The 144,179-nt window shown below is 32.7% G+C and overlaps 11 protein-coding genes and 1 pseudogene across 14 annotated transcripts; 8 read left to right on the plus strand and 4 right to left on the minus strand.

The window, feature by feature from the left end:
• Window positions 1-6,343: 6,343 nt before the first annotated feature.
• LOC114717837 (uncharacterized) lies at window positions 6,344-6,907 on the minus strand. Its single transcript, XM_028903046.1, has one exon. It carries the CDS (start codon window positions 6,905-6,907, stop codon window positions 6,344-6,346), a length of 564 nt encoding a protein of 187 aa, XP_028758879.1.
• Window positions 6,908-19,208: 12,301 nt separating this feature from the next.
• On the plus strand, window positions 19,209-27,670 carry LOC114717833 (gamma aminobutyrate transaminase 1, mitochondrial-like). The gene is made up of 19 exons (XM_028903040.1): window positions 19,209-19,398; window positions 21,049-21,164; window positions 21,777-21,861; window positions 22,000-22,072; window positions 22,560-22,657; window positions 23,001-23,093; window positions 23,668-23,741; window positions 23,826-23,864; window positions 23,990-24,078; window positions 24,172-24,248; window positions 24,336-24,410; window positions 25,217-25,264; window positions 25,357-25,440; window positions 25,529-25,616; window positions 25,689-25,767; window positions 25,955-26,044; window positions 26,277-26,377; window positions 26,866-26,981; window positions 27,390-27,670. The coding sequence occupies exons 1-19, from the start codon at window positions 19,363-19,365 to the stop codon at window positions 27,462-27,464; spliced, it is 1,536 nt and encodes a 511-aa protein (XP_028758873.1). The 5' UTR covers window positions 19,209-19,362; the 3' UTR covers window positions 27,465-27,670.
• A 9,224-nt stretch (window positions 27,671-36,894) lies between these two features.
• On the plus strand, window positions 36,895-42,946 carry LOC114717838 (gamma aminobutyrate transaminase 1, mitochondrial-like; annotated as a pseudogene).
• A 7-nt stretch (window positions 42,947-42,953) lies between these two features.
• On the plus strand, window positions 42,954-46,302 carry LOC114717839 (gamma aminobutyrate transaminase 3, chloroplastic-like). Its single transcript, XM_028903048.1, has 9 exons — window positions 42,954-43,001; window positions 43,779-43,865; window positions 43,958-44,041; window positions 44,130-44,217; window positions 44,290-44,368; window positions 44,550-44,640; window positions 44,810-44,888; window positions 45,379-45,494; window positions 46,228-46,302. The coding sequence occupies exons 1-9, from the start codon at window positions 42,954-42,956 to the stop codon at window positions 46,300-46,302; spliced, it is 747 nt and encodes a 248-aa protein (XP_028758881.1).
• Window positions 46,303-48,796: 2,494 nt separating this feature from the next.
• LOC114717832 (uncharacterized) lies at window positions 48,797-49,315 on the minus strand. The gene is made up of 2 exons (XM_028903039.1): window positions 49,118-49,315; window positions 48,797-49,003 (listed from the first exon to the last, which is right to left on the minus strand). The coding sequence occupies exons 1-2, from the start codon at window positions 49,208-49,210 to the stop codon at window positions 48,887-48,889; spliced, it is 210 nt and encodes a 69-aa protein (XP_028758872.1). The 5' UTR covers window positions 49,211-49,315; the 3' UTR covers window positions 48,797-48,886.
• Window positions 49,316-58,896: 9,581 nt separating this feature from the next.
• LOC114717831 (myosin-7B) lies at window positions 58,897-68,919 on the plus strand. Of its 2 annotated transcripts, none has more exons than XM_028903038.1 (6): window positions 58,897-58,995; window positions 62,905-63,005; window positions 63,758-66,991; window positions 67,142-67,384; window positions 67,591-67,749; window positions 68,398-68,919. In XM_028903038.1, exons 2-6 carry the CDS (start codon window positions 62,925-62,927, stop codon window positions 68,629-68,631), a joined length of 3,951 nt encoding a protein of 1,316 aa, XP_028758871.1. In that variant the 5' UTR covers window positions 58,897-58,995; window positions 62,905-62,924; the 3' UTR covers window positions 68,632-68,919. The 2 variants fall into 2 exon arrangements, with proteins under 2 accessions (XP_028758871.1, XP_028758870.1); XM_028903037.1 differs by having other exon boundaries at window positions 58,905-58,995; window positions 62,897-63,005.
• A 12,261-nt stretch (window positions 68,920-81,180) lies between these two features.
• On the plus strand, window positions 81,181-83,013 carry LOC114717807 (scarecrow-like protein 23). The gene has a single exon (XM_028903003.1). The coding sequence runs from the start codon at window positions 81,389-81,391 to the stop codon at window positions 82,748-82,750; it is 1,362 nt and encodes a 453-aa protein (XP_028758836.1). The 5' UTR covers window positions 81,181-81,388; the 3' UTR covers window positions 82,751-83,013.
• A 14,059-nt stretch (window positions 83,014-97,072) lies between these two features.
• Window positions 97,073-101,158, plus strand: LOC114717804 (uncharacterized protein At4g37920). The gene is made up of 6 exons (XM_028902998.1): window positions 97,073-97,451; window positions 97,617-98,032; window positions 98,415-98,583; window positions 99,153-99,397; window positions 100,323-100,510; window positions 100,609-101,158. Exons 1-6 carry the CDS (start codon window positions 97,310-97,312, stop codon window positions 100,766-100,768), a joined length of 1,320 nt encoding a protein of 439 aa, XP_028758831.1. The 5' UTR covers window positions 97,073-97,309; the 3' UTR covers window positions 100,769-101,158.
• A 14,594-nt stretch (window positions 101,159-115,752) lies between these two features.
• Window positions 115,753-132,823, minus strand: LOC114717811 (pentatricopeptide repeat-containing protein At4g18520, chloroplastic). Of its 3 annotated transcripts, none has more exons than XM_028903010.1 (4): window positions 132,819-132,823; window positions 127,313-127,316; window positions 116,253-118,209; window positions 115,753-116,174 (listed from the first exon to the last, which is right to left on the minus strand). In XM_028903010.1, exon 3 carries the CDS (start codon window positions 118,166-118,168, stop codon window positions 116,543-116,545), a length of 1,626 nt encoding a protein of 541 aa, XP_028758843.1. In that variant the 5' UTR covers window positions 118,169-118,209; window positions 127,313-127,316; window positions 132,819-132,823; the 3' UTR covers window positions 115,753-116,174; window positions 116,253-116,542. The 3 variants fall into 3 exon arrangements, with proteins under 3 accessions (XP_028758843.1, XP_028758842.1, XP_028758841.1); XM_028903009.1 differs by lacking the exons at window positions 127,313-127,316; window positions 132,819-132,823 and adding an exon at window positions 118,871-119,216 and having other exon boundaries at window positions 116,253-117,998; window positions 118,128-118,311; XM_028903008.1 differs by lacking the exons at window positions 127,313-127,316; window positions 132,819-132,823 and adding an exon at window positions 118,871-119,216 and having other exon boundaries at window positions 116,253-118,311.
• On the plus strand, window positions 120,524-121,181 carry LOC114717812 (60S ribosomal protein L27-3). The gene has a single exon (XM_028903011.1). It carries the CDS (start codon window positions 120,595-120,597, stop codon window positions 121,000-121,002), a length of 408 nt encoding a protein of 135 aa, XP_028758844.1. The 5' UTR covers window positions 120,524-120,594; the 3' UTR covers window positions 121,003-121,181.
• On the plus strand, window positions 128,830-130,126 carry LOC114717840 (protein TIFY 5A-like). Its single transcript, XM_028903049.1, has 3 exons — window positions 128,830-128,894; window positions 129,021-129,111; window positions 129,902-130,126. Exons 1-3 carry the CDS (start codon window positions 128,830-128,832, stop codon window positions 130,124-130,126), a joined length of 381 nt encoding a protein of 126 aa, XP_028758882.1.
• LOC114717810 (heat shock 70 kDa protein 17-like) lies at window positions 131,343-139,871 on the minus strand. Its single transcript, XM_028903007.1, has 15 exons — window positions 139,742-139,871; window positions 138,808-139,609; window positions 137,583-137,815; window positions 136,246-136,405; window positions 135,275-135,520; window positions 135,022-135,158; window positions 134,565-134,904; window positions 134,290-134,451; window positions 133,750-133,824; window positions 133,568-133,668; window positions 133,398-133,467; window positions 132,947-133,003; window positions 132,789-132,850; window positions 132,179-132,251; window positions 131,343-132,067 (listed from the first exon to the last, which is right to left on the minus strand). The coding sequence occupies exons 2-15, from the start codon at window positions 139,567-139,569 to the stop codon at window positions 131,816-131,818; spliced, it is 2,730 nt and encodes a 909-aa protein (XP_028758840.1). The 5' UTR covers window positions 139,570-139,609; window positions 139,742-139,871; the 3' UTR covers window positions 131,343-131,815.
• Window positions 139,872-144,179: the final 4,308 nt, after the last annotated feature.

A 144,179-nucleotide genomic window follows, 5' to 3' on the forward strand; every position in this document is an offset into this window, starting at 1 on the left:
AATTTTCAAACTATATATAGGGGGAAAAAATTAAGGAAAAATCACATAAAAAAACCCTTAAAATAGTAAAATAGCGAAATGGACACCAAAATAAAGAAAATTGTTTGGAGAGATAGATCTTAAATTACAATTATCAAATCAAGCTTAAAAAGCCAAAAAAAAAAAAAAAAATCTTTTTTCCTTCTTCTCTTTTAAGGCTTTTTTATCTAGATACGACAAACAGTAAAAAAAAAATTACCCAGATGCTATAAAATCAAAAATATTTACTCAGATACTACACCTTAAATCGTTCAGATGGTGAATGAGTTTAAATTTGTACAAAAGCCATTCAGGTCAAGGAGTTTAATGGGACCCACATCACAAAACAATAAAAGTTGTTGTTGGTTTGAACAATTTCAGTGGGATTCACATCACAAAATGAAAGTTGTTCTTGGTTTGATCAACTTCAGTGGGACCCACATCACAAAATGAAAGTTGTTTTTGATCTGAACAATTTCACTGGAACCCACTATACACATTTGTCTTACACTCCATGCGGGTTCCATGCGTTTTTAGCTTTTTTATTTTTGACCAAACTATACTTCTACCTTTTTAAGCCACATGCAAAGTGCTCCTTCCTTCCCCAAATATTCCCATCAATATAGAGCAGGCATTCATTGTCTCTCATGTGCGAGTACTTTGTTTTGGCATGTGAGTGTATGGTATGAATTCTGTTTATATAAGGCATTCGACAATCCCACTCATCAGAAGCCTTCTTCTCACTTAACAGAGTGAAAGGGGCTTTTATTTTGCATGTTTTGGGCTTTACAATCGGATCCAGCTTTGTGTTACTTGGGGAATTTTTACCAAAACGTTGCAAACAAGAAAAAAAAATTCTTCAAATGCTACATAGTGGGAATTATTTCCCCAAATACAACATTTAAAGTTGTTCTTGGCTTGAACAACTTTAAAAGTTCATCTTAATAAGAACAGTTTCTTTAATGAACGTTGGTTCCCATGTAGCTGAACTTCATCTTGGCTTGAACAACTTTTAAAGTTTATCTTAGTAAGAACAATTTCTCTACTAAATCTTATTTTCCGTCCGGCTGAAATTCATCTTGGTGTGAACAACTTTTAAATTTCATCAGCATTTGAACAACTTCTTCACAATCTCTCACCATATAAATATTCCTACAAGGATGTTAATAATGATCATATCATTAGAATAATGAGTTAATAATTATATAATGATAATAGTAATAATTAATATTAAATTAATTAAAAAGTGATTAAAGAAAATAAGTAATGATTAGATGTTATAAAATTAATAACAAATAACAATTAAGTTGACATGAACAAAAATAAGAATTAATTTACCTCACAAATAATGACTCCCAATGCCATATCTTGGTCTCCTCTGCACACGCTATGGTCATTGTTGTATATTTACTTCTTGAATTTGATCTAATGTCTCATTTGTCTGCTTAGTTAGCGTATTTAAATCAAACCAACGTGATTCGATTAAAAAAATTGATTGTCGAGAGGTGATAAATGCCTCATTTGATGGGCCACCTTGCTTAAAAGAAGAAATGTTATATTGATCGATAAATAATGCAGGATCATCAAATAAGGACATAAATGACTGAAATTGAGGAGGATTGGTGAGTCGAAATGGGATAATGTCGATGATGATGGCATGTGATAAGGGTAAAATTGAGTTGGATTGGAAGAGGTGATAGGGCTTGATAAGACTGGTATGTTATTGGAATGACTAAAATTTTGAGGCTTTTGTTCACTTAAATTTTCATTTACAATTAGTGGTAGAGTAGACAAGTAACCACCTCGCTATTTGCTTGGTCTATCTCAAGGAATTTGTGGACGAGGCAGCTCAACTATTTGTGGAGCTGGTTGAGAATTTATATTAAATCGTTGTTCTCTAACTACGAGTAAGATGTTATGCTGGTCTCAAGCAACTCTTTCTCGATAATCAATGCAATCAGAGTATGTTGAATGACAATTAATTGTTAACCTATATAACTGTTCTGTTTTGTCAGCCTGAAATAAATAAAACATTAGGTTTGGAAAAATTTTCATATAAAAAAAATGATGATATTGATCTGAAAAAACTAAAAAAACCTTACCACATAGCCAGTGCCACCACTAACACGTTAGATCCATCGTCTTGTATGTCTCCAATACCATTGCATGTACTTAGATGTTCGATCAAGTTCACCAAGTGCCAGAGGAGCATCAACAACAGCATTTGGGCATCTATTCCATGCTTTAATGAAGTTTGAGTATTGTCCAGTCCAATTTGTGGTTATTCTACCACGTAGCTGTATTATATGGTAATTTCCTAAATGAACAGGCATGATAGGAATAGGTTGTTGACGACTAAATTGCCTTAGTACACGATCAGGGTGATGTCATTCTATAATATGAAAACATATTAGAGGAACTGGAACAAGCCAAATTTTAGGTGTTGCCAAGCAATATTCTAGAATCAATTGACGCACTTCAGAAGATTCATATGGCTGTCAAATGATGTCGTCATCGGTCATTCTATTAAGGAGACTCCTATATTGGCGTAAAGACGTGACACTTGGACGAGGATTTTGTCCTATATTTTTCCATCTAGCATTATCAACAACAAAAAAAGTAGTGTTAAAATTTGTAAAATTTTGATAATAAGTACATATGAAATGTTTGTTGTGTAATTTCGACATATCTGAAACCCAAAGGAGGTAAGAGAGGGTAGATATTAGAATGTGAATTTGGAGATACAGGTTGTTGTAGTGCTAGCATAGGAAAATGATCCCATGCCCATAAATGTAATAATGATAAGCACCCTCCAATCCTATCTTCAGTTAGATTAGTAGCATTATATAATTCTCTGTACAGGTGAGCTAAAACTGCTGAACCCCAACTAAAATTTCCAACTTCTTCTAGATTATAAAGTAGTGGAAGGTACATCAAATACACCCTAGTACATGATCTATCTGGCATGAGATATCTGCCAATCAACCTGAGAATATATGCACGAGTAAATTGTTGAACTTGTACATCGTTTGCATCATCGGGTAAGTGATTAAAGTGATCTTCCAACCAATTCATAAGTAGTCATTGTCCGAGTATTCTATCTACAGGTGGTCTAACCCCTAGAAGCCATTCACAAACATCTTGCCAATTAAAGTCAATTTTTCCAATGACAGGCATTCCTACACAAGGAAGACTTAACTGTATAGCAATATCCTCTAACGTTATCGTGCACTCTTCACATGTAGTATGAAATATGTGAGTCTCAGGACGCCACCTCTCAACAAGGGCTGAGACCAAACTCCAGTCGTAATCAAATTGCCACGCAACACCATAAAATCCAGGTAATCTAAGATATTCAATTATTTGATTGGGTGGCTTAATCATTCGATTAAAATGCATGACTCATCTAGTGTGTAGGATTCGAGAAACCTATAGAGAAAAAAAAAAGAGTTAGTATTAAAGCATAGAATTAAGAAGCATTAGTTAAGATAGATTACTTTCATTTTCATTCTAAACTTGTTGCGAAATATGTTGAGCTTCTAAGTACAAAAGTGAGTCATCCTCTAGACCAGGGTTAATGACTTCTTCTAGATATTGTGCCATTTTCAAATATTTAAACACAACATAACAAATAAATATTCGCATAATATAAAAAATTACAAAAACCATTTACATTTCATCTTTATACATATAATTTTCTTTTTACGTAAGCAAAATACACAATTTATTGTCTGGATGCCATACTTTGGGAACAAGTAGAGCGATTATGACCAATTTCTCTACATAATCCACATTTGTTGGGTGGGTTGGGTGTGGTCCAATTCATCTCATTACGTATGCAACTTGAACGAGGACGGCCTTTATCTCTAATCATTGATGGATCAGGTATTGGAGTAGGGCAATCAATTTACGGCCAGTAAGTCTCATCTCCTATTGGATGAAAGTTGTTACTGTAAGCCATTTGCATGGTTTCTAACCTAAAAACAGGATCAACATATTGCAAATGGTTAATGCCTACTTGTGAGCAAGCTGCAACAGCATGCAAACATAGAAACTTTTCTACTTGAAATTCTCCACAATTACATTTTCTATCAATCAAGTTAAACTTGCAACAACGATGAAATTGACGAAGTTGAATATTGTATGGTTCTATAACCTTAAATGATGTTGATATTCCATCAAACTCTCCAACAACACATGCAGATGCACCTTGTGTTATTATGTCTAACTTCTTTGTTAGTATCTCAGAAAACACTTGACTAGCTATAATTTGTGCATAAATTTGTTGGGCACGCTTTACAAAATAGTTATTAACTCTATACATGGTCGCCTTAACTAAACCAGTTATTGGTAGACTTTGAACATCTTTGAATACACCATTCATGTACTCTGCAAGGTTAGTTTGTTGGAAATTGTGCCCTAGGGGCCAATCATTTTGCTATGAACATTGTTGATTTATGAATTTATTAATTACGTTATCATATTGTTTGCATGTTTACTGTGATGACTATCCTTGGATAACTCATGGTTTATCCTAAATGTCCCTGGTCGGTCATCTATGTGGGAGCAGAGATGAAATAAGACCAGTATGACTTTAAAGATATATAGAGATATAAATTAAAGTCATAGGCACATGTAAGAGTACAAGGTGTTGGACCGACCCGCTATAAGAGAGCTGCATGGGTTAAATCATAAGCTTCTCTCATATACAAACCATGTCACTGTGCCCTTTGACCTGAGATCATCATGGATTCTTACATGAGAAAAGCTCAGCGTTGACCTAGTCAAAAGTCACTTTTGACCGAGTGATCATAAAGACTATGTTCAGGCTTAGTGGTTTTTCATGCGAAGGAATATGAATGGTCAAGATGGAATTTGTCCCTCACATTCGTAGAGAGATATTACTGGGCCCCTCAATGAGTGAGTCTGAGAAATGTATGGCCATACTATAATGGAAAGGTAGTTCCATTTCTATATTCAGACTACTCAGGGATCGAGAAAGTAACGGTCATGAATAGGAGGATGACGTTCTCCATGCCTCATCCATGACCAAAATGTCGTGTGACAAAAGGGATGTGATATGGTTGTATGAAAGGTTGCATCGTTCAATGATCCTCATATGTTTTGGGTAGTCGTGATGTCTTGCTAGAGACCGCTTACGACTTGTGAGTCATTATAGTTAATGGCCCACTGCCAACTTCATATGGGCCTACAGGGTCGCACACAAAATAGCCCAACACGAGTTATGATGTCCAGATTCATTGAATCTAAGATATGTCCAGATTCAATGAATAATATAGGGTGGGCGTGTATATATATATATAAATTCGTATATATATATATTATATAAATATAAGAGATATTAATTGTTAGATTTAATTTATAAGGATAAATTAGATCTATGTAAATTAATTCCGTCATATCTTTATTTTTGAATTAAATAAATAGGTGAATTAAATCTGTGAGACGGATTTAATATAAATCGTATTTATTTAATTGTTCTCTTATCTGATTATGCAATATTTGATATTGTATTAATTTCAGAATTAATTTAGAATTAATTTCGAAATTAAATATCATTCATAATACCTATAGCATCCTATATATTTCATATTAGGGAGCTATGGTTTGAGTGAGTGAGAGTGAAAGCACTTGCAGATAAGAGACGGCCAAAAGAGAGAAGGGAGGACGGATTTTTGAAAACCCTAGACGGACAAAGACGCTAGCACGTCGTTCGAGATTGAAGGCTATTCGTGTGGATACCGGTAGAGGAAGCCGACCGGAGTTGTCGACTTCGAACGACAAAGGAGGCGAGCAGAGGCATCCTGAATGGCGTAATCACCGAATCACCAAGAAATTGAATACCGAAGGTAATGCTTCTTACTACTTGACTTAAACACGATCGGTAGATCCGGGCAAGGGATTGAAAGTTTTAAAATTTAGTTTCCGCTGCGTGTCGTCTTTCAATCCCCTTCATAGTTGTCATGTGTCCATGATGTTGACCTTCAACAACATATGCACGTGACTATTTTTCTTTGGGGATAGCTCTAATCCATCTAGCAGCAAATGCATGTTGCAATACTATCTCTGCTAATTATTGGTCAACAACATGACGTTCATACGCATACTCTACAAGTAGTTACTAACTTGTTAAAAATAATTATAAAATTATAAAGTTACAATATTATTTTAAAAAAAACACAAGAAATCTCACCAATATTTATAAATTTCTCTTTTAGCCAATTTGTTCCATGTGCTTTGTGAAGATTAGAGGCCACATGATGTAGACAAAAAACATGACGTGCATGTGTGGCTGCTATCCATGTTAAGGATCAGAAACTACAGCCAAAATTGAACGATGTCTATCTGAAATTAAACAAATTTCTATTCTATCTTTTACAATGCAATGACGCATATGGTATGAGAACCATGTCCAAGCTGATCTTGTCTCTCCTTCAACTACTGCAAATGCAAGCGGCACAACATTTCTGTCACCATCTTGTGATATAGTCATCAGTAACGTGCCCTTATACTTTCCATATAAAAATGTTTCGTCAACTTGTATAATGGGCTTTAAGTGTGGAAAGGCATCAATGCACGGCTTAAATGCCCAAAAGACATGGCGAAACATTTCAACTGGTTCCCCATTCGCATTAACTTGAGAGCACTGTTTATTTGAAAATTGTACATTTGATCCGGGCATGAAGCATTGTACTGCAGCCAACCACCTTAGGTGTAAGGAATATGAGATCTCCCAATTCCCAAAAGCAACGGCAACGGCTAATTGTTTTGCATTCCAAGCCTTCTTATATGACACTATATAACCAAACATGGATTGCATCCTCTCTATAATTTGAGATACTTCCACATCTAACTTGTCAGTTACCATTGCTATGATACAAGATGATATAACATCAGCATCTAACTTTGGATGGTCTTGAGTTAGTGATGTGCTTAAGCATGTGCGGGGCCCCCCATGTTTTATAATATGCTAAAAGTTTCTATTTTCCTTCTTACAAGCTCTTACTCTCCAATTGCAACTTTTACAATAGTTAATGCATTGATATTCTTCATACTTTTTACATGAATAATAGACCTTGAATGTGTGATGAACTCGAACAGAGTGTAACTTGATCGCACGTCTCAAAACATGAACATTATTAAACATCTTTCTGATATGTAACTCTTTAGTATGATTGAAAGGTAGAATTTCTTCTAATTCATTGAACTCAGGAGCCATAGCTGACTAAACATTAATATGCGAGAAGCAAGTAGATGTTAGCTCATTATCCTAGTTGATCTCATCATGCTCATCATTGTCATTATGATCATTCCCATCACCAATATTTAAATAAGAATCATATTCATCTTCGTTCTCAAATTCATCCATAGTATCTTTCATTTGGGGAACAGAGCAAGATGGCCCATTGTTGATACCATCTTGGGGAAGTTCAAATGGGTAAAGATTTTCCATCTGATCACTAAACATGGATTCTTCTTCTATAATGTTCAGCTGATTGCTACTTGATGGAAGAGTATTTCCAGCATTGTTGTCCATTAGTTGTGATTCAATATGACCAACATCTTCCAAGTCACCTATATTAGCATACAACTCTGCACATGTTAACTAAGTTGATAATCGACAGCTCACTTGCCACATTTGTTGTACATCCAAATCATCTTCTAGATTGCATGCTTGGTATTATGGTGGCTTTTTGCACGTAGGATATATTTACACTAGATTTGTCACAATTTCAATGAGAGGAAGTTATAGCTTTCATCCAATAACTTCTTTCAATCTACCCAATGTAATATTTGGATCAACTTTCACTACTTTTTCTCTATCACACTCAAATGTTGCATCAACCGGGCCACTAAAAATTTGACCATTTGCAAATATACACACAAACTCTTTTCTATATTCCATTCTACTTCCTAAATAATACATTATAATTATTAATTGAACAAAAATGAATTGTAAAACTAAATTAACTCCATAATATCATTATTTTTTAATTCAATTATGTATATATTTTTTAAAAGAAAGTAGTAGAATAATCATTTACTTACATTTACAAAAACTAGGCTATTTATTAAGAAACTTATTTACATTTTTAAGTAAGATAGTAACCTGTAATATCTTTTAATGAACAACGACAGTGGAACATCTATCATTAAAAAAATTTAGAATAAACTAAAAAAATTAAGTTAAATTAAAAATAAATGTTATATATTAAAATCGTATTATAAATTCTAATATATAAATATAGAATTAATAATTTAAATTACATGTTTTAAATATATTAAATAAATAATTTTCTATTCATTCCATTTTATTCAAAAAAATATTATAATTAAATATTATAAAAAATGAGCTAAAATCATTGCTTCTACTTCATTATCAGAAAGGATCTTAAAAATTATAAGTATTTAAAAGGATTACATATATTTAAAAATATTAAATTCTCCCACAACTACATTTCCAAATTTTCTCTAACTTATGTTTCATTATTGGATATTTTTAATGACTAAATTAGATAAATATTTGATTAAATAAATTAATTTGAAAATATGAGTTGCTTATTCCAAAAAATTGCCTCTACTTCATTTTTCTCCTGGTCCCAACTTTATATTATAAATGTTCAATTTTAATTTATCTATATTAAAGAATAATTATATTCCTTTCAGCCTCTAATTTTTATATTGTGAATAAAGGCTTCTGATGAAATATATATTTTGGTTAACACATAAAGGTAAATTTACATTGGATAATAATGAGTTTATAATAAATGCACTTGTGTAATTTTATATTAGGTACCGTTTAAGTGACCCAAAAAAGCATCCACATGATTGAAAATAAAAATGAATGTTAATAACTATTTCACACTAGTTATTTAAAAATTATAATTACTTAATATGACAAAACAATTAGCTATTACTGTTGAGTAATTTTTTTTAATTTATATTTTATTATTTGGTCTGCCTAAATAATTATAATTTTTAAGATCCTCTTTAATAAATATTGCTTTCTCTAGGTCCTCCTCTCTAATTTTCCCAAAAAAAATCCTTTCTTTCATTATTATTAACCCCACTATCAGTACTCTTTTTATCAGGAAAATTTTGGCACCATTTAGTGTTAGTTTTCATTGGCTAGATACAAGACCAGACTAAGCTCACAATCAAGATTGTCAAACTCACGAGTTTAAGTAAACTCGTGACAGGTATGTAAACTCAAATTTATAAAATTCATACATAAAGTCACTATGCATAATCAAATAATAAAATAATTATAAATTTAATAAAAATTATAATTTAGACCACTGATTTGGATTTTCAATATTTTAAAGGTTTTTATAGTTAAATAATTTATTAATTTAACTGTCTTCTTCGCATGCTTTGATATAAATATTTCAATTTTTTATATAAATATTTTACGTAATTTCAACAAAAATAATTTTATCGTTGTATATTAAAATTTTATGAGTTGTGAATATTATTCCATCAATTTTTCTTTAAATATTCAAGTATTTTTCATGACATACTGACTGGTATAGGAGAAGTTTGATTACCATGCTCAACCAAATATTATCTAACTAAATACATATTTAATTTGACTACATATTTACTCAAACGCTATCTACTAAAAAAAAGATATATATTTAATCAGATTATAAAAAAGTAAACTGTAATTTATTTTATATGACAATTAATTATATGTCTACATATTTTAATTAAAACAAACTCAACATGTAAAAATGATTAAATATAAAATTCTTATCCATCATTTAGCAAAATACATATCCAAAATTTAAAAAAAAAATTAATCAAGAGAATGTACCTTAGTCAGAAGAAAAATTAAGCTTCAAGTTAAAATAAAATGTATACAATATTTGCAAGGCCGCACACCCTACCAACTTCACACGAAACTGTGGAAGGAGAAAGAAGAATTGAAGGAGCTACAGATAAAACGTATTCAATTCTTCACATGAATGCCTTATATATAGAGAAAGAAGAATTGAATTATACAAAGAATTAAAGTTGAGATAAAACGTATTCACCTACTTCACGCGAATGCCTTGTATATAGAGAAAGAAGAATTTGAGAAGTGAGGAGAAGGCTTTTGATGAGTGGGAATACCGAATGCCTTATATAAACAGAATTCATACTATACGCTCACATGCCAAAACAAAGTACTCACATGTGAGAGACAATGAATGACTACTCTATATTGATGCAAATATTTGGGGAAGGAAGGAGCACTTTGCATGTGGCTAGAAAAGGCAGAAGTATAGTCTGGTCAAAAATAAAAAAGTTGAAAACCCATGAAACCCTTTTGGAGTGTAAAACAAATGCATATAGTGGGTCCCAGTGAAGTTGTTCAGACCAAGAACAACTTTCATTTTATGATGTGGGTCCCACTAAAGTTGTTCAGACCAAGAACAACTTTTATTTTGTAATGTGTATCCCACTGAACTCGTTCTTGGCCTTAACGATTTTTGTGCAAATTTTAACCCGTTCACCGTTTGAATGATTTCAAGTGTAATATCTAAGTAAATATTTTTAATCTTATAGCATCTGAGTAATTTTTTTTACTGTTTGTCATATTGGATAAAAAAGCCTCTCTTTTAACTTCCTCTCCCTATCTTATTCTCTCTTTTTACTCCTCTTCCTCCTCTCCTTCCTCTTCCTTCTCCTTCTCCCCTCCCCCTTGTTCTTACGCCACCATACCAATTTTATCCCTCCTCCTCCACTTCTTCTATTTCACGGCAGCTATTACAACGAGGATTGAAGCATTCACAGTGGCAAACTCGGGATCTTCTCTCGTGGCCTGTTCAGTGAAGGTGAACTTCAAATCTCCACTGTCGGTGTGTTACACACCAGTTCGAGTGCTCAAGCTTCTATGGTTTGCAATTTATGTTCACCCATCAACAACAATTTTGATTCCGATTTCCATTGTCATTTACACGATCTCAAATGATTTTGATGTTGTGGTTGTGGTGCTGTGATTGATTCTAGGACCTAGGTTGGTGTTTGATTTTGGTGGTGGTATTGTTTTGTTTAATTTTGATTTGTTCAAATGGTGTGCCTGATGACATGCCAAGTATGAAGCAATTGGTGATGTATTTGGAAGGAGAAGCAGAATTGCCAGAGTTTGAAAAAAAACAGATGGAGCGAATGAAACTTGTGAAGGGTTTGATGAGTTCTTATTCAATTCGTTTGCATCTCTCTACTGGACAGAGAGAGATAGATGGTACTTATTTTGCTTCTTTTAATACTAATTCACCTCTTTCTCTTCTCCATGCTAGAGGAGAAACAAGGTGATGATCATCGATGATAGATTCTTGGTATTGTATTGAGATTTCTAGTCTTTTTTTTATTTGAATTCATTTGTTGTAGAGAGAACGCTTTGGTGATGGTGCTGATTTTAATCAAAGACTCAAAGTTGTAAACAACCTATGATAGATTTTTAGTTTGGGCTCTTGAGACTAAGAGATGATGTACTTACTGAGGGAAGAATTTTGATCATTTTTATGCTTTGTTCATAGAATGATACTAGACAGCTAGTTCATGATTAAGGAGTATTATTTTCATGATTTAGTTTTCAATAATAAGTTTAGTATGAGAAATAATAAGTGTTGAAAAATTATTCACAATAATTTAAGTTTTAACAGAAATTATCATTATTTTCATAATTTAGTTACCAATGACAAATTTAGTATGAAAATAGCAATTATTAAAAAACTATTCTCAATAACTTAAGTTTTCGTAGAAGTTGTTATTATTTCTACAATTTAGTTGGCAATGACAGGTTTTCCATGCCAAATTACAACAATATTATTTGCCAATGACAAAAAAATCAGTATGTGCTTAACAGTAATCATGTTTTGCAACATTTAGTGATAAGTACATATCAAGATGGTTTGTTCACTTGATGTTTCCTTATCACCAAATATATTACTCACAAAAATTGTGCAATTATGAGAACAAATTCAAATTTTGTTTGGGAGTATATAAAAAAATCTACACAATGATTGAGATTTTAGAGCAGATTAGTTATTTCGTTGGCAAAAAATAGGGTAGATTAGGGATTTGTACAATAAAAGTTTGGGGTTGAAAATTTTGCTTTCAAATTTGTATTTCTATGATGAATGCTAAACAAATCAAATACGAATGATTCAACGTGATAATTCCTCGCCTATTCAAAAGTCAATCTCATTGAAATCACATATATGCAGCAAGCATTTTTTTTTCCGTTGCTTTCATCCTACCCAGGTTTTTTCCTCAACAACCAAACACGACAATACAAAATTTGGGATGCAAAACTTGTCATTAGCAACTAAATTGTGAAAAGAATGTCAATTTTTGCTAAAACTTCAATTAATATGAATAGTTTTTCTACACTTGTTATTTCTCATACAAAACTTATTATTTTTCATACTAGACTTGTTATTCGTAATTAAATTGTAAAAATAATGTCAATTTTTATTAAAACTTAAGTTAATATGTATAGCCTTTCAATACTTGTTATTTTCTCTACTATACTTGTTATTTCTCATACTAGACTTGTCATTCACAATAAAATTGTGAAAATAATGTAAATTTCTGCTAAAACTTAAATTAATGTGAATAACTTTTCAATATTTATTAATTTGAATACTATATCATTTTGACACTTGTCAAATATCTACCCCTTTTGAGAACTGACTCAGCACAGCTGATGATGGTAGAGGAACACTCTGGCAGTGTTTGATTTCAAGTTCTAAACTTGCTTATGTATGGAAAAAAAAAATACTTGCTATTTTTCATACTAAACTTATCATTCATAACTAAACCGTGAAAATAATGTCAATTTTTGCTAAGATGTAACATGAAGAGCTTTTCAACACATATTATTTTCTATACTAAACTTGTTATTTCCCATAACAGACTTGTTATTTACAACTAAATTATGAAAATAATGCTAGTTTTTGCTAAAACTCAAGTTAATGTGAATAGCTTTTTAACATTTGTTACTAGATTTGTTATTTTTTATACTAGACTTCGTAATTAAATTGTGAAAATAATGCTAATTTCTGTTAAAACTTAAGTTAATGCGAATAGCTTTTCAACATTTATTATTTCTCATACTAAACTTATTATTTTTCATACTAGACTTGTCATAGACAGTTATTTGACATATGTAATTTTACTAGCTCATCTCTGTATCAGTAGTGACTCTAATTCTTATATATCTAATTGCTCTTCCACCACGCATGGTTACTCTATTTCAGCTATATAAAATAGTAGTTTTTGATTTGGGTTGTGATAAGCATGAAGTTGGTCTTTCAAGTCTGAATAGAGATTTTGTTCCATAAGTCATAGATTTATATTAGTATAAGATGAGATTGTGGATAAGGAGAGCCTTTACATGAAGAGTATTATATTAGCATTACATATTTTGCTAAAAATTAAATATGAAAGCTCCACAGTTAACATATTTTCATTTTTACTATTGCAAATTGGGACAAACATGGAAGAAAGTTATGATTCTGAAGCAAGTAGCCAAATAATCTTCTAGATTCCATTCATGGTTGCTTAATAAATTCCGAGGGAGAGAAGGTGAAGGAAGAGGAAGGAGAGTAGAAGGAGGAAAGAGAAGGAATGAGAGAGAGAGAGAGAAAGTCAAAAGATAAAAAAGAAAAAAGGGCTTTTTGGTCTCTTAGGCTTGATTTAATAATTATAATTTAATACCTAGTCTTTCCAAGTATTTCTTTAGTCAAGTGTTCATTTCACTAATTTGCTATTTCAAGAGTCTTTTAATATGATTTTCCCAAAAATTAATCGCATAAGGTTTGTTATAATTTATTAATATTTTTATAATTAAAAAAGGAAACGTACGCCATAGTATTGAAAACGAGATAGGAAACCAGCCAATCAATCACCTGGCTGGTTCGATTAGCAACAAAAACAAGTGGTAGGATTGACCTGAGGGTGACTTGGTGTAACCTGATCAACCCGACTAGTTTATTGGGTCAACCCAGTTAATTTTTTTTTTTAAAAAATTATTTTGATGCTAAAAAAATATTAGTCTAGTAACTAAAGGATTGTAAATAGAAATATTTTGCTATCATAAGCCTATTTTGATATTTTACTAGAATGAATATTTAGTGATTTTAATAGTAAGATACTATAATATCAATTTGTCGACAGAATTGCGAGGGAATTGAAAAGAAAATGTAATTATATAATTATTTTATTAGAAATTCAAATATTAAATTAATATTTAATCTTTCAAATGTGAATTTAAATTTATTTTTTATTTTTTATTTCTTACAAATTTGATCCTTAACTCGCTGCCACGATCTGGGTTTGGGTATCTTATGCTTTATAATTTACTAGTAGCCTCGTACCAGACGGAGCCCACTGTCACTCAGAAAGCCCACGCAGGTCACCATTGGGGGTGGGCCCCCGATTTCAAATAAATATCTATTTGACTGGTGGGACCCTTGAGTCCAAACAAATGGGAGTTTTTTGTCCTTTCACTTTACTAGCTCCAAAACATATCTACCCCACCCGCGCAGACATATACTGTTGATGTAAATATGACTTTTTTACCAATATACGATAAATAATAAAATTATATACCAAAATGCTGTACTTTTAAAATTATTTATTAATATACTGCACTTAAAATCATTTTTTACAAGAACGATTTTAAAATTACACACAAGTCGTTCTTGGTGTGAACGATTTTAGAAATCGTTCACGCCAAGAACGATTTATTTTTTCCTGTTCATTCTCTCATATACGAATCTCTGCCAATTTTACATGCAAAAATAAAAATCCTTGACAATACTCCCATGAGGCTACAACGTCATATTGGATTAAAATTTGAAAATCCCAATTTTTTTTAATTTTTTAAATAGAGCTTGATGAAATTTCCCATCATTTCCTCTTCTTTTTATTTTTCTTATGCCAAACAATACGTAATCAAAAAAAAATTATGCTTTGATTGTAAATTTTTAATTGTAGCAATTAAGTTGTAGGACTAAATTATTATTATTATTATTTTGGTCACAGGCATAAAAGGTCCATGTCCAATACTTGATTTCTCGTCAAACTGAACAAATGCCACATGACAGGCTTTTTTACCAAAATACTACAAAAAGTAAAATTATATACTAATATGCTACACCTAAAATCGTTCTTCAGGTGAATAATTTTTAAAGTCATTTATCTGTTGAACGATTTCTTCATAATTTATCCTTGATGTGCATAAAAGCTTATGTGGCATTTATCTGCACTTAAAATCGTTCTTGGTAAGAACGACTTTCAAATTACACACAAGTCGTTCTTGGCATGAACAATTTTAGAAATCGTTCTTGGCGTAAACATTTGTTAAATGAAGAAGTCGTTCAGCAGATAAATGACTTTAAAAATTATTCACCTGAAGAACGATTTTAAGTGTAACATATTAGTATATAATTTTACTCTTTGTAGTATTTTGGTAAAAAAGCCAGTTGTGTGGCATTTGTTTAGTTTGACAAGAAATCAAGTATTAGGCATGGATCTTTTATGCCTGTGACCAAAATAATAATAATAATCATTTAGTCCTACAACTTAATTGCTAAAATTAAAAATTTACAATCAAAGCATAATTTTTTTGTTACGTATTGTTTGGTATGAGAAAAATAAAAAGAAGAGGAAATGACAGACAATTTCATCAAGCTCTATTCAAAAAATTAAAAAAATTAGAATTTTCAAATTTTAATCCAATATAGACGTTGTAGCCTCATGGGAGCATTGTCCAGGATTCTTATTTTTGCATGTAAAATTGGCAAAGATTTGTATATGAGAGAGTGAACAGGAAAAAGTAAAATCGTTCTTGGCATGAACAATTTCAGAAATTGTTTATGCCAAGAACGACTTGTGTATAATTTTAAAAATCTTTCTTGCGAAGAACGATTTTAAGTATAGCATATTGGTAAATAGTTTTAAAAGTGTAGCATTTTGATATATAATTTTACTGTTTATTGTATATTGGTAAAAAAGCCATGTAAATATAGTACTACTTCCGGTTCTCAATATAATATCTCATTTAATTTTTATTTTGATTGTAAATATAAGATTCAAATTTATTTTTTTCTCATATTTATCTATTTTTTTCAAGATAGTTCTTTTAATAATGGTAGTTCTAACCAATAAATTAAATTAATAAGGATATTTTAGGAAAGACAATACATATTTATAACAAACAACTAACTTAACTTATTTCATTAATCTACTCAAATTAACTAGTTCTTATATTTAAAACCGGAGGTAGTAATATTAAATCCCCCCCCCCCCCAAAAGTAATGTTAAATGGAAATAAACTCATTGTGATAAAGAAAAGTCCACTCAATGAACGCAGTGGGCTACTCAGTTGGCGAAGAAATTAGCTTTTTCAAAAAATAAAACATATTAATATGTAATTGTTGGATCCAACCTCAAAATATTCCTTAGATTTTTCAAATATTATTCCTCAAAGTCTAAGTTCTCGGTACATTGAAATATCAGTGAGGAAGCAATGGAAAGTGGATAGTACAATCTTGTCAAAACTTGGATATACATGTGAGACTCCAAAATAGCGGCGGCTTTATATGAGGTGTGTCCTAATTGGATTATAGATGTGTTAGAAAAGTTGGATCCAAACAAGTCGTTGACCCTAACGATGCCAATTAGGAATTCCCTTCTTCAAGATATGCCACAATGGAAAGAAAATGACTAGATATGATGCAAATATTATCTGGCCTTAAGACTTGCTGTATGATTTTTTTTTTTTTTTAATTTGAAGGTCAAGTTATGAGTTTGAACCCTTAATAAAGTAAGTTGAGTTAGTTATTTGTCCTAAATAGGTATTATCTTTCTTAAAATATCCTTACTAATCAAGTGTATTGACTAGAATTATTATTGTTAGAAGGACTACTTTAGAAAAAAATGTATAAATATGAGAGACAAGTGCATTGGGGTTTTATATTTAGGACCAAAATAAAAGTCAAACAGGGTCATATATTAAGGACCGGAGGTAGTAAGTATGTAATGTGTGTACCAAAAATATCATTGTTACTTATGTGTGGATAAGTTGCACCCAATGAAATATTTTTTCAAGTATATTCAATATCATGACTTATTTTTTATTCATTCAACATCCTAAAATATTTTTCATGTACGCATGACACCCTAAAATATTATTTAGTATTTAAAGTATTAATTTTTTTAGGAGCAATCGCACCCTTAAGGTGTTTTTTTAGAAGCAATTTTAACATCACTATTAATTCTTCAGAAAAAAATGTTAAATAAATATGCATCAAACAATCTAAAATATTTCTTAATATTTTTTGGAGATGATAGATGCGTATAATTGTAAAGTGCGTTTGGTTTTGTGGGGATGACAATAAAAAATTTGACAGAAAAGTTCCACTTTGGGCGTAAGATTTTCAGTTCGTATGGCTCTTTGTTCAATTCTTTCAAAGCCACTGAATCTTTTTCCTAGTTCAAGAGCCTTCCACTCGGTGTAAAGAATACTGTTCCGTCACTTATTATAAGATTTTTTTTAATTAAATTGTATGATTTAAAAAAACAGTTAAAATTAATTAAAAGTATTTAATATATAAAAAATGTAACTTTTTTTCCAAATATATCCGTATATATAAATGGATAAATATAAAAGAGTAATAGTGAGATAAATGAAGAAAGAAAATATATTAAGGGCCTGTTTGCCAAACAGGAGGAGAAATTAACAAATCGCGGTTTTGGGCTCCAAACTATAGTTTCAGAAGAAGTAAATCCATTCTGCTTTTGGCTCAAATTGGAAAATATGATTGTGCCTGTCAGAGTAGATCTCAACGATAATATGACTTTAACACCCCTCAATTATTTTTTATAAACATATTTAATCTTATATTTTATAAATATATATACACATATTAATTATTTATTAATTACATTATCTTATATGTTATTAATGATGTTGGTAAAAAATATATTGTTAACAATTTTATTCTTTCAAATTAAAATATCTTATAAAATCTTTTTTTATATAATTATCATATTAACCTATGGCTTTTTTGGTAATTCGTCTATATAACAAGTATTTCTGATAACAACTTTTTTGGTAATTCGTCTATATAACAAGTATTTCTGATAACAACTATCCAAATACTCTTATTTTATCAGAATCGCTTTTTTATAAAATCTATTTTTTGTAAAATCTATTCACTCAAGAATCTATTCTCCAAAAACTATTCTTTAAATCATAGTTTGGTTTCACCGAAACACCCCCTAAATATATTAAATTAGAGATAAAATAAGTAATACTATATTAAATGTTTAGATAAACTTAAAAGAGAATATTAACCGTCTATGTATCTATACGTATGTCCGTTTTTGCTGACGATTTCATTTGGTTTTGTGGGACCATGGTGATGAAACCGCTGGAACAACTAGAGATCCGGAGATGGAAATCGAATCGAATCATTCAAACTTGGAAGTTCAAACCTTTCTATATTTTATCATTACCTATGAATCGCGTGATTTTCGTCTCCTCATTTTGGTGCCGGCAATCCTAAAAGATACTTTTTGTAAAACGACATAAATTTTTGGTTTAAGTGTATCCAGCATCTTGAAATATTTTTTTAAATACAACCAGAACTCTAAAATATTTTGTGTCGTATCCAATACCTTGAAATATTTTTTAGGGACCCTAGCATCTTGAAGTATTTTTTTTTTAGGCTTAGGTGCTGGATGCATCCAAAAATATTTTTGGATGCTGGATGCACTTAAAAAAAATCCCTTAAGCTGTTAGATGTTCAAGAAAAATACTTTACAGTGCTAAATGCATATAAAAAATATTTTAAAGTACTAAATGCATTTTAAAATATTTTAAAGTGTTAAATGTATCTGAAAAAATATTTCAGGATTGTGGGTGTACTTTAATCTTCAATTTTTTCATGTTACTTTGTAAACCGTGAAAATATTTTTAAAATCTTCATTTGGTTTCCAAACATCCTTTTGTCTCTTTGGCCGGAAGTCGTGTCCCCATTTACCTTATGACGTCAAGCCACATAATATCTCCATCAATTTATTGTCCATCGCGGTAATGTTATCGCAATTTGGAAAATTGAACGTAATTTATTTCGCGATGATGATTAAAGATTAGTATGCAATCGTGCTGAACCGGGACAGGTTGATTTGTCGGACCCGCTCCTGGCTTGTCGTTTTCAGTACTAAAGGCCGATGCTTTCTCATTTCTGAGTCACTCTTCCAGTTTCAGTTCCTGATTATCTCCGCATCGTCGCAAGCTCTTGAGTCTCGAGATAAACCATCATGAATCGGCTCTTTCGATCCTCTCTGAGAAGCCAGGTAACTTGCTCCTGGATTCTCATTTTGATTTACAGGGCTACTTCCGGGTTCTTTGTGGATTTTCGTACGAATGCATTCGGTCTTTTCCCCTCTTTTTGTGGTACTTTCTGGATGAGCAATGACTGAAGGGAAAATATGGAAGCATGTTTCATGTTCTTGTCGTTGATTCTGCTCCTGTTTGGTGGCTTCCTATTCTTCGATCGGCTTTTCTTTTCCTAATAACTGGGATTTCCATCTGTGTTTCTGTTTCTCTTATATGTTTCGTGATATTACAATTACATTTTTCAAATTAACGTGCACTTATAGCCTGAGTTTCTGTTTTTCTAAGAAATGGTGGATTAAAAAATAGGGACCTAAAAGTGAGATACTTTGTGCGGCTTGAGGGCTTTTTATTGACTGACTTATACGCTAGAGCAACTTTTGACGTTGAATCTTAAAATTACCACGTGCAAGTTATTTAAAGCAATTAGCTGAGGCTGATTACTTTTGTCGCCTTTTTGTATCATGGGCAGCCGAAGGTTGAAAGTTGTTGAACAGAATTAAATTTCTGAGAATTCATGAATTCCGTAAAGTAGCCAGCCTTTTTATAGCTATACTTATAGTTTGGATATTAATATCATTTAGAACTGATAGGATATTATTTTACTGTTTCATGGATTGTTTTAAACATTCTTTTTTACCTGCGCGAAAGATTTTTAAAAATATAAACTTGTCTGGTTGTATGACAAAATTAGGCTTAATTTTACCTTCAGTATATAATTTCTTTGGCAAAAGGGGAAAGGGAAAAATGAGTCAGGCTCATGTTTTTCCAGATTTCTGATAATTTTTTATAACCATGTCCATTTATTCCTTGTGAAGCAATACTATCTTGGTGTTTCTGGCTTCTGCTATGGATACAAGTTTGGACTATTTTTTTCATTTGTGAATTAATTATATGTGTGAAATATTAACTTCATCCAGACTTTGCTGTTAAATCGTTGTTCTGCTGATGCTTGGGTGCAATTTCATAGGGTACAGGCCATTTATTTTAAGATTCAGTGCATTCTTCGTTTGAAGCATTGGAATTTTATTAAAAAATTCCATACATAGCAGCCTTTTCTATTGCTATGTTTGTATTTCTTGTGAATTATCCATTTACCGTATTCATCATTCATAACCAACACCATACCCGTGTACAAGAGAATTGACATATATCAGAAATGATAGAGCAACTGGCAAGCCAATAATTAATTTCCCCATTTTAAGGGTTCAAGTTCTAGATAGCAGGTGGCCATATATTAATAGAGACTTGGTTTGCCCTACACAAATAATTATGTGGAAAATATACGGAGAAACTATTTCCTACTTCTTTGCCGACTGAAATCATCAAATTATAATTACTTTGTTCGAAATTGTCTGCGTGCTGAATGCTTGAAATTATGATGATAAGAGTATATATGAATTTAATTACTGATGCAGAACATCCTATCCTGGGTTTAGAGCATCAAATGTATGGTTTTGTTTTGTTTTCCAAAATATAGTTATCTTAAATACTAATTGTCTTGTCTGAGTTATTTATCTAACTTGGTGTGTCACACATGGTCCCAGTGATACTGTATTTGCTGTTCAATTACTTGTCCATTGATGCTTATTTTCATATTTGATTTACAGATTGCTTCAAGATATGCTGCTGTTTCCAAAAGTTTTCAGGAAAATTGCCAGGTTTCCTCATGGTCTAGATCCTATAGTACTGAAGCATCTTTGCCAAAGGATGAAAACCGTGAAGGGTATGCAGTTAGCTCTCTCTCGTGTGTGCTTTTCTCTATTGGTCATTGCTTTCTTTTGCATGTTTATAAGTTGGCATAATGGCGTTGAACTAAGGGCATGTTTGTTGCACTTGCCCTTGCAATAAACCAATTTGGTTCTGAATATTGTTACTCTTCCATTTTCTCTTTACCAGTGAAGTTCAAAATCTCGGAAAGGATCATTTGAGCAGAGTTGTTTGGTTTCTATTGTTTTCTAAAGAAAGATGTCAAGGATTATTGCTTCTATTAAACTCTGATGAGACGAAAGAATTGTCCATGTATGGCCGAACTTTGATGCTGGCTCATGGGTTTTTGAAAAGAAGTTTTATTTTTCATATGCTAAGAGATTGGGCAGCTGTTCTGTGTATTTGGTTTGTGATTTGTTGCTTGATTATCCTCAACTATTACTCTTTATTTTCTCCTCTTTCTAATACAACTTTTTTCCCCCCTATTCAAAAGGTAACAGTTCCTTGGTCAGGGACAAATTTTTTAGCTTCTCTAATTCTTAAATATCTTGAAAATTTTTATCAGATATTGCTCTTGTGGACATGACTGCCATGCATGCTTCTGCTAAAATTACTTTGGTTGTCTTAGGTTCAAGGGTCATGATATGCTTGCTCCTTTCACTGCTGGATGGCAGACTACTGATTTGAATCCTCTGGTTATAGAAAGATCAGAGGTGAACTTCCTCTGTTCCTGCCTAAAAATTTATTACATAACAGGCTTAGTTTATGGTTACAATGTATATATGCTTCATTTAAATTTCAAACAATGACTTGTTTCTCAATTTTGGAATTTACCCAATTAATGGAATCAGGGGAGCTATGTATATGACATGAATGGGAGAAAATATCTTGACTCACTCGCTGGTTTATGGTGCACTGCTTTAGGTATTTATGAGTTCTTTTCTATCTATTTTCTTCTTTGCTTAATCATTGATATCTCGTTGTTCCCTTTTACCTTTTAGATGACACAAACATGTATTTGTTATATGCTTTTGATATATATTGTTTCTGGAAACTTATCATCTCCTGTCCTCTACCCACCAAATATAAATGTGTTGTACATATCTTCGCCTTTTTTCTTAATCCAGTATCTGGCAACTAAGGTTGAAAAAAGCAGTTAAATTTGAAATTATTATTTCCAAGCATAATAACATCAAACGAGCATGACCTACAAGCCATGATAAGGAAAAAAAACATTCTGGTGAAGTCACCTAGAATTTAAAAACAGGCTGCCTTTTGAGTTAATGTTGAAGTGAAAAAACTACTTTTACAATAGTCAATTGATTGTTGATCTACTTACACGACAACATACAAATGTGTATCTTTTTTATATATAAGAACGGTTCACTATGATATCAATCTTATATTGCAGGAGGGAATGAACCACGCCTTGTTGACGCGGCAACTACACAATTGAAAAAGTTGCCTTTTTACCACTCATTTTGGAATCGAACTACAAAACCATCATTGGTAGTCTTACACTCGGCCTTAGTTGACCCAGACATAATTTTGCACTTGTTAATTGCACCTGAACTTTTACATTATTTCTTTCTTTCATTTGTTCTTTCCTCTTCTTGCAAAAGAAAATATATATGTATTAATACTTTGAAACTTCTAGTTCTAGCTCCTTAATTCATATGATGTGGCGTCATGCAAAGGTTGTTATGTTATTTTAAGCTTATCCTTATCCAGTTGATACGTCTGTTAACTTTAGGTTTCATTTATTTATTAATTACCCATCTCTAAAATTCTCTCTTGATATTGAATGATTCATTTTCTATTTTCTTATGTAAACATAAATTTAACCTTACAGGATCTAGCCAGGGACCTTCTAGAACTTTTCACAGCCAGAAAAATGGCAAAAGCTTTTTTTGTTAACAGCGGATCAGAAGCCAATGATACTCAGGTTCGTTAGGTTTGTGTAGAAAGCCGTTTTAATGTGTAACATAACATTTTCTTCATGTAATTTTATGGCGGACAGCTTGAATTATGCTATAGTTTTTCCTATGTACTAGAAGTTAATATCTGGACAGTTTGTGATTTCAACAATAGGAAAATTCTCAGCTTGGCAGATTAGCATTTTCAGAAATTAAAACTGATCATGAAGCATGGACAAAACATATGACCTCATGACAAACTCGTCACTCACCATATTGTGCATGAAAATATTCTCACCTTACTTCTTTTATTTTGTTCATTAACTAAGTTTTACTTTAATAATCATATATGCCATATTATATCTGAAGCCCAATATCATAAAACTTTGCAGACCCAAAACCTATGAGTAATTAGATAACTGGATATCAGAAGCCAAAGCTAAATATGTTCTCTCAGTGCAAATTTAGTCATCTAAGTTCTGAATGAAGTCAAATTAACTGTGCAGAAAATTATAATCAGATATTTTAAGTGGAATCAACATAGTTAAGATGGGCAGTAATTGCGGTAACATTTGCTCAGGTTTACATCACTTTTCCTTGCAGGTGAAATTGGTATGGTATTATAACAATGCGCTTGGAAGACCAAATAAGAAGAAATTTATAGCTCGGGCAAAATCGTATGTTTGATATTTCAACTAATGATGCTTTTGTGTATCTTGATAGTATGCATAATAGCTTATATTTCTTGACGTTTCTGATAGGTATCATGGTTCAACGCTGATATCAGCCAGTCTCTCCGGGTAGAATGAACTCAGGATATTTGCCCCCCTGATTGCATCAGTGCTTTTGTTCTGAATATTTTATTTATTTATGAAAATGAGATAAGAACAGAATTTTAATCAGTTAACTGAAAATCATACTTCAGTCTTCCAGCTCTGCATCAAAAGTTTGACTTGCCTGCTCCGTTTGTGCTGCACACTGACTGCCCGCATTACTGGCGGTATCACCTTCCAGGTAGTCTCTTTTAGTAGGTCATGTTCTTAAACCTGTTTTATTCACATGGATAATGTGGCTAAATGTTATCATGCATGCTGATGCCTATCCCAGGTGAGACAGAGGAAGAGTTCTCAACCAGATTAGCTAAAAATTTGGAGGAACTAATTTTGAAAGAGGGACCAGAGACAGTAATGCTTTAAAATATCTATAAATTTTTTTTTTATATTTTAATATTGATTGTACCACAGCAACTTTATATGGCTTTTCTTATACAGATTGCTGCATTTATTGCTGAACCTGTTATGGGTGCAGGAGGTGTAATACCTCCGCCTGCAACTTACTTTGACAAGGTGTGTCATCAGCATCATCATGCTTTAAAGAATTATAATTTCCTTATTTTCAAGATAAGTGACAAATAATCTACATGTTTTCTATCTATAGTGCTATTATGGCTTGTGGCATTTCCGTATGATGTTCCATGGGATATCACAATAGATGAATTATGCATAAGGACTTTTTTATACCTGCTGCTGGAAGCAGACCACTACAGAAAATGTTCATGAAAATTTGGTTAGACCTTCATTTTCACAACCTTGTGAGCATAAACTTTGTTGCCTGTAATAGTTCATCTACTTGAACAGCGTGCTTGACCTTTGATATGGGTTCAAGGGTTAAAATAGAATATCAAGCTCACATCTTTTTTAGCTCTGTGTCATATATATTTAAGTCAATAGATACGATTAATGTAGGTCTCATAATCTCAAACGGGCAGTGACTGTAGAAAACTGTACATGATTTTTCTGTTTAGACTATTTCATCACTTGACAACATCTTGAATATGGCTATTAGTTTTTATTCAGTTGCTTGAATAGTTTGTTCAACTTTTATACTTGGTCAAGGGTTAAAATAGGATACCTATTTGCAATTCACAGCTTTGTTAGCTCTGTAGAAGTTATATATCAAAGTCAATAGATCCAATTGCTGTATAGTCTTGCACTTCCCAAAATTCTGGCTTGCATAACAATTATTCATGCATCGGATTAATATAATTATAATTGTTTTCACACTCTCCCTTGAGAACTCCTTCCTTTAAATGCCACAAAATCATATTATAGGCAAGAAACATCTCTCTCAAAGCCTTTCATTACTTGTGCAGATTCAAGCTGTCGTAAAGAAGTATGACATTCTTTTCATAGCGGATGAGGTACTATACTATATTTATCCATACTTCTTAAACTGGATTTAATGAGGAAATTTGACTGCTGAACTTGCTTCTTTCATATTTCTCTTTTGAAGGTCATCTGTGCCTTTGGAAGGCTTGGGACAATGTTTGGATCTGATAAGTACAACATTAAACCAGACCTGGTGTCATTAGCTAAGGTAAACTTGAAATAGCATCCAGACACATATTTATCTTTCTCATGATCTAGGAAGCTTAATGTTTTTCATTTTTGTATTTGACTTCCAGGCACTTTCTTCTGCATACATGCCAATTGGTGCAGTTCTTGTGAGCCCAGACGTGTCAGATGTCATACACTCGCAAAGCAGTAAACTTGGTACGGTGATACATTTATGACCGCATCTTCATGTGAAGATAATTGTTGCTGACCTGATTTCTCTTATTTTAGGTTCTTTTTCTCACGGCTTTACTTACTCTGGACACCCGGTATCGTGTGCTGTTGCAATTGAAGCACTAAAGATCTACAAGTGTGTTCCTATGTAGCTTGGGTCATTACCATATTCACAGTCAACTTCAAACACATGCAGTGAAATTAGTGATTTGCAGTATTATATTTGAATAAATGACTACAACTTTAAGCATATTATATCATGTTAATTACTGTTCAGGCTGCTGATTGTTATTATTATTTTCTTGATTCTTGATGTTTTGCAGGGAAAGAAATATTGTTGAGAATGTGAAGAGCATTGCACCGAGGTTCCAAGATGGTGTAAAAGCCTTCTCTGATAGTCCAATCATTGGGAGGTACCTCTTGTTTGCTAAGCAGCTTTTGGTCTATTCTCTAATATAAAGGGCAAAATTTACTTACTGAAAGTACTTTAAGTTGGTGCTATCAAAATTTCGGATAAAAACATCATATGTAGTTCTGGTGGCTGTATAAGAAAACATGTCATGATTTTAATGGAGAACTTGATAGTAAACGCTAAAGCTCTACTCAAGTTTTGTCCCTGTACAAAACGCATGACTGAGGTGTGAGAATAACTTCTTTGGCTCTGCAGATTCGTGGAACTGGTTTGATCCTGGGGACCGAGTTCACTGACAACAAGTCGCCCAATGATCCTTTCCCTCCAGAATGGGGTAAGTTCAATTTTCCCTTTTGTTCCCATATTTTCCCTTAACATACCAAGAGGAATTACCCTTTAGGAATTCATTGGCAAAAAATTTCAACTGTTTAGGGATGTTAACCGGTCGGGCAATTATGCCAGGCCAGTGGTTAACCATATATAATAATGTACTTAACCATTATTTAGTTTAATTCCTGAAGCAAGAGCCTTGTTACTTGGAATTCCTGAAACATGGTTCTCATTATATGAACAGATGACTTTGTTATGTTTGGATAGACTATAAAATCAATTAAAATTTAAAAGTAGCAAAAATATCTTCTAAGGTCATTTAAAACCAAACCTTTGTGACAGTGACGCATAACAAGAATAATGCAGCTTCCTATTAGTTGAGGTGACAGAAAATTATTATCCTAATATGTGAAATAGGTTAGGTACTATCATTTTGTGGACTTCGGTTTATTTTCTATTGCTGTGACAGTTTTGATTAAATAATTATCACAGGGATAGGTGCCTATTTTGGAGCACAGTGTGAGAAGAATGGGATGTTAGTGCGTGTGGCTGGGGATAACATAATGATGTCTCCGCCATTTATTATCAGCCCAGGAGAAGTTGATGAGGTAACCTAACCTCTGAGTCATTTATATATAAATTTCAGTTGTCTTCATTTGGCTTGTCTGTAAATTGCTAAATCATTGGGAAAGCAAATAAATTTATTGTAACTAGCCAAGTTACCTCATTTAACTCATGTATATGCTCTTCTAGACAGTAAAGACTTTTGAGTGTACCATTGAATCTCACCGTCTTGAATGTACAATTTTGGCGAGTTCTTGCTAATGGCCATATACAGTCAAGCTAGTACAACTTGCTTTAATGATTTTCTCCTCATGATGATTCACTATTATGTGCTGTCCTCTTCTATTGTGCTTTTTTTGTTCCTCGATTGCTATCCACCACCTACTCTTGTCCAATTATTCTTTAGAACAAGATCTTATTTGAGTTCTGATATTGTCCATTTCTTCCCCCAGTTAATCAGAATCTATGGGATAGCTCTGAAAAAGACTGAGGAGAGGGTTCAGGAACTCAAGGCTCAGAGTAAGTAATGGATTTTTACTGATGCTGATGATGATGAAAATAAGGGCAAGGGCTTTAATGGCTTAATGTATAGAGGTATGTTTATTATTTGTTGCATTGGAGACATCAATGATTTCCCGTCATCTCTGTTCTGTTCCTGCTATTTGTCGCTAAATGCAATCAAATTGTTTGCCTAATTCTTTCCATATCTTTATGAACATATGCTTTGATTCTTTAAGCGTGCCTAAGTTACTGAGGAAGGGTGCTAATTCTGTTCAAGGAAACAAATCGAATCCGTGGCCTCTTAGCTGCAAAAAAAATTTCATACTACTAGATTACAAGACTACTGAATATGTAAGTTGTCTTAAGTATAGCATAATACAAACGATAGGGCGGGTTGGGTTAAAAATGGTACAGATACTTGCATGCTAACAAAGGAAGAAACTGTATCAAAGTTTTTGGATTTTTGGAAGTAACTGGACTGTCAACTATTTAACGGCTGTTATGTAGTATGATTTTTTTTCAGTCAATTTTATATTTTTTATATATATGTAAAGATGTGTGTTTCATGGGATTACACAGAATGAATAATAATTTTAATTTTAAATTTTTTGGAAGATTGTATTTAGCATATTTTTAGGTAGACAAGAATGATTCATTATTATAGTGAAAATTTGTGGTTAAATTAAATAGCAACTTACTTTGTTTCTTAATTGGCATGGTCTGGAATCTAATTTAGTCCTCATTGCGTTCAGAAATAACTACAAAAATCTCGCGACTTAAAATGTTAATTTAGTTAAAAATAATAAATATGTACGATATATATATATATATATATTTTACAATCATACTCGTTTGTAAATAGAGTACATGAAACACAATTAGTAACAATTTATTGTAAAGAAATGATCAGTGGTAAATGGGGATAAAAATGAAAAGATTGATTTAAAATTTTGAACAAGACAAATTTGTTTATTATATTTAAGGATACTATTATGAGAGAAATTGTAGCATATTAGGCTATGCAAATCTAAAATTTAGAATTTTTTTTTGGCAACGAAAATTTAGAGAATTTGAACGTTATGGCATAAATTTACAATTGAATATCTGATTGGCATGTATAAAACCACAACGGCATTAATTGTCAACACTTTCGTTTAAATTATTAGTCAAAGATCTCCCAAATTTGAGCTGTCTACCTTTCTCGGCCTTTTGGCTAAGGTCAAGTTTGTGTAATTTGAGCTGTCTGATCCCCTTAAAATGTTTTGAATGAAAAATCACTCCATATTCATTATTGCGAATGTGCTTCCATGATAAATACTAGTGAACAACCAAAATCCTGCTCAACTTTTTTTTTTTTTTTGTAAAGAAAACTTGAGTAACTGTCACAAAGTGAATTTCACAAAAGAAATAATCAAGTAATTATATGAAATTACCGGCAATTTATATTTTTATTTTTAGAATCAAGTAGCGAAAGTTGACCCTAAAAAAACTTAATAGAATGACAAATTTTTTGTAAATCAAATATATACTATTAATTTAACATTAAAATATTAAATTGTTGGATCCTACCTCAAAATGTTTCTTAAACAAAACCTTGGTGATTTTTCAAATATTTTTTTCTCGAAGTTTAAGTTCTCAGTACATTTAAATGTTTGGATGGCTATGGGGTTATCAAGTGAGGAAGCAATGGAAAGTGGATAGTATAATTTTGGCAAGACTTGGCTATGTGTGTGAGGCTACAAAATGATGGCGGGTTTATGAGGTGTGCCCTAATTGGATTATGGGTATATTAGAAAAATTGGTTCCAAACAAGTTGTTGACCCTAAAGATGCCAATTAGGAATTCCCTTCTTCAAGAGATACCACAATGAAAAGAAAAAGGGGGAAATGACATGAAAAAAAGGGTTAAAAATTATAATATTATAAGTCAGGAACCTAAGAATTCAAAATCTTAGAAAAGGAAGTGATGTCTAATCAGATATTTTGCAAATATAGTTATATGACAAAAATACTTTCGTAACAAAAAGTTTATTAGCAAGTTGTACTGACAATAACAAGTGTTGAACAGCAAATGATAAAAAATATACCAGTAATGACAAATTATTTATTAATAGGTTGTGAACTGGCAATGATAAGTTTTGAACAACTGATGAGAAGAAATTTACTGACAATAACAAATTTGATATCTTTTTTTTTCAATTTAATATAAGGGCATTTTAGTTATTTGACTACAGTTGCAAAATATCATATCAGGCATCACTTTCTTTTTTGAGATTTTGAACTCTTAGATGTCTAAATTAAAATATTGCAATTTACAACTTCTTTTTATGTCAATTTTTTCCAAGAAAATGACTAGATATAATGTAAATATTATCTAGACAGGTTTGTAGGCCAAGTGAGAACTTAACACTTTCTTTAAGATTTTTTTTTTATTTGAAGACGAAGTTATGGGTTTGAACCCTTAATAAAGAATACAATAAATATGTAATGTGTATACCAAAAATAAATATCATTGCTATTTATGTATAAGTTAAGGTGCGTCTAATATCCTGAAATATTTTTTTTTAAGTATATTCAACACCATGAGTTATTTTTTACTCATTTAGCATCCAGAAATATTCTTTATGTGCACATAGCATCCTAAAATATTATTTAGTACTTAAAGTATTAATTCTTTTTAAGAGCAATTACACCCTCAAAGTATTTTTTAGAAGCAATTTTAACATCACCATTAACTCATCAACAAAATATATTAAATGAATGTGCATAAAACAGTTTAAAGTATTTTTCAGTATTTTTTGAGATAATAGACGCACCTGAAAAAAATATTTTAAGGTGTAGTTTGGTTTTGTGGGGGTGACAATGAAAAAGTTGATAGAAAAATCATGCTTACTACCACTTTACAGAACTGTATATGAGATTTTTATCTCATATGGTTCCTCAGCTCGATTCTTTTAAAGTCATTCGATCCTTTTCCTATTTCGAGAATTTCTCCCCTTCTTCCACTCCATCTTGGAAGTAACTAGGACCAATTCTGTCATGTTTTTATGTTCTAATTCAACGCTTTTCTTTTTTCCTTCTTATTATTCTGAATACTTAATAAAAATAGTTTAAGATGCTCAATTAACCACAAACTACGGAGTCAGATGAGAAAATAATTCAGTGCTGGACCTTAACCCTCTATATTTATATGTATTATTGTTTTTGCCTGACGATTTCATTTGGTTTCGTGGGACAATGGTGACGGATCCGCTGAACAACTAAAGATTCGGAATCGAATCGAATCATTCAAACTTGGAAGTTCAAGCCTTTATACTCCTCCGATCATTAATATAAGACCCAATTATTGAGTTAGTTTTGGTCCTAAATATAAGGCTCATTTTTCATATTTATCAATTTTTTCTAAATTACCCTTATAGATATTCTCTTAATTATAATCAAGTAGAAGAGGGAGAGAGGGTATTAAGAAAGATGATTATGGTATTTTGGAAAAAACGTGTCATATTTCTTACAATTAACTAACTTACATAACTTTCTTAATCTAATCAAATTAGTTAAATGAGTCTTATATTAAAGACCGGAGGAGTATATTTTAGGATTAATATAATTTTTAATTCTTAAGATTTGAGTTTATTTTGATTTTGGCCCTTCAAATTTTAAATTGATGGTTCTTAAAACATTGATATCTAGAGATATAAAGAGTATTAAAATCTACTAAAGTATTATAATCAGCTTTAAAGTGGTGATGTGGATTTATTAAATTGTATGTAATCAGCTTTAAAGTGGTGATGTGGATTCATTAAATTGTATGTAACTAGATCTTGTATGAATAACAGAAAGAAAAAGGTAAAAGAAGTGCTTAAAAGATGGTAATTTGGTCTAATGTTTTTTCTTCATCACTGTTCATTTCAATAGCTGCATTCTGTGATTCATACAAGATCCAATTAGGTGTCATATAACAAATCCAACTCACCATTTGTGGTGCCATTAATGCACTGTTATACTTTTAGAGACTAATGTTTTAAGATGAGCTAAATTTCAGAGACTAAAATTGTAAGGGAGAATGACAGAAAAAGAAGTTGGAAATTACAAATCTCAGATCAAGTTTGGTAACACAACTTTATTTGGTATTGACAATTCTAAATTTGTAAATAATAACAAATTTTTATTGACATTCCTTATTTGACATTTACAAATCTCCAAAAAATTTTTGGTCATTGTCCCAAACCGTAAATTTAAAATTTGAACGACTAAAATTAAAATAAACCAAAATTTGAGGGGACAAAAATTAAATTAATCCTATATTTTATAATTATTTATTAACTGTGTGAGAAATTCTTGTATGAACCAGGTGTGCCACGTAATATATGATTCAACCAATATAAAAAAGACAAGTCACACCGTGGGGCCTGCTACTGTTTCAGTTTCAAATTCATTAATGAGAAATTCTTGCATGTGCCCCCTCATTTGTGATCTAACCAACCACATGCCAACAATTCAGAACTATTAATCCTAGCTGGTTGATGGGTCATCTGCTTTAAACAATTCAAATTTTATTTATAAAAAAAAAACCTTCTTATTTGAGTTGAAAAAAATAGTTATCGGACGGAGAAATTGAAGGCTCACAAGGTGCCCTAGCCCAACCTCGCAGCACCTTCGCCAGCAGGCAATCCGTGACGTCGCCAGCAGAGAGTCCATAGCTTTGCAGTATCTTCGATTTTAGTTTTAGGTCCAATTCCAATTTCACTCGCAGCGCACGTTTTTCCTACAACATTGCTTGCGGCATGCATTCTTTCTCATCGATCATGCCTTCTGTTGCGTCTCCTTTGGAGTTGGTCTAGGATGAAAAAGGTTAGCAGCTGTCGACAGCATTTTCAAACTCTTGGTCTCCGTTGATGCCTGGACAGGACAAATATTCTAGGTTTTGATATCTTGAAGGGTCTTCATATAGGTATCGACACTGATTCGTTTATGAAGGGAAAAATGTGATCATATTGTTGCTCTGGGTTGTCCTACATAGGATTTTGTTTTACTTGGTTTATTTTTTATTCAAAAAACTAAAGGTCATAAATTATACATGGGAAAGAGTGACAATTAAAATTTGTTAAAGCACTTCAAACAAAAGATTATTGTAGCAGCAAGCAATGTTTTTATCTATTCCTTGCTTATTATTGCATTTGACAACAAATTTACATATGACTATTCGCATAATTTAGAAGCAAACTTGTCCTTAAATTGCACCAATTTTTTGTTGAAGAAAAAAAAAGAATGGCATTGGTTTACTCTTCTTTTTTTTTATAAAAAAAATACTGTATATGTTGAATCATCTTTTCAACTGTTTTGAATTATATGTGATGCTCTTGTGACCATATTATTATAACTTGGGAGTTTTCCCTTTATACGAGTAGCAGAAAGAGGAAACTTTCTTCTTCTTCTTCTTTTTTCGACTCAATGGCAATATTGTGTCAATTAAATAAAATTCAATTAAATCGATGCAGGTTTGCCTTCCAAACTTGGTTTCATGTCGAAGTTTCAAGGAGAGGCAAGGGAGGATGGGTCCTGCAGCGGCAGCAGCCAATGAAAGAGAGATTAATCATGTTATTGTTCTGCTGCAGTTTGAAGGCAAGAGATGGGGTTGCCTCATCCATGTTGACCCAATATGATATCAAGTAAGCCCAAGAATACTGCAATAATTGATGTAGCCTTCTTGCCTGCATTTAGTAGCAAAGCAAGTGCACAGCGGAAAATAAAACATATGTGTATCAGTTGTATGGCAGTTTCAAAAACAAAGCAAGACAAGCAGTTTTGTTTTTTTAAACTTTGTTTTTGTTTACCTTGTAAGTTGGATTTTTTAATTCCCAAATCTTTTAATGTACAGTCAAGTTGTGCAAGTATTTGTTGCTTCAAATACACCGTGGTAAATACTTCCTTTGTCCCTTTTTACAAGTAATAATTATCATCTCTTTCTTATTCCTAAATATAATAATTTGCAACGTCTTAAATTTTTGTAACAAATTCTCTATTTTATCTTCATTAACTACTTATTTTAATACTGTACATTTATTAGGGAAAATTACACACAGGTCTCACAGAAGACAATGAATTGAAAAAATGTCTCAAAATCTCCAAATGCTTCCTAAGTCCCCAGGGACTTCAGAGCAAAAAATTGAAATTGTAAAATTATCCACTTGCTCTCACTGATAGAAAAGGTTGTGATTGGCTGCTGTGTAGGTTGTGACTGTATGCTGTGCATGTTGTCACTCGATTAAGTGTGGGTTGTAATTGGCTTTTATGCATGTTGTGAATGGCTCAAATGTAGGTTGTGATTGGCTGCTGTGTAGGTTGTAACTATAACTGTGTATGTTGTCATTTGGTGAGGGCAAGTAGATAATTTCATAATTTTAATTTTTTACTCTGAGGTCCCTGGGGACTTAGGAAGCATCTCAGGGACTTTTTCAAAATTTATTGTCTTCTATGAGATCTGCATGTAATTTTTCCTATTTATTATCTCATTTTCCAAACTATCATCTCTCCATCACACATTCTTTTTCCTCAATAATTTTCTTTATTATAATAATTTTCTTATTCTTTTTCTTATACTCTCTTCCCCCATAAATAAGAGTATTTTAGAGAAAAAACTTCTAATTTTTACATATTATTGTCTTTAACCAATTTTAACTAACATTTTAATCTATGTGATGAGTTCTAATGTTGTTTATAAAAAGGCATGGAGGAAGTAATGTGCTTTGATATACCCAACTTCAATTTGGCTCACAATGTATGAATTATGAACACTTGAAAATGACCTGTATCTATCTTCTTTCATTTCAAAGTTGTCCATACATCACAAACTTCAAATACAATTTTTTTACAAGTAACTTCAAACGCATATAGTAAATAGTGTGCTTCAATATGCCTAACTTCAATTTGGTACAATGTGTTGCAATCCGGTAACTTTTACAAAGTCCTAACACGTTCCTAATAACAAGTTTTGAACCATTCTCTTCAACTGAGTAGTCTTCTCAAGATTAGGTTTGTAATTGAACATGTTTTTCTTCCACAACCAAGACTCCTGTAATACACAGACAAGAAAACAAGATTCAATCCAAAGTAAGTGGAGTTGAGCAATCTTTGTTACTAGAGCCAAAGATCATAGCTTGAAACGTCAGACAGAAATATTCAAGTAGCAAAAATTGATTTACAAGAAATGTTTAAAAACAGAACCTTAAAGAGAAGTATATAGAGTTAGTCAGATTTCTCATGAATCACCAATGCAACAAAAGCCTGCCTAAAAAGCCTGCCTAAGTAAGAGTTATTCCCTACAACCTTACAAACTTCCTACAGCACCTAAAACAAAGGAGCTTAGTAAATTGTTTACAATAGTATTTACAAAACGAAAAAGCAAAATAAATATAGCACCATTGCATGCATAGGATGCACAGGAGAAAATTCAACATAACCACGGGTTCAGTTTTGCATTGTACTTTTTTTTCCCTGCATGGGAACAAAGCTTCTTCAAATAGAAAAGCTAGCATATGCAAATTTATCACTTAAATAAGCCCTCCTTCAGAATGAACCAAGACAGAGTGACTAAAGCAGGGGATGTTAACAGAAATTTTTTCAACGAGACATTTGTTGTGTCACAAAGGCACCCGAGTGAGGTAGGGAAAATTTTGGACAGAGAAATAACCCCAAGCAATATGCATACTTTGTATTCGATCTTCCAAATGGTCATTCTTTTTCCTTCTCTCCATGTGACGCTGCTGTGATACAGATTTGATATGTCTTACCTAACCATGTACCCCCTTCTTCACAGCTTCCCGTAAATTGCTCCAGAAAGAGGAAGTGGCCTCGAAAAATCAAACTCCTGCACCATTGCTGATGCTAGGAAGCTTCTAGAACCATATTTGTTTTGAAAACACATGAATCTTTGGAATATGAAGGCCATAGCACAATAAAGCGGCGAGGCAGTCGAAGTGGAGGCGTTGGCTGAGGACGACGATGAGCTTCTTTCGGCAGTGATTGCTGAAAGAAGTCCAGATGAAAAGCCTATCATAAATACTGTTACAAGCTCGATGATGGGGGGTGTTTGAAATAAGTCACTTTTCGCGACTGAAAAATTCCCATCCCAGAGTGTAACTGATAAGGTTCTAGCAATGCTCAGAGCTTAGAAATATAATTAGGCAAAAAGAAAAAGTTCATGAATACAAAGAATAGATCTGGTTTCTACTTCTTCGATGCCTTTTACTTTGTGAAGCTGATTTGCAGCTTGGGAGTACTTTGTCAAGCCAAAGACGTATGGTGGAGCAAGAAGAGTCTTGAGTGTAAAAAAATGGCAAAAGGCAAATAAGGCGCCTAATACGTGAAATTGCGATTCGGGACTCTTAATTTAAAAAATAGCAAATACAGATCCAATCTCATGTTGTAAATATAAAATCTTGGTAAAATGTCTAAAATATCCTTCAGCCAAATGACAAGTTGATTACGGAAAATGACAAGTTCACTTTAGCGAATGACAATATCAGTAGATCAAATCATAACTTAGCTTAGGGTATACCTAATAACAAGTTAATTATGGGAAATGACAAGTTCGCTTTAGCGAATGACAATTCCAATAGATCAAATCACAATTTGGCTGAGAGGTATTTCAGACATTTCACTAAAATTTCATATTTCCAATATGAGATAGGGTCTTTATTTGTTATTTTTCAAATTGAGGGTCCCCAATTATAATTTCACATATTAGAAGGTCTTTATTTACAATTTTTTCTAAAAAATTTGGATTAAAAAATAAAATAATTATGAGAGAGGAAAATAATACATGGAGAGAAAGAGGGGGAAGGGAGAGGGGTAATTAATGAGTTTGGAACTAAAAACGGGAAAATTACAAAAAAAAATCATAGAATTAGAAAAATTATAAATTGAGACCCATGATAATATTAGTATAACAACTTTTATGAAACGGTCCCTGTGTATAATTTTTCTAATTTCACATTTTTTTTGCGATTTTCCCCTTAAAAAAACTGAAATTGCAGCAGGCTCCACGATGTGATTTGTTCTTTTTATATTGGTGAGATCATACTTACGCGTCACACCTGATTCGTACAAGAATTTCTTGTGATTGTCGTCTTTGGTTTACCTCATGACTCAAGCCGCATAATATCTCCATCAATTCATTATCCATTGCGTTAACGTTGTTAGAAAGCATCGGCCTTTAGTACTGAAAACGACAAGCAAGGAGAACCAACCTGTCCCAGTTCAGCACGATTGCATACAATCTTTAAATCATCATTCGCGAAATAAATAACATTGAATTTTCTAAATTGCGATCTGAGTCACTCTTCCTGTTTCAGTTCCTGATTTAAAAGATTAGTATGCAATCGTGCTGAACCGGGACAGGTTGATTGGTTGGACCCGCTCCTTGCTTGTCGTTTGCAGTGCTAAAAGCCGATGCTTTCTCATTTCTGAGTCACTCTTCCAGTCTCAGTTCCTGATGATCGCCGCATCGTCGCAAGCTCTCGAGATAAACCATTATGAATCGGCTCTTTCGATGCTGGCTGAGAAGCCAGGTAACATGATCCTCATTTTGATTTACAGAGCTATTTCCAGGTTCTTTGTGGATCTTCGTACGAATGTATGGTGCTTTCTGGATCAGCAATGACTGAAGTGAAAATATGGAAGCATGTTTCATGTTCTTGTCGTTGATTCTGCTCCTGTTTTGTGGGCTTCCTATTCTTCGCTCAGCTCTTCTTTTCCTAATGACTGGGATTTCCATGTGTGTTTCTGTTTCTTTTATATGTTTCGTGTGATAGTCCAATTACATTTTTCAAATTAACGTGCATTTATAGCCGGAGTTTCTTTCTAAGAAATGGTGGATTAAAAAATAGGGACCTAAAAGTGAGATACTCTGTGTTATTAACTGACCTATACGCTAAAGCAACTTCTGACGTTTAAAATTTCTACGTTCAAGTGGATTAAGAGGTGCTTGGGTAAGAACAAAAACTATGGTTTTAGAAATATTTTTACAGTATACGAAGTAAATATATGAAAGAATTTGTCTCGATATGTAAAAAAGTGTTTTTGAAAAACACTTATAAGGTTAGCCAAACACCCTTAAGCAATCAACTGAGGCTGATTACTTTGTTGCCTTTTTGTATTATGGGCAGCCGTAGGTTGAAACTTGTTGAACGGAATTAAATTTCTGAGAATTCATGAATTCCGTAAAGTAGCCAGCCTTTTTTTTTTTTTAATGAAAGTAGCCAGCCTTTTCATAGCTATACTTATAGTTTGGATATTAGTATCATTTAGAACTGATAGGATATAATATCATCTAGAACTGATAGGATAGTATTTTAGTGTTTCATGGATTTTTTAAACATTCTTTTTTCCCTGCCGGAAAGATTTTGAAAAAATATAAACTTAGCTGGATGTATGACAAAATTAGGCCTAATTTTACCCTCAGTACATACTCCTCCAGTCTTTAATATATGACCTAATTGTTAAGTTAATTTTAGTCTTAAATATAAGACATATTTCTCATATTTATTAATTTTTCCTATATTACCCATATAGATACTCTTTCAACTATAATTAAGTAGAAGAAGGAGAAAAGATATTAAGAAAAATGATTATGGTGTTTTAGGATCTTATAATTAACTAACTTACCTAACTCCCTTAATCTAATCAAATTAGTTAAATAAGTCTTATATTAAGGACTGAGGAGTAATTTCTTTGGCAAAATGGGAAACGGAAAAAATGAGTCAGGCTCATGTTTTTCAAGATTTCTGATATTTTGTTATAACATGTCAATTTATTCCTTATGAAGCAATACTATGTTGGTGGTGTTGGCTTCTTCTACGGATACAAGTTTGGATTTTTTTTTTTTAACTTGTGAATTAATTATATACGTGAAATTCTAACTTCATCCAGGCTTTGCTATTAAATCATTATTACTTGGGTGCAATTTCATAGGGGGCATGTCATTTATTTTAAGATTCAGAACATTCTTCGTTTGAAGCATTGGAATATTGTTAAAAAAATTCCATAAATAGCAGCCTTCTCCATTGCTATGTTTGTATTTCTTGTGAACTATCCATATACAGTATTCATCATTCATAACCAACATCATACCCGCGTACAAGAGAATTGACCTATATCAGAGATAATAGAGCAACTAGCAAGCCAATAATTATTTCCCCTTTTTGAGTGTTCTAGTTTTAGATGGCAGGTCGTCATAACTTAATAGAGGCTTGGTTTCCTCTGCACAAGAAAGTATGCATCTGCCACTTTCTGCGGAAAATATACGGAGAAACTATTTCCTACTTTCTTTGTGCTGCCTGAAATCATCAAATTATAATTACATTGTTCCAAATTATCTGTGTGCTTGAAGCTTGAAATTACGATGATAAGAGTATATATGAATTTAATTGCTGATGCAGAACATCCTGTCCTGAGGTTAGAGCATCAAATGTATGGTTTTGTTTTATTCTCTAAAATATAGTTATCTTAAACACTAGTAGTCTTGTCTGAGTTATTTATCTAACTTGGTGTGTTACACATGTCCCCAGCGATACTGTATTTGCTGTTCAATTACTTGTCCATTGATGCATATTTTCATATTTGATTTACAGATTGCTTCAAGATATGCTGCTGTTTCCAAAAGCTTTCAGGAAAATTGTCAGGTTTCCTCATGGTCTAGATCCTATAGTACTGAAGCATCTTTGCCAAAGGATGAAAACCGTGAAGGGTATGCAGTTAGCTCTCTCTCGTGTGTGCTTTTGTCCATTGGTCATTGCTTTATTTTGCATGTTTGTAAGTTGGCATAACGGCTTTGAACTTAGGGCATGTTGCACTTGCCCTTGCAATAAACCAGATTGGTTCTGAATGTTGTCACTCTTCCATTTTCTCTTTCCCAATGAAGTTCAAAATCTCGGAAAGGATCATTTGAGCAGAGTTGTTTAGTTTCTATTGTTTTCAAAAGAAAGATGTCAAGGATTATTGCTCCTATTAAAATCTGATGAGACGAAAGAATTGTCCACATATGGCCGAACTTTGGTGCTGGGCTCAAGGTTTTTTGAAAAGAAGTTTTATTTTTCATATGCTAAGAGATTGGGCAGCTGTTTTGTGTATTTTGTTTGCGATTTGTTGCTTGATTATCCTCAACTATTACTCTTTTTACTTTCTCCTCTTTCTAATACAACTTTTTCCCCCCTATTCAAAAGGTAACAGTTCCTTGGTCAGGGACAAATTTTTTAGCTTCTCTAATTCTTAAATATCTTGAAAATTTTTATCAGATATTGCTCTTGTGGACATGACTGCCATGCATGCTTCTGCTAAAATTACTTTGGTTGTCTTAGGTTCAAGGGTCACCATATGCTTGCTCCTTTCACAGCTGGATGGCAGACTACTGATTTGAATCCTCTGGTTATAGAAAGATCAGAGGTGGACTTCCTCTCCTCCTGCCTAAAAGTTTATTACATAACAGCCTTAATTTATGGTTACAATGTATATATGCTTCATTTCCATTTCAAAGAATGACTTGTTTCTCAATTTTGGAATTTACCCAACCAATGGAATCAGGGGAGCTATGTATATGACATGAATGGGAGAAAATATCTTGACTCACTCGCTGGTTAATGGTGCACTGCTTTAGGTATTTATGAGTTCTTTTCTATCCGTTTTCTTCTTTGCTTAATCATTGATATCTCATTGTTCCCCTTTACCTTTTAGATGACACAAACATATATCTTTTTTTATATGCTTTAGATATATATTGTTTCTGGAAACTTTTGAATATCTCCTGTCCTCTACCCATCAAATATAAATGTGTTGTGTATATCTGCTTCTTTTTTCTTAATCCAGTATCTGGCAACTAAGGTTGAAAAACGCAATTAGATTTGAAATTATTATTTCCAAGTGTAATAACATCAAACAAGCATGACCTACAAACCATGATAAAAAAACATTATGGTGAAGTCGCCTAGAATTTAAAATGCGCGGGTTGCCTTTTGAGTGCCTGTTTGGATTAGCGGCAGAAAAGGTAGTTTATTTTCAATTTGATTTTTGGAAAAGTCATATTAGTTAATTTGATTTATGTTTGGATTGGCTTTTGAAAAAGTTAAATTGGGTAAAATTAAAAATTGTTTGGGTTATAATTGAATAGGTAAGTTAGTTTGTAAACTTACTAAAATGGGTATAATTAATAAGTCACTTGTAGAGAAAAAAAAATTTCAATTTTACCCCTTAATAAATGTATAGAGAAATATAAAATAAATCGATGAGATAAAATATAAAACATATTTTTAATATTCTTTCTTTAATAAGAGCAAATGCGAAAAAATCATCAATTTAATGTATTTTTTTATTTGTAGATTTGGAGTACATGTGGTTTATAAATAGAAACAAGTATTTGACAGGGTGATTTTATCATTTTTTATTGAAATCAGTGGGACCCATAAACTTCTCTCTCTTCTTTTTTCATTGTCCTTTTCTCTTCTCTCCACAGTTAATAAGTAGCTTTGCCTCAAGTAACTCAAAATGGCTTATGGCTTTTGCACGCTGAGATTAGCTTTTGACTTAAAAACTATTGCTCATCCAAACAAAAGCTGAACCATTAATATGCTTTTGGACTTTGAATCGGGACTTTTGACTCTCCTGATGCTCTGCTAAACAGACCCTGAGTTAATGTTGATCTAATAACACGCCAACATACAAATGTGTATCAATCTTATTTTGCAGGAGGGAATGAACCACGTCTTGTTGACGCAGCAACTGCACAATTGAAAAAGTTGCCTTTTTACCACTCATTTTGGAATCGAACCACAAAACCATCACTGGTAGTCATATACTCGGCCTTAGTTGACCCAGACATAATTTTGCACTTATTAATTGCACCTGAACTGTTACATTATTTCTTTCTTTCATTTGTTCTTTCCTCTTCTTGCAAAAGAAAATATGTGTATTAATCCTTTGAAACTTCTAGTTCTAGCTCCTTAATTCATAATATTTTAAGCTTATCCTTATCCAGTTGATACGCCTGTTAACTTTAGGTTTCATTCATTGAAGAATGATTATTAATTACCCCTCCCTAAAGTTCTCTCTTGATATTGAATTATTCATTTTTTATTTTCGTACGTAAACATAAATTTAGTCTTACAGGATCTAGCCAGTGACCTTCTAGAAATTTTCACAGCCAGAAAAATGGCGAAAGCTTTTTTTGTTAACAGTGGATCAGAAGCCAATGATTCTCAGGTTCGTTAGGTTCAAAGCCGTTTTAATGTATAACACATCATTTTCTTCATGTAATTTTGAGGTGGACAGCTTGAATCATGCCTATAGTTTTTCCTATGTACTATAAGGTAATATCTGGACAGTTTGTGATATCAACAACGGGAAGATTCTCAACTTGGCAGATTAGCATTTTCAGAAATTAAAACAGATCATGAAGCATGGCCAAAACATATGACCTCTTGACAAACTCGTCACTCACCATATTGTGCATGAAAATATTCTCACCTTACTTCTTTTATTTTGTTCATTAACTAAGTTTTACTTTAATAATCATATATGCCATATAATATCTGAAGCCCAATATCATAAAACTTTGCAGACCCAAAACCTATGAGTAATTAGATAACTGGATATCAGAAGCCAAAGCTAAATATGTTCTCTCAGTGCAAATTTAGTCATCTAAGTTCTGAATGAAGTCAAATTAACTGTGCAGAAAATTATAATTAGATATTTTAAGTGGAATCAACATAGTTAAGATGGGCAGTAATTGCGGTAACATTTGCTCAGGTTTAATTTACATCACTTTTCCTTGCAGGTGAAATTGGTATGGTATTATAACAATGCACTTGGAAGACCAAATAAGAAGAAATTTATAGCTCGGGCAAAATCGTATGTTTGATATTTCAACTAATGACGCTTTTGTGTATCTTGCTAGTATGCATAACAGCTTATATCTTGACGTTTCTGATAGATATCATGGTACAACGCTGATGTCAGCCAGTCTCTCCGGGTACGATGAACTCAGGATTTTTTCCCCCCGATTATTGCATCAGTGCTTTTGTACCGAATATTTTATTTATTTATGAAAATGAGATAAGAACAGAATTCTTATCAGTTAACTGAAAATCACATTTCAGCCTTCCAGCTTTGCATCAAAAGTTTGATTTGCCTGCTCCATTCGTGCTGCACATTGACTGCCCACATTACTGGCGGTATCACCTTCCAGGTAGCTTCTTCAGTAGGTCATGTTCTTAAACCTGTTTTATTCACATGTATAATGTGGCTACATATTATCATGCATGCTGATGCCTATCCCAGGTGAGACAGAGGAAGAGTTCTCAACCAGATTAGCTAAAAATTTGGAGGAACTAATTTTGAAAGAGGGACCGAGACAGTATTGCTTTAAAATATCTAGAAACTTTTTTTTGTATTTTGATATTGATTGTACCACAGCAACTTTATATGGCTTTTCGTATACAGATTGCTGCATTTATTGCTGAACCTGTTATGGGTGGAGGAGGTGTAATACCTCCTCCTGCAACTTACTTTGACAAGGTGTGTCGTCAGCATCTTCATGCTTTAGAGAATTATAATTTCCTTATTTTCAAGATAAGTGACAAATAAACTGCTTCTACATGTTTTCTATATATAGTGGTGCTACTATGGCTTGTGGCATTTCCTTATGATGTTTCATGGGATATCACAATAGATTAAATTATGCATGAGGACTTTTTTATACCTCCTGTAGGAAGCAGACCACTACAGAAAATGTTCATGAAAATTTGGTTAGACCTTCGTTTTCACAACCTTGTGAGCATAAACTTTGTTGCCTGCAATAGTTCATCTGTTTTAATAGCTTGTTTGACCTTTGATGTGAGTTCAAGGGTTAAACTAGAATATCAAGCTCACATCTTTGTTAGCTCTGTATAAGATATATATTTAAGTCAATAGATACGATTAATTTGGGTCTTATAATCTCAAATGGGCAGTGACCGTAGAAAAATGTACATGATTTTTCTGTTTAGACTATTTCATCACTTGACAACATCTTGAATATGGCTATTAGATTTTTTTCAATTGCTTGAATAGATTGTTCATCTTTTATACTTGTTCAAGGGTTAAAATAGAATACCTATTTGCAATCCACATTTTGGCTAGCTACGTACAAGTTATATCTCAAAGTCAATAGACACGATTGCTGTATAGTCTTGCACTTCCCAGAATTCTGGCTTAGATAACAATTATTCATGCATCGGATTAATATAATTATAATTGTTTTCACACTCTCCCTTGAGAACTCCTTCCTTTAAATACCACAAAATTATATTACAGGCAAGAAACATCTCTCTCAGCCTGTTATTACTTGTGCAGATTCAAGCCGTCCTAAAGAAGTATGACATTCTTTTCGTTGCGGATGAGGTACTATGCTGTATTTGTCCATACTTCTTAAACTGGAGTTAATGAGGAAATTTGACTGCTGAACTTGCTTCTTTCATATTTCTCTTTTGCAGGTCATCTGTGGTTTTGGAAGGCTTGGGACAATGTTTGGATCTGATAAGTACAACATTAAACCAGACCTGGTGTCATTAGCTAAGGTAAACTTGAAATAGTATCCAAACACATATTTATCTCTCTCATAATTTAGGAAGCTTAATGTTTTTCATTTTTGTATTTGACTTCCAGGCACTTTCTTCTGCATACATGCCAATTGGTGCAGTTCTTGTGAGCCCAGAAGTGTCAGATGTCATACACTCGCAAAGCAACAAACTTGGTATGGTGGTAAATTTATGACCACATCTTCATGTGGAGATAATTGTTGCTAACCTGATTTTTCTTATTTTAGGTTCTTTTTCTCACGGCTTTACTTACTCTGGACACCCAGTATCGTGTGCTGTTGCAATTGAAGCACTAAAGATCTACAAGTGTGTTCCTATGTAGCTTGGGTCATTACCATAGTCATAGTAAATTTCAAATATATGCAGCGAAATTTGTGATTTACAGTATTATGTTCGAATAAATGACTACAACTTTAAGCATATCATATCATGTTAATTACTGTTCAGGCTGCTGGTTGTTGTTATTATTCTTCTTGATGTTTTGCAGGGAGAGAAATATTGTTGAGAATGTGAGGACCATTGCCCCCAGCTTCCAAGATGGTGTAAAAGCCTTCTCTGATAGTCCAATCATTGGGGAGGTACCTCTTGTTTGCTAAGCAGCTTGTGGTCTATACTGAAAGTACTTTAAGTTGGTGCTATCAAATTCTCGGATAAAAACATCATATGTAGTTCTTGTGGTTGTATAAGAAAACATGTCATGATTTTATTGGAGAACTTGATAGTAAACGCTAAAGCTCTACTCTGCAGATTCGTGGAACTGGTTTGGTCCTGGGGACCGAGTTCACTGACAACAAGTCGCCCAATGATCCTTTCCCTCCAGAATGGGGTAAGTTCAATTTTCCCTTTGGTTCCCATACTTTCCCTTAACATACCAGGGGGAATTACCCTTTAGGAATTCATTAGCAAAAAATTTCAACAGTTTAGGGATGTTAACTGGACAAGCAATGATGCCAAGCCAGTGGTTAACCATACAATAATGTACTTAACCATTATTTAGTTTAATTCCTGAAGCAAAAGCATGTTTACTTGGAATTCCTGAAACGTGGTTCTTATCATATGAACAGATGACTTTGTTATGCACGGATAGACTATAAAATCAATTAAAATTTAAAAGTAGCAAAAATGTCTTCTCTAAGGTCATTTAAAACCAAACCTTTTGTGACAGTGACGCATAACAAGAATAATTCACCTTCCTATTAGTTGAGGTGACAGAAAATTATTATCCTAATATGTGAAATAGGTTAGGTTACCATCATTTTGTGGACTTGGGTTTATTTTCCATTGTTGTGACAGTTTTGATTAAATAATTATCACAGGGGTAGGTGCCTATTTTGGAGCACAGTGTGAGAAGAATGGGATGTTAGTACGTGCAGCTGGGGATAACATAATGATGTGTCCACCGTTTACTCTCAGCCTAGAAGAAGTTGACGAGGTAACCTTACCTTGAGTCATTTAAATATTCAGTTGTCTTCATTTGGCCTGTCTGTAAATTTCTAAATCACTGGGAAACTAAATAAATTTACTGTAACTAGCTAATTTACACAATTTAACTAATGTATATGCTCTTCTAGACCGTAAAGACATTAAAATGAGTGTACCATTGAATCTCACCATCTTGAATGTACAATTTTGATGAGTTCTTGCTGACTAATGGCCATATTCAGTCAAGCTCGTACAAGTTGCTTTAATAATTTTCTCCCCATGATGATTCACTGTTATGTACTTTTCTCTTCTATTATGCTCTTTTTTTCTTCTTTTTTTTTTTTTACTTCCTCAAGTGCCATCCACCACCTGCTCTTGTCCAATTATTCTTTAGGACTAAGGTTATGCTTGGTAAGAAATATTAAAAATAAAAGATTGGGATTGGGATTATAATTAAGAAAATCTATTAAAAGAATATTTAGTATAAGAAATTGTTTGTTATATGGGATTAGCCAAACCCATATATATGGGATTGGAGAATAACATGGGGGGAAGTGATATTCTCCAATCTTACCTCTAAGAGTTTGCCTAATCTCATATAATAAGCAATTACTCATGCTAAATATTATTTTAATGATTTTTTTTAATTATAATCTCAATCCCATCCCTCATTTTCAATGCTTCGTACCAAACGAGACCTAAGATCTTATTTGAATACTGATATTGGCCATTTCTTCCCCCAGTTAATCAGAATCTATGGGATAGCTCTGAAAAAGACTGAGGAGAGGGTGCGGGAACTCAAGGCTCAGAGTAAGTAATGGATTTTTACTGATGCTGATGATGATGAAAATAGTGGCAAGGGCTTTAACGGCTTAATGTATAGAGATATGTTTATTATTGAGTATAGCACAATACAAAGGATAGGGTGGGTTGGGTTAAAAATGGTACAGATGCTTGTATGCTGACAAAGGAAGAAACTGTATCAAAGTTTTTGGATTTTTAGAAGTACTAGATTGTGAACTATTTAACGGCTTTTACGTAGTATGATTTTTTTGTCAATTTTGTGTGTTTTATCTGTGTAAAGATATGTTTGTCATGGGATTACACAGAATAAATAGCAATTTTAATTTTAAATCTTTTGGAAGATTGTATTTAGCATATTTTTAGGTAGACAAGAATGATTTATTATTATAGTGGAAAATTTGTGGTTAAATTAAATAGCAACTTACTTTGTTTATTAATTAACATGGTCTGGAATTTAATTTAGTCCTTGCGTTCAGAAATAACTACTAAAATCACATGATTTAAAATGTTAATTTAGTTAAAAATAATAAATATGTAATATATATTTTTTTACAATCATACTCTTGTTTGTGAATAGAGTACATGAAACATAATAAGTAAAAATTTATTGCAAAGAAATGATAAGTAGTAAATGGAGATAAAAATGAAAAGCTTAGTTTAAAATTTTGAACCAAAAAAAATTGTTTATTACTTTTCCGGTCTTTAATATAAGACCAATTTAACTAATTTGATTAGATTAAGAAAGTTAGGTAAATTAGTTAATTATAAGAAATGTAACACGTTTTTCCTAAAATACCATAATCATCTTTCTTAATACCCCATCTTCCTTTTCTACTTGATTATGGTTGAAAGAGTATCCATAGAGATAATTTAGATAAAATTGATAAATATCATAAACAGTCTTATATTTAGAACCAAAACTAACTCAACAATTGGGTCTTATATTAAGGACCGAAAAAGTATATTTAAAGACACCATTACGAGAGAAATTGCAGCACATTAGGCTTTGCAAATCTAAAATTTAGATTTTTTTTAGCAACGAAAATTTAGATTAATTTGAACGTTATGGCATAAATTTACAATTGAATATCTGATTGGCATGTATAAAACCGTAACAGCATTAATCATCAATGCTTTCATTTAGATTATTAGTCAAAGATCTCCCAAATTTGAGCTGTCTCATCTCATCCCCTTAAAATGTTTTGGATGAAAAATCACCCTACACTGATTATTGCGATGCGATGAGCACGAAATGTGCTCCCAAAATAAATACTAGTGAACAACCAAAAATCCTCCTCAACTGTTCTATAACTACTTTTCTTCAGAAAACTGGAGTAACTGTCTCAAAGTGAATTTCACAAAAGAAATAATCAAGTAATAGAAGTTGACCCTAAAAAAACTTAGGGAGTGTTTGGATAAAAACCAAACCATGGTTTCAGAAGTGTTTTTACAGATTACGAAGTAAATATGTGGAGGAGGTTACCTCGTTTTGCGGAAAAGTGCTTCTGAAACTATGGTTTAGGAGCACCCAAACAGAGCCTTAGTATAATGACATAAATTTTTTGTAAATCAATACTACCTCCGGTCCTAATTATAAGATTTAGTTGACTAATTTGAGAAGATTAAAGAACTTAGTTAAGTTAGTTATTTGTAATAAATAAGTATTGTCTTTTCTAAAATATCCTTACTAATCAAGTGTATTGGCTAGAACTACCATTGTTAGAAGGACTATCTTGGAAAAAATGCATAAATATGAGAGACAAAGTGGATTGCAGTCTTATATTTAGGACCAAAATAAAAATCAAATAGAGTCTTATATTAAGGATCAAAGGTAATATATACTTTTAATTTAACTTTAAAATATTAAATTAAAATATTTTCTATAAAAATATGAGATAACTATATGTTACATCCAATCATTAACATAAAAGCTAGTTTGACATTCTTTTTTATCTTAAATGTAAGGAACTAATCTAGTTTGTCTAACTTAATTTATCTTATATTTACTCAATTTTTTCAAAGTAATCCTTGTAGTGATTACACGGGTTAAAGATTCCATTAAATGATAGTTCTAACTAATACATATGATTAGTAATGGTATTTTAGAGAAAATAATACCTATTTATTATAAATAACTAATTTAACAAACTTTTTTAATTAGTCAAATTAATCAATTAGCTCTTATATTAAGGAGCAGAAATGGTATGTATATAATCAAAATCAAACAAGACTATACTTTATACCAAAAATCAAAGAGCCTCATAGAATCATCTTATATACTATCTTCGTTTTTAATATAAGACTCAATTAACTAATCTGAGAAAATTAAAAAAAGTTACTAAATTACTTTAAACTAGTTATATTTATTATTTTTCTCCCAACTAATTTACCTTATTTATAAATTAATATATGATGTAATAATCTACATAAATATTTTAAAGACATCATATAATATATATTATAATTAAAAAATCAAATTAGTCAACTAGTTGGTGGATATTATTTCTGGTTCTCATATTAACAAGCAGGTATTATGGAAATAATAATAAAAGAGTTAATTACAAAATAGGGAGAGGAGATTCGAACTCGAAGTTGTAACTAAGAGTCATTGCCTTTGGAAGCTTTTCTTCTGGCACGCCTCTCTCTGGAACTAGGAGAAGGCCTGAAGCCACCATTTCCTTCATATTCTGAGTCGTCCAGCTCTCCGAACGATTTCTGATTCCATCGAACAAGAATTAGATATAAATTAAATTCATGAATAATCGAATCAGCACAAAGATAGAGACAGAGAGACAGAGGGAGGGAGAATTATAGGTTAAATCAGGTTACCTCTCGGAGCTCCGCAAAACTTACAGCGTAAAAGGTTACAGCTGCGGCTGCTACAATTCCAACAATAGGTAAAGCTAATTGCATTCCATCCATTTCTCCGATCTCTTATATCATCAACTCTCTCTCTCTAATCTCTTCTGGTTTTTGATTTCCCTTCTTGACCCAATCTCTCTCTCTCTCTCTCTCTCTCTCTCTACAGGGTCTCTCGCTTCGTGATAAACCGATAAGCTTGTTTTATTGGCACGTTGCTGTGTTTCGTAGCCTTAACCGGCAACTTGCAGTTTACCTGTTTACTAGCCAGCAGCTCAGCTCTTTTTCTTCCCCGAGCTCAGCTGTGGGGCCATGCATGTTTTTTTTTTTTTAATAAAAGGAAAAATGATATCACCTCATATAAGGTAGTTTGACTTTTATTTTAATCATAAATATAAGATCCCAATTTATTTTATTTTTTTTAAATGTTTTCTAATAATGATAGTTCTAGTCACACTTAATTAACAAAGATATTTTAAGAAATATAACACCTATTTATGACAAATAACTAACTTAATTTATTTCCTTAATCTATTTAAATTAGTCATCTAATTCTTATAGTTAGAACCGGAGGTAATATTAAAAAGGAATGACAACATCTACAAGGTCCCAATAAACTGAGGAAAAATAAAAACATCTCTAAACCTCTTAAACTAACTAACATATGCTATCCTACATGAGAAAGAAGCAAAAGAACCTAGAAAGAAACTAACATCTTCAAGGATAACATGGGGAACAACCGTAAAGTAGCCATTGGATCAAATGATAAAGGTTGGATGCCAACAATTTGCGGTGTTTGCTAAGTTACATATTCAATTTAATAATGCTCACAGTTGGGAATGAAATTTGCATTGGATAATACTATCTCATCCTAATTATAAAACCTGGTTTGTAGTCTACAAACGAGATCTTATAATTAGAACAGTGAGGTAGTAATTATGACAAGTAAGGGCATGACAAAGGACACTTCCAGCCTGACGTTTCTTGTATATCACTATTAACCACTCATGTCCATTGCCAGAGGATTTGAGTCTTGAAGAGGAGGGTTGCAAGGACGAAGACAGATGTGAGTTAGCAAAAGCCATATAGGAGAATGAAAGTGCTCCAAAAATTTCTTGAATAACCAGTTGTGGTGAAGTGTCCTTTCTTTCGTGGATTACCAGCTTCCTCTTGCGCCGTAGGACAATAATACCCTTTGGTGTATCTATCTGATCACTAGAGTTAAAGATGAAACAAGAAATCCTTCAGCCATTGCAAAAGTTGAAGGCTTGGTAGATCAGGTGGTCTAATTGAAAAACAACCAAGCCAGATAGCTCTAGAGTAAGAGCACGCAAACATCAAATGAACCAGGGTTTCATCAATTGGACATCCAAAAGGACATTGACCCGTAATATTTAGATAGTGGTCACAAAGTACTACCTCCGGTCTTTAATATGAGATTCTGTTTGACTTTTATTTTTGTCCTAAATATAATATCTCAATCTACTTTATTTATCATATTTATCCACTTTTTTTTTTCAAAATAATCATTGTAACAATGATATTTCTAACCAATATACTCGATTAGTAAAGATATTTTATAAAAAATAACATCTATTTATTACAAATAACTAATTTAACTAATTTTCTTAATATACTCAAATTAGTCAACTAGCTTTTATATTAACGATGGGAGGCAGTAAATGAACAACAAGTAGTGCTCTATGCAATAATTTCTACACGAACAACAAACATTTGTAAGGTAAGAATAAAGACCAAAGAAATTTTCAAAGAGGCTCAGAAGTTCAAAAAACTCTATTGAAGAATGCAAATAGCATTTGAATCCCTCCTTGACTGTATATGACCCTGACTGATGCCCAACCCAGATTACTTTCTGCGAAATTATTGCATGGAAGACATGAAAGCTTTCTGCGAAATTATTTTTCTTTTTTTCCTTTTTCATGGCTATTTAAAGTATTTATCAATTTTATGTAATTATTTAATACTACTATCTGATATTATCAGGTGAAATTTGAGTAATGATACATGCTGGTGAAAGTAGCTATTATTTTCTATTTATAAGGTTTAAACTCACAAATTTACTAAATTATCATCATGCCCCTTTTCACTCAACCTAATTATTGCGAGTAGAAATAAATATATTTTACCCAAGGATAATTTAGTTAAATAATTTCAGTTTTCTTATTGCTATCTAGTATTCATCGAATTTATATTATACAGTTGGAATGAAGGTAGGAATTTTAGTATAATTTTTAACCACAAATTTTAAATTTATCGTATTATTTCTTAGTAGATATTTTATTGAATCCCTTTTTACTTGACCTAATTAATAATTTTTCATTATGTAGCTAAGAAGACCATATGCAGTTAAAGGTTTTTTTTTTCTGTTAAAATATTTATTGCTCATAATATTATTAAAAAGTATACATTTATGCTCCTCTGGTCATTACATCCTAAATGTAATGCAGGTGTTTTCATCAAATTGGATAGTTATCATAATGCATATGATTAAAGAGAGTGTTTTAAAAAAATTAATACACACATATTATAAATAACTAATTTTTTTAATCTTTATAAATTAATTATCAAGCTCTTATATTAAGAATTAGATGGGTGACAAAATTGGTTATATGTTAAAAGAAATGGATTAACTAAGCAATGAGTAACATTAAGAATCCTTTTGTAACATTCAATTCTATAGTGTCATCCAGCAAATATAACAAATTAATATATTTATAAATATTACCAAAACTAAGAGGGATCCTTCATTATTTAGTGCCAATTTCATAAATGAAACATAATTTGCAGCCACAAAAATTCCATATTCTCACTCTCTGGATGTTCTATATCCTCAGTGGGGGGGAACCGACCTAGTTCTTCACGTTTTAGACATCAAACACTAGTGATATACTCTCTTAGTCTCTTTGATGCTATTTACAGGACATTTGAAGAGTTTTGGTGATCTATTTTATATATAAGTCGTCGAATTGATTACTTTTTTTTTTTTTTTAACATTACCCATATTCAATATTAACATAGAAAAATAGGAAGCTTTTTCGGGAGGTATTTAAAATATGGGCATAGTATAATTTTTTTAATTTTTAGATATAATTAATGAGTATTAACTGTTTTTTTGGTTTTGATAAAAAAATATGTTGAAAGTAACTTGTAAATTAGCCGGAGAAAATACAAAGAAGAAATATGATTAATCATGAGCAAGATAGGATTAACCATTAAATTTTGATCACCACCAAAAACCAAATAACATCAGCTAATCTGCCAATTTTTTTTTTTTAAAATGTTGGATTTTTTAATGTTAGATTGGCATGAGTCGCCGAGCCCACGAATTAGTGCGAAATGAAATAATTATAATTTTTAAAAAAAATAGATTTCTGAAAAAAAGAACAAGAAGATAGATGGCTTCAACAACATTCCATTCCTTGATTGAATTTGAGGGTACAACCCAATTGCCTGCTTGCTCAACTTATTTTGAAGCTGTATTGACCATAAATTTCATTATATTTTATTTTTGTTATATCAAAAAAAATAATTGATTTATTTTATGAAAAGTATATGTTTAATTATTTTTAACAGCCTTTTATTCTAGCTGAATTGAAATATATTTTTTTAATTTTTATATATTCAGTTGATGTTATCCTTAAAAATTGTAAGTAGTTTTACAAGATGCTAATGAATTCTTTTATGCTAAATTACACAAAACCTTCTAAGTTTTGTGTCAATTGTACATATCTTTTCAGACATTTTAACCTTTAAATTTAACTTCCTAACCCTTTTTTTTTTTTTTTACCATGAACTCTTGTTGTTAAGTTATTAATAATTTTTTAACGGAAATTACCACATCAAATCAATAGAAAAACACGTGACATCCTATGTAAGTCATTCATTTGATAAAAACATCCTAGATTTTAAACCCGTTACATATAGCCTTCTTGACACTTCAAAATTTATGTTTAATATTCTTGAGTTCAGGTGGTTTTATGCAAGTTCAGGTGGTTTTATGCAACTAACTCAGAATTTATGAAGGTTTTATATAAAATTATTAACTTACATAGGATTCATGTAGGTTGCCATGTGAGTTCTATTAACCTAGCATGGTATTTTTTGCAAAATAATAATAATAATAATAATAATAATAATAATAATAATAATAATAATAATAATAATAATAATAATAATAATAATAATAATAATAATAATAATAATAATGGTCACTTAAAGGCAAGGAGTCCATGATAAAAAAATATTAAAAAAAAGTTAGTAGGTTTAAATTTAAACTTTGAAATGTCAGAGTTATATGAAACTAACTTAAAATCCAAGAAATTTTGTATAATTTAGCCGTTCTTTTATCATGGAATAGGAGTTTTCACTTGAATTGAGTGGTTGAATAACAAAATTAAGAGGGGGAAAACTTCTTCCTACCTTATAAATGATGCAAGTATGATGAGAAATTGATTCAAAATATTGTTGAGATAAAAATCACAATTCCTCATTTTTTTTAAAAAAAAAAGGCTTACCCTCTATCTCTATGGAGAATCATCATCGTTTTTTTTTGGCTAAAACATAGATATCCTCCTATTGGAGGCAATCCTATTCGAGGCACTGTCGGGTACTAAATGTGGACATCTCTCTCAGTGGAGATTCAAATCTTGGTTTATCACGTTGTGGGAGACTAGCCCTTTTCGCTAGATCTAACCCCGTTAGTGAGAATCATCATTATTTGAATAATGGATTATGATTCTTCTGGGAATTTGTTATGGGATTTAGATAAAGATATATGTTTTAGAAGAATTCCACGCCTTTTTTCCTCATCTAACTTTCAAATTGGATTATCTCCACTCATACATTCATGCATTTAGAAAGAGTATAACATAAAATAATATGAATATGGCTATGAATAGATTCCACACATCTCACAATCATATTATCCCTACACATCCAATTTTTTTTCTATCACTTTTAAATACGTCCATTGCATTTTTTTACATACATTCATATACTACTGGTACTTAATATATATAATTTAACATTCAATTTAATTTTAAATATAAGTTATTTATCTATTTTTCTTCAAGATAATAAACCGTCTTTGTAGTAGTTGTATAAGTTAAAGATTTTATTAAATAAAATATCTTAGAAAAAGTAATACTTATTTATTATAAATAACTAAATAAAATAATTATTTTAATCTATGGTATAATAATAATAATGAATGTGGTTGAATATTTAGTAAAAGATACAAATAGAATGCAAAGAGGTCTAAAAAGAAAAGTGTCGTATCTGTTTGAAGAAAGGGGATGCCGTCGTCATTTTTTGTTTGCACGTCTCGCGAAGGGCGGTTTTGTCGGTCGCATATCTGCCCGTCCCAGTGATACCAAAAAGCATTCAATATTTTCTCCCGTCTCCCTCAAATGACCATTCTATCCCCCACTTTTTCTTGAATTACACAAGTTGCTGTTTTGCTTCTGAAGTGTTTTGACTTTTGACCATATCATAATTCATTTTTGTTTTGAGAATCATACTGATTTTTTTTTTTTTTACATTTTGCATCGGAAATTCTAAATAAGTCAACTAATAAGCTTTCGTTGTGATATTAAAACAATATTATGTTTTTAAATTATAAATTATTATGTGCTTGTATATTGGGTAAAATAGAATCTAAAACAACTTTGATCTTATTTACAATACATCTAGTATTTTGATTTTTTTATGCATTTAACACTATAATATTATTGAATTTATATGGAAAATTCTGAATAAGTTAACTAAGGAGCTTCATTGTGATATTAAAACAATGTTATGTTTTTGAATTATAAATTAATATATGATTGTATATTTAAAATAAACTCATAATGTTAACTAAACAAAATATAATTTAAAGTTTTATCTTAAAAAATTTATAGATGAATATTTTGAATTTTTTTTCATATCCTTCAATTAAGTATTAAGTAATCCAACTCATTTTCAGACTTTATGAGCATTCACAATCACACATCGTTGGTCTCTTGCCAGAGAGGTGTTCGCTTCATGCCGCCCTCCCTATTAAAAGATGTTATTTTTGATCGAACTACTTTTTGGGTCAATTATTTAAACAAAATTAAATATAAGAATTATATATGTGCATGAGCTTTTTATTTAAATTTAGGAGAATTGAAGGAATATAATTATTAAAAAAATTTTAATCACAGCAAAGCATCATGAATTAATAAATTATAATGCAGAAAATGATAACTTTTTATTTATTATTGGGAATTTTTAATAATTATTTTCTAAGACATTAAAATAATTCTTCCTTTGAATTAAAGAAGTTCACGATGAAGGAGTTACAAGATGCGTAACGTTCTTGCGCTCACACAGTAATTTTCAGGCAAAAAGCACATATATACTCTCCGGTAGTCCGGGTTTCTTTATTTAATTAATTTAAATAAATTATTAATTATAATATAATATATGTGACATGATTAATATTAAGAAGAAGATTAATAAATATGAGAAACAAAATGAATTAAAATGTTATATTTAAAACGAAATTCAATCCCAGCCAACTTTTATATCAAAAATAAAAAAATATATATAAAGATAAATGCTTCCTTATGTGAAATGAAAAGGACAATTAACTCAGGAATATATACGGAAAGAATTGACACATATATACTACCTCCGGTCCTAACTATAAGACTTTATTTATACTGTACAAATAAAATTTTGTAAATGTGATCGAAGTTAGTAATAAATATTGTAATACACATCAGATTTAAATTGTTCATATAATTTTGTTTTCAAACATTCAATACTTAATTTTTTTTTTTGAAATAGAATACGAAATGTAAATGGCATAAAATATTTTCTTTATAAAAATATCCAAATATGTGGCGTGTAGATGTAAAGGCTCTAATTGTCTACGTATGTAGAAACCTAGTTGGGATGAGTTTCCTTTTACTCTCACCATATGCAGGTTTACTTTTATGCTAATAAAAAAAAAAATATAGGTGTAAACAATAGAGGATCCAATCTTGAGCAGAGTTGTGCATGTGGTAAGTATAAGATGTATTATATATTTATATATATTATTTATTTAATCTTCCCCATCTAACATCGTCCACTTTATTTATTACAATCATCGTTTAATTCTTTTGTTTTCTTTCAAATGTTATTTTTTTTTTTGGCCAAAAATGTTAACAAATTGTTCATACTTTTTTTTTGGGAACTCTGCCAAATAACATATAAAAGTTAGTAAAATGATAATATCATCAGCAATATAAAATACATAACCCATAGCATGCCACTTTGTTTATAATCTATTAGACTATAATAATAGCTTCACTAGAATATGTCTAGTTTTCTAAACAATAGAAAGTTTTTCATGTTATTTGAACAAAGCTAAGAATGTTTTGCATTAATTTGCATTTTGCCCTATCCTATGCCCTCTGGTTTTTTCTTTTTGCCATGATCTTAACCCTCTATTTGGTTTTATGGGAATAGAAGGGAGGGTGCGAGAAGAAAAATTTTAATGAGTTGGTTTTTAAAAAATCAATAACTAAGGATGGATGAAATTCTAAAAAATGTAAGATTAAAAATTTTTAATTAGTTTTCTTAAAGGAGTTATGAAATCTTAACAAACTTTTTTTAATTTTTCTCCCGTTAATTACATGTTATATTACTGAATTAATTATCTTCTACACATATTTTTGCCTTACTCATTCACTTTCTTCCTTTATAAATAATACTCCTCCGATCCTTAATATAGGACTCAATTTTTGAGTTGGTTTTGGTCCTAAATATAAGACCCATCTATCATATTTATCAATTTTCTCTAATTACCCCTATAGATACTCTCTCAACCATAATCAAGTAAAAGAGGGAAATGAGGTATTAAGAAAGATGATTGTGGTGTTTTAGGAAAAATGCATCATATTTCTTATAATTAACTAACTTACCTAACTTCCTTAATCTAATCAAATTAGTTAAATGGGTCTTATATTAAGGACCGGAGGAGTAGTATTTTGTAACAAAATAAAATATATTTTTAATATGTTTATTACCTCCAGAAAAATCAAACTCACTAAAATTTAGACTCATTTCTTAATTTCTCTTGTCCAAAGGGCTATTATACTTATGATTTTTTATGCGAGATGTGTCAATAGCTTTGGCCAAAGAAAAAAAATACTATAATTTCTGTTTTGATTATAAATTACTTATAATTCATTCTCATATGCTAAGAAATTCATTCAATTGATAAAATTTTTCAAGTTTATTCTCATTAAAAATTTTTTATCATATATTGTCTCATCTTTATCTCTTTTCAGTAAGAATTAACTAAGAATAAAATTAAAAAATAATAATCAAATACCTTACAGGTGACTTGTATTTAAGACAAAATGATTTTTCGGCAAGTAACATATAACAAGAATTAGAATAACACCATTGTTGTAAATTAAGTGCGAAATTGAGGACAACATCGATGAGATCGGAAACATACATGTACTCTTCAATAAATGGCATGTTATATCACTATATTAATTATTTCTTGCAAGTTTTTGTTTTACTCATTACTCATTTACGCTCCTTCCTATAAATTAGGATTGTTCTTAGGACAGATTGGGATTGAAACCAGGACTAGGACAGGCCTGTCCTGGTTCCGTCCTGATGAACAATAATGGGACAACAAAATTGTCCCGTGTTCCGTCTCGTCCCAGTATTGTCTCGGTCCCGATTAAGACGGGACGGAACCGGGACGGGAATAGGACGTCTAGATATATATTTTTTTTGAGTTTTTAGGCACAATAAAATCTAATTTTTTTTTCTAATTGTAGTTTTTGGACTTAACTCTCATAAAAACATCTTTTTGTTTTCTTTTTTCTTTCTTTAGGTACCCTTAAACAAAAACTCAAAATATTACATATAATAGTTATTAAAAACTCTAAATAAAAGTTTTGAACACAATAAAAGCTTGTTGAAAATTCTAATCATCAATAGCCTCAAATCATCAACAAATATAAAAGCTCTAAATAAATGGGTTCATAGTTTCATACAATAGTATCAAATCTTAAAAAAAAAATAAAAAAAATGATATTATGTAAATATGATAAAAAAATAAAAAAAATAAAAGGAATCGGGACGGCCGACCCTGTCCTGTGTCCCGTCCTGTCCTAGTTTTTTTTTTGTCCCGTCTCAGTTTCCCGTTCTGAAAAATTTTGGGACGAGTCCGTCCTGTCTTGGTTTGTTCTGTTCTTAAAAATTTTGGGACGAGTCCATCCTGTCCCAATAAAAACGGGACCGGCACGGGTCAATGTTGAACACCCCTACTATAAATAATAATTTTTAAAAAAATAAAAATATTTTTTTTGTAAATTTTTATCATTTAAGAAAATCAAACTCATTAAAATTCAACGGCATTTCTTAATAATTTATCTCGTCCAAAGGGCTATTATATTTATGATGCAGGATTTGTCATTAGCTTTGACCAAAGAAAACTCCTATACCAATTTTGTAAATAAATGCAAAACCCGGGACAATTTCCGAGGGAGAGCAAACCGGCAGCGTTTCAGCTCTTCAATCGCCGAATATGGGTGGCGCAGGGCCCCACCGGTGGGGTCTCCATGCGTTAAAAGGTAGACTCCTCCACTCTCTCCTTTCTCCATTGTCTTACAAGTCATATATACAAAGGAATCTCTCTGTCTCTCTTTCTCTCTGCTTCCATTCCATATTGGCATATTCATTCTTCTTCTTCCTTCGTTCCAATCCCAGTTTCTCACATCTCAATTTATATATATATTTTCTCAGAGACCAGCACGCTTGCTTCAATCAAAAGTAATTTCACTTTCTCTCAGGCAAGAATTCACTTCCTCTTTCCTTTAATTTCAATTTTCGCTTTTGCTGCTCATTATTTATAGCCGCCGAGCAGCTTTGGAGCTGCGTTTTTGGTTTTTACTACCTTTATCGATTTTCTGTTTGTCAGATGAATCCTGATTGAAAGTTCTGTGTGCTGTTTTGATTCTTCATGTTTTTTGAGCTGTGTTTTGAGTGTTGATCTTTGAAGGCTTATTTTGAATCTTCTTGCTTTTGATTTCCTCTCTGCTTATGGTTGTTAGAGAGTGATTCTGCGGCTTATTCTGTGCACAGCAGCCGTTTCATTTTGCTTCTCTTTGATCAGAAATTGGTCCTTCTTCAGTGTTTGATCTCTGATGCTGTTTCCGTTTTCGCAGATTTTGATTTGCGTATTAAACTGTTGATCTTTTAAGGCTTGATTTGAATCTTATTGCTATCAATTTCTTGAGTGTATATGTTCGTCTCAGTAGCCCAGTAGCTTCTGCTGTGCCCAGCACATTGTGATTCTTTCACTAATATTTCTCTATGATCAGTGATTATTCCATCTTCATTGTTTTGATCTGTGATCGTCTTTTTTCCCCCCCTAATTTTGGTTGATCAATGGGTTAGGTGAAGTTTCATTTTCGATCAATTTTCTTTCACTATTCGAAATGATTTTAAAATTTTAAAGCAGAAAAGGGAAAGGAAGTTGAAAAAGTAAAAGGCCAATTTGAATTTTCCTTGATTTGCAGCTCCGATCAGGATTGCAGAGTCTTCCCCTGATCGGAGATTCGTTATCTCGCAAATTTTCAGCCGTTTATCGTGTAAATATTCATGGAACAAGAAACAAATCACAGATAAGTTTTTAATTCAATTCTTTATTGTCTTTTATGGTGTCCGTTGTTGCTGATTTTATTTAATAAACCCCGTTACATACCATTTTTTTTTTTTTCACATCAATCCCGTTACATGCTCAGATCTCATTAGATTAACGTTTATTATTAGAATATATAGAGATTAGTATATGTTGGCAGAGCAGTTTCCAAAAGTGAGGGTAGAAAAATAAACTCGAGAGCAGGGAAAATAATAGAGATATTCTCTGAGCCAGCCTAACCCGGTGTAATTCCCATCCTGAAAATTCGTATTTACCCCTGCGCTTTTTGTCAAATCACCCTCATGTCGTTGATTGGATTTTGCCCTTTATTGAGGATGAGGAATCGAGCAATTAAAAAAATAAATAAATAACTAATTTCTTAAAATAAAATAAATATGCAAAGTGTAAAGACAATTGGTGCAGCTGTGAGAGGGGCGCAGATGATTAAGCTAAGCTGTCCGGTGTCCACACCCCACAATACACACGCTTTTGAACTTTGCGAAATATGATGCAAAGTTTAAAAAGAAAAGGGTTGGTGGAGTGGCTAACAATCAAAAAAGTGGGCCCACCCAGACATCACTATTAAGTCAGTGGTGATTAAGCTTATTTGGGCACATTCTTAGGCAACTCATTTGCATCTTTGAATATTAGATCTTATGCGGGGCCCCCTCCCATCACCGATTTGAAGGTTCAGATGCAATTTCCTTCCATTAAGAAGACGAAATGATAGATTCCATTTTGGAGAAAGTAACAGGGTTAGGTAAATAGGCCCAAAACTTTAAAAGAAAGAAAGGCATTGGCGTGGGCGGGGAGAGAAGGGATTTGGTTCCCCACAGTTGCGAGCCTCCGGCGAAGAGTACTAACTATCTGATTCCAATCTAATGATGTTTGAAATGAAGACCTTTTTCAATTCTCACTCAATTCCATTAGCTCACCATCTGATGGTTAATAACTCTCAACTGAGATCGCTTGAGTCTTGAGAGCCTGGGATCCAAATCCGGGAGAATTGGCTTATGTGTAAGATCAAGATGTAACAAGTTACAGGACCCACGAACGTGATTATTCCACATGACATCTTCACGTGGGAGATCAGTACTGTTTTTTTTTTTTTGGGCCTAAGGGAGATCAGTATTTGAATATATCTTTTTGGAAGTATAGACAATATAATACGTCTATTTTAATATGTATATAAAACTTGATAGATATCAGGGAATATTTCTTTTTTCCCCCTTTATTGCACTGTATCTGAATTTGTTTTTTTTTTTTTAATGTATACAATACTGTGTCTGCATTTGTTCTCACTTCGAACTGGCAAGATGAGTTTTAATTACGAACCCAGAATAGCCAATCACTATTTTTCACATATGCTGCCCCGTTAGGAAGGCTGCTGATGCTTTGTCTGTGTGTGGAGCAAAGAAACCATTTTTAATTAATGGTAATTTTATGTCTTTAGACTTAGGTTGTCTGAAAAGCTGTGAATTATTTTGTGAAATTTGTACTGTTGCTGTGATGCAGTTGTTTCCCACTACCCAACTGTGAGTTGCTATTTATAATTAGAGTAAAATACATTGGTTATCTTTTTATTTTATTTAAATTACAGAAACCTCCTCTCTATTTTTAAAAATGTATATAAACTTCTTGTAAAATTAAAAATATATTACACAAACCTTTCTTATACTTTTAAAATTTTATTTTCATCCATCCAACTGTCAATTGATCTAAATTTGACCTTCAAACTTTTATTTTGATCAAAATATTCCTCTTTTAACGTAAACTTTATTTAAACATTTATATCTATGAAAAATAATTTTTGAGACAACAAAAAATAATTATAATACATGTATTTTCAAAATTTTTAATGTGTTATAAAATTTTTAATTTTATTATATTATAGGATTATAAAATTTTAATTCTTCATGTGAAGTTTCTTTTAAATGGCTACAAAATATTTTGAATGCTTATTTTTTCATAATATAATATAAATTATATGAGTTGAAAATTATATAAATTTAAATTATAATTTAAATTGCAAACATTTATAACTGATTTAATTTGATCGATTATATATTTATTTAAAGAATTAATCAAATTTCTATTCAATTTTTTTCTACATTAACTAATTTACTTAATTTTCCGGCCTAATACGATAAAGACATTAAACAAACAACAATTTGCAAAAATAAAAAATAAAATTAAGGTAAAGGAGAAAATCTTAAATTCCTTAAGATAGTTTTAGCCAAAATTTAGGGATTTAGTATTATGAAGGGTAAATTAGTAAATAGAAAGCATGGCAACATAAATTTTAATTAAAAAAGCAGCTTTTTAGTATATTCTTGATGGAGTTAACAGTTTAGATTTAAATGTATGTTTTTAAGATAGAGGAGCGGTCCATATAATTAAGATAAAATATAAAGAAGGTTAGAATATTTTACTCTTATAATTATTACTAATGAGGACCTTACGCTATTATTTTCTGCAAAAAATAGTTTAAATTGAAAATCTTAAACTTACAATTCAAATTATTCATGTACAACTAGAAAACATCAGAGAAGATATTTAATTATATTACCAAGATGGAGATTCTATTGCCAAAGCCATGCCCAACAACAGGGAGCCCCAAAAAAATTATATTGACACATAGCCACACACGTTGGGCACGTATTATTAGTGTGTCAGGGTGGTGTTGATCTCCAACTTAGGGACACACCACCGCAATAATGTCTTTCCCTGTTCTGTAAACCGACTTATCATAAGGACTTGATTTACTTGACTTTCTACCGATTCCCAAATTCCAAGACCTGGTACCTCATGACAACAACAACAACAATAATATTTCTGCTGCATTTTTTGACAAGTGTTACGTTATTGATTTTGTGCTGAAATTCTGGATTTTCTTTTCCCCTCTCCCTTTTTCCTATTGATCTAGACAAGTTCGCCTTTTCTTTATTTTGTTTCATTTATAGTCTATAGTGATTCTGAATCAATTATATCCACGCTATAATTATTTCTTTTCTTTCTTACAATATATTGGTTATCTATTTTATTCAGAGAGAAGCAAGCTAATAAGTGAAAGCAAACATGGAAGAAGAGACCCAAGTCATTTCAGAAGTTTCAGTGAAACAGGTTGTGGAGACTGATAGCAATGCCGGTGACATTAAGGTATTATCCTCATTTCATTCGTTAGTATAGAAGTTAGTTGTTACACAAAATTCAGGCATGTAATGGAGTGACAACAATTATGAACCTTTCGTCAAAACTAGTTTCCAAATTAAGGTATTATCATTGTACATTTGTTATTAAAGAAATTGCCTATTGTATAAAGCTCTCTTAACTGGGGTGGAAAGCAGGAACCTGAAGAAAAGTTTGTAAGGTTTCACTTTAGCATTTAATTCAGTGGTAACGCACCTACCACCGCCTGTAGAATTGCCAGTCATGCCAACTGCAATACCTTGTGTGCGGTTTAAAGATGCGGGAGACTAATCCTAATTTATATGCCTATTCACATAATCTCATATTGCCAGTTATTTGCAACTGCATATATTTTTTTCATAGATTCTTACGCTGGCACTCAACTTATTTGATTTAAGCTAAGTAGCTGGTGAAACTGCATGCTGCCTTAGGAGTAACTGGTATAATAACTCAAGCCACAACCGAAGTGCTCAAAATAAATGCTTGTAACTTTTAACATATGCTTGTTAATGAATTGTGAAATTCCACCTGACATTTTATCCTCCCTTCCATTCTACATGAAGCTTTTAACAAGTAGAAATGCTCACCAAAAAAAAAAAAAAACCCAAAATACACGTTGAGTAATTCTATTCAGTTTATTGTACTCAATCATGTCACGGGAAAAGTAATTACAAACATAAGGTGTAATTTACATGTGTCTATTTTCTGACGATTTATATCAGGAAAAGGATATTGACTTCTCTCAAGTAACGAAAGAAGTAAAGAAAGAAGAGGAAGAGAATGCCTTAGATGGAGAATTCATAAAGGTTGAGAAGGAAGCAATAGATGCAAAAGATGGTTCGCATGCAGCTGAGACAGCAACCGCAGATGATGAGCAGCCCTCTGCCAATGAAAGGAGCTCAAATAATTCAAGCAGAGAATTACTAGAAGCACATGAGAAGATACATGAACTTGAGGTTGAACTACAAAGACTAGCAGAATCTGCGAAGACCTCTGAACATGAAAATGCTCAGTTGAAGGGTGAGATTGCAGCAACGAAGGAAAATTTGGAGGAAAGTGAGAAAAAATATGAGATGCTTGAATTGAGTGACAAGAAACTGAAAGAACAGATTATTGAAGCTGAGGAGAAATATAATGTACAGCTCAGAACTCTGGAAGAGGCATTGCAAACTCAAGAGTTGAAGCAGAAAGATCTTATTCAAGTCAAGGAGGCATTTGATAATTTGAGCCTTGAGCTTGAAAGCTCCAAAAAGAGGATGCAGGAACTGCAACTTGAAGTGCAACTTTCTGGGGATGAAGCACGGAAATTTGAGGAGCTGCATAAGCAAAGTGGTTCTTATGCTGAATCTGAGGCAAAGAGGGCTATAGACTTTGAAAAACTTCTTGAAGAAGCCAAAGCGAGTGCAAGACAAATGGAAGATCAAATGACTTCGCTGCAGGAAGAATTGAAGGGGCTGTACGATAAAACTGCAGAAAATCAGAAGGTTGAAGAAGCACTGAAAACTACTGCAGCGGAACTTTCTTCCGTACAAGAGGAGCTGACACTCTCAAAATCCCAGCTATTGGACTTGGAGCAGAGCCTTTCTTCAAAGGAATCCCTTATAGATGAGCTGACCCAGGAATTGAACCTTAAAAAGACTTCAGAAGCTCAGTTGAGGGAAGATTCATCAACACTTCAAAATCTGCTTGTCTCTACTAAAGAAGAATTGCAAGAAAAGATTTCTGAGCTGGAAAACACAAAAGCAAAGCTGCAGGAGGAAGAGAATTCAAGGGAATCAGTTGAAGCTGCACTCAAGGTCAAGGAAGAAAAGGCGGTGGCTGTACAAGAAGAGGTGGCTAAACTAAATATTGAAAAAGATGGTCTTGAAGCAACTGTGGCAGATTTAACGAGTAATGTGAAGCAGTTTAAAGATTTGTGCACTGAGCTGGAGGAAAAACTAATGGTTTCAGAGCAGAATTTTGGTAGGGTAGATTCTCTTTTGTCTCAGACGCTCTCAAATAATGCAGAGCTTGAGCAGAAGCTGAAGTCTCTGGAAGAACTGCATAGGGAGTCTGAAACTACCGCAGCAACTGCTAGTCAAAAGAATGTTGAGCTTGCGGAATTTATTCAGGCATCAAATTCAGCTGCAGAAGAGGCAAAATCACAACTGAGGGAGATGGAAGCACGCTTCATAGCTGCAGAGCAGAAGAATTTGGAGCTTGAGCAAAAAATAAATCAAGTACAACTGGAAACCAGTTGTGCTGAGAAAGAAGTGGCAGAATTTTTGGAGAAAATATCTCAGCTTAGTGCTAAGTTGACAGAGGCTGAGCAAGAAAAGAATCTCCTTAGTTCCCAACTGCAGGACTACTTGGAAAAAGTAAGTCAATTGGAATCTGACTTAAATCAATCATCTTTCCGGAGTTCACAGCTTGAGGAGGAGCTGAAGATTGCCAAGGACAAATGTACTGAGCATGAGGATCGAGTAAGTATGAATCATCAACGTAGTCGAGAACTAGAAGATTTATATCAGACATCCCATTCCAAATTTGAGGATGCTAACAAAAAGGCAAACGAGTTGGAGTTATTACTTGAAGCAGAGAAATACAGAATTCAAGAACTTGAACAACAGATGAGCACACTGGAGCAAAAATGTAGCAACTCAGAGGCAGATGCAAAGAACCACCTCGACAATGTTTCCAATTTAACAACCGAACTTGAGGCGTTTCAAGCACGAGCTTCAAGTCTTGAGTTAGCTGTGCAGACAGCTAGTGAAAAGGAAAGGCAGTTGGAAGAATCTTTGGCTGCAGTGACAGATGAGAAGACAAGGTTAGAAAATGTGTCAAATGGTTTGAACGAGAAGCTTGCTGAAGCAGAAAACTTACTAGAAATTGTGAGGAATGAATTAAATCTCACACAAGATAAGTTGCGAAGCACTGAAAATGACCTCAAGGTAGCTGAATCAAGAGAAAGTGAGATAATGGAGAGACTTAGAGTCTCTGAAGAAGACCTTGAGGTAAAAAGCAGAGATATAGAGAAGGTTGCTGTAAGAAACTCGGAACTTGAACTGTTACATGAATCTATCGCCAGAGATTCAGAAACTAGGCTCCAAGAAGCTACAGCAAAATTTAGCAGCAAGGATTTCGAGGTTCAATCCCTACTTGAGAAAATTAAGATTTTGGAGGATCAAGCGGTTGAAGCTGCTGAAAAATCAGCCTCTTTGCAGGATGAATTGGAACGTGGTTTGAATAAACTAGCTTCTTTTGAAAGCGAAAATGAAGATCTGAGGAGACAAATTATACATATCGACGATAAGTGTTCTCAGGCCATTTCAGAGAATGAATTATTGGTTGGAACAAATGTTCAGTTAAAGAGCAGGCTTGATGAACTTCAGGAGCTATTAAACTCAGCTGTATTGGAAAAGGAAGCCACTGCTCAAGAGCTGCTTTCTCATAAGAAAACTCTAGCAGAATTGAATGATTCACAGGCAAAATTCTCTGAACTTCAAAGTGTACATGAATCTCGCATCTTAGAAGTACAGTCACAGTTACAAGAAGCTATGCTGAGGCATACCGAGAAAGAATCTGAAGCCAGTGACTTGGATCAGAAGTTACATACACTAGAAGACCAAATTAATTTTTACAAAGAACAAGCACGGGAAGCTGTTGCAACATCTGAAACGCATAAAATGGAGCTGGATGAGAGTCTCCAAAAATTAAAGCATTTTGAAACTGTTGTTGAGGAACTGCAAAACAAGTCACTCCATTATGAGAAAGACGGTTCACGACTGACAGAGGAAAATTCAAAGCTTAATCAGGAAATAGCTGTTTATGAATCCAAATTAAATGATTTACAGTCTAAGCTCTCTGAATCATTAGCTGAAAAGGATGGAACATTTCAAGATCTTCTCACTGCAAAGAAGGCCATTGAAGATTTAACAGGAAAGCATACTTCTGAATTGCAGGCACTGCAGTCCCAGGTTCAGATTTGGCTATTAATAATAATTTTCTTCTGTTTGTCCTTTCTGCTCTTGTTGTTATTTGTGATCACATTTTATTATTTTATTTTTGTGAAAACAAGGATAGGAACGAACAAACAATCTCTAAATGAAAATGACATCAACTTGCAGGTGTCTTCAGTGACTGAGGAGAATAGCCTACTCAATGAGACAAATCAAAATTTAAAGAAGGAACTACAGTCTCAGATAGTGGAGCTTGAAGAGAAGTTGAAAGAACAAAAGGAGAAAGAAGATGCATTGAGATCCCAGGTTGAAAATCTCATGACTGAGGCTGCTGAGAAACCTGTGTTGCAAAATCGTCTGAAGGAAATTGAAGGGCAATTAGTAAAAGCTGAATCTTTCCTGAAAGAAGAGGTACTCCTAGAGTTCTTCATGAGTAAACTCAATTTATTCCTCAGGGTCTAAATTTTGTATTTGGTGTAAGCATCTTCTGCATGCAGGCAATACGTATTTTGCTTCAAAAATTTGTCCTAGTTTTCAGAGATTGATATCTAAGATAAAGAAGTGATTTTTTGAGATGTTTATTGCCATTTTTCTAATAAAAATTTACAACTAAGCAGAAAGAATCTGGGTCTCAGAAAGAGCTGGAACGTGAAGCAGCCATGAAAACTGCTCATGAACAACTTGAAGCAAAGGCCAAGGAAATTTCTCTTCTACAGAAGCAAAAGGAAGAGCTGGAGCAGAAATTGCAGCAGGCTGGAAGTAAATTCTCTGACAAGGTAATTCCCCTTCTAAAAACCCCCAAGGCACATCCTCATGGCATGCGTTAGTGCCTGAACACATAGAGCTGTAGGGGAAAATAAGTTGGTGAGAAGTACCCTGAGCATAACATTCCCAATTCTTCCTAGACATGATATTTTTCTTTTTAATCGAAGCTAACAAGGTTAACTATAATTTCAATGCCAACGCAAAAACGTAAATGAAAATGATCTATAGGACCTAAGAACCACCACTGTTCTGAGCAGTATGTTTTGTCTGTAAGTTAATCTTCACTTTCAACTGTTATGGATTAACGATATGCACAGATCATTTCCTAAGCTGTTCATATTGAAAATATATGATTACTAGTATTAGTCCGAAATTGATTTCTAACATCATTTACCTATTGTCTGCACACAAACATGTTCAAACTACCTTCCATAGTCTCTTAGCTAAAGGCCACTCACTGATTTACTCATGCATGTTTCTACCGCTTACCTTAATGTTCAAGCCTATTTGGCAATCTGGCTTGATGATGATGTAAAAATTTGTATTTCTTGGTAAAGGGTAGCAAATGATTTTGTACCCCAACATCTACACTCAATGCAATACTCTTTTGTCTACTAGAAAAATGGATAGATTTTTAAACATTTCAATTGATATTCCAGAGCGCCGAAGGTGGTTCAGAAGTCAAATCCAGGGATATTGGATCAAGCATCTCCACTCCATCTAAAAGAAAGAGCAAGAAAAAGTCAGATGCAGCATCTTCTCAAACTCCCTCTTCAACAGAGACTCATGTGTCAACTAGCCAGGCTTCGCCTGCAACGATGAACATCCAGCTTATCTTGGGAATAGCTCTTGTATCAGTGATTCTGGGCATAATTCTTGGGAAACGTTACTAGTTTTCAGCAGTAGTATGCATTTTGGTTTTTTCAGGTGAAAGTGCTTCTTAATTTTTAACTTATTTGCTCTTTCTTTCAGCATAAATTTATCTTGTACAAGATTGAAAGCTCTGTTTGCATGCTTTTGATCTCCAGTCTTGAGAGTGGTCAGGGAACTAGTTTTCATTCATATCCCTTGCCTGTGTGTAAAGAAAAGGAAAATGGGTTTGATTCATGTTTATTCAAAGGTTGTACTTAGTTTGTCAATTTGAATGCATGCTTTTCTATCAATCAATTGAATTTTTCTGATCCTCTTTTCTGGTTGCTCCAAAGTCAACTTATTCATTCTTTTACAATTTGGAGTTAAAAATCTTTGCTTATAGGAATCCCCAATATTCAAGATCTATTGGCTGAGGAAGTTATCATTAATACTTATGGAAGTTAACAAATTAATAAGATAATCTCTAGTTCTCAAACATGGTTTCTTTGCCCCCCCCCCCCCCAACCCCAACCCGCGGTGGTTGGATCTGAGAACTGTCACATAAAACCCTGGAGGATTACACAGGGCACAATCATAAATGAACTGAAGAAAAAGATCAGGTCATCTTCTCTCTAAACAGTACAACAGAAACGATCAAGCAAACGAGATTTCTGAAAACTAGCAATTTCTTTTCTTCATTAATAATTCATTTTGTTTAATTTAAGTTGGACCATGCAAATTTTCTCTCTCTCACATTTTAAGCTGTCTTAGACGATCTCAAATGATAAGAGTAGAAGGAAGAGTAAATAGAAATCAAAGATTCAAACCCTCCTAATGTATTAAATTTTGTTTGCACTGTATATAAAAATATTTGAAGAGATACAGAGAAAGATACAACAACATTAAGCCTTATCTCACTAGGTGGGGTCGACTACATGGATTGAATAACGTCACTGAGCTCTATCAACAATCAAATATTCAGATATGTTGTTGACCAGAAAGTCTTGTCCAATGACTTTATTGAGCATTCTCATCGGTCTTCCTCTACCCCTTTTTATAGGACTCTAAACTATCTAATCTCCCCTTCTTACCAGCGCCTCCAATGGCCTTCTCTGCACATGCTCAAACCACCTCAAGTGATATTCAACCATTTTCTCTTTGATAGCGTCATGCCTATTCTTGCTCTAAAATTTTCATTTCAAATATTATCTTTTCTTATATAACTAGAGATCCATCTCAACATCCTTATTCTTTACCCCACCTTTATGCTCTTCTTTTTCCTTTATCGCCCAACATTTATTACCATACAACACAATTGGTCTTATAGCAGTCCGATAAAATTTTTCTTGAGCTTCTCAGGTACCTTCTTATCGCAAATAACTATAGTAGCCTTGCTCCACTTTAACTACTTAACTTGCATTATATGAGAAACGTCTCTATTAATCTCACCATCCTTATGTATAATGAATCCCATTTGAACTTTGACATTTCAGGAATGATTTGATATTCCCATCTTCACCTCCAAACCACCATCCTCATGTTTGAACTGTATGTAAAAATATTTGAAGAGAAACAGAGAAAGTTAATTGTAATGATTAGATGTGGACCTCATAAACAATCATAATTTCTTGTGTCACTCACTATTTTACTAGACAGATGCATAATGGTTAGAGATCTGATGCAAGCCACATTGTTTGATGGGGAAAAAAAGGGAAAATCGATTTTATGCAAAAAAAAATTGAAAAGATTCTTTAATGCTATTGGAGTGCAAAAAGTTTACACTGAACAATAGGACTTTGAGGTGGCAGCCAAACCACGTCTCTCACTTTGGTCCCGTTTGAATCACATGAGGATTCTAAATCTAAAGTTCTCTAATAATAGAAACAAGCTTCCCTACCAAACTCATTCTGGGTGTGTTTGTCCTACTTCTATCCACCCATCTGGCCTTGTATAAACTAGAAACAACCTAATTTATCTTTTCAGGATATTCCCTTTCCAACACCTAATATCCTCTCATTTTCTTTTTGCCTCAGATTTTTTTTAATAAAAGAAAAGCTTACCTTATCCAAGAATCTCTACCACCAAAAGCTGTACTACCCCTCTAATAACAAAGGAAACACATTGTTTAATTAAGCAAGGACAAGATCTGGGTTATTTCATTTAGTCATGAATATCCTATTTTAATTCTCATAAGTGAGTGTCTGATTCAGCTTACTTTAAGTGATTTTGTAGTGCACCATAATGAGTCTTATATTTAGGACCGGAAGAGTATATTATGAGAATTTTGTCTTGTAAAGCCCAAAAATTCCTTATTTGCTTTTTCCATAAAGTAGCGAGTGAAGGCAGCTTAAGTTTGATACGATATATGATAATAGAAGTGAAAAGAATTTGAAGAAAATGAGAAGGGAATATATGATTCAAGGGGTTTCCATTTCAAAAAATAGAAAGCTTAGATAAGTTTAAAAATGTAAAAGATGGCAAATCTTTTTATTATTTTAAGAATTTAGATGAAATTTGTGCATCATATGAAACCTAAAAATAAATGGCATTACCAACTTAAGCTAGCATTAATAGTTGATCGAGGTTTAAATCACAATCCTTATGTATATAGAGCAATTAACTTAGTTAAGAAAGGCTTGCTCTTTGTCCACAATACCTAAGGAAGACTAGTTTTTGCAATCATCATAAGTTGTGTTTCACATAATAAATAAATAAATAAAATTGCAATGCTTCTGACTTGTTAAATTTCCTATAAATTTTATATTTTGTAATTAACACATTTTCATTCACACCTGCCTTTTTTTTTGGGGGGGGGGGGTTTCAAACATGCCTTTTTGTTTGAAACTTCTTTCCCCTGGTCATATCGAACTCAATGTTGATAGCTCAGTTTATCTAAATTTAGGTTTGATTGCAATGCTTTACAATTTTGATTCTTTATTATTGGAAAAGTAACTAGATACTATCTCCGGTATAAGACCTTGTTTGACTTTTATTTTGGTCATAAATATAAGACTCCAATATATTTTCTCTCATATTTATCTTTTTTTTCCCCAAGATAATCCTTCTAATAATAATAATTCTAGATAACAAAATTGATTAGCAAGGATATTTTAGGAAAAACAGCATATATTCATTACAAATAACTAACTTAACTAAGTTCTTTAATCTCCTCAAATTAGTCAACTGAGTCTTATAATTAGGACTGGAAATAGTACAATGTATTACCTTGAAAATGGAGAGAAAATAAAATTAGTATAGAGAAGTGAATTTTATTTTGAAAAAAAAAAATTATGTTGCTTTCTTCAAATGCGTGACCGTTTGATTTAAGAGTATTTTATTATTTGTATAAACAGCATGCGTCATTGTAAATTATTATATTTATGAATTATTGATAATAAATCGATAAAATTATAGGCATGATTATTTTTTTCTCATGTTTTTAATGATAATTATATATTTTAAATATTGGTTCAGAAATATAATAGAACTTTTTTCTTTCATTTGAAAAAAATGTGATAAATATTGTCATTGAAAGCTAGCTAGGTAGTAGTAATAGAACTTTTTTTTATAATTGAAATCTTGTTGGTTTAGATTTAAATTATAAACCCTCTTGGTATCTCCAAAACAAATTGTGTAAATATTTATATGTATCATCAAATTAAAAATCACAATTATTGCCAATGATTGCATACAGCATACCTCACTTTTTGGTTACTTAGATTACTGCCCTCTGCATTCAAAATTAATTTTAAAAATATATTTTTAATACGCAACAAGAATGAAGGCCTAAAATAATAAAATATCAAGGAAATAACGAGAAACATTGATACGAACTTTTTGTCTATATATGTTCAAACTTCAAACCTTCTAAATATAACAGGGAATTGAAAATAATAACAAAAGACTTTTTCTTTTTTTTGGTGTTTAAGATGCTAGCTCATACTACCTCCGGTCCTAATTATAAGACCCAGTTGACTAATTTGAGGAGATTAAGGAAGTAAGTTAAGTTAGTTATTTGTAATTTGTAAAAATAAGTGTAGTCATTCTAAAATATCCTTGCTAATTAAGTGTATTGGCTAGAACTATCATTATTAGAAGGACTATCTTGAAAAAAATGCATAAATATGAGAGACAAAATGGATTGGGGTCTTATAATTAGGACCAAACAAAAAATCAAACGGGATCTTATATTAAGGACGGAGGTAGTACTGTACAATAATGTTGAAAGTTGAAGTGTGCGTGTGTGTTATGCGATGCGATATTATAGATGATCCGTTTCTTTTCCTGAGAAGTGCAAACTACTCCTCCGGTCCTTTTATAAGACCCATGACTTTTAGGTCCTAATTATAAGACCAATCCATTTTTATAATTTATGTATTTTTTTCCAAGATATCCTTCTAATAATAGTTTTAGCATATACTTAATTAGCAAGGATATTTTGAATAACAACACTTATTTATTATAAATACCACTTAACTTACTTCCTTAATCTCCTCAATAAGTCAATTGGGTCTTATAATTAGACTGAGGAGTATTAAATTTTGTTAAATATTCCTATATCTTTTTTTTTTTTTGCCAACAACGTTCCTCTGTATCAAATGCATATTCCTGTAGTATCAGATTTTATTGAATTTATTCTCTCATATTAGAGGGAGATAATAATTGTCATTTAGGATAATTTGACCGTATTTGAAATTTGAATTTTTTAAATCATATGCAAATTGATTGAATGATTAATACTAATTTAAAATAAATTATTTTTCTACTGAAAAAAACTTCAAATCAATCTATGCATGTTCTAAATTGGAATATAGTTTTGGTACTTGTTGGGAAAAAAAAAAGGAATATAATTTTGGTACTACCTTACCAATTTGCTTTTTAAAAAGCCAAATATCTTACATCTTTTTTTTTTGGTAAGAAAATTTTAGGAGAGGGGTCGCGCTCACTCACAATTCAAGGGCAGGACACCTAACGCTTGATCCACTGGGGCCTGTCCCTATGGGGCACGGGAGCATGACAAGCAAACCCTTTTTTTTTGGCTCAATAGGTAGGAATCATCCAACTTCACTACTCTGTGGAGATGTCTCCCCCAACGCCACGACTGGAGCCACAACAAAGTGGCACTCCCCAAGATCGAACCCCCTCCTTTTGGTGAGAGAGTCCGACCCCTTCGCCAGCTGAACCCACGGACGAGGGGTAAATATCTTACATCTTTATCACTTCATTGTAAATTCATAATCATAAGATGGGCTTAGCTTGTTCACATAGATTATTTGTGCAACGTTTTAGCATCCATTCCAAATAAAAGTGCAAAAAAAAAAAATCATATCGGATGAAATTAAACTATACAAGTTTGTGGTATGCGCGCACCCATATAAAAAAATTTATTGAACTGATGATTTTTTAATTTTATAACTTCTATCAAAGTATAATAAAAGAATAAATGTACAGAAGCCAAATAAGTTTTTTTATGCAGTATTACCATCTTATATATATATATATATATATATATATATATATATATTCAAATGTATAATTTGGAGAAAGCAATCACATGCTCCATGTTATGTTAGGTAATGCGACCTTTTTTTTTTTCCCCAGAATTTAGAGTATCTTCGAGTCATTTTAAGCATCTAATGTTAAGCCCTCCTAAGTATACTTTTTAAAATGTGAATTTATGTTTTTCTTTTTTAGAATCGTAAAATTGCTTGCTACTTGGACAACAACTTGTCAGTTATGTTTTTGTTACTTTATGTTTTATATATATCTTACTAATTGGACCTCTTTATGGTAAGGAATTTAAGAAACAAGTCCAACAACCAATTTAATTATGAAAAAATTTAAAAGGAAAAACTAGATGGGAAGAATTTATTTTTGAGAGTCTACAATAAGGATTATTTTTTTTAACTAACTCATTTTTCTAAAATTATTGAACTGATGATTTTTAATTAACTTCTATCAACATACAATAAAAGAATAAGTGTACAGAGGCCAAATAAGCTTTTTATGCAGTATTACCATCTTTTATATAAATAGATATATTTATTTATATATTCAAATGCATAATTTGGAGAAAGCAATCACATGCTCCATGTTATGTTAGGTAATGCGACTTTTTTTTTTGGGGGTTAATTTAAAATATCTTCAAGTCATTTTATGTCTAAAACTAATTTTTATCAGATCTGAAAACAGGAGCATCTAATGTTAAACCCTCTTAATTGTACTTTTCAATACTCGAACTTATATCTTCCTTTCTTAAAATAGTAAAATTGCTTGTTACCTCTACCAACAACTTGTTAGTTATGTTTTTATATCCTACTTTGGGACCTCTTTGTGGTAAGGAATGAAACAAGTCCAACAACCAATTAATTAGGAAAAAACTATATTTATTTTTGAGAGTCTACAATAAATATCATTTTTTTAAATTGGCCTAGATAAATTCTATGAACAAAATCACTAACTTAACTGTCACACTAAATATTCCAAGGACTAAAAAAGTTATCACTATTTTATGTGGATGATGATGAATGTAATGAATCCTATTTCAACCATGAAAGTCTCTATATTTTTCAAAATATTTAAGAAACAGCCTTGCAAGATTAATTGCATCAACAACTTCGATCTTAGGATTTTCTTTGAGAAAAAAGCATAATTAGATACTTTTAATAATTAAAGTTACTATTAAATTTATTTTTTATAAAATATTAATTTGATCGAAACAGAAAAGACAAAGAGAAAGCATAAATATAGGGAACCAAAGTCCTTAATTAATGTAATATAAAGTAATGCTAATTTTAGTACATTGAAATAAATAAAGTGAAAGAACAATAAGGAAGTGAACAGATACTAATTGGAATTATATAAAAATAAAAAAAAAGAGGAGTGGTTGAGAGAGAAGTGAAAGAGAAGATGAGGGGTATGGTATATACTTGTTGGCAGATGAAACCAAGAGAATAGGAAAGCAGAGTGAGAAGGAAGACAAAAAGAGTGGACAAAACAGAAGGAGGCATTTGCCTTCCATGAGGTGGGCTGTCCCTTGTTCCCTTTTTTGACCCTTCCACATGGACATAGTAAGATGTTGCTAGTGCCACTTCACTTGACAAGAATACAACTCATATTTCATAAATGTTTGGGCGAGAATCTTGATATTAATGTGTGAACCCATTGATAGGTATTTTTCTGTCTCTAATATAAGAACTGACAGAGAAGTTTACTTTGATATTACTATTAAAGAGTGTTTGGAATTAAAAAAAAAAGTTACTTTTAAAAAGTATTTTTATATAAATCAAAACAAAACTTCTTTCACATGCTTACTTTATATACCATGAAATCACTTTTAAAATCATAGTATGACTTCTGTCCAATTTTGTCTCTCAAAATTATAATTGTTTTTTCTAAATTCTTTCTATTGCTTGCACATATTAAAAAGATTTTCTATCAATATGTCAAATTAGTTTCAAATGCAAATTATTAAAATAGGTAATTTAAGAAAATAAAGACATTTGTTTTCTTATAAATAACTAGTATGGCTAATTTTTTTAATTTCTAAAAATTACTTATATTTAGTTCTTATATTTAGGATCGAAAAGAGTAATTATTCATAGATATCTTTGCAAGTGTTTTTGATTGACTTCTGAAGCATGCCTCTTTTTTAAACGATCTCTAAAAATGCAACTCACCTCAACTCTTTTTTCCCTTAAAATTTAGCAAAATATTACTTTCAGTTATTAATATAAGACTCAGTTAACTAATTTGGAAAGATTAGAAAAGTTAAAAATTTACTTAATTATAGCATATATCACATGATCTTTCTGAAATACTTAATTATGTGTGTTATGAGATTATATATCAATTTTATAAGTTAGGCAAATTAGTTTTAAAAAAAGATAAATATAAATACTTTAAAATAATTTTTTAAATTTTTTTAATCTTTTCAAATTAATCAACAATGTATTATATTAAGAATCAAATGTAGGTAGGATATGCCTTTCTGCTTGACCCAATATAAGAATGAAGTGGAAGCTTGTACCAAAAAGAAACGATGAGCTTTATATTTGTACTATAAGATGAGATCATGATCATGGACTACTAAGTGAGACAGACATGGACGTCTCTTCCTTCTTGTTCTCTTCCTTCTCTCCTTTTCCCATTTTTGTCATCCTTCTTGGCTTCTTCCACCCCATGCTTCCTTCCTACGCCCAAATAATTGGTTTATTATTCTTCATTGAGCCCAAAAAACAAAAACAAAATACAATAATTGGATCAAGAAAAGGAATTCGATATTACTACTTAGTAATATTGTGTCAAGTTCAAATATTATGAATAAAAAAATTATATTAAGTAATTTTATCCGCTATACATGCAAATTAAACAACTGGTTTTTCTTCCAAAGGTTGTATCAGTTTAACAGGAGATCTTAAGTTCGAAGGCGATTCTTTAAAAATAATTATTACTTATTAAACAAATTTTTTTATAAAAAGGACACGAATTTAATTTTATTTTTATTTTCAAAAAAATTATATTACTTCTGGGTTTTAATATAAGATCTAATTTATAGTTCAATTTGAATTAAAAGTTAGATCTTATATTAAAAAAAGAACAAAACTATAATCTTATTTTTGTTTTCAAAAAATTATGCCACATCCAATCTTTAATAGAAGATCTAGTTTGGAAAAATACAAACTAGATTTTGTATTAATGACTATATAGTGTTAGACGAGATATAAGGATTAGATATTTTGAACACAAGAATGCATTTTTATTTAAGAGAGCTTACATCTTTTTCTAATATCACCCATATAATTCCATATAATATATATATGTAAAATTAGAAAACTAGGGGAGCCTTTAAAATTATTGTTCTATTATTAGCAATGTGTTTTTTGTTCTTGAAATATATATGTTGCATTCATCACGCGGGTAACACAGGGGACTGAGACAAGGTTTTATTTAAGCTTAATCAATATCAATACATATACTACCTCCGATCCTTAATATAAGACCTTATTTGACTTTTATGTTGGTTCTAAATATAATATTTCAATCCATTCTGTCTCTCATATTTACTCAATTTTTTTCAAGATAGTTCTTCTAATAATTATAGTTTTAGCCAACATACTTAATTAACAAGGATATTTTAGGAAAAACAACACCTATTTATTACAAATAACTAACTTAACTTCTTTTCTTAATTTCCTCAAATTAGTTAACTAGCTCTTATAATTAGAACCAGAGCTAGTACTATATAAAGCCAAATGTTTATTATTATTATTATTATTATTGCTGTTGTTAGCAAAAAATTATTATCATCGTCGTCGTCAATTTATTAAAGTGATATTTTAAGACCACAAATACAATATATATATATATATATTTAAAAATTACCGCTTATTCTATATATGGAATGTACGTACGTACAGAGTTTTTAATCTATTGTACTCTTTTTGCCACGCTTTTAATCTATTTCTTTTTGGCTTCCACCTTTAATCTATTAGACATTACTTCTTAATTAGTTTAGATAATTGAGATTGAAAAATGGTTCACACATTTCATAACTCATAAATATTTTAATTTGTTAAGTTTTTATGTTACATATAAATATATATTTAAAAAATTATATCTACGCAGTTCTCTGCTATGCACATATTTGTACAAGTCACGTCTTGTTGGTGTCAGGAAAATAGATTAAAAGATTTATAACGCGTCTTATTGTTTATAGAAAATATAGGTTTTTTTTTTTCACCAGCAAAATATAGGTTCATTTATCGGATCGTTCATGATATAATATATATTTATATTTATATATGAAAAACATATTAATCCAATTAGAAATAAATTATTCAGTAAAAGAATTATAAATGAAATAGAAAAGGTGCAACAGCCGCACAGTTTGTTCATTTTTTACAGGATATATATATATATTTTCTAAGGTAAAATCAAACTATTGTTATAGATTAAAATATATATTTAGTCTTCTAATTTTATATAAGGTTTTAATTTGATCCTTAACTTTAAAAATTATATTAATTCTAAAATCAGTAGGCTTAAATGATTATTTTTTATGAAAATTAAACTTAGTATACCAGCATTAAAAATGTTTTATCAACATGTATGACCTCAATGTTATTATTTTTTGTTAAGAATTTTAATATTAAAACATTTAAAATATATTTTTTAAAATTAAGAGATCAAATTAAAACTGTATAGAATTAAAAAAGGGAAAATCCCAGAAAAAGTCTTTGGAATATACCAAATCTCAAATTGGGTCCTTAAATTTCGAAAATAACAGAATGGGTCATTGACCCAATCTGTCATTTGTCAAATTCAGGCAAATTGACATTTTTGCCCCTGAGCAAAAGTGAGTAGTTATTCTCTAAACAAATCTAGGTAACGCTTACACTGATCCAGTGATTACAAGATTCGTTGTAGTTAATAATAAGGTACCTGACAATAATAAGATACCTGACTATGAAAAAATGAGTAGTTATTCTCTACATAAATCTAGGTAATGCTTACATTGTTCTACTGATTACAGAATTAGTTGTAGTTAATAACAACACACCTGATTACGAAAAAGTGAGTAGTTATTTGCTACATGAATCTAGGTAACACCTAAACTCTTATAGTGATTCCTTGAATCATTGTAGTGAATGAATAAATGAGGGCAAAATTGTCAATTCGCCTGAATTTCACAAATGACAGATTGAGTCAATGACCCATTCTGTCATTTTCGAAATTTAAGAACCCAATCTGACATTTTTCATATTTCAAGGACCTTTTTTGAAATTTTCTCATTAAAAAAACTAAATATATATTTTAGTTTATTGTTATACATGGCAACGGGCAGTTGCGCGTGTTGAAGTCTAATCACATCCATATATCGATATATGTGTGCAAATGATGATGAATTTAATTGTTAAATAATAATACTACTATTGCTTTATTCTATTTGCCACCATATTCAAAGGTCGGTACAAGATAGGGACATTGATTGCGCCGGGATGGCTATTGATTTGAGTTTATATGTATTTTGTAGACCGGTTTTATCGGCTAGTATAACATATATCTTTTAGGAAAAAAAAATTTAATCAATTTTTTTATATTCATTATATTAAGTTTCCCGATAATATATGATACTTTGTCTTTTTTTTCATTTCATGTAGATTAGTAATTAAATACTATTAAATGTTAATATGTTAAAAATAAGACACATGCTCATGGAAGACATTTGAATTCATAATAATATTTGATAAAATGTCATTAAAAAATTTAACAAATGGTTTTGGTCCGTATACTTTAAACTCAAATCAAATCCATATAAAATTAGGGAAAATCCCAGAAAAAGCCCTTGGAATATAGAAAATCCCAGATTGGGTCCTTAAATTTCGAAAATGACAGAATGGGTCATTGACCCAATCTGTCATTTGTTAAATTCAGGCGAATTGACATTTTTGCCCCTGAGCAAAAGTGAGTAGTTATTCTCTAAACAAATCTAAGTAACGCTTATACTATTCTAGTGATTACAAGATTCGTTGTAGTTAATAATAAGGTACCTGACAATAATAAGATACCTGACTATGAAAAAATGAATAGTTATTCTCTACACAAATCTAGGTAATACTTACATTGTTCTAGTGATTACAGAATTAGTTTTAGTTAATAACAAGACACCTGACTATGAAAAAGTGAGTAGTTATTCGCTATACGAATCTAGGTAACACCTAAACTCTTATAGTGATTCCTTGAATCATTGTAGTGAATGAATAAATGATGGCAAAATTGTCAATTCGCCTGAATTTCACAAATGACAGATTGAGTCAATGACCCATTCTGTCATTTTTGAAATTTAAAGACCCAATCTGGCATTTCACATATTCCAAAGACCTTTTTTGGGATTTTCCCATAAAATTATCAGAACTAAAGCCAACAATTTGAAATTATAAGATCAAAACCAAAATTAAATGAAACTAAACCAATGATAATAATAACAACCCATTTTGTAGTTAAATAACAATAGCAGTAGTTGGGCAAATACACTTATAAGTTTAAAGACAATTCGATTCTAAATATATAAAATCTATTTTGTAATGTAAATTACATTATGAATACATTTAGGACCGGGGATTATAATATTACGCTCATGGAAGAAATTCAAATTCATAATAATATTTGATAAAATGCCATTAAAGATTTTTAAAGAAAATAGGAATCATGAAATGGGAATATATTGAGGGATAATGAAGAGGTCATTATCAGTAATTGCATATTCTAGGGAAGTTATTAAACAAGACTTATCATTGTCAAGGGGTTACACGACAAACATGGATCTCTTGGGATGTTTGGCACAACCAATGTCCCAAATCACAAGCATCCAACAACGATGACGAAGAAATTAACAAATTTTAATTCCTTATTAATCCCTCTCTTTAGCCTTTGTATTAATTCCAATTCCACATAAAAACGAACGTAACGACACACAAAACGGAGCACCTAACGAGGATAACACCCAAACCTATAATCCTGCCTTCAAACCCACAAAGTTATCAACCTTTCTGTCCCATTCTTTTTCATTTCCTCTCACATTTTCTCTCTCCCCAAACACCTCCTTTCCTCTCTCTCTTTCTTTCCCTCTGACAAACCTTCTCCCTGCCCCGTCACTTAAAACTTTCACTGTCTTTCTCTCTCACTTTTGTCCCTTTTAACCCAAAGGTTTCCTCCAAGCCTCCATATTCTCTCCCGTCTTTCACGAGTCTCTCTCTCTCTCTCTCTCTCACCCACACACACATCAATTCATCGATCATGCTTCAAAGCTTGGTCCCTCGATCCTCACTTTCTGAGAGTCCAAACGGTACCTCTTCTTCCTCCATGAAGACCAAGCGCGTGGACCGTGACCTCGACGAGGCCGGCGGTGACGGTGATGATCCCTCCTCATTCAAGAGGCAGAGCTCCGGCAGGAATTTCTCTGGTGAGGCATCTGTCTCCGGCGAGAAGACTGTTGAGGAAGGGGAGGGGCGTGAGGATCAGGAGCCACCGTTGGAAGGCACCGAGTCGACGGGTCTCAGACTCCTCGGCTTGTTGCTACAATGCGCGGAGTGCGTCGCCATGGAAAACCTGGATGATGCCAGTGACCTTCTGCCGGAGATAGCGGAGCTTTCCTCGCCGTACGGGACGTCACCCGAACGCGTCGGCGCGTACTTTGCACACGCTCTTCAGGCGCGCGTCGTCAGCTCATGCCTCGGCACTTACTCGCCTCTCACCACGAAATCGCACACTCTTGTTCAGTCCCAGCGAATCTTTAGCGCCTTCCAATCCTACAACTCTGCCTCTCCCCTCGTCAAATTCTCGCACTTCACCGCCAACCAAGCCATCTTCCAGGCCCTCGACGGCGAAGATTGCGTCCACGTCATCGACCTGGACATCATGCAAGGCCTTCAATGGCCAGGATTGTTCCACATCCTCGCCTCCCGCTCGAAGAAGATCCGATCAATGAGGATAACCGGGTTCGGATCCTCCGCCGAGTTGCTCGAGTCCACCGGCCGGCGACTGGCCGACTTCGCAAGCTCACTCGGCTTGCCGTTCCAGTTCCACCCTGTGGAGGGCAAAATCGGGAACATAACCGACCTGAGTCAACTCGGAGTGAAGCCCAACGAGGCCATAGTGGTCCATTGGATGCACCATTGCTTGTACGATATCACCGGAAGCGATTTGGGGACGTTGAGACTGTTGACTCTGTTGAGGCCGAAGCTTATAACGACGGTCGAACAGGATCTGAGTCACGCCGGGACCTTCCTCGCGAGGTTCGTGGACGCCTTGCATTATTACAGCGCGTTGTTCGACGCGCTCGGGGACGGATTGAGCGAGGACAGCACAGAGAGGCATACGGTGGAGCAGCAGCTGTTTGGGTGCGAGATAAGGAACATCGTGGCTGTTGGTGGGCCCAAGAGGACCGGCGAAGTGAAGGTCGAAAGATGGGGCGATGAGCTGAGACGGGTCGGGTTCCGACCGGTGTCTCTACGGGGCAACCCGGCTTCCCAAGCGAGCCTCTTGCTGGGTATGTACCCTTGGAGAGGGTACACTCTAGTGGAAGAGAATGGGTGTCTCAAGTTGGGGTGGAAGGATCTTTCTCTTTTGACTGCATCTGCATGGCAACCGTCAAATTAGATGACCTTTCTTGGATGAAATCCAAGGATGGTGGTTTGTTAGATCCTCGGGGTTCAGAGGTGGTCGTAGATTTACAGGGGGCTGATGAGGAACACGTGATCATGACGCCGGTATTTGCCAGGATCTCTGCTTCTGCTTCTGCAATTGGATTCTTGGAGAAAGTGCATGGGGATTCTTTTTGGGTAATGAGTAAAATGGGAAATGATTGCAACTATGATTGTAATTTATTTTTTCAATAAAAAAAGGTTTGTGAATTTCAGGAATTTTATACTTTATATTTTTATTCTATTCTATGGATTAAAAAGTCAGTTCACATTCCAAAAAAAAAAAAAGATTAAAAAACCTCTTAACAGAAATACTTTTTTTTAAGAAAAATGAAAATTTTCAAAAGATTAATCAACAACAACAACAACAAGTTTTAACCCACTAGGTGGGGTCGGTTACATGAATCACACGATGTCATCGTGCTCTGTCAACAACCCAATCCTTATATATGTTATTGATTAGGAGGTCTCGTTCAATGACCTCATTAAGCATTCTTCTTGGTCTTCCTCTGTTCCTTTTTATAGGACTCCATCTTGTCTAATCCACCCTCCTCACCGAGGCCTCCAATGGCCTTCTCTGCATATGTCCAAACCATCTTAAGCGATTTTCAACCATTTTCTCTTGGATAGGTGCCACACCGACTCTTACTCTGATATTTTCATTTCGAATCCTATCTTTTCTTATATGACCACACATCCATCTCAACATCCTCATTTCTACCCCAACTTTGTGCTCTTGTTTTCCCTTTATTGCCCAACATTCACTACCATACAACATAGCCGGTCTTATAACAATCCGATAAAATTTTCCTTTAAGTTTCTCAGGTACCTTCTTATCGTAAATAACTCCGGTAGCTTTCCTCCACTTTAACCAGCCAGTTTGTATTGTATGAGAAACGTCTCCATCAATTTCCCCATCCTCCTGTATAATGCATCCTAGATATTTAAACTTTGATACTTGAGGAATGATTTGCTCCCCCATCTTTATCTCCAAATCCCTATTGCCTTGCCTCCTCCCAAAATCACAATGCATATATTCTGTTTTGTTCCTGCTAAAGCGGAAATCTTTCAACTCCAACGTCCTTCTCCATAACTCCAATCTAGTGTTAATCTCTTCTTTTGATTCCGCCATGAGAACTATATCATCCGTGAAAAGCATGGACTTAGGGATTCTTTCTTGAATAGGTTCAGTTAGAACATCCAGAACAATGTTGAACAAGTACGGACTCAAAGAGGATCCCTGATGTAGGCCAATCTAAATAGGGAAGTCCTTTGTCTCACCTCCAAGCGTCCTTACACTGGTAGTTACCCCCTCATACATATCTTGTATGGCTTTGATATAAGCAACCCGTACACCTTTTTTTTTCCAAAGCCTTCCACATTACTTCTCTTGGCAAACGATCGTAAGCCTTTTCCAGGTCAATAAAGACCATATGTAAATCCCTTCTTTTACTTTTATATCTTTCTATTAACTCTCTTAGTAAATAGATTGCTTCCGAAGTGGATCTTCCTGGCATAAATCCAAATTAGTTTTTTGAAATAGAAGTCTCCAGCCTCAACCTATATTCTATCACTTTTTCCCACAAATTCATTGTATGACTCATAAGTTTTATCTCTCTGTAGCTTGCACAATTTTGAATGTCTCCTTTATTCTTGTAAATAGGAACTAAAATGCTTCTCCTCCACTCATTCGGCATATTCTTAGAGCATAAAATTTCATTAAAAAGCTTGGTTAACCACATTTCACCCTCATCTCCCAGACATTTCCAAACTTCAATAGGGATACCATCAGGCCCAACGGCTTTTCCATTGTCCATTTTCTTGAGAGCTGCCTTAACCTCTCCGATACGGATCCTGCGGTAGAAAGCCAAATTCTGATCATCTTCGTTAATTAGCAAGTCCTGTAAGTCCTGAGTCGCATAATTGCTTCCCTCATTAAATAACTTGTAAAAATAAGCCTCCCATCTGTCCTTAATATCACCATCAGTAACTAACACTTTATCATCTTCATCCTTTATACACTTTACTTGATCCAAATCTCTCTTTTTCCTCTCCCTTTGCTTCGCAATCTTGTAAATATTTCTTTCTCCCGTCTTTATTCCTAACTCCTGATAAAATCCTTCATAAGCTTTAGTACGTGCTTCGCTCATTGCTTCCTTCGTCTCTTTTTTAGCCAATTGATACTTTTCCCAGTTTTCTACACTATCAAAAGATTAATATAAAATGAAAATTTTTTAATTTTATAAATATACAAATTTGATATAGAATTTTAAAGTTTTAATTATCCATAAACACTCATTTTACATTAAACTCTTTGTATGGTCCATAACTGTACTTCTCTTGCATTTTTTATTGAATATTATTGTGTTAATGAAAGAAGTAATATTATTTTAAAACGAAATCAATGCAAATTTTATTTAGTTTAGTTGAATATTTTTATTCAAGGAAAATGACCTGGTACTTTAAATTTGGAGAGCAATTATTCTTGTCTTTAGATATTACTCTTGCAGATTGGGTTTGGATAATTATTTAATGCATGTACAATGATAAAATTATAAGTACCAATACAAGTTGAGCCTAATGAAAAAAACTGACTACTTTCTCTCAACATAATAAATTAAAACATTTATATTAGAATCTTATTTAAAATAAAATTATTTTCACTAGGATGACACCCATGTGCAATAAAAGAAAATTAGGAAAAAAGTGTAAGTCACGTAATTGGGGAAGCAGGCGTTCATAGGTCTTGTCTCGAAGCTGCAGGATGGAACAAAAGTCAATGCTCATTATTACGTGTAAATTAAATTCTTTTTGAGATGAATAATAATTGAAGCATCTCATTAGTTATTTGACATGGTATTATTACTTCATCTCGAGGTGTCAGTTTTTTCTTCGTTATGAATCTGTACTTATTATCGGTTTGACTTCTCCCGTTCATGATGTGGCCCTATATTTTTTTTAAAAAAGTTCATAACTTATTGAGCACCTTTGGTCAAATAAGAAAGTTAAAACCAATGTCATACCTTCCTATCTCTATTTGTAAGTTATGGTTCGAAAGGGGAAAAAAAATAGAGAGAATTATAATGGGATTCAACAAGAAAAAATAATTATAAAAGCCCAGAAGTTGTTATTTTTTTACTTTAGAATTTGTCATTACATGCTACTTAATTGTTATTGGGATTTTTTTAGTAATTATTTTTCTCCGTTGAGACCTTATTATAATTCTCTAAAAGAAAAAAAAAACACACACAAAAACTAACAAAAAAAGCCAAAATTTATACTATCTCTTATCCTTAATATAAGAGCTAGTTGACTAATTTAAGTAGACTAAGAAAATTTTTTAGATTAGTTACTTGTAATAAAAAAGTGTTATATTTTTTAAAATATCTTTGCTAATCATGTGTATTAACTAAAACCACTATTTGATGGAACTATTAACATCTGTAAGTGTTCGAATATTACAAGAACTACTTTAGAAAAAATAGATAAATATGAGAAACAAAATATATTGAAATTTTATATTTAGGACTAAATTGAATTACAAACTAACTCTTACATTAAGGATAAGAGATAGTACTACATAAAAATGGAGAAATGTTATTAGACAACATATTGAATTTCATTTTTGTCATCCCTCACCTAGCGAAAGGAATTTACATACTTATCATACTCATAAAGGCTAAACAAGCGAAGTCATACTCAAACAAAATTTGAGAAGATATCAAATGTCAGTTGAGGCAAAGGGCTCCGATACAGCACCTTGAATATAATGCCGCAAGATATAGCAATTTTGGAAGAAAGAGAACTTTTGGATAGCAGTATGAGACTAACATAATATGGACCAATGATCCAAGAATTTCAATGATAGGAGTCTGAAAGACGGTTGTGAGTTCCTAGGTTTTTCGACATTAATTTCTCAAGATAAATGGAAAATCAATGCCAAGGAATTTGGAATAAAATGCAATGAATATTCAACAAAATAGAATAATGTTGGAGAGAAAATGTTCTTTTGTTGGGGCCAACAGAAAAAAATGTATAGAACAAAGGAAGACATGGCTAAGTATTTGCTTTGAAAGCCTTGAGGTAAGTATCAAATTGAAAAAAAAAAACCTCAGGCTCTCTTTCAATGGGCTTCAATTTTCTTTCCCTCTTTTCCATTGGGCTGGTTTTCCCCTCGGCCCAGAGCAATTCCGGTCCAAACATTTATATTCCTCTAGTTCTTAATATAAGACATATTACCTCCGGTCCTAATTATGTAATAGAGTCTTATAACTAGGATCAGAGATAGTATTTACCTAATTTGATTACATTAATAAATTTATGTAAGTTAGTTAATTATAAAAAATATGATATGTCTTTCCTAAAACACTATAATCATCTTCCTTAACATCTTTCTTTTCTTTCTTACTTGATTATAGTTGAGTGAATATCAATAAAGATAATTTAAGAAAGACTGATAAATATGAGAAATATGTCTTATATTTATAATTAAAATAAACTCAATAATTAAGTCTTATATTAAAGACCGGAGAGTATTGCCAGTCACTGTCACTAATCATGGATTAATTGAAAAAATTATGGGGGAGTGATTTCTCAGAAATTTTTACTTTTTTTATACCTTTTTTGTTGGCTCAATACAAAGCGCGAAGACAGCATCCGATACTGTTTATAGCTTAATGAAGACTTTATTGGAATAATTATAAACTTCTTTTAATTTAAAATTGCTTGAGTAAAGTGGTAATTATGCTTGAAATATGGTTTGCTGCTGTTTGATTAGACACTGGATTACAAAGTGTGTTAATTTCATCCAATTTAAGGCACTCACATTTAATGTTTGACATCATTTTAACTAAGATTCTCTCTAATAAGAAGATACTTGTATTTGGCTCAAAAAAAAAATCACAAGGTACCCTAAACCTAGTTTTTCATAGGGTACTTTCTTTTAGTCTTTTTTTTTTTCCTCCTGCCGTCACGTACCTCTCCTCTTCCTCTGGTCTTTCTTTTCTTTTTCTCTTCCCTCTCATCTACTTGGTTCTCTTTTTTTTTTTCACCTTTTCTTTTTTTGAAATTTACGTGGCTATATATCCCAAGTATAATGACCTTCTGAATTCTTAATTTTCTGCAATTGTAATCCTAGCTTTTATATATATATATATATATATATAACTTTCTCCGGATCACGTTGTACTATGAATTAACCTTACATGTACCTTTATATATTTACATTGGTTACTATTTGATTCCTTTTCTATTTTCACTCCCGTTTGTCACTTTTTCCTTCATGTACACCTTGTCATTCCTTGTCAGATGTCATAAGTCCCACTTAAAACACACATAATAAAATATTCTTGAATATTAATGTTACCTTTGGACACTAGTGGCTTACGGCATGTTTCCTATCCCCTTTGCATTCAAATGTCACGTTTTGATTGTAGGATTGTAGTACCTTTGATTAAATTATTTTAATGTTATCCCTCCTCCTAAACCCACACACATGCGCGCACGCACACATATATGTGTAATATATGATATGAATATAAACTATGATTTATAAATTTATAAGCTATAAAAGATTTGGGGTTTTGCAAATTTAATGTTTACAATCAGCTTATAAATATAATAAACATAATTTTAACCTCTCAGATGGCTAGCCTGAGTATATATTATTATGAGTTATAACTTCAAAAAAAAAAAGATCTATATAATCTTAATCATGTAAACTAAAATTAATCGTTTTGGGTCATTTGGGAAAACTTTAAGGCTCTAAAAATTGCCCAAGTATTAATTAATAATATTTTTTTATAAAATTTTACTTATAAGAATTTAATGCTCTAGGATACCTTTTGGAGTAATTCAGGATAAATTGCTTTGTAGTTCAAAGTATAAATTAATAGTTTGTTATGTGTATGATTTTTGTAGACTCTCATTGATTAGGATTTGTTAATTGACTGCTTGTGATCTTGAGGATACCAAGTAACTTGGGGTTTGTCTATGTATGTGCAATCTTTATCCATCATGATTAAATTGGTATTAACAATAACAGATATACATAACTCTATTGGCTTAATAGATACAAATTAATAAACAAGACTGAAAAGGTGAAGGGATAAAATTGTATTATCTTCTATGTTATTTGAATTCTCCTTTAAGCATGAATGTGTTTTGGTTATTGTTGTGAAAATTTATGGTAATTTGTTTTATTTCAAGCATGCTTGCATACACTGGATTTGTTACATACTCATGACATGCATATGCAGTTAGATTTAGGAGTTTATGATATTGATATATGTGACAAACTGTGACCATGTGGTTTGTCTCCACTTAGCGCAAAGTGGTTGGCCTTTTTAGGGCCCCATTTCTTAATACTTACCTAGCCAAGTTTGTAAAAAGGAACGTGGGACAGTGACACCTCCTGGTTCTTTTAAGGAGGGGAGCCATAGTCCAGGCTTGGGCTCTGTATCTTTGGCCAGATATATCCTAAGTACTGGAGTAGTTTTGGTTAGTCCAGTGTGTGGGCCAAACTGTGCATAAGCCTATGGTTCTAGTCAGCGAAATAAGATTGGATAGAGCAATAAGGGAGGAAGCATCCATTGCATATGAACATCGTATACTATTAAATTAATTATATATTTTGCTAATGATTTTTTTTAAGCTGTTGTAATTTTTGGTTGCCTAGCTAATATGAAAATGTTTGGATAATGGTTATATCTGCATGGGTGAACTCTGGGTTACTGATACGTTAGTGCTCACTCCAATTATTTAACATTTTCTAGGTGACAATTCATATAAGGAGCAAGGGAAGGTATCAGAGGAGTGAGCTAGTGGCTCTTATACTTTTCAAGTACATGCTGAGTTAATTTGATTATTTACTATTTGCCACGATCCTAGGACACTAAATCATTATTTTGTTAATTCTTTGAATTGATAGACTTTAGCACTTTATTTCAAGTTTTCTCCACTGTTTATGTTATGTTAGACTTTAAGACTATGGACTTAGATATTTATGCATGAATTATATTATGGGTTTTATTACTCATGTTTATTTGATATAGTGGTTAAAAGGCCGAGTCTTTAAGCGTTAACTTTATTATTTAGACGTTAAGATCAAACTAGTTTTATACGGTGTTTTGGGTAGCTCAAAGGATAGGTGTTACATTATTTATTTTAAAATCAAATCTCAAGTGATTACACAAAATTAATGAATACCCTATTTATTTTTTTAAAAATTTTTTTTATCTTTAAGTAGGAGCTTATGAAGTTTTTTTCTTTTTTGTTTGATTCAGTTTCCCATCATACTTTCGGTCACTAATTCACATGACTTTTAAACTTTTTCCCTTAGCAATAATCCATATTGAAAAATCATAGATTGCATAGAGCTCCCAGTGACTTGATTACAGTTTGAGAATCATGTAGAATTTGATGAAATCAAAAGGATACACATTTCAATTTTTCTATTGTTACAAGTCGTCTTCGATGTTAATCTCAAAGATCTTGGAGTGAGATGAGTTTGTCTTTGACTCTTCTTTTAGTGATTCTTTTTTTTACTGAATTAATCTTTTTTGTAAATATGGAGAGAACATTGTGAAGTTTCAACAATGTGAAGAGGACCTTCTTTAACAAATCAATCTGCAGCAAATTTTTATTTAGCTTCCTTTTATTTATTCTTCAGCAGAGGTTCTGCGTGAAGCAAGTCATAAAAGATTCAATTTGTTTTTTTTTTTTTTTTATATTTTCGATTTGTTTTCTTTACCTCCTCTTTAAATATCCATTTGTGTATTGTTTTTCTTTTTTGTTCTTAGTTCTTACTCATCTAATCCTATTTATAAGTAATTTTATTAAATTTTTAGCATGAATGTATTATTTATTTTTTATTTATTATAGTGTAGATAGTTAGTTTTTTTTTAATATATATGTATTAAATATGCATAAAGTTAAAAATTTATTACTCTCTCTGGTCCTTGTTATAAGACATTCCTATTTATAAGGCACTTCAACATGTTTCACATAGATTGAGAAAAACCTTAGACTGTATTAACTCTTCATTAAAATATAGCAACTTTCCAACTTTACCCCTATTTAATATATACACATTTCAAAAAAATAGTTATCTACACTATAATAAATAAAAGACAATACAGTACATTCATAGTAAAAATTTAATAAAGTGACTTATAAATAGAATAAAATTTTTTTTCTCTCTCTGCCTTATAAATAGAACCAGAGGAATTTTTTTTTTTTCAAGTTTACTTCTACTTAAATGTAGATAGAAAAGCACCAATTATGTGTATTTTATAAAAAAAGCACTACACCTTAGTATTCAATGATGAGGGTAAATGAGAAAAAATTCATTAATGAGTTGATTACTAACTTATACTTGGGACCCAAAAAAAGCTTTTAGAATATGCCCTACAATAGGGACTAAAGGGAGTATATTTTAATAGAGAGTTAAGACAATTTAAAACTTTTTTTAGTTCGTATGAAAAATGTTAGAAGTGCCTCATAAATAGGACCTTAAATACATTTATTTATTTATCTTCTTTCTATTCTCCACTTGTAATTCTCTTCTCTTTGCTTTTGTTGAGGACTTTAATTTGATCCTAAATGTGTGGTCCTAAACACATCGAGCCATGTGGGTAAATCTTGTGTGTCCAAGAGATTAACAGTAGAAAACATGCTTCATAATCAAAGCATAAGAAGAAATGCACCCATCAATCAAATTTTAACAAATTTTAATAGTTAACATTAGTATTTTTAGTTGTATGGGGTAAGATTATTATAATTTTAAATTCTGGATAAATTTTTACCAAAAAAAAGCTTCCAAAGTCCTCAGCATTCTTGAGTAAAAATTTTTGAGGCAAAATTATATTTTATCCCTAAACTATATATAAATGGGACAAACATGGTTGTGTATATGTAGTTTTTTGCCATTTTTAGGGGGCCTCTATTTTGTTTTCCTCCTCTTAATTTTCGTTTCTCCTATTTACTAGTATTTCAGATTCCTCTAAAACTGCTCATTTGAGGCAAAGGGCTCCAATATAGTGTTGGAAATTGTGCCCTAGGGGCCAATCATTATGTTTTGAACATTGTTCATTTATGAATTTATTAATTACGTTATCATATTATTTGCATGTTTACTGTGATGACTATCCTTGGATAACTCATGGTTTATCCTAAATGTCCCTGGTCGGTCATCTGTGTGGGAGCAAAGATGAAATAAGACCAGTATGACTTTAAAGATATATAGAGATATAAATTAAAGTCATAGGCACATATAAGAGTACAAGGTGTTGGACCGACCCGCTATGAGAGAGCTGCATGGGTTAAGTCATAAGCTTCTCTCATATACAAACCATGTCACTGTGCCCTTTGACCTGAGATCATCATGGATTCCTACATGAGAAATGCTTAGCTTTGACCTAGTCAAAAGTCACTTTTGACCGAGTGATCATAAAGACTATATTCAGGCTTAGTGGTTTTTCATGCGGAGGAATGTAGATGGTCAAGATGGAATTTGTCCCTCACATTCGTAGAGAGACATTACTGGGCCCCTCGATGAGTGAGTCTGAGAAATGTATGGCCATACTATAATGGAAAGGTAGTTCCATTTCTATACTCAGACTACTCAGGGATCGAGAAAGTAACGGTCATGAATAGGAGGATGACGTTCTCCATGCCTCGTCCATGACCAAAATGTCGTGTGACAAAAGGAACGCGATATGGTTGTATGAAAGGTTGCATCGTTCAATGATCCTCATATGTTTTGGGTAGTCGTGATGTCTTGCTAGAGACCGCTTACGACTTGTGAGTCATTATAGTTAATGGCCCACTGCCAACTTCATATGGGCCTATAGGGTCGCACACAAAATAGCCCAACACGAGTTATGATGTCCAGATTCATTGAATCTAGGATATGTCCAGATTCAATGAATAAATAGGGTGGACGTGTATATATATATATTCGTATATATATTATATATAAATATAAGAGATATTAATTGTTAGATTTAATTTATAAGGATAAATTAGATCTATGTAAATTAATTCCGTCATATCTTTATTTTTGAATTAGATAAATAGGTGAATTAAATCTGTGAGACGGATTTAATATAAACCGTATTTATTTAATTGTTCTCTTATCTAATTATGCAATATTTAATATTGTATTAATTTCGGAATTAATTTGGGATTAATTTCGAAATTAAAATATCACTCACAATACCTATAGCATCCTATATATTCGATATTAGGGAGCTAGGGTTTGAAGAGTGAGAGTGAAAGCACTAAGGAGATAAGGGACGGCCAAAAGTGAGGAGAGAGGACGGATTTTCAAAACCCTAGACGGACATAGACGCTAGCACGCCGTTCGAGGTTGAGGGCTACTCGTGTGGATACCGGTAGAGGAAGCCGACCGGAGTTGTCGACTTCGAACGACAAAGGAGGCGAGCAGAAGCATCCTGAACGGCCGAATCATCGAGTCACCAGGAAATCAAACACCGAAGGTAATGCTTCTTACTACCTGACTTAAACGCGATCGGTAGATCCGGGCAAGGGATTGAAAGTTTTAAAATTTTAAGTTGATTTCCGCTGCGCGTCGTCTTTCAATTCCCTACATATAGTACCTTGAATATAATGCTGCAAGATATAACAATTTTGGAAAAAAAAGAACTTCAGGATAATAGTATGAGAAAAACATAATATGGACCAATGACCCAAGAATCTAAAACTGCTCATTTGAGGCAGAGAGCTCCAATATAGCACCTTGAATACAATGCTGCAAGATATAACAATTTTGGAAAAAAGAAAACTTCAGGATAATAGTCTGAGAAAAACATAATATGGACCAATGACCCAATAATTTCAATGATAGAGTCTGAAAGATGGCTGAGTACTTGAGTTCTTAGGTTTTTTTACATTAGTTTCTCAAGATAAATGGAAAATCAATACCAAGGAATTTGAAATAAAATACACTGAATATTGAACAAAATAGAATAATGGTGGAGAGCAAATGTACTTTTTTTTTTTTTGGGTTAAAGCATAGGTATCCTCTAATAGGAGGCAATCCTATTCAAGACACTGTCGGGTACTAAATATAGGTACCTCTCCTAACAGGGAATAAAATCTTAGTTTACCACGTTGTGAGGGACTAGTCCCTTTCACTAGATTCAACTCTTGTTGGCAGAGCAAAATGTACTTTTGTTGGGGCTTAAAGAAAACAAATGTATAGAACAAAAGAATTGCTTGGAAAGCCTTGAGTTGAGATAAGTATCAAATGGACAACAAAGCTCTGGCTCTCTTTTAATGGGCTTCAATTTTCTTTCCCTCTTTTCCATTGGGCTGGTTTTGAACTTGGCCCTGCCCAATTCAGGTTCAAACATTTATATTGCTTTGGTTCTTAATATAAGCTATATTTAACTAACTTGATTAAATTAAAAATTTTAGGTAAGTTAACTAATTATAAAAATATAACATATCTTTACTAAAACACTATAATCATCCTTCTTAATATTTTCTCTCTCTTTCTTACTTGATCATAGCTGAGTGAATATCAATGGAGATAGTTTGAGAAAAATTGATAAATATAAGAAATATGTCTTATATTTAGGATAAAAATCAACTCAATAAAGATTAGATAATTGTCAATCACTGTCATCAGTCATGGATCAATTGGAAAAATTTGGGAGGAGTGATTTCTCGGAAATTTGTACTTTTTATATGCCTTTTTGGGGCTCAATACAAAGCGCGAAGACAGCATCCGATTTTGTTTATAGCTTAATGAAGACTTTATTGGAATAACGGTGGTTATTGTAAATTTTACATATAAACTTTCTTTAATTTAAAATTGCTTGAGTAAAGTAGCAGTTATGCTTGAAATATGGTTTGTTGCTGTTTGATTAAACAGTGGATTATGAAATTTGTTAATTTCATCCAATTTGTTTATATTCAGTATCTGACAGTATCTTGATCAAGATTATTTCTAGTAAGAGGATACTTGTGCTTAGAAAAAAAAATCATATTATTTGAAATAAGATTGGTTAATTCTAATTTTCTGTAGAGGTGAAATTTAAAGAACTTCTTATCCATGTATCTTTTCATAGTTACAAATGCATTTTTACTTATGATATATGAAAATGTAGAATAAAGAATTGAAAATTGTGAAATTGATGGAAGCTAACTTGTATTATATCCATTTATATGTGTTATTTGTTTTAAAATCAAATGTCAGTAATTACAAAAAATTAATGAATCCTCCGATCCATGTTGAAAAATGATAGATTGCTTAGAACTCACAACGACTTAATGACAGTTTGAGAATCATGTAGAGATTGATGGAAAAAAAAAAAAAACACATTTCATTCTTTCTACTGTTACAAGTCATCTTCATTGTTAACCTCAAAGATCTTGAGTGAGTTGAGTCTGTCTATGACTCTTTTTTTCGAATGAATCTTCCTCGTAAATATGGGGAGAACATTGTGAAGTTTCAAAAAATGTAAAGAGGACCTTCTTTAGCAAATCAATCTGCAACAAATTTTTATTTAGCTCCCTTCTATTTTTATTCTTCAGTAGAGGTTCACGTGGAGCAGATCATAGAAGCTTCCATTTATTTTTTTCATCAGATTGAATCATTAAATTAGTCCTAAATTAATAATTTTTTTAATTTTATCCCGACTAAAATGTATATAGAAAAAAACTGGTTATGATGATGAGCACCCAGCGCTCATCAACTGATGAGCAATCTGGACTGTCCAGATTAGATATGGACGATCTAGATTTAATATTTTTAAATTAAAAATTATTTTTTAAAGAATGATAATTAAGATATTATCCTTATTTTTTTATTCTGTATCTATTAAAATAATCATTTTAAAAAAATAAAAATAAAAATAGATTTGGACCGTCCAAATCCGATGAGCACCCAATGCGAATCTCTGGTTATGAGGACTTTATTGAAAAAGCACCAAGCCTTAATAATTAATGATGAGGGTAAAATGAGAAAAAAGTCATTAATGAGTTAGTTATTGACTTATATTTGGGATCCAAAAAAAATTTAGAATAGAAAAAAATGATAAAAAATAAGCTAAAAATTAGTAAATTTTAAATTAGGTTTAGTAACTACACTTTATTTGATATTGATAATATTAAATTTATAAATGACAACAGATTTTTGTTGATATTTCTTATTTAATATTTAGTAATTTTCAGTTTTTTTAAAATCATTCCCCCTTTACAATATGCCCTATATAATAGAGAACAGATTTTTCTTGGTTTGTATAAAAACTATTGGAAGTGCCTTATAAATATTATCTTGAATACATACATTTATTTATTTATCTTCTCTATATTCTCCACTTGTAATTCTCCTCTTTTTACATTTGTTGGTAACTTTAATTTGATCCTAAATGGGCGGTCCTAAACACATGGAGCCATGTGGGTAAATCTTCTGCGTCCAAGAGATAAACAGTAGAAAACATGCTTCATAATCAGACCATCAGAAGAAATGCATCCATCAGTCAAATTTTAGCAAATTTTAATAGTTAACATTAGTATATTTAATCATATTGGATAAAATCACTACAATTTTAAATTTTCAAAATAAATTTATACTAAAAAAATTTCTAATGAGAAAACTTTTGAAGCAAATTTACACTTTACTTCCAAACTACATATAAATGGCACAAACACGTCTGTGTATATAACATTTTTTGTCATTTTTAGGGGCCTTTCTCTCTCTATTTTGTTTTCCTCCTCTTAATTTTCTTTTCTCACACTTACTAATAGTTCAGGTCCCTCTAAGACCGCTCATGCCTCATTTAGCAATTGAAAAAGAAAAAGTAGAGAGAGAAACTTAGCAAAGGCCAACAACTGAACATGAATTTTTGTTATTTTGTCGAATTTTTTTTTCCTTTTGGAAAGTTTTCTCATATCTAAGCATCTTTAAAATTTAAGAAAAATTAATTTATAAATTCTTGTAGTTCATCTCAACTTTGAATCAGATTTTTATACTTTATTTTTTTTAGTTAGATCATTATTGTTTGATTCAATTTTAGTTGAAAAAATTATTGTTTGATCCAACAATTTTTATTTATGGAATTTATGTAATTTCATTTATTGAAATGCACTTCCGTTAAAATATTGTTAATTGAAACAAAAAAAATTTAGTAAGGTTCATGAAATTTTATAAAAAATAATTTTCTCTAAAATTGGTTGCTCATGCGCAACGTTTCATTAATCTTGTGAGGAGCGGTTTCCATCGCTGATTTCTCCCCCCCCCCTCCTCCAAGTACTTTTTTCTTTTCTTCCCTGTCCCGATTCCGCCGCCAGCGGCCAACCTAGCCGGGCGCGTTGCCTTGGCCGGTAGAAATTAGGGATTCGTTATCGCCCAACTCCATCTCGTTAAGTCGTGAGGGATTTGCAAGCTGACTAATCTTGGTTTTAATATCTGGATTCAAATCGGGTTTCTATTGCTTTAGCACGAACTAAGCTTTTTGTTAATCTTTAGAGGGAAAAGTTCAAATAAATGGAGTTAAGTACTGCTATTCTTCAATCATGTTGTGCTGTGCAATTAAGGTTTCCTATAACCATTGCTGCTTTCAATTCTGGTCGACCATTATCGTTAAAAAGCCCAACTCAACTCTCTTGCTTGAAGTTCAGTAATAAAGGCAAGTAGCTACTTTTCTACTAAGGTGTTTAGCTTCCTTACACAAAAAGTGTTCAACTTCTTATAGGTCTTGTGTGTCTTTTTTTTTTTTTTGGGTGTTGTTTTCGGGGTTGATTTGAAGTAAAATTGGCAGGTCATGTAACTAATATATGATATTGAATTCCAGGCCGTAATTTATTGGTTAAACAGGCAAGATGGCCACAGTCATCCCCAACTACTTCTGTTGTTGGTGACAGAAGTGAAGTGCGACATGATTGTGTTTGTCAAGGATTATCGTCTTCGCATGCTTCTGAAGCTGCCTCAGTTCATGATGAGCCTAATCAAAGGGGTGAGGAAAGGGGTGATAGTGATGGTGCTCAGTGCTTGGATGACAGTCGAATGGTTAGAGTTTGTGACAAGCTTATTGATGTTTTCATGGTTGACAAGCCAACTCCAACTGATTGGAGAAGGTTGTTAGCTTTCAGCAAGGAGTGGGACAATATTAGGCCCCATTTTTTTGCACGTTGTCAAGATAGAGCTGATGATGAGAGAGATCCAGTGATGAAGCAGAATTTGCTTCGGCTTGGAAGGAAGCTTAAAGAGGTTTATCATATAATTCTGAATTCTCCTTGCCTCCTTGCCTGCCTCTCTGTGTACGACTTGTTTTTGTTTTGTTTCGTGTATGAATTTGATTGCAGTGAAAAATATAATAATTCAGCTAAAATACTACTACAGTATTATTCCTCAGCTCCCTTTTTGTTATCTTCTCATTTTGCTTGAATGTGAAAGAGATTGTGTGAATATTTCAAAATGCAAGTTTGTTGTTTGCTTCATCAGTTGGACAATGAGACAAGTGTAAAGAACTAAATTTTCTTGGTCTCTTGGGTAATTTTGTGCTTCTAATATAGTACCAAGAATCTAAGTGATAAGTATGATGTTTCCGGTTGCTATTACATTCAATCTACACAGTATGTTCTTTTTTCAGATTGATGAAGATGTGCAGAGACACAATGAACTTCTTCAAGTGATCAAAGAGTCACAATCAGAAATTAATGAAATTGTCTCCCGCTGTCGCAAAGACTTCACCAAAGAATTCTTTGTTCACCTTCACACTGTAGCAGAGTCCTATTATGACAACCCGACAGAGCAAAATGGTTAGACTTAATTGTTATACTTGCATTCTTCTTTATAATTTGAGTCAATGTTGATTCTTCTAACATGGAGGCTTATGTTCTTTTGTGGTGGATAATTAAACGATAGCCAAGAGTAAAAATCAGTCCAGAATATCTTATTTTTCCATATCACTTAAGATAGAGTTGCTATTTTATGCTGAGATGAAAACTTGGTGAGCCACATAATTATATCCGTTGAAACTAAGATGTTAAATTGTTAAAAGAGAACAAGTAATATTGAACCTTTTTTTTCCCCAAAAGCTATATTGAACCTGCAGTTTGATTTTAATTTGACCATGATTTAGTGGTCATGAAGATGTATTATTATCCAGAATATCCTGGGTGGAATTCTGTTTGCTAGCACTAGGATTTCTTTGCTTCATTCATAAGTGTGCAAGAAAGACTTGAGTCTCTTATGTTTGTGGCGACATACTACGCTTCTGTATAATACTCTTTGGGAGAAGATTCATTTTAATATTTGATGCGTTTTAGATTCATTCATATCGTCGGCATTTGTTTCATATAGTTTTCTTTGTGCATTATGTGACCAGAACTGGCAAAGCTTGGGAACACGTGCTTGGCGGCAGTGCAAGCATATGATGCGACAACTGAGAGCATTGAAGCATTAAATGCTGCAGAATTGAAATTCCAAGATATTATTAATTCTCCTTCTCTGGATGCTGCCTGCAAAAAGATAGATACTCTTGCTGAGAAGAAAGAACTTGATTCAACATTGGTATTGATGATCACCAAAGCTTGGTCAGCTGCAAAAGAGTCAAATATGATGAAAGATGAGGTAATTGACCTGAGCAAATGCTGTTTCCCTTATTATGTGATGTATCTTGCGTTATAAACACAGGCTAAAAAGTTTTGAATGATTATGACAATTGTAAAGTGTTCCTTAGTTTTATTATCATTGTTACTTTTCCCCCTAGTGAAGAGGTCCCCTGGACTCTGTATTTTTGCCCCATGTTATGGAAACAATGCCTATTGTTGTAAAATTTCTTTAGTTGACATTCCTGAAGATGTAGGCCTCGTTTGTTATGGCACTAGAAATCACTTATAAACACGTTTCACGTAAACTGAAACAAAATTTTTTTCACATGCTTACTTTGTATTTCGTAAATCACGATTGAAAAGTTACTTATAAGCTATTTCAAACAGGCTTGTAATCTTCCTCCAAAAGTAGTTATTTCTTAATTAATCCTTCCAAAAATTATTTTTTCCCAAAAGCAACTCTCCTCTAAATTTACCACCCTAGCGAATTATTATCTCCTTTTACTCGTAGCGAAATAAATTTTGCCCTTTATGTGGAGTGATATTCACTTAATGGGATAAAAGCTTGCTGCTTTTGTTGATTTTGTAAACTGATATTCTTTGTCTTTTTCTTTCTTCTCTTCTCTTCTTTCGGTTGGTGATAAACAGTGATGAAGCAAATGAAATACCATGATTTTGGGAAAAGTAAGAATAAAGGTCTAATCTATTGTTCACCATCTGCTTATGGATTAAAAACTAAATATGCTGGATATGAAGCTATAAAATCTCTTATTCCATGTGTGAAAATAAAGTTTCTTGAATATAATCTTTGGTGATACGATAACTTCTGGGATCTTGTGCATCTGAGAATTCTACTTATTTCGGATGTGCATTCTAGTTATTACTAAAATGTAATTTACAAACATTATTTTGTAATTGTGTCTGAGACGTGTAAAATCTTGCAGGTGAAAGATGTACTATATCATTTATACAAGACAGCAGTTGGTAATCTTCAGAGACTGGTACCGAAGGAGATTCGAATAATCAAGCACGTTATTAGAATTGAGGATCCCGAGGAGCAAATGTGTGCCCTCAAAGATGCATTTACCCCTGGAGAAGAACTTGAAGGATCTGATGAGGATACCTTATACACGTATGTATTGAATCTTGAATCATAGAATTTTTCTGAAATATGATGCAATTGCAACTTTAAGGCATCACTTCTTTTCCTTGTTCACTTTATGTTTGTAGGACTCCTGAGAAGCTTCATACCTGGATAAAAGCTGTGGTGGACGCTTATAATCTGAGTGGAGAAGGCACCCTAATAAGGGAAGCTCGAGATTTGTTGAATCCAAAGGTTATCCAGAAATTGGAGGAGCTGAGGAAGGTAGTGGAAGACAATTTTATGTGAATAAAACCTTATCCCTAGCCTACAAATGTTCTATGTCCGTGAAAACTGCAAACCTTGTTTAGGATTTTGCACAGCTGCTAGGAAGTGTCCGAAGTCTTGGTAGTTTTTAGTGACAACTTTCTTAGAACAGAATTCGCTGAAGTAGGAAACAGGGCTAATTACCACCGTTAGTTTTTTATTTTTGATTATTATACTTTGACTGGTTTTCAAAAGTCACACTGGTCCAGATTAATCTTGATTGAGATAATCAGTGGGAGGACAAGTAATTTTGGGGAGGAAGGATTCAAACTTGATGTTGATACTTATCTGGCCAATGTCGTCTTGTACAATATATTTCGGTTTTGAGTTATTATGTTCCATATTTATTAATTGCACTATTTTTTATGTAAATGTTTGATCAAATTACACTCGACATGTCTCGAATATCATTATGAGGTGGAAAATGTTGCATCTGAAATAAGTAGTGGAGACGAAGACGAATAAAATATTCTGCAATCACTTGCTTATCATTTCCCTTTGGATGATTATTTGTCTAAAACTTAACAGAAACATCTGGTACAGGCCAAAATGAAAAGAAAAGAAACATGGGAAAATTGGTGAAAAATATCTATTTGGAAATTTATTTGGGAATTGGTCCCTGCAAATATTTGAACAGCTGAGGTCCTTAAGGAAGATTTAATATGTGGATAAAATTACTATATTGTCCTAAACTAAAATTTAAAAGAAAGACAAAGTAGAAGAGGGAAATTAGGACAAGTCAAACACGGATGAGCAGGGATCAAGTGATCGCACGACTAGGTAGGGGAGCAAGTGAAAACGGCAAAGGAGTTTCATCTAATTCATTAGGGGAGCAAGCGAAAACGGCAAAAGAGTTTTGTTTGATTCATTACTGCCATAGAGACGACAGCAAGCGATGAAGTTCACCGTATTCACGTTGGTGAGTAGAGAGACGGAAACTTGGTAATCCGTCATTATATTCCCATTTTCTTTCACTTCCATTCAGCAGGGGAAGGGTGCTTCAATAATTTTTTTTCCAAACTCTTGATTTCTCGTCTTCGTATTGTTGCAATAATTTCCATTTGGTTTTCCCCTGCTTTGCCTTAGGAAGCACAGACTGGTAGTAAATCCATATATTGTTAAAGAGAGTAACATTGATGGGTTTTAAAATTTTTTGGGTCCATGGGAGATCTGACCAGTTTAATAATTTTGCTGAAGTCATTGTCTACTAGCTTAATATTGCTTATTTGAAGAATGCACAAATTGGTGATATGTGTGTGTGTATATATATATGTAATGCTTTTTTGAACTTGAAGGTGCTTTTTGCTGTTAAATGAAAAAATATATATATAACTAATGGAAACTAAATCAGTTTACTATTGGTCACCAAATTAAATTCTTGTTTTTTCTTGCTGCAACGTGAGATTAGAATGATGAAAGAATCAGTGAAGACTGATTAGAAAAAGACTTCACCTTTAATTTGTCTGCACATTGTTGACTACATTTTGCTTGTTCCGTCTTTATTTTTTGGTTTGTGTATTCAATTATTTTGGGACTGGCATTTTATGTTTGTGTAATACATAGATATATTTAAGCTTGTTCTTATGAAGATGAACTCCAAATCAAAAACCTGAAAAGATTGAAGAAAGGTTGTGGATAAATCGTAAAGTTAATAGCTAGTTCATTCTCAAGTTTTAATTGTTTTATTATTTAATTATTAGTTTTGATATTTATATTGTGTTTTATTTGACATGGTTTTTATGTCCAATGGATATTTCAAATGATTTAGCCTATAGATATATCTTGACTACATAAATTTGGAGGGAAGCATGGTTAAAAGAGAAGGAAAGAAGAAAGCACGGAATAGAGTCATTAAACTGCATTTGTTTAAGCAAAATTATTAGTTAGACAAAAAAAAAAAAAGAAATTGAAGTTTAACATAATACAAAAAGCAAATGAAAATCTTAGAAAGGCATGGAAGAAGTTATCAAAGGAAAAGAAGAGTGGATATATAAGAAAAGCAAAGGAGGAAAGAGATTGTAATGTAGGTCCCTCTTCCATTAAAGAAGGAGAGTTGCGAACATGATACTCACCAACACAATTGTAGAAGTAGCAAAGCATGTGATGTGAGAAAGAATGAAAGGTTAAGGGCTAAGGCTAATGACAGTGGCTTTGGTCAGATATTACAAGTTACTTGCACAGATATATCATGCACATTGTTGTGAATTGATTAGAGCAATTGATCCCATTATATGTTTAATATGTATTAGGAATTATGTGCAAAAAATAAAAAGGAAGGATGTATAAATAGTAATGGGCTTACTAAATCAAGGAAAGGAGGTCTTAAACGAATCTCATATAGAAAGTGAATTATATAAAAGATTGAGGGAGAAATTTGAGGGTGAAAGGTTATTTGACATAAAGAAATAGAGTCAATCTTGGTTCTATACACCTTGGGGACATTATTATGTCCTCCTGTAAATGGAAATGTGAGCCCACAATTATTGAGAATGATTTGCTATGATAAGATAGATCTAGGTTCTTATAATTGGTGCAATTTTTTGGTTAATAAATTGATGAAGGAGGTTAGATAATACAAGAATGCATTAAACAACAGAGAAGGAAGCAAATATATTGGTGGTTGTATTTAATTTTGATGGTAAGTATTATAACTTAGTGCTTTGAAAATTATGATTATCATATATCATTAATACCTTTTGTTTGGTGGCAGATAATGCTATTTCAAATGTTTTCATTAGACGGTGAAGATGTTCCATCAATTGAAGATGCACTACAATATTGGAATGATGAGAAGATTTATAAATTGTTAGGTAGAGAAGGAGAGAGAGAAAGGGATTCTATTCTCACATGTCACAAACAATCCCGAACTATGCAGGACCTACCCAAACTAGAGTGTATGTTCTTTACAATGAGTTAGAACAGATGATACCCTATTACAACAAATATATATATATATATATATATATAACTAATGGAAACTAAATCAGTTTACTATTTGTCACCAAATAAATTCTTGTTTTTTCTTGCTGCAACGTGAGATTAGAATGATGAAAGAATCAGTGAAGACTGATTAGAAAAAGACTTCACCTTTAATTTGTCTGCACATTGTTGACTACATTTTGCTTGTTCCGTCTTTATTTTTTTGGTTTGTGTATTCAATTATTTTGGGACTGGCATTTTATGTTTGTGTAATACATAGATATATTTAAGCTTGTTCTTATGAAGATGAACTGCAAATCAAAAACCTGAAAAGATTGAAGAAAGGTTGTGGAAAATCGTAAAGTTAATAGCTAGTTCATTCTCAAGTTTTAATTGTTTTATTATTTAATTATTATTTTTGATATTTATATTGTGTTTTATTTGACATGGTTTTTATGTCCAATGGATATTTCAAATGATTTAGCCTATAGATATATCTTGACTACATAAATTTGGAGGAAGCATGGTTAAAAAGAGAAGGAAAGAAGAAAGCACGGAATAGAGTCATTAAACTACATTTGTTTAAGCAAAATTATTAGTTAGACAAAAAAAAGAAAAGAAATTGAAGTTTAACATAATACAAAAAGCAAATGAAAATCTTAGAAAGGCATGGAAGAAGTTATCAAAGGAAAAGAAGAGTGGATATATAAGAAAAGCAAAGGAGGAAAGAGATTGTAATGCAGGTCCCTCTTCCATTAAAGAAGGAGAGTTGCGAACATGATACTCACCAACACAATTTGTAGAAGTAGCAAAGCATGTGAGAAAGAATGAAAGGTTAAGGGCTAAGGCTAATGACAGTGGCTTTGGTCAGATATTACAAGTTACTTGCACAGATATATCATGCACATTGTTGTGAATTGATTAGAGCAATTGATCCCATTATATGTTTATATGTATTAGGAATTATGTGCAAAAAATAAAAAGGAAGGATGTATAAATAGTAATGGGCTTACTAAATCAAGGAAAGGAGGTCTTAAACGAATCTCATATAGAAAGTGAATTATATAAAAGATTGAGGGAGAAATTTGAGGGTGAAAGGTTATTTGACATAAAGAAATAGAGTCAATCTTGGTTCTATACACCTTGGGGACATTATTATATCCTCCTGTAAATGGAAATGTGAGCCCACAATTATTGAGAATGATTTGCTATGATAAGATAGATCTAGGTTCTTATAATTGGTGCAATTTTTTGGTTAATAAATTGATGAAGAAGGTTGGATAATACAAGAATGCATTAAACAACAGAGAAGGAAGCAAATATATTGGTGGTTGTATTTATTTTTTGATGGTAAGTATTATAACTTAGTGCTTTGAAAATTATGATTATCATATATCATTAATACCTTTTGTTTGGTGGCAGATAATGCTATTTCAAATGTTTTCATTAGACGGTGAAGATGTTCCATCAATTGAAGATGCACTACAATATTGGAATGATGAGAAGATTTATAAAATTGTTAGGCTAGAGAAGGAGAGAGAGAAAGGGATTCTATTCTCACATGTCACAATAATCCCGAACTATGCAGGACCTACCCCAAACCTAGAGTGTATGTTCTTTACAATGAGTTAGAACAGATGATACCCTATTACAACAAAAATAACATTAGTAAGATTAATAACATAATGCATATACTACCTCATTATACCCCTATTCCAAAATACAAAGGAGGACTAGCAATTTAGACTATATAGCACATTATTAAGCCCCTATTCCAAAATATATAAGAGGGCCAGCAACTTAAACTATGCATAAACCAAAATATATATAAAAAAAACTGATCGGGGTGTTTTAATAGTATACTTGAAGAAGGCAGGGTCAATAAGGATCTGGGTTCTGGCACCTTTTTCGAGTATGCCCTTCCTAGTGACACCTTGAACATTTATACATTTTCTTATCTTGGAATTGGAATTCTTGTCTACTTGTGTATGGTCTCTTAGCACGACAACTTGTGATTGGGGCCACAAAAAAGTCTCATTCTGATAATCACTATACTGCAACTCATTCAACTTTGGCATGTCATGTATTTTAATTGGAGCCATTATCTTATTATATATCTTTTCTTGTGTTGTATTTAAGTAGTATTCTTCAATATATCTGTAAACATTACCATTCATATGTTTAATGCATGCACATGCATGCGGACATGGTATACCAAACACTTGCCAAGCACAACAAGCACATTCTCTCAATGTAAGATTCACAGTAACACGAACTTGTCCAATTAATATTTGAAAAGTATGGACAGAATGTTGAATAACCTCCATTGTCTCAGCACAAACACATTTTCCTTCAAATTTGCTTTTATGTTAGGTCTAACTCTATTAGTCCAAAATTTTATTGCATTCTTGCTAGTAAACATTTTCTTTGCTAACTTCTCTGTATGCTCATTTATCATTATAAAGACTTGATGTTTCCTTTCTTTCACAAGCCATGCATTATATGGCTCAACCAAATTAGTGGTTATATTCTTCCATCTCCTAAATGGAAACCGTGAAAATGCCCAATGATCAATATGACCATGATCTTCAAGCCATCTTGACAGTTGAGAACTAAAAAGTCGCATATTGGCCATTACTCTTTCAAAGTCACAATCAACTCTAGCATAAGCAATTGCATCTAACATTTCAAAGCATCATCCTTTCTAATTGGTATATTTCTTCTTGGGCCTCTATGAACCTTTGAATATTCTGAGCTGAAGTTTTCTTTTATATGCCCATTGCTATAGGCATGTTTGTTATCCATAAACACAAATTGAATTGCATGTATTATTACATTGTGTCTGTCTAATACAATTATCACTTCCACATACCCTACTATATCTTTCATATTATTCATAAACCATGTTCAATTATCATTGTTCTCCCCTCCCACTATAGCATATGCAATAGGATAAAGCTGATTATCAGCATCAATTGTTGATGCAGATAACATGGTCCCTCGATATGGCCTAGTGAGGTGAGTTCTATCAACAAACAAAAAAGGCTGACATCCTCCAAAGAATCCTTTTATGCAACATCCATATGCAATGAATAACCTAATAAACCTACGGTTAGGGCATCCTTCCCATTTCACCACTATTTTCAGGTTTGCTTCCATTATTCTTTAGCAATACCAAGGAATAAATATGTTGACTGCTCTGGTGCTCCTTGTGTATTTGCTAATGCCTTCTCTTTACCTCTCTATGCTTGATAATAAGACATAGATAAACTATATTCTCGACAAATCTCACACCTTATCTCATTTGGTGGTTTTTCTTGTTAGTTTGATTGATTCAAAATTAGGGGGTTAGTCACGTGAGTCATATTTCTGTTGAGTAGGGCTCACTCAAGCTTATCCAATCTGTTATGTGTAACTTAGTGGGTCAAGATAGTGTGTTAGTTGGGTCAGTATTTCCTATTAGTTTAGTTCTAATTTTTTGCAATTATTTGTTATTGTTTTATCTATTTAAGGGTCCCATATGCCGCATTCCTAACAAAACAACAATAAGAGTGATATTTAGAATATACTTTCTTGCTTTTTGTCTCTTATTAGCATCACCAATTATCGTCTTTTCTCGTCTTTGACCAATAATTTTGGTATCAGAGCCTTATGTAAATAAGATTTCGGTCCTTCTTTTTCTATTGCAAGGAAAAGAGTGTGCTATGGGTGGGGGAGAGTCAAACGAGAGCAAGTAAGAAAGTGTGAGTGCCTTACAGAACATCTGTTACTTCTCAGCCCTTCTTCCAATTTTTAAAGGGGTTAATTATCATTTTTGGAGTTTGAAGATGAAGACTCTCTTCAAGTCTCAAGAACTATAAGACCTAGTGGAGCATGGATTCAATAATACACAATCAGCAAAGCCCCGTCAACAGCTGTGGGAGTGTTGCAAGAAGGATTCAAAGGCCTTGTTCATGATTCAGCAAACACTTGATGATGACATATTTCCCAGAATTGCAGCAGCGTCAACTTCCAATGAGGCATGAGGGATTTTATAGCAAGAGTATTTGGGAGATAAAAAGGTAATTGCTGTTAAATTGCAAACATTATGATGAGATTTTGAAACTTTGTTGATGAAAAGTACAGAGTCAGTGCAAGATTATATGTCTAGAGTGTCCAGCCTTGTTAATCTTATGAAGTCTTATGGTGAGAAATTTACCGATGAAATTATTGTATCAAAAGTCTTGAGGACTCTCTGCAAAATTTGATCATGTGGTTACAGCTATTGAAGAGTCTAGAGATTTATCCAAATTCTCCTTTGACAAGTTGATGAGTTCTTTGTTAGCTCATGAAGATAGACTAAACAGATCACAAGAAAAAAAATAGTAGAAAAGGCATTTAAGGTGAATGAAGATTCGTCCTCCCACAAATCTGAAAATGGTGGTGGCAGAGGCAGAGGCAGAGCATTTCATGGTAGAGGACGTAGTGGTGGAAGAGGAAGAGGAAGGTCTAGTGAGCAGAGGCATTCTAGGGAGCAGAGGCATTATAAGAATGCAATACAGTGTCGATATTGCAAGAAATATGGTCACAAAGAGGCTGAATGTTGGAGTAAACAAAGAGATGGGCAAAAGGCAGTCAATTTCACAGAAAAGGTTGAAGAAGAAAGTAAGTTGTTTATGGCTTATTCCCCTATTACTCATGTAACAACACCCGTAATTCATGGTAAATAAACATTTTCAAAACGATAATTACTTCGAAAGGTTAACTATGGTAGGAAGGACAAAACTAATTAAATAGAAATTTACCATAGTCATTAACAATTTATTTCCATAACAAAGAAGTAGCTAATATTCTAGAATAGTAAAGATAGTTAATGAAAGAAGAAGTAATCAAAACTTGGTTTTTTTTTTTCCACGTATGTATCAAATCCATCAGTAATACTCTGAAATCTCAAAATACAATTAAGAGCAAGTTGTAAATGGGCTAGGGCCTTTGAAGCCTATCAGAATAACAATCACTAATGCATATAACAATCGCAACCAAAATAAAAGTCACATATGTGTCAAAAAGGGCTCCGCCCAACAACATAATTCCAGAATGCAGCGGAAAAGTTAAAATTATGTTAAGTATAACAAAAAGGCCCTAAAGTTTGGCAATATACATCAGTTAAATCATGTATACCAAAACAGAGGCTATACAAAGTGGAAAGGAAAACTCAAGCCTTGGACACCTTCCCCTTAGAACCAACACTTGAACCCTCACTTGAAAAATGTTCAATAACCACGGGGTGAGTCAAATTGACCCAGTAACCACAATTCCAATTCAACAAGTATACAGGGAGTGATTACAAGATAGTTAAGCGGGCAAAGTACAATTTCAAATAACATATAGGATAAACATCCTTACAGAAAACAATATATAATAATTCAAAAAGTAACTTGCATGCACAAAACTTCGTCAACCATCCTTATAACCTTCTTGTAACCTATGACAGAACCCATGGGCTATTCACACATAACGGGATTTGTCTCTTTTACAAGATTGCACCAAGCTCTCCAATAATGAGGTGTAACTCGGCCAAAAGTTACAGAGCTCATATCAGAGCATGGGTTCCCTTTCCTTGGAATATGGAAAGGTGTCATGTCCCTTAGGCTGACCCTTGACCCGACCAAAGGAAGGGGGATACCGAAAGCCCTAAGAATGTTAATGCCAGCCACTGGGCGCCAAGTGGCGGCTATATCACGTGGCATAAATAATCAAACCTCCCACAATTTCATTTCAGCATAACCTAATACAGCACAACTCAACCATCCAATTCCACACAATCCAATACTCATAATGTATTCTCAGATTCAATAGTCAAATTTGTTCAACATCAACAAGATATTCATAAAATAATTCATGCCCACTTAACTAATAAATTTATCAAAACATACATTTTGATATATATATATATATATGTATATATCACTTTTTATACACAAACCACTATAACATATAATGATAACATTTATAATATCAACACATGCTTATAATCACATCAAGTATATAAGGTAAATTAGAAAGTGGTTACCTCAAGTTCTTGACACAAGAACTAAAAGTAGGAGGATTCAAGACCCAAGGCCCAAACTAAGCTCACTCTACAATAATAAATTGATAAACATATATTAATATAAAAAGACTAATTAATATAGCATTAAAATAGTTTATTAACTAAATCCCCATAATTGGCTTACTTTAAAAAAAATTATCTTTAGAAAAAATAATAATTCATCTATTCTTCCAAGTGACAATTTCTAGTAATTCCCAACTCTATTTCTCTCATTCACATTATTAATAAGAATAATTCCTTCAAATTATCCAAAAATCTCCAAAAAGAGCTTACTTTAACTCTTAGAAAAATAACCATATATCAACTATACCTCCAATCATTATTACAATCCTATTCCCTGTTTCCATTAACCATTCCCCATTCATTAGAATCAACAACTTATATTATTTTCCCCAATTTATTCAAAACATCCAACTCTCACTAGTTAAAGTCTTTCCAAAAAATCATCAACATTCTTATTCAATAAAAATCCTCAAAGTTCAAGCATTGAATCCTCAATATAACCTCCAATGAACCCAACTAAGAGATAAATTTTGAAATTAATACCATCATTAACACAAATCACAATTTCCCAACCAAACCCTAACTTATATTGCCTCAAATCAATCATCCAACTAAAAATCTAAGTCATAAGGCTTCTATTCTAACCCCATAAGCTCCATTTATATCATCAAAATAAGTTAGAACCCTTAAAAATTAAAAATCTAACAAGCCCTAATAGGCTTTATTTTCTGCCATAAACTTACAAAAATGAAAAAGAAAAAGCTAAATAAAAATAGTAGGATGAAAATAGCTTACCTAAATATCTTATATGTGCCCAATTAGAGTCCTTCCTTTCTCACACCCTAAATCTTCCTCTCACACTCACTCACTGTCGCGGTGGTGGCGAGGACACGGACTAGGGGAGAAGGAACGAAAAAAATGACACTGCCATTATTATTATTATTTTAACTAAAGGTGAGAGGGTCACGGACTTACTCCCTTCCCTCTCTAGTAATAGTGGGTGGCATGCCACCCACTTACATTATTTTATAATATATATTACTTATTTAATTATTTTAATTATTTTTAAATTATTAATATTAATATATATTTTTTTTCAACATAACTTGATTTATTTTCTCTTTCTTCTAAAATTATATAGTTTGTAATTTAAGTCGTTAAGAATAAATTTTATTCTATATAAACTCCTTACTCAAATAGTAACATACTTCTAATTACTATTAATTAATCACAACCATAACTTAAAAATTAAAAAAATATTTGGAATGTTACAAGTCATGCATCAAGTAATATCTGGTTTGTTGATAGTGGCTACTCAAATCATATGTCTTGTTTGAGATCTTTGTTTAGAGATCTTGATGAAATGAAGAAAAGTGATGTTCGACTTGGTGATGACAAGCAAGTCCATGTTGAAGGAAAAGGTATAGTTGCTATAAAGAATATTCAAGGTGAGGTAAAGCTTCTTATTGATGTGCAATTTGTGCCATAGATAGCTCACAATTTGTTAAGTGTTGGACAATTGATGAGTAGTGGATACAGAGTTGGGTTTGATGATGATGCATGCACTATTTATGATAAAAAATCTGGTCCTATTATTACTGCTGTTAATATGACATAGAATAAAATATTCCCTCTTGATATTGCAACTGTCATGAATAGTGCTTTGATTGTTAAGGGGAATGATGAAGCCAACTTGTGGCATTTATAGTATGGGCATTTGAATGTGAATGGTTTGAAACTTTTGAATGAAAAAGAAATGGTGATTGGTCTGCCACATATTGTTGAACTTGACTTTTGTGAAGGATGTGTATATGGAAAGCAATCTAGAAATTCTTTTCCTATTGGAAAATCATGGAGAGCTTTTAATTGTCTTGAGCTTGTGCATGCTGACTTGTGTGGACCAATGCAAACTAAGTCACTTGGTGGAGGTAAGTATTTTTTGTAATTAACTAATGACTACAGTCGCATGAGTTGGATTTATTTCTTGAAGTTCAAATATGAAACTTTTGAGAATTTCAAGAAATTTAAGGCCTTGGTGGATAATCAAAGTGGGAAAATTATAAAGGCTCTTAGAACTGACAGAGGAGGTGAATTTTTATTTAACAATTTTATTGCTTTCTGTGATGAGTATGGTATTCACAGGGAACTTACAGCATCTTACATACTACATCAAAATAATGTAGCTGAGTGAAAAAATAGAACTATGGTAGAGATGGCTAGAAGTCTATTGAAAGGAAAAAACCTCCCAAATCAATTCTGGGGAGAGGCAGTTGCAATAGCAGTCTATTTGTTGAATATCTCTCCAATAAAGGCTGTTTTGAATCAAACACCATATGAAGCTTGGTTGGGAGGGAAGCCACGGGTAAGCCACTTAAAGATTTTTGGTTGTATAGCATATGCTTTGGTTACTTTTCATCCTAAACTTGATGCAAAATCTGAAAAATGCATTTTTATTGGCTATAGTACTCAATCCAAAGCATATCATCTATATAATACTATATGTGGCGAGGTGATTGTAAGCATGAATGTTGTTTTTAATAAGAAGTTTGTTGGGAGTGGAATATTGAAGAAAAAGGTGCTGCTGTTCAAGTTCCGTTAGAATTTGATAATGCACAAGCTATAACAGCATCTCTTGCGAATTCTACTTTATCCTCACCTAGTGACAAAAGCGCTACTAGACCAATAAGTCCTTTATCCTCAGGATCCTCCAGTGAAACATTGCCAAGAAAATTCAGATCTCTAAGAGAAATTTATGCTTCTTATAATTTTGCTTTATATGATTCTGACCCAACTTGTTTTGAAGAAGCAATAGAACAATTTGAGTGGCAAAAGGCCATAGCAAAAGAAATGCAATCCATTGAGAAGAACTCAACATGGGAGTTGGTTAATGCTCCTGAAGGGAAGAATATTATAGGGCTGAAGTGGGTATTCTGAAAAAATATAATGCTGATGGAAGCATCCAAAAGCATAAAGCTCAGCTAGTTGCTAAAGGATAACTCTAAAGTATTAGATTTCAAACTGTTTGGCTTTATAGACAGCGACTGGGCAGGAAGTTTGGATGATAAAAGAGTACTCCAGGTAGTGCTTTCAATCTTGGCTTCAGAGTAATAACTTGGAGTTCAAAGGAAACAAGAGATAGTGGCCTTATACTTCGAAGCAAAATATATAGCAGCAACCTCTGCAGCTCGACAAGCTTTATGGCTCAGAAAACTTCTTGCTGATTTACATCATGAGCAAAAAGAAGCCACAAAATTTTTTTGGGATAACAGATCAGCAATTACAATGGCAAAGAACCTAGCTTTCCATGGAAGAACTAAGCATATTGATGTGCAGCGTCACTTCATTCGACAACTTGTAGCTGATGGAAGAATTGAGCTGAAATTTTGTGGCACAAATAAGCAAACAGCTGATATTTTTACAAAGTCCCTTTCTCAAGCCAAGCATTAGTTTTTTATGTCATTGTTAGGAGTATGTGACAAGTAAGAGATTTTGAATCAAGGGGAAGTGTTAGTATGACTGGTTCAAAATTAGTGGGTTAGTCACGTGAGACATATTTCTGTTGAGTAGGGCTCAAGCTTATCCAATTTGCTATGTGTAACCTAGTGGATCAAGATAGTATGTTAGTGGGTCAGTATTTCCGGTCAGTTTAGTCCTCATTTTTAGCAATTATTTGTTAATGTTTTATCTATTTAAGGGTCCCCTATGTCGCACTCCAAATAGAACAGTAATAAGAGTGATATTCAGAATATACTTTCTTGCTTTTTGTCTCTTATTAACATCACCAATTATCGTCTTTTCTCCTCTTTGACCAACATTTCTAAAGAACTCCTCAAACTATCTTTGATTACAGAAGCAACCAAGTTGAGGTTAGTTTACTATCCTGTACTAAGTGATTATGTTTTTTTTCCCCCTCAAACTTGTACACATGCATTCCTCCCCTATTTGATATGCAGTGATCTTCTATAGACACCCACCCACCTTGCACATTAAAATCATCTTACTTGCACAATTCTTCACAAACTTGTACACAAATCTATGTGCCAAGCTGTACTTATAGAGTGCTTCTTTGAATTCAACAGCATTTGCAAACCTTTGAAGAGGATCATAAAGCAAGTCCTTCTACTTCTCAGAACCATTCTCAAGGCATGGCTGTAGGCACACTTTCAATTAAACATGGCATGTCTTCTGATATCTTCTTGATGTGGACTCAACAATAGATGATCCATATAATCCTTCTAGGGTCTCTAACCTACATCAATATTTATTGTCAATTAATAACCAATTCTTCCCAACCAATTCAAAACACTTTTTAGACTTCCATGTAAGTTATCATTGTGAAAGTATCATGGATTGTCCTTCATTTATTAGCTCACTTACATTTTCAACTGTATACAAATGTGCACATTTATCTTTAAATTGTACTAGTTGTTGCACTCCTTCATCATCTTCTATGTCTATAATAGTACTTTGATCTAATTATGATAATATACATTTCAACTGATATCTTTTACCTTGAACACCAACACATGAATATATTATTTTTCTAAGCTCATTAAGTGACATTCCTTCTCTTACCATTCTTTCATTTGCTCTCCCACCAACATATTGAATCTTCCCTTAGTAGTGACAATCTTGCCACTTATGTGGGAAAAGCAATAACTTCTTTAGGCAATCTACTCATCACAACACACAAAGCAACAAACCATTGAAGCAAGCTAGGTCAATAATGAATAGAACTACAACCATCTCCTCCAAGCACTGAAATGCAGAGAGCATAGAAACAACTTACCTCCCAACCCTTCATCGATGGATTGGGGCTAGGGTAGAACCTACTATAATTAGTGGATGGAATGGAGGATGCAGGGTAGAGCAAGAGTTCAGACGCAATTGTTTCCTACTAATCTTCTGTCTTTCTAATTTATTAAATATTAAGGGTATTTTGGTCTTTTTTTCTTATCAAATGATTTGTACTAAAAGACCCTAGATTTTCCAATTCCCAAATAAATTTCCAAATAGGTATTTGTCACCAATTTTCCCAAGAAACATCTGGTAAATTGGAAAAGTTATCTATAGAAAATTAAAAACTTGATTGTCATAAGAAATGGAAAATTTAAAGCTAATATCGTGGGTTGACTACATGCATAAACTCGCCATGGCACAGGGATATAAATAGAGGCTGCAAATCATTTGCAATATGATAAAGCAGGATGAATCGCAATAATTTGGATTGAGTTGGGACTGATAACGCGGGTGTAAAGTTCTTTTAGCAAGAATTTTTTAATATATATTAAATTTGACTCTTAAGACTTTGTTACGCTGTTTGGATTAAATTTTTGAAAGTATTTTATGATGTACTAAATAAGTATACGAGAAAATCTTATCTTAACTTACGTAAAAGTATTTTTGAAAAGCTAATCCAACTAGCTCCAGATGAAATGCCAAACCATGGGCATCATGAGCAAATTTTAATTTTAACATATGAAACACCTGATCATCTTACCTAAAGTTAAGAAGGTGAGAAAAGGCTTGACAAATTAAGTTGTCCTGAACTTGGAGGGCACTGCCTGTAAAGTGAGGAGCCTTCATCCCCCGCCCCCCCGGGGGGGGGGGGGGACTTTCACTTCTATACATGGAATTACAAAGATAAGTCTCATTCTCCCTCACCTACTTTAGCGGTGATATGTTTTTAAGAGATTTAGATTGTTAATTTGACAACGGCTATTACAAAAAATTGGCTTAGAGGTTGTTAGCCTGATCCGCCTTTCAGGATTTCATGGCAAAATCGAGTCTTCCAGTTTTTCTGCAATTTGCTGGGTTAGAGGAATCTGGACCAAGTCCAACGTTTCATGCAAATTAGCAAAACACTATCTTTATAAATATATATATGTGTGTGTGTGTGTGTGTGTGCAAAGATTCATAAATTATTATTATATATATGTAATTCTTTGGAAGATAAATGCGATTTCCACGATCAGCTAATCAAAATTCCTAGCAATGTCAACAATGTACAAGATTGACTTTTCACATGGTTTTGACAGATAAACAAGGTCTGTGAATCTATCAAAACTTGGGCCAAAAAAAGAATATTTCATACACTTAGAGAGAGATGTATAGTAGTACATGGAAAAATAAAAAGTTAAAATATACAATAATTCATTCCTGGAGAACGATGACATGTCTCGGAAGGCTTACACCATGCAACTGAGAAACTATGCAGTATGCACCATCTGGAGCAACCACAAAATTTTGCCCAATCAACCACCTTTCGCACCCAGGATACTCTGCTTCCAGAATGTATTTCAGCATGTACGTGCTTGCACAACAAATGCAAGCAAGAGTAATGCCTAGTTTACTGGGAGGAACTCAGCATCATAACTGGAATAGAAAAGCAAATAGCTAATTAGACTCCAGAAATGAATAATAAGCCCACTGGATGAACACCAGATCACTTACTTTTAATATGATGAAACATCATAAGATCGTTGAATTTCTTCACAGCAATCACCTGCACCATCAATTATGAACTGAAGGAAATTACTCTTTTTTTTCTTTTATAATCTTATCCCTTTTCCTTTACTTGGGGTGGGGGGATGCAGAATCAGCAAATTGCTAACATCTTGAAAAGCACGTGTTAGTTCCTCTTCATCCGTCAATATACATTACATGTCAGCGGCTATACGTCTTAATAAGTGAACTCTGCTCTGCAGAGATAAAGTATATTGAAGCTCCTATCATCCACAAGATTAAGAACGCAGGTAGTGAGAAGATAAAGCCTCTATATCGCACTGGATGTCCCCACATGTAGTGAGAACTGTTGCAAGGATATAATCATCCACCTCAAAACCTTCTGCTCGCATTCTATACATGAGCTTCAAAGCCTCTCTACAGTGTCCATTCCTTGCATAGCCCATGATCATGGCTTTCCAAGACACAAGATTTCTTTCTGGCATGCTGTCGAAAATTTGAAAAGCCTCTGAAACATATCCACATTTCGCATACATATAAATTAAAGCGCTGCTCACAAATACATTGCGCAGGGCAGGGGTTTTGGTTGCATATGAGTGAATCAATTTTCCTTGCATTAGAGCTTCTAACTTTGCACACGCTTTCAGAGCTGATGAGTGAGTGAATGAATTAGGCAACACGCCTTCTTCCACCATTTTCTTGAGGAACTCAAGGGCCTCAGGCTCATGCCCTAGCCGAGCACTTCCAGAAATAATGGCGGTCCATGAGACAACGTCCCTAAAGGGCATATGATGGAGCACCTTAATTGCATGAGAGTACTCTTTACATTTGGAGTAGAACCATACCAAAGTACTCCCTATGTACATATTAGAGTGGATATTACTCCTGATTATCTGTCCGTGAACTTCTCTTCCACTTAGCAAATTCTTGATTGAGCCACAGGCCATCAAGACACTAACAATAGTCCTTTTGTTGATATATACTCTTTGTCTCTTCATTGACCTAAACAAACTTATGGCCTCCTCACCTAAACCATTTCGAGCACATCCTGATATAATGGATGTCCAAGTAGCTGTATTTCTGATCTTCATTCTGTCAAAAACTTGTCTAGAATCTGCAATTTCTCCACATTTTGCATACACATCAACTAATGATGTGCCTATATATACATCGTTCTTACAAATTTTCTTCACCATAGCACCATGTAGCTGTCTCCCCATTTTTAATGCCTTTATCTCTCCACAAGCCTTCAGTGCACTACATACAGTATATTCATTAGGGATAAACCCATTGCCTAGCATTTGCGATAACAATGTAAAGGCTTCATGCCCTAGCCCTTGCTGGGAACAAGAAGTGATCATAGTTGTCCAACATACCACATCACGCTCCACCATCCGGTTGAATATAAGAAATGCACTTGACATGTCCCCACATTTTGCGTAAAAATGAAGAACTGAATTATGAACAATTAAGTTCTTCCATCTGCCTTTCAAAATACTAGCATGTATTTGCTTACCCAGCTGTAAATCCAATTTCTTACCACACAAATTCATGAGGCAGACAAACATCTTATTGTTTGCTTGAACCTCATGTTTAATGGATTCACTAAACAACTCTAAAGCTTCATCATCCATATTATGATTCAAATACCCATTAATCATAGCGGTCCAGGTAACTGTATTTCTTCTGGACATTCCATCGAATACTTTGCGAGCCAACCCTAAGCTCTCCAATCTCAAATAGGCACAAATTAAATTGTTATCAACATAAGTAACAGGTTCTGTTAAACATTTTAACAAGACTGTGTGTACCCTTCCTACTTCTTCCCCGTTAACACACAGTCGCAGCCATCGAGCAACTAACCTTGGATTTAAGCATTGGTTTTTTTCATCCATATTGTCCATCTTCTTCCTGGCATCATCATGAAAGGGATAATTGATGATATCTTGAAATTCCAACTCTGCGGCATCTGATGCTTCGATGCATGCACTTGCAGCTTCATAAGCGTGGACAATGGACAAGCAAGTGCTCCTAGGGTTTGCCAGATCTTGTCTCAAAAAAATCGAATGCAAGTTAATGGCAATATAATACAAAATGAAATAAATTGTCAGGTTTGAACTACCCAGTTAAATTGCCTCATTTCTTAAAAGATGATATGCAGCACATGATTTCTGCTGTCAAGACTTGAGGGGGAAATGCTCGGGCAAACAAACAGAACTTCACCAAGCATAATATATTGATGAACTCTTATCTAATTAAGCCCTAATTTAAAAAATACTTTATTCCTCTAACAAAAGCAACAAATGTATTCTGTGGGTCATCAAATTTCATCATGAGCATCTGATATACTCGTTGAAAGAAGAATAATTAACAGTCATTGTGAACTGACTTTTGGGCAAAGTTTGGCGACTCCCCAGCAAACCGGATGAACATTTCTGTGTAACAACAGAATGTAAATCTTCAATGTTATCCAAGTTTTTGGATACATTTATTTCTTTCTTTCGAGAGGGTTCACTAATTGAGCACCCTTAGAATCCAAAATATAGCTACAAGCCAAACGAGTTCTAAAGAGTGAGAAAATTTAAGTTGAAAAGTACTTAGCTTACCTTTGGTGCTAAAATTCAAGGAAGCAACTCGAACTATATTCCTTATAGGTGCAGTGAGGGAACAAGAAAAATCTCCATAAGCTTTGAAAGTAGGAAACTTTGAGGGGATTGAACAACATGAGTGAATAACCACGGCAGACAACTCCATGAGTTTTAAGTTTGCTCTATCAGGTTATGGGCTCAAAAACGGCATGGGCACAGAAACTGAAGAACTGGCCTATGGGGAAGAAAATATCGATTCATATGAGTGAGACGAAATGAAGGTGGAGATGAAAACGAAAATAAATTAAATATGCACGGAGGCCTGGAAATTGAGATGAGGATTCCGGGTTGAAAGGAAGAAGAAAAACCCCAGTCGGTCCGTTGAGACCTTACCAAGAACCACAGGGTTTTTCTGGGAAAATGCGGATAATAATCGAGTTTCCCTCCAAAAATCCAAATAATCCTGGCCGGCACATCAATACGGGACAGAATATGACAACATATATACCGAACACTCAAAAAAAGATCTTTTAAATGTACAAGGCCTTCCCCAAATTATCTCAAGATTGAAAAATATCCTTAGTTTTGAGAATAGAGATAACGAGTGAATTCATAAAATAATGAGAGGCAGCTTTGAAATCTTATAAAAAGTTTTTACACGTTTTATGGGTTTAACTACCCTTAACGAACTGCTCTTCAATATAAAAAGAATGAGAGGGAATATATGTAAGTCGGTCAAACCAGACTAATTTGTCTGAAAACCCAATCCATTTTCCGAACTGGGTTGCATCATGTCGGGCCGGGTTCCTTGTTTGATGCTCGCCACCTCTCTCGGCTTTCTGGGATTCTACGTCCTTAAACTGGTTTGAATTTTAAGAATTAGAATAAATCATTTGAGCAACAAAAGTTTTCATATAGGTTATATTTAAAGAATTAAGTATATTTTTATGAGAAAATTGGTTGTGCAGGACAAAAGGACCCATTTTATCTAGTGAAAAAAAATCATTTCTATTGTTTTACTTCATTTTTTAAAATACAAGTAAATTTTTATTTTCATAAATTATAACGATTTCTATATAAATATACTATCCCTAATCCTTATATAAGAGTTGATTAACTAATTTGAGTAGATTAAAAAATTAATTAAATTAGTTATTCGTAATATATATGTTATTTTTTTAGAATACTCTTACTAATCATGTGTATTAATTAGAATAATCATTTGATAGAATATTTAACATGTGCAATCAGTACGAAAACTATTTTTTAAAAAATAGATAAATACAAGAGATAAAGTAAATTGAAATTTTATATCTATAACCAAATTGAAAGTCAAATTAGCTCTTCTATTAAAAATAAAAGGTAATACATAGCATTTTTGGACAAAATACTTATTATGGTAATTGTCTCAAGACAAATAGAATTCTGTTTTTAGCTAAAGAAAAAATATAGTTTCTTAAATAATTGAAATAGAATATTTAAATTAAAAAAATTAATTCATTCTGTCCAAAAAAAAAAACACATAGAAAGGAAGGGAAATGTGGATATGAATTATGGTCCAGCCCAAATTGGTTAAAATGGTGGCCGTCCGAACTCGATAATAAGCCCTTAAGCCCAATAAGAGCAATGGTTTGGTTCCTGCCAGGCACTATATGCATATAAACCAGCTAGGGTTTTTATCGTCAAGCCAGGAGGCAGAGGGAGAAGGGAGACTCGGTCACATAAGGCGGAAATTCCTGAAAATGGTGAAGTTCTTGAAGCAAAACAAGGCCGTTATCGTCCTTCAGGGACGCTATGCTGGTCGCAAGGCAGTGATCGTGCGTGCCTTCGACGACGGCACGCGTGACCGCCCGTACGGCCACTGTTTGGTCGCCGGAATCAAGAAGTATCCCAGCAAGGTTATCAAGAAGGATTCTGCCAAGAAGACGGCCAAGAAATCTAGGGTTAAGGCTTTCGTCAAGCTCGTTAACTACCAGCATCTCATGCCCACGCGTTACACCCTCGATGTGGATCTTAAGGACGTAGCAACCATCGATGCCCTTCAATCAAAGGACAAGAAGGTTACCGCCTTGAAGGAGACGAAGAAGAGGTTTGAGGAGAGGTTCAAGACCGGCAAGAACAGGTGGTTCTTTACCAAGCTTAGGTTCTGAGCTTTTCCCCTTCAGGAACAACGAGCCACTTTCAAACTATATTGGTTTCTGTACTGGTTTTGGTGAAGGGAATTTTGGATAGAGATTATAGTGTTATCGTTTTTCGAATTGTTATTGGATCTGTCGGACTATTTGCGTTTTTCTTTAGTTAAATTGAAATCATGTCGTTTCTTAATCCCATATCTTTGCCTGGCCATTTTCATGGTTTGGTGAGTATTCCTGAGCATTTACTTATTTGATGCATTTTTTGTGATTAAATGACTGTGCTTGGAGGTAGTAACTGCTTAATTTAACCAATTTGATCGCATTTGGTCTTGCTGTCATGATTATCTGTATTGGGTCATATCAAATCAGCATTCATGTTCTTGGGGAAATGTTTGCTTTTTCATGCCTATTTAGTCTTGTTGCAAGTTAATTTGGGTCATTTTGCAGCGTTTTGTGAAATATTCTTGTACCTCTTTGGGTAACATGCTATATCTATAATTTTAATTTCGTGGTTTTTTCCCCCTTGTTGGAGAGAATGAAATTCTAAATTCTCGGAGCCGACTATAGGCCTTGCAAAATTGAACTAATGCAAACTAATGGGATTATATAGCTCTTTTGACAAGTTTTCCCACCTTTCTTTCCCTTTTTCTGGAAAAAATATAGAAATTGAACAGAGTATTTTCTGCCTTTTGTTTTGGGCTCCATAACACAACATTTTTCCATTTTGAACATGTTAATGCTTTTGTGTTTGCCACAAGTCTTGTTTGTTTTGAGTTTTTTTCTCCTAATTACTGAAAAGCTGGAATATTTGGTGTCTTTCCTGTGGATCGGGCTCGCCTTTAACAATGAATCATGTCCCTTGGGGATTTTGTTCATTCTAAATTTCATTTTTCTCCCATTACTTTGTGTTGTAAATTTGCTTATGTGCCTTTAACTGGTGTAACAAAAGGACTTCCTTGGAAAGAACATCCAATAGAAGCCGTAGCTTACTCCACATGTTGGAGTTCCCACACAAGATGCTCAGTTTTCACTTTGTTATGAATGAAGCATGCGATCACGTTTGGTGGTTTCGTCATGTGTTATTGGAGAAATGCATCCTTTGTCATTTGAGTTGCGTTAGTTTAACTGTGTTTGCATTTTTCTCTCTTTTGTAAGATTTGTGCCTTGTTCCTTGCACATGCGTCTCTAGTCTCTGCAATTTATGTAAATGGCTAAGTTTGCATTATATGAATGGTATATAATGGTAAATAGCTGGTTCGACTAGTAAATATAGAACATCTATATCAGTATATAATAGAAAGTTTGATGATATATGTATTAGTCATGAACGTGACTTGTTTATTTATTAAAATTAAGGGAGTGCATATATAGGACCCCCCACCCTAATTTTGACAATTGAGGATGAGGGGGGCGGGGGATCAAAACTCTGATGATTAATTGATTATGATGGATCTTAGGGGAAGTTTTCGTAAATTTGATATTTTTTGGTTTAATTTTTAACAAAAGTGAAATTTTATTCATTTTGATTCTTGAACAAATCTTCTAACCACTTGTTCCCCAACTTCTATTTTTTTTTTTGATGACGAGCCAAACATATGGACAGGGGTCCACTTTGCTAGTTTTCTTCTTGTACCGGCTGGGCCGGCCCGAATAGCACCCACTATACTATGGGTCAGTTGGCTAGTAATAGTATCTTTCCGTTGAATTCCAAATGAAAAAGATTTGTGTGAAAGCTGGACTCTTATTTTATATTACGATTATTATTTAATAATTTAAATCGTTTAGAATTTTTTTAAACAAGTAGATAAACATCAATTTTTATTAGGAAAAATCCCAATAAAACACCTTGAGACTATTAAAAACCCAATTTAAGAATATGAATTTGCATAATAGTCTAGGGTTGAGCAAGCTACTCGCAACCTAGTGAACCTGTCTCAGCCGGGAGAAAATTTGTCCCCAAAAGAAGTCCGTAACAGACGAGCTTCAATGGGCAGGATGGGTGGGTTCTTGCATTAAACGGGCAGGTTATGGTTACATTACACCCTTGAGCTGCCCATACCCGTCTGTATATATTTTGTTAATTTCTTTTTTTATATATAACTTTCTTATAATATGTTATTTTTCCACACATGTTGAACATTTAACTTTAGATACTATAGTTAAGGGCTTGTTTTTCAAATATGAAATTCTTGGTTCGATTCTCACCACAGCCTCACTTGAAAGGCTGAAACTCATCTTCATTTAACAATTTTTATATCAATTTTGAAAACCTATTATAATTTACACATTCCAAAAAGTCGAAACCAGTTCCCCTCTCCTTCTCGCACGAAGATGCCATATGCAAAAACCCATTGCACAACCCAGATCAATCATGACAACGGCACCGCCGTCTATGGTGACTGGCCCTTTGCTCGCTACTGACCTCATCGTCCCTCTGAGCCTCTGCCTTTAGTGCTTCTTCTTCAGTTGCAAGTCTCATAATCGAGTCTTTGGATCTATTCTTCCTCTGCGGCCTGCGTCTTTGTCTTTCGTTTCAGATTTCATTCTTCTTCATGCTTTGTGAGACTCTCTACTTCCTCCATCATGTTCACATCTCCTTCTTTCTTTCTCTTTCTAATCTTTAAGTTTTTATCTTGATTTATATATTGATAAACTTGAATATAAATTAATTTGACTGCGTTGATGAGGGGCTGAGAATAAGATGAACAGGTTCTTCTAGATTTCTAGATCCCAAACAGGTTCCTCACAACCTATTTTAATCCGTCTATTTATTCCAACTTGTTTACAATGGTTTTAAACGGGTTCATTACAAGGCGGGTTCATTACAAGGCGGGTTGTGCCGTACCTATTAATCTTAAACGGACAGGCCACGGGTTAGGGCACAGGCTGTCCAACTCGCCTATTGCTCTACTTTTATTAATATCACATTGAGAGATGAGAACTAATTTGGAATTTGCAGATCTTGTAAAAAGACCTCCTTACCCCTCATTATTTCCTACATCGTTCTCGCCCTTTCTCCCACTCACAGCCTTACTCTCCTTCCTCATCCTCCCTTCACGCCATCTGTTGAATTGGATTGTCCAGTTCTCAAATGGAAGGGTATGCTTATGTACATGCTCTCACTAGTTTTTCATCAATTTCCTTTGTTTCTTATTATCCTGTTGTTTTCAAATAATGTCCTGTTCCTCCCATCCTTTCATTCTAAATTCTCATGTCACAATATTTTATGGGAAGAAACCAGCACGCTATAAGCTCCTTTGTCTGAGTAAGAATGTTAGATGGGAAAAAAAAACAAGAGTTATCAATTATTTTTAAATTACTACTCATATCTCAATTTGGTATTATGCAAATTCAGATCCTAAATTGCATCTTTGATAGTTCAAGGTATTTTCATTGGCATTTTCCCCGTTTATCAATAAAATCACCTTTTTTTTTTTTTTGGGTTCCTTTTCATTATGTGAAAGTAATACATGTGCCAAGAGAGCTGGAGAAATATTCTTAATCCAAATCACAACCATTAACCAACAGTTTCTCACCCAAAAAAAAGAGTACAATTTCATCATAAAAAGTATTGAAATAATTGAAGAATATGGATAGTAATTCTAGTCTAAGCATTCAAAATACACACAAATAGGCTACAACATTAATGAATTATTAAATAACTAGTATTAAAAATAATCTGTGGATAGTCATTCTCTTCATAGATATAATTAATTAATACAGAGTTTACTGGTCCATTTACGAATCTAAAAGTTTAAATTTTCCATGCAATTAAATTTCAATGTTTTTTTTTTTTGACCAGCAATTAAATTTCAATGTTTACATGTAACTTTAATCTCAAGTAAATATTACTGAAAAAATAACATACATACATGGAAGTAAATGACTGTACCATATATATATATATATATATCCACCAAATAACAAAGCAGGAACTTTATTATAAATCACATGGGAGGGTGAAAATTATAGGGCAAGTCATCGACAATATTCGGATTGCCATAAAATGGTAACACATTGAAGACATAACCATTTTCCCTCTCATAAATACGTTTCAGTTCCCACATTAGGAAATCACACATTTTCCATACAACTTCACGCTTCACACATCTTTCACATTCTCTTTTACTTCTTCTTCTCTTTCCTTCAAAATTTATCATATACTCCAATCATGCGCATGTGTTTGTTTGTGTTTTTAAAGTATCAAATAGCTAACCCTTCTACCCATTTTTTGGTGTGCCAAGTTCACCAAATAAATATTAAAACTATCGTTATGGATATCCTTCTTACAAAACACAACACCACTCTCTCAAAAAAAATTTTCAGTTTTAAGTTTCTTTTTCTTTTTTTAAAGTTAGCTAGTGGCTCCACATTTTCTACGGCCTTTTTATTTTGAAAAAAAATATGCAAATTCAAATTTTAGACAATTTAAATATTCATTATTTTAGATTTTTTTTGGATATTATTTGATTGCAATTACCATCATTACAACAAATTTAAATATTAGCATAATCATAATCAGGTCTGAAAAAAAGGATTTAATTACCCTAAAGTCTACTGATAATCAAAGAGCATGTAATGATGAGTTTTAAAATAGAAAATGACAACAAATTAAGATTGGTCATTTGTTATTAGGATTTTTTGGTAATTAATTTTTTTTTCTTTGAGACCTCATGTTAATTCTCCCTAAGTATTATCATATTCTAACTCTTTCAAAACACAGCACCATCCGGTCTGATTCGAGTTTTAATTCATTTTCCACCTTCTAGCTAGCCAAACAGAATAATTTGTCCCTTTTTTGAAATAAAAAGATAAACACTAATAACATGATACTATCTCTAGTCTTTAGTACAAGAACTAGATAACTAATTTGGAGATATTAAGAAATTTAGTTAAATTAGTTATTTGTTACAAATGTATGTTGATATCTTAAAACTGTTCTCTTTAATTATGTGCATCAGATGATTAGAATTATTCTCTAGTGGAAACCGTTACAATTAATATGGATATCTTGTAAAAAGATGGAAAACAAAATATATTAAAATTTTATATTTAAAAACAAATTTAACTCCCAATTAATTTTTATATAAAGTACGAGAGGTAGCATTATTGACCAGATCAATCATGTGACAGACTGATACTTGCTGGAAGACCTCACAAAAACATTGAGGTCCCCTCTTACTTTCTCCCGCCATGAACAAACGGGAACATGGGCAGCCAATGGAGAGGCGACACGTAGCAAAGAATGTGGGTATGAGGGATATTAATCACATGGTTGATTACATCATGCCCACCCTTTTCAAGAGGGAATCCATCCCACGTGGCACGTGGCACGTGACATGCATGTGATAGGTGGCAATTTTGTTACCTTGGACATCCCTTTCGTTCATTGTCCGTATTGATGGTCTTGAATCTTCATGATGTCAAATATTGTTCAACTTCCATATTAATGCTATTTAATTAATTAATAAATACTCCCTCTCCTCTTACAACTCTTGTACCCCCGTTAAGGGGGAAAAGAGAACTTTTGTATTAGTTTGAAAAAAAAAAAACTTTTGAATCAAATTCTATAAATATGCGACCCATTTTATATTATGATATATATCCTTATTTAATTTTTAATATAAGAGTTATTTAACTAATTTGAATAGGTTAATTAATAAATTAAATAAATTAATGATTTCATAGGGGGTTCTTGACTTTTTTTCCCCTAATAGAATATATGATTTATTGATGCAATAAATTTAGCTACTAAAGACAATACTTATGTCAAATTTTTTATGTCTATTATATCAAATTCTCAAATCATACATGACTATGTACTACCCCTGATTTTAATTATAAAACTCTGTTTATAGTTTATAGACAAGATCTTATAATTAGGACCATAAATAATATCATATTTTTCTAAATATTATCATTAGGCTGTAAATTCACATATAAAAAAATAGGTGAGACCATGTGTGGTTGGATGCTTAATATATATAAATAACTTAATTTAAGTATTGTCCGGCTATTAAATAGACAAATTAATGACTCTTGCAACTTAACTATTCTCGTCATTTGGGGCATTTTGAAGCCACAAATTACATAGAAGAAATGCAAACTTTATAACAAAAGATTTGATATTATTCTCTTAGAACGGATAGCTTAAACAATGATTAGTTTAAATTTGGAGTATCATATTTGTAAAAGCTTCTAAACTAAATAGGAAAACCTTAATCACTTCTAAATTAAGGAACATGTGTGTTGTAGGATGATTTCTTTTGCGCTTTCTGCATGTAACCACACACAAAAGAAATTGAGGGAAAATGATGACAATTACAAACCTTTTGTTTGATAAAATAGGCTATTTATTAATTTTTTTCTTATTTAATTATGTTAAGATTCGGGTCTCTAAATGTAAGTTTTCCTTTAAATTTCACTTCATGTTTTTTTTTTTTGCCAAACTTTTTTTTTTTAAAGGAGGGAGGCAACATTATTTAATTAATTATAGGGATGGAGAGAGAAAGAAAAGCACAGAGAGAAGACAAAAGCATGCAAGTGGACGGTGAGAAGTCACTATTGAAAGAACCTACTTTCCTAAAATGGAAAGCTTCCCACTTTAAGAGACCAAACAGTGGCAGTTGGCATCTTATTAAAAACCCACGTGACGACAACGAACTCAATTTCCTGTTTTGAGCTTTCACCATCACTAATTCACATCCACTCATAAAGATACTGAGATAAATTACCCATAATTATTAAACTTATAGTATAAACATGAACCGCTCGATCTCTCTGAGCCACAAAATCCTCTGCTTTTTTAATTTATTTATAATTTTTATCTTTGCATATGGTCATCCTATGTTTTTCCTAAATTGAGCAATTTTTTTTAAATTATATTTGAATTTTGCCAACATTAAAAAAAATAAAATTTAGTTACTATTTTGAATGAATATAACATTGTCACATTCATAAGATTAAATAGGTCGTAATTTTAAAAACTACTAAAAATACTAAATGCAGTCATTTATCTCAATAGAAATTTAAACATTAATTCGTTATGTTCGGGAGGATTCCTCATCAGGATGACATTGATGAACACCTAAACTTGCCTAATTTGTAAGTTATTTTGGACGGATTCTACTAGGTATAAATATCATTAGTGTTTTTTATATATATTATTTTGCTTTTACAAAATAAACAGTAATCATTATCAATGAAAAGATCTAATCTATAACAAACTATCCTATTCAGAAGCCATAAACATAGGACTCATACATACATACATACATATATATATATATACTCTTCTGGTCCTATTTATAAGACAGAGAGAGAATGTATTTTTTGGTCTTATTTATAAGGCACTGAGAGAAACTTTTTGTATGGATGTACAAATTTACCTCTCATTTATTATTGTGTTGACTTTATTTATATGAGGTATAATGCATATTAAATAGAGATAAAGTCAGAAAGTCATTAAAATTTAAATGAAAGTTAATGAAGTTTAAAGTTTTCATTGATCTGTGTGAAACATGTTGGAAGTGCCTTATAAATAGGATCAGAGAAGTATATATAAGTTGAAAGGTGTCTTAAAAAAAAAAAAAGGCTTGGAATATTGAAGCGTGGCACATATGTAACTCATTTTCCACGTGCTAGGTCAAGTATCTTAACTCAGTCTTTTTTTTTTTTTTTTGGTTTGTTCTTTTGTCGCCCCAACGTAACTGACACTTTATATAGAGACCCTTCAAAGTGTATTATCTCTTCCATTACTCTCTCTCTCTCTCTCTCTCTCTCTCTCTGTGGGTTTTCAGTTTCAAAGGTTTTATTTTGAGAAGATCGTCGAAATTTGTGAGGATGAAGCGAAACTGTGAGTTGGAGCTTGGCCTTCAACCTCGTACTAATCGTTCAGGCAATTCAATGTAAGCATATTTTCTTTTCTTTTCTTTGCTGTTCTTCCATGAGACGATTGATATATTGACTGATTTTTCTCATCATCGTTTATTATAATTTTCTGAGAAAATTCTGAAACGGAATTTTATTAATAGTGATGAGCCTTTGGACATCACAGAACAACACCATCCTCCCCAGATTCTTCACAGTGGACGCCACTGCTTCATCGATGTTACTGAGTTTCAGGTACTGATTAGAACCCCACAGAAATAATACAGAATTTGAAAAACGAAGTGATATGTATTGATAATGACTTTTGATGAAGAGTACGAGATATTACAAAATTTCAGGATGAACTCTATCTCTCCTCCTCTCTCTCTCTCCAACACACATAAACAAATATATGTGCCTCATGTAATTTGGTTTAGGAGTGATATATGCTTTCTGTTTGTTTTCTTGTTAGATAATGTACATTTTACTTAATTTTTATTAAAATAAATAGTTAAGGAGTTTTTTTGGTATAAAGTGTAAGACTTTAACCTATTTTGTGGGGCAAATTTATTACTTTTTTTTATCAAATTATCCAAACTGATTGCGTACCTGGGAGTTTTCAATAATTGGTTAGTTTTTAAGGAATATTTTATGAAATCTAACCCATAATTTTTTTTTCGACGAATAACTAACTAAATATAGGAGTTAATAACTAAATGTAAGGTATCAATCCACTTTGTGGAGAAAATTATATTATCTTGGTTTCAATAATGGGTTAGTTTTCCATGCAAATAATTAGTGGATATTTTATGAAAACTAACACATACTTTTTTAAGAATAATTAACTAGCTTAATATCTGTAAATTAATAACTTAACTTTTACATTTATAATCGAAGTGAGCATAATTATTATTCTATATTTTCACGATAATTACATGTTTTCTTTGAATTTTATTAAAACCAAACAAACTTCTCCCTTAATATCCTTAATCACAAAACAAGCCAAATTTTTTTTGTTTTCTAATTTGGTTAATAATTATTGTAGGCAAGAGTGATAATATGGCTGGCAAGTAGGGGAATGGAGGGATCAGGTACAGCAGGAGCAGGAACATCATCATTTTGGGTGCAATCTCAAGCGTTGATGAGTGGAGGAGGTTGTGTTCATGGAGGAGGCCTCTCTCTCAAGAAATCTCTTCACAGTTTTCTGCAGAAGAGAAAGAAAAGGTTACAACAACAACAGACAAAGTCACAATGTGATGACTGTGAATAATAATAATAATGATAATAATATATTATTATTAATATTTGTAATGATTTCACAAAAAAGCCACACAAATATTATTATTCACCATTTTTAAGTTACAAACTGTTGCATCATTTAATATTACTGCAGGCCCCCTGTTACTTCCCCATTTCATGAAATTCTTCATGTGCTGCTTACCTATTGCTTCACTTTTTCCCATTTTCTTCACTTTCTGACTTTGTCAATCCAGCTTGTTTCCTTACTGTAATAAATATATGTCTCTACTTACACCTATTCTCTGCTATCTCATTGAATCATATATAGCTGGCTTCACTGGAATATGGCCAGCGTAATACTTACTCTCACTGCTTTTAAATGAAGGAGTTATTTTACTAATTCGCAGAAATTAAAAAAAAAGAAGTTGTATTGATTATTTATAAAAAGTGTGTTAATTTTTTTAAAATTTTCTTTTAAATATTTGCATCGAAAGCTATTTCCTTCATATATGGGGATCGTGGGTATCATGTTTAGAACCAAAAAGGGAGAAATTACAAATGGGAACCATATAATGGAATAAATAACAAATAATAGAGAGATCCTGTCTTTTTCTAAAAGAAAGTCTTATCTTGAGATTGAATCTTAAATTTGAAAGTAGTGCTATTCATAAATTTCTTTTGTGTGACTTGCGTCCTTATTTTTATTAAAAACTTGTGAATTTTCAACTTATTATCCTTAAAATGTATGAGAGTGTCATTTGTAAGTTAAGGTATTTATTTGGTAGTGTGCAAAATTTGGGGACCTCATATGTAACTGACTTCATTATATATGTTCTACTTGCAATTCCTCCCAAAGCCAAAATACACAACGCTCCCTTAACTTCAGATATCTTACATAGAACCTCTCTTATTTTTAAAGATGATGGGCGTTATATGTAAGAGGGCTAAAATTAAGAATTATGCATACTTTGGCCCCAAAACAAAAAAACTAAAAAACATGTAAAGAAAAACTTATGAAAAAGTTGCTTTCATTTTATTATTTTGCACTTTTTTCTAATGAAAGATTATGATATGGTCAAACAACAGAAAACAAGGAGATTATAGAAACTAGATCAATTGACACCTAAAATGAGATATTTGTTTTAAATTTCAAAAACAAAATGATATTAACTTCTTATAATCATCCATGGCAACATAGTGTTCAACTATTCATCGAAAATAAATGCACAACGCAGGATCGCAGATTGAAGGGTGGCATAATTTATCTTCTCAGGTTTAAACATGGCCCACATCACACGAAGTGGTAAAATTAGAAACCTATAACGTACAATGGAGTAAAAATTCATACTTAAATATAACAGAACATAATTTCTTTGAAGCTATTAAGGGAACTGGCCCTAGCAAAATTTCTATCCCATCGTATATCTGCAAAAGGATAATTGGTATTCTCTATATAACCTAAAGTCGTTCGCCAAATATAACTCATTCAAATGGTTGTAAAAAATCCCCATAGGGACCAATTCCTAGAACTAACCCCAAAAATGACGAGCAATCATCCAGCATGCGATATCGTCGAAACTCTATTCTCAAACGCACCGAAGACTGATATTGCTGCATCTTCCCTTGTTTTACCACTGCCAGTCTATACTTCAAATCTGGTAGGTAGAAGATTAGATCTAGGTCTACATGCATTGCCTGGGAAAAAAAAAAAAGGCTCAATCTATAATTCATCATGAGCTTGAGGTTGCTCATCAACCACTTCTTTTCTTGAGCTTTCCGTTTTCTCCCCTGATTGATCGCTTTGGGGAGCATCATGAGCTTCTGAGTTTTCGTTTGCTGGTTGATCGCTTTGGGGAGAGCTATCTGTTGAGGTGGAGTTTGCAGTGTCAGTTTTGTTCTTGCTCTCTGTTTCATTCTTTGTAGGCTTCTGGATTTTAGGCTTGGGTTTGGGGATTCTATTGATCCTGGCAACCTGTAGAGGTACAGAGAAAACTCAACTAAAGCAGCACTGATCTTCCAAGGACTTTGAATCACATGCCAATGCCATAATCCATTCCTAATCATGAAAGATAAGAGACGATACCTTGCTTTGCAGATCAAACACCTTCAGATATACTTCATCGGAAGTAAATGCTGGCTTGCTAAACGCAGAAGTCCTTCACCACATCAAAAGAATTGCAGAATTAGAAATTAATAACTCAATAAATCGAAGATATCATAAGAAAACTGACTTCCTCGGCAGGCCCAGAATCTAAAAGGAGCAGTAAGTGCTATGAAAGAGGTAGACTAATTCAAATCCTTGAAAATGTTTAGAATATGGGTACTTGAACTCAGAAAGGAAAATGTACGCCTGAACTATGCAGGCTACTTGGTCTTTTTACCTCAAAAATAAAAGAGAAGGGTAGTGCTTCTAGAGATTCACCAACTATATTTGATAGCATTAAGTATGACACAAGCATGCGATATACATTTAATCGTGATGATACAAACAAGGGCATGTCTGGAATTTTCTCGTTTGAATAAAAGGATGCTTCACGTACAAGAAGAAGAATAAAACAGTGATAATATCACAAAACAGTGCATATACATGTGTTTACATAAATGCCGTAAAAATTTCTTATAATAATGCATACTCAATGCACTATTTATCAAGGAAAAAAGACTAAAAAATGAATAAAATAACAGGAACTTACTCAGCCTGCTCAGCTTCCTTCTCGTCCAACCAATTCTTAAACTTTTCAGCATCTTTTACAACCTAGCAACCAGAGAACAAAATAGTTTAATGTAAGCATCACTTTCATGCGCCTAAGTCCACAGAATCCAAAAGGCACAATCAATATAAATCAAATACCTCATCTATTTCTTCCTTTGGAAGCCAAGACTTATTTGTCTTCCACTGTTGTACAATCTGCATTTGTCAGAAAACATTTAGTTGTATCACCATACAGCATATTGCAGAAGCCAAAGCATAATGCTTCAAATTCATATGAACTGGACGGCTAATCAAGCTCATAAACTGCCAGACCAGGCGTTCAGTTTTATCAACAACCTGACTTTCAATTCACACACAAGCACCAATGGGGCTTGACAAGTAACAAGAACCATGGGCCTATTTTTATTTTAAAGGGAAAAGGGCGTGCTACATGCACACACAGAATATAGGGCATTGATGGCTCTCGGACATGGAAACATTAATCACTAATCACTAAGAATATTTTTGAAGCAAAACAGATACTAGCGTATCAAATTAAACTAAGATAACTTTCAATCATCACATTACACTAGAAGGCTGGTAAAGGTACCTGTTGCAGCTCGTTATGGTATTTTCGAGCATGATCAACTGCTGCTGGTCGAGATGTAAGCTCCTTCAATCTGTAAAAGATGTTAAGTGGTTTAGACAACATCAACATGCTATAAAAGCATAGTGAGCAAAAATCAACAAAACTAGCACCTTACTAAGAAAACGACATACCTGAAAAAAATTGGATCACCTACTGCTTTTAACATATCTAGACGCTCTTCAAACTCTGTAGCATTGGCATCTTCTCCATCTGTATACAACCAATCTTGCACCTGACGCATTGCAAGAAGCTTAAGTCAAAAATCTCATACAGAGAAAAATAAAAAAGAATTATCCAAGGAAAAAAGTGGAACCTGATCAAGCTTCTCAACAAACAATTGGCGTTCATCATCAGTAGAAACTTTTGCAACATCCTCTAAAGTTTCAATCTAGTACAAAGAGGAGCAGTATTAGAAGTATTATATGTATAGCTAAGTCGTTTAATTATTAACAAACTTCAAAAAGGTAAGAAGAGTTATACAAAGAATTCTTGGTGATAAATGTGACGATAACTTACAAAACAAAAGTCAATGGTGAACAGCAAGAGATTAAGGAAGACTTTTATTGTCTGAGAATTGCTCATGCCTCATTATTGTAAATTCCTATTTTCCCTTTGACAAATTTTTCCCCCCTTCCCAAGGGGGACCATATGATACTCAATGTACAAAAAACTAAATAAACAGTAACAAGTGAGCCTTTCAATGAAATTAATTAGAAGAAAATTAGAAATTTCACGTGCTAAAAATGAAAAATGTGAGATAGCATACAAAAGGTGAAGTTATAAAAACTCCCCTGTATCACCCAAAACAAAAATATTAAAAGAAACTGGAACCATTCGCATATTGTCCACCAACCTTTTCCTTAGTTGCGTATATATATCCTTCTAAGTCATTTTTCAGTTCTGCTGTTCTTCTTCTCTCTGCATCTTTCTTGTCCAGTGCCTCTAATTTGCCCTTAGCTTGAGCAAGAAACTCTTTTGACAGAGACATTCCAGGTCCCACTAGCTTTGATTCAATCTGGGAATGCAGTTCGAAATTTATGCAAAAGTGTAAATATGCTAAGAAGTTCCATATAATGTTTTTAAATTACCAACTGTTGTAAACGATTAACAAAGTCAGCTAGGTTGAACCTTCAATGGGACCCTAAAGGTTCGCTTCTTCAACTTTTTCTCTGTACCAGAATCTGTGGCAGGTTGCTCCTCTGCACTTGTATTCAAAGTCTTGCTAACCTCCCCATCAGTTTGTAACTTTTCACTGTTTTCCTCGGAACTATTCCTACCACCAGTTTCCAATGTCAAGTTCAAAGAATCTGAAGTAGAATTCTCTACGGTCAGATTCTTTCTAGGAACTTCCACCCACTCTGTTATTTCGATAACAGCATCTGCCCGATCCAAAGAAAGGATTCCACTTCTACTCAAAGAGAAATGCAGGTTTGCTTTTATGGGAGAGGACAAATTCCGAGATGAATACCTACAGAATTAGTGAAAATCAGATGTAGAAGACTATCAAACCATGGTTTGCAAATTATACTTTAAAGAAGCTTAAAGCAGCAATTATATCCATATTAATAAAGTTGTTTATACTTACTTCTCCGTTGCAGCTGTCAAACCAGATACTTGATATTGAGCAACTTCAGGAGAGGTAATGCCAGGTGGCAAAAGATTTTCACTCTCATAAGCTAGTGAAACCTCAAAATCTTTGTTATGGATAATTGATCTGAACATCTGTTAAGCAGGAAACAGTAACTAAGGATTATTAGCTGAGTTGGAGAGCTACTAATCACTGTGAGCTCTATAACATGCTGTCACATGAAATATGACTGTAATCCTATTCGATTTACCTTGCTTGGGATTTTTTTCAGTCGTGGTACAAGTAACTGCCTAGTACTTTCATCTTTCAAAAGATCAGGGCCATTCAACTCAACCACAAATCCATACATTGAACCATCAATCATTCCAAGCTTCCGATTCAATTTAATTCCATCGCTTAAATTTGCAGCATACAGTGATGCGCCTAGAACTATAGCTTCATCGGCATCAAGATGTCTGTCAAGTTCTTTCCTCCCAAAGAACTCTTGAAGCTTAGCCTGCAATGAAAGGAATTCAAGATAATGGAATATTTTGGGCTCATTACCAAAACACTACTAGTATAAGTGATGAGGTAATGCTGCATATGACGGAATTTTCGATCATCTGAGACAGATTAAAGACCATTCCTGCGGTTTCTAGTCACAATAGTTATACAACAGATATGTCTTCCAAACTACGTCAAAGAGATTATTAACATATAAATTTAGTCATTTTCATTAACACCTATCTCTCCATAAAGTCTTCTTGCTAACAAGAGAGCTTTGCTCTTTCACTTGCTTTTTCTGTAAAATACTTAGCAGCTGTCTCATGAAGGCACCAATGACAAGTTAACTGTTCAAATTAATTAAACCAAAACAATATCCAACACTAAAGCAAATTAAATGGTAATAACTAAAATTTCTGCATGGAGTTATGCGTTACAGAGATTAACTTCTATATTCAAAATCAAGCATACGGAAAACTTATTGTGTTTAGATGATATGCTAATACAGAGAGCTCAAAAGTTTGGGCTTATATATCAAATAATCCCACCCTTGCCTAAAAGGGCATTAATTCTAACTAACTAGTCAGATAAATTAGTTAGCAGTTGCTGATTAGCCAAGTATAGAACCCAATCGCCTTGCCTAGTCAGCAACTGCTGACTAAGTTAATTGACTAGTTAGTGAGAATAACTCACAACAATTAGCAAAATAGTAATAGAAAGGAATGAAATAATTTAAACCTGCAATTTGGGAACTCTGGTGGCACCTCCTAGCAACTCCACTGCATATATTTGGTCAGCTGCCAAGCCTGAATTGTCAAGCAATGCTTTCACAGGCAAAAGAGATTTTTCCCAGATATCCTCGCAGAGCTCTTCAAACTTCTCACGGGTAATAGTACTCCTGGAAGCAAACAAGACTTTGATGAACAAAAATACATAAACATTCAAACTGAAATATATTCCAAATTGATCATTAGCCAAATACTTAAATCTTAGTGCAGAAAAACAAGAGGAGTAAGATGCAGAATAACTCAAATTAGGAAGCTGAGGAGATGGCGTGTTGGCATTTTTACTGAACTGGCAATGGCAGCTTATATATCCACAAAAGGAGGGAGCTAGGAGGGTATGAATTAGACAAGGTCAAAAATTCTGTATTACTATCTTGCTTTTTTTCTTTTTTTAAATTTTAACCAAAAAGTTACCAAGGGATACTTTTACAACAGAAGCTGAACCAAACCCACATTTCAAAATACAAAGAGCTGCACCCAATTTTCGTGACATTATCCCAAGAACCACTTTTAAAATTTTTTATAATTAACGCCTACTGAAATTTATCTACCCCTATAATATCATATCAAAGCACATGCTATATTCATCACTTAGTATACCAACGAAAGAGAAAGCAGTGGCATTTAAATAATACACTGAAGTTGCATAATTACAAAATAAGTCCCTAGTCATCCAACCAGAGATAAATATATTAGATGATATTTGTCTTAATTTTCCGTGTCAAGTAAAGGGTACACTTTTTGTTGCATGAAACTTTTTTTTTTTTTTTGGGTGTGTGTTGCAGTCAGGAAAAACTAATTTTAAGGGCAATCCAAGTATTTCTTACCGAAGACAATATGGTCTCCCTCACAAACAAAATAAACACCAGAAAGAATTAGGAGGATGTGTTATTTCACCATACTTGTTTTCAACAAATAAAGTGTCTCAAGAAAGTATTCTCAACTGAAAATGTCTTCCAAGAAACATTCACCTTCATTTGTTTTCAGAGTATTTTGCATGATGGTACCAACCATAATGTTAAAAACTACAGAGTATGTTTTATAAAGCATAAGCTACCAGCTTCCATTTGGATTAGAGATTGTAATAAAACTATAAACAGGTTTTTATTGAAGGGCTTAATCTTTTTATTACAACCTTTGGTTCTTAATATAAGATCTAGTTTGTGATTCAATCAGAGGTAGTAGAAACAATTCTCAAAACTTCTTTGAGATTTATAGAAATTACAATGTGAATTTCAATGAAATTGGGATGATGATACATGCTGAGGAGACACTACAGAGTTCACCTACCTGAAGTCTGTGTCTGCATGGAGTGACTCAACTGAAATGGGAGCAGCTGTGTTTGCACTAAGAATTTCTTTGGTTCGTTTAACCTGTTTCTTTAATTTAGCCATAGCTTTAGGATATTTTCTCACATCAAATCCATCACCAACTTGCTTGTTGAATTCATTGGCAAAGTGCTCCACTAATCGCAATTCCATGTCTTGACCACCTAGCTCTGGATTCCAATAGACATCCTTAACCTTCATGAATTATGAAATAAGAAGGATCAGAACGAAATAGAGGAAGACATGATAACACACACAACCATGGTCGTTTCATTTTCTTATGTTTCATAGAAAAGAACGACAAAGGAGTCAGTTAAGCTTAAAATGTAATAATGCATAACATTCCAGTATAATAATAGAAAGTAAAATGTCTTCCGTTACTCCATTTGCATATTTTAACACAAATAGTGGAAAACAATTAACTTTTCATGCCTGAGAAATTTTAGTTATTGTAATTGTAATCGCAATTGTAAATATATCCATCATAGCATTAAAATATGAAGATATTTGATATTCTTACAACAATATATCAATCTATACAAATTTTATCTCCCTGATAAAGGAATTAGTTTCATTAAAAATCATAGAGATGTGCAACAACGGGGCAGAATATGTTATCCTCCAAAATAGACATGCCAATAGAAAAAAGAGGCAACAAGACTAAAAAATGCGACAGCCATCCAATCTCTCTACACTCTATACTTGTTCCAATATCCCCAATTCATAATATGTCTTTCAAATAATAAATGCCTTGAAGATATTAACTCGTTGATGACTTCTTCTTAGACGATAACCCACTATTTTGAACTTCTGTTTGTTGTTATTTTCCATTATACCGATGCATGATTTGTTGCTCACTGCAAATATTGATTTTTTACTCATGACATGCCACCAAACCTTGACTATTATAATCATGTCAATGCCACAATCATCCTTGATGTAACTGTCCATATACAAATCATGCTGTTAAATGACCTTCAAATTTATAAATACAAGTGACTGAAATGAACGATTTTACAATTTATGTTGGAACGTTTTCGAAGGGAAAAAACCATGAATAATGTATACGAGTGACTTCGAAGCAACAAATATAAATTATTCAGCCAGGAAAAAAATGTATGGATAAAGTTGCTTCGCGGATAGCATATGATATTGAATTAGCAACACAAACTTCAAATTACGTTTACCTGAAACTGATTAACCGATACTGTCTTTCCATATTCTTTACTGGGGTACGCGGAGAAATGCACAAGTGCGGCATAGGTACTGCTTGAACCCATGTCATAGAATATGACATGCCTTGACTCATTTGAAAAGTCCTTATCAATTCCGTACTGTAATGCGGCACCAGAATGCTCGTTTATCAAAGAAAGAACATTAATTCCTGCCAATTGTGCTGCCTGAAGCAACCCAGTTCGTTCAGCTTGACCAAAGTAAGGCGGTACTGTGATTACAGCATCTTTGATAGGAATTTTGGAATGGAATTCCGCTAAATTAACAGCATAGGTCAAAACCATCGCCACCAATTCCTCAGCAGAATACTCAGTGCCATTAGCGTCGACTATAACACTCGCGGTGCCCCTCGAATCTTCCTTGATTTCAAATGGCAAATACATTGAATCCAAAAACTTCTTAGAGAAATTATACGGCTTGCCAATCAGGTCCCTGATCTGGGAATAGACGTTTTGAGGATACCGAGCCACCAGACCAGCTGCTTCTTCGCCTAGTAAACGATCGCCGGAATTAAATGACACCAAGGCCGGAGATTTCCGCTTCGACATCTCATTGATTGCAACCGATATTGGACTCTGCCCAGGTTTCAGGTTTACGACCGCTACTTTGACCCACTCAGACCCTAGATCTACGCTAAAAACTGCAGATTGTGACGGAGAAAACAGAAACAAAAGAACAGAGAAAAATATCCCAAGCTTCATCAGGATCGACGCCATTCTGGAATGCAATCGGATTGTCTTACACTCCCAGCTTGTTCTGTGCAGCACAAACAAAAGAAGAAAAATTCAGCCTAATTCGAAACTAAAATTGAGCTTAAATATCGATAAAATAATTGATAATATCCCATTCGTTCTGTATTTCTCAAATCAAGATTAAAAAAAGCTATACCAATATTGTGCAGATCGCATTCTGAGCAAGACAATCAGTGAGAAAACTCCAGGCGTTTGGTTGCCGAGAAAATTCGGAGAGAAAGAGTAAAGCAGTGACTTTCCCGGTAATCTCCCACAAGCTGTGAAGGGTTAAGATAATAAGGCGCTTGACTAGAACCGGAGTAGCGCTTACGTGCTCCCATTGGAGTCAGGAAGGCTGAGATAACTGGGCCAATGAGAGAAGGCCATGTGGCATAAATTACACGTGGCGAAAGATAAGATGAGGTGTGTTGTTGTGCCTACGTTGTTATGGATCCTTCGCGGAGCACAAATTTAATTTAAATATTAAAAAAAAAAAATGCCCAAAAGACCTGTTGACCCCCACTGGTCTACTTGCGATGGTCTATGGGCATAATTCTGATAACGTGACATGACTTTGGAAAAATGAAATAAATTAGCGTAATTTTTCAATTCTTGTAAATACTAAAAAATTTTAATTTTGAAAACAAAGAAATTATCTAATATATTTATCTCTCATGCTCCATCTATTCATCTCAATACCAAAGTATGATAATTAGAATATTTTTGGATTTATTTATTTAAGTAGTTTTACAATATATCCGATAAATATATGTAAAAGAAATTTTGTTTTGAATTACCTAAAGTCACTTTTTAAAAATATTTATACTTTCTTCTCAGCAGCGTCTATTTATGTTCACGCATTGGTTGAATAACAATAAATTGTCATAATTTTAAATGCTTACCTCTAAATTGGTTTATAACTTTAAATAATAGTTAATTACTTTAACACAAACTACAATGTATCAATGAAATTTCTAAAAATAAAATCGTTCAAATTATAATGTGATCAATAGATAGTTAGCTTATGGGAAGAGATATTGTTTATTCATTAATTTATCTTTTTAAATTAGTCATGAGTTTGGTTAACATTATATTAACTATAAAATGAATATTTTTGGATATAAAGACTGTTAAAATTGATGCCCCCACGGAAAAAGAGTTCCATAAATCAATAATTATCTTAACTCTTCATTGAAAGAGATATATATATATATATATATATTTACTAAACAATAAATTGATCGATTGTTCAATACATTTAAAAGATGAACTTGTTTAAAGGATAATTATGAATTTACATTGAAGAAAGTTGAAAAGAGATATGAATCCATTTGAGGCTTGACTCACCTAGCTAGTAGAGTTAAGAGTTTTGGATATGTGAATCAGGTTGAATTTACATTTTTTTTCTTATTAATCTGGAAATAATATTGTTTTGAGTTAAAAAAAAAACAGCAGATATGCTTTAACAACTTTGATTTATGGAATTATATGTTGTTTGTACATGAATATTTCTTTTTCCTTTTTGGATTATAAACGGGCCGATCAAACCCGCATTTTCGTGCCACCCACCGCACATTCAGTGCCACTCAGTCAGGAGGCCGTTGACACGTGAATATTCCATTTATTTGTGGATCAATATGTTTTTTGTTCAAATATTACTCTCTTCAAAATTATATATGAATGTTTTTGTATATTTTAATTAAATTATGTTATTTCAATCATGATGAGTTGATTTTGGTTTAATCATAGTCAAATCAGTAATCCTTAAAACTATCTTAGCAGATTTAATGACCAATCTAATTTTTAGTATATTAGAAAAAATTTTGTGAGAAGTACATTAACATTTTGTTCAATCAGCTTAGTTATCATGCAATAGCCAACCAAACACACTAACAATAGTAACGGACTTTCTTTCTCAGTACCGTTATCTTATGCGCAACGCGTGCATCCAACCAAACAGGCTCATGTATCATGAATTCGGGGGTGTTTGGGAAACTTAAAACCATGGTTTCAGAAGCACTTTTCCGCAAAACGAGGTAATCTCCTCTACATATTTACTTCATAATCCGTAAAAGTATTTCTGAAACCATGGTTTGGTTTCTATCCAAACACCCCCGAAGAAATGTGACAATCTCTTTGTTATTTTTCTGTGGCATAACTGTAAGGTACCTTTTATACTTATGCTAGTATTTTTTTTAAAATTATATTATCTTAATTGTTTAATCTCAACCGTTAGTGAGACATCAAAAATAGCTATATGTTTCATCATATCTTGAGGCTCAAATTTCAAGATTATTAAAGTGAGACTAATGACTTTTCAAATATTATCCATTCATCATAAGGAATTAAAGTCACTTGATTAAACATGGAAAGCATGCTAACCTGATAGTCCATTGTTTTTCAATCATAAATATAATATTTCATGAAACTTTCTGCGTGCACAGTTTTGACAGCCCATTGTTTTGTTCATCTTGAGACTTATTTGCATCTATAAAAGGCCATTAATTTTTTTTTTGCGCTTAGACTCAAGCTTGCAAATTAATTCTTACCAAATTTTATTTGGTTTCATGAAGAAATTGCTCTTGAAGTCTAATGTTGAAGAAGAAGAAAGTAATTAAAGATGCTAGCAACTTCCACAGAAGTTTGCTTTATAAGAAAAATCAGATCAATATAATACAAAAGGATATTAAATTTAAGCTTTTCTCATGTTTGATATGGTTCATATGATGCTCATCCTTGGTGTTTTTGTGGTCATAAAATAATTGGAAGAACTCGATCGATTTGTTCCACCTCTTTTGTTGGGATGCTAAAGAATTTGAGATGGTATAAACAGTAGTTTCATCTTCATGGTTCTACTTATTTTTTTGTGGCTCCAGAAATTGTGTAGAAATGAACATACTGTACAATTAATTTTTTTTTCCTTTCCTTTCATCAATTTCCCTTGTTCGACTTTTGTTTTATTAATCTAGTTAAAAAGATATAATGTGAATTATTAAAAGACCATGTGTCTTCTTCAATGGAATTTGCAATTGTGTCTTACAGAGGACAAATCCTCACATTTTAGTAACACTAACACTCTTTGTGATAATAAGCTCTCTAATGAAGTTCATTTGATTATGGAGATAGGATCCAAAGTTGTAGATTTAACTGTTCAAGGGTCTGGTTTTCTTTAGCTCTACTCCTCAGCTGGATAATCTATTCTTCAGTTGACAATGAAGGTAGCTTCTGCATGATGTGTGCATATGCTTAATTTTAGTTTTTAAAATCAAATGTAGATGAACATCCTTTAGCATCATTAGGAATTGTATTTGTTTCAAAAGTTTTCATATAGGAGTTATTAGAGTTATGGATGTCTGAAAGTTATGTTTTTTTTTTTGGATTAATATTGGCTAAGAAGTGCTAAAAAAAAGGAGCAATATCGCTTTTGGCCATTAAAAATATTAATAGTAAACATTAAACTTTTTAATTTCTTAAAGGTTATCCCAAATTTGCTCATTCTTTAACACCTTCAGGGCAATATAGATTTGTAAAAGAATTTTTGAATACTCACAAATATTACGGGAAAACCTCTAGATAAAATTGGAGTTTAACCCTTTGCAATTCACAACTTTCAATTTTACTATTTTTATTTTACATTAAATGAATATAATTAGATTAAAGAATTAGCATGAATTAAAGAATTCTATTTTCTTTTTTGAGCTCTAGTCGATATTTTTTAGTTAAAAACTAAATAACTAAATTAATTAGTTTTAGTTATATATTAATGTTAATTTAATGAATTAATTCTATATTCATTTTATATTCTATAATGCACAAATTTAGATTTTTTCTTTCACAATCTTATAGTTATTATCATAAATTCTTTCATTTTCATAATTTCTATGGTTACACGAACTATACCCATTTGCATAAACACCTTAATGATTCCAGCTCATTAATATGCAAGGCCCAATAAGTATATTGTGAGTTGATATGAAAATGGGATCACCTATAGCGAGGGACAAGAGATTCATATGGGAAAACATAAGCAAACAAGCTTCTACTTAAGTCTTCAAAGATAAAGGCACATAAAGAGCCATATGAACCTCACCAGAGTCATCTTTAAATTGATCAATAAATTCAAAAGGGATTTCAATTCAGCATATTATGCTATATATTATCACTTTGAGCAGTTAATAATATCAATTGTGAAAGCAATAGTTTTGTTGCTTAATTAATGATCAATATTTTCCTTTGTTGATATATTATTGAAGACAGTGGCTGGAGTTCCATCTATTGAGATATATATATATTTTTTTCTTTCGTATGAACAAAAATGTTTCAAAAAGTAAGCTAGCCATGAATAATGTTATGGATTCTTTCTTCAAATCAAGCAAATAAGATCATAATTATGAGTGAAAAACCTCAGAAGAAAGGCAGATGATATACCAGTAGCCATATACATCATTAAGTTTGTCAAAGTCATAATCTCATGTTTGGAAATCAAAACTGCAATAAACTACAATATTCATTTTCAATTTTTTCCACAAAGAGTTTGTTAATTTTCTCGATATATATACATTAGTTAAATAGACTCCTAATTTATTTGGAAAAAA

This window comes from Neltuma alba, unplaced genomic scaffold, assembly GCF_004799145.2.
Source record: "Neltuma alba isolate B1F8T4 unplaced genomic scaffold, ASM479914v2 tig00011777_pilon, whole genome shotgun sequence".
NCBI classification, from domain to species: Eukaryota; Viridiplantae; Streptophyta; class Magnoliopsida; order Fabales; family Fabaceae; genus Neltuma; species Neltuma alba.

Bases quoted from the DNA above. Each gene is read 5' to 3' on its own strand.
- LOC114717804 (XM_028902998.1), top strand. From the start codon at position 97,310: ATGGAGTTAAGTACTGCTATTCTTCAATCATGTTGTGCTGTGCAATTA. The intron at 98,033-98,414 runs GTTTATCATATA...TTCTTTTTTCAG, and splicing joins TTGGAAGGAAGCTTAAAGAG to ATTGATGAAGATGTGCAGAG. The intron at 100,511-100,608 runs GTATGTATTGAA...TTATGTTTGTAG, and splicing joins GATGAGGATACCTTATACAC to GACTCCTGAGAAGCTTCATA.
- LOC114717837 (XM_028903046.1), bottom strand. From the start codon at position 6,907: ATGGTAACTGACAAGTTAGATGTGGAAGTATCTCAAATTATAGAGAGG.
- LOC114717840 (XM_028903049.1), top strand. From the start codon at position 128,830: ATGAAGCGAAACTGTGAGTTGGAGCTTGGCCTTCAACCTCGTACTAAT. The intron at 128,895-129,020 runs GTAAGCATATTT...TTTTATTAATAG, and splicing joins AATCGTTCAGGCAATTCAAT to TGATGAGCCTTTGGACATCA. The intron at 129,112-129,901 runs GTACTGATTAGA...TAATTATTGTAG, and splicing joins TCGATGTTACTGAGTTTCAG to GCAAGAGTGATAATATGGCT.
- LOC114717811 (XM_028903008.1), bottom strand. From the start codon at position 119,018: ATGGAGTTGTCTGCCGTGGTTATTCACTCATGTTGTTCAATCCCCTCA. The intron at 118,312-118,870 runs GTAAGCTAAGTA...TTTTGAGACAAG, and splicing joins CTTGAATTTTAGCACCAAAG to ATCTGGCAAACCCTAGGAGC.
- LOC114717831 (XM_028903038.1), top strand. From the start codon at position 62,925: ATGGAAGAAGAGACCCAAGTCATTTCAGAAGTTTCAGTGAAACAGGTT. The intron at 63,006-63,757 runs GTATTATCCTCA...GATTTATATCAG, and splicing joins GCAATGCCGGTGACATTAAG to GAAAAGGATATTGACTTCTC. The intron at 67,385-67,590 runs GTACTCCTAGAG...ACAACTAAGCAG, and splicing joins AATCTTTCCTGAAAGAAGAG to AAAGAATCTGGGTCTCAGAA.
- LOC114717807 (XM_028903003.1), top strand. From the start codon at position 81,389: ATGCTTCAAAGCTTGGTCCCTCGATCCTCACTTTCTGAGAGTCCAAAC.
- LOC114717839 (XM_028903048.1), top strand. From the start codon at position 42,954: ATGGGTGGAGGAGGTGTAATACCTCCTCCTGCAACTTACTTTGACAAG. The intron at 44,042-44,129 runs GTAAACTTGAAA...TTTGACTTCCAG, and splicing joins ACCTGGTGTCATTAGCTAAG to GCACTTTCTTCTGCATACAT. The intron at 44,369-44,549 runs GTGTGTTCCTAT...GATGTTTTGCAG, and splicing joins GAAGCACTAAAGATCTACAA to GGAGAGAAATATTGTTGAGA.
- LOC114717833 (XM_028903040.1), top strand. From the start codon at position 19,363: ATGAATCGGCTCTTTCGATCCTCTCTGAGAAGCCAG. The intron at 25,617-25,688 runs GTACGGTGATAC...CTCTTATTTTAG, and splicing joins CTCGCAAAGCAGTAAACTTG to GTTCTTTTTCTCACGGCTTT. The intron at 26,378-26,865 runs GTAAGTTCAATT...TAATTATCACAG, and splicing joins TCCTTTCCCTCCAGAATGGG to GGATAGGTGCCTATTTTGGA.
- LOC114717812 (XM_028903011.1), top strand. From the start codon at position 120,595: ATGGTGAAGTTCTTGAAGCAAAACAAGGCCGTTATCGTCCTTCAGGGA.
- LOC114717832 (XM_028903039.1), bottom strand. From the start codon at position 49,210: ATGGATGGAATGCAATTAGCTTTACCTATTGTTGGAATTGTAGCAGCC. The intron at 49,004-49,117 runs GTAACCTGATTT...CGATGGAATCAG, and splicing joins GTTTTGCGGAGCTCCGAGAG to AAATCGTTCGGAGAGCTGGA.
- LOC114717810 (XM_028903007.1), bottom strand. From the start codon at position 139,569: ATGGCGTCGATCCTGATGAAGCTTGGGATATTTTTCTCTGTTCTTTTG. The intron at 137,816-138,807 runs GTAAACGTAATT...TAATTCATGAAG, and splicing joins TATCGGTTAATCAGTTTCAG to GTTAAGGATGTCTATTGGAA. The intron at 132,252-132,788 runs GTAAGTTCCTGT...GATGTGGTGAAG, and splicing joins AAGGAAGCTGAGCAGGCTGA to GACTTCTGCGTTTAGCAAGC.